Raw genomic sequence first — 144179 nt, forward strand, 5'->3', positions numbered from 1 at the left:
CTGTAGTGACGTTTACATGCTGAATAAAGTGTGCACGGCGTAGTTTGTAACTAATTTACGTTTTCTTTTCACATAGTCAATAACTGTGAACGTGTATAATCGCTGCTTGTCGCTTCATTTCGTTATTGAATTTTCTTGTGTGTATTGCAGTATGTGTTTCTTGGAAAGCTTCAGAGTTAGTTACGCAATCTGGGGATTCTTGTGGTTGATAGTTCTTTGCAGACTAGGAGTAAACTGATGTTAAAAAATCTTCGTTCAGTTCACCGGCTGAGACCTGGAAAACCGTTTCTGATCTTCAGTCTCCGAGACCCACGCGACGGAGATTATTCCACAGAATCGCTGGTGTCCTATCGGCCGCACACAATTGAAGGAGCGTGCCTTATTCTGGCTTTGAGAACGCATTCCTTGACCTTGTTTCGCAGCTTTGTGTCTTCTTCGTGGCCTCCCTGTTTTGGATGTGACTTGAGATGTCTTGGAGCAGCGTCCTTGTTGTTTGTAGTTTGAAGTAAGTTAGTTAACAGCCAAGGAGCAGAAGTTTACCTTACACGGAGCTTTGAGATTACCTGTTAGTTCGTGAGTTTAGTCATCACTTGTGGCTCTCCGATTATTTGATGTCATTGGGTGTCTGAGCAGTCCGCTGTTTGATCCTCATGAACTACGTAACTAATGTTCCTATCAGATATTTGAAGCGATTTGACCTTTGGAAGCCGTGAAGTGTAGACCACGAGTGTTGCTTCATGTGCTGAGAGGTCTGTCGTCGGCGTGTGACCGATATCTCTCACTCTGTCAATCAGTTTCGTTGTGATCACGTCTATAAGAGTGCAACTGTGCGTCACGTGCTTGTGTGGGTAGCAATGGAAGAATGCTCATGTTGTTACACCTAAACAGTATTCTCAAGTTCATCGTGAAGAAAGCGTCTCTCAAAAAGTCCACGTTCACTTCCCCCCCATTACGACTAAGTACTCGTTTCGGCGCTGAAGTGATTGTACAGGTGATAATTATTGGACTATATGAAAAAGAACGTAAATTACTTACAAAATACGGCGTGCATACGCTTTATTCAACATGCAAACGTCACTACAGATATTCGGATTTAGGTTGTGGTAAGTTTGATATGCCTGCCATCATTCGCGATGATGTGGCGCAAATGAATAGCAGAAATTCTGAACGACCGACTGAAATGTCGGAACATCGATGCTGTCGATAACCTTATGAATGGCTGTTTCCAGCTCAGCAATGCTTTTGTGGTTACAGCTGTACACTTTGTATTTAATGCAGCCCCACAAAAATGAGTCGCAAGTGTTTCAGATCCGGAAAATATAGCGGCCAAGAGCCAGAATGCGGTCCCCAAAGTGCTCCTCTAAGACACCACTCTCCTGATTCGATGGGGTCGAGCTCCGTCCTGCATGAACCACGTCTTGCCCGAATTATGAGGATGAAATCATCTTACAAAACCTTCCCTTACAGTTCAGTAGTCACCGTGCCATCAACGAATATCGCATCGATTATTCCCTAGCTGGACATAGCACATCACACAGTCACGCGCTGGGGATGAAGAGACTTCTCGATTGCGAAATGCGGATTCTCAGTCCCACAAATGCGCCAATTTTGCTTATTGACGAACCAATCCAAATGAAAGTGGGCTTCGTCGCTAAATCAAACCATGCATGCGCGTACTAATTCCCATCATACCCCGCGGCCAATCGTGCAGTTTGAACGTCCTAGCGCAAATCGCTCAGAAGCTATGACGATTTTATTTCAAGTACTCCCCGCTGAAAGAATGCCATTCAACTGATTTTTGGAGGTTTATAGTCAACAGCGATTAAGGACTTCTGTCTCTATACACTTATTTCCATGAACATAAAAGGTGCCTGATGTAGTTTGTAATCATTATTGTGGGACGTGCGTAAGACTTCAGGTGTTTGAGGTTTGAAGCTCGTCGACATTCCTGCAACGTGTGTCAACCTCATAATACAAATGCATTTTTTTTCTCCATGCAAGGATAAGCTGCTTCAGGAAAAACTTCACGCTATCGCGATTTGTTGTACTTTCCGGAATTAAACGAGTGTAACAATATTCGTAAAAGCGACGACAAAAACTGTGGTAACGTACTAGCGTACCAATGGGGATCTCTGCAGAAAAAACAGAGCTTGCCCGTTTTTTACGGCTACGTGCATAGGCGACGCAATTGGCCGTAACACTTTACATGGGGACGTGAGCAGAAGAATAACGGAAGGGGGCACCGGGCTCAGCCACGTACGTCACGTCTGCTTAATTTCGGAGAACTCTGCGCTCTAATGGCCTCTTCATGTTGGAAACTCCACAGGGACTGTTTCATCGTCTCGGTCGCAACGATGGTTAATCATCGTGCATACCAGCGGCCACGAATATGTGACGAGAATTTTTAAATTAGGTGCTTTGCATTTCATAAAAATTTATAAAACTAAGTGATCATCATACTGAATTCACCAGTCCCGTCCTTTCGTTAGTGGAAAATGTTTTTATTTTCGTGCAAAGTTATTCCACTTACAGTCTACAGAGAAATTTGTTTCACAGCTCTTAGAGGTCTAGAATCGTTTACAGATCCGCTTCCTTTCCACAGGGGACCAGATCCGGCGAGTAGGGTAGACGTGAAACTGGTGTCATTTTGCTTTTGACCAGAACGCGCCCCTCACCACTCAATGCCGCTTGACCGACCGCCATGTCTGCTTGGAAGAAACAACACTTTCATCGCTCCGATACAAGTTCTCACCCACTCTTTGAAGGCAAGGAGAACGCATGAAATAAACGCATCAAATAACTTTCGCAATATGTGTCACTGACAAGTAACATAGCTCGAGGCCACTACAGTATAGCACAGTACCTGAAACACATACGCATTGAGGCGAACAGAAATGACACTTTTATTCAAAGACAATAATTATACTGAAGTCACTGAAATTTATAACGGTCTCCTGGACATTGTGAAAGGTGAGAAATGGTTTCTGAAAGGGTGTGCGATTACCACAGACGGTAATACATCTTCTGCAATCGGCTGCCATGCTGGCCAAAAGGTTGGCAAGGGGCTTTTGTGTGTGTGTGTGGGGGGGGGGGGGGGGGGGGGGCGGGCGGCGTTCCATTCCTCCACCAGCTGCGTGGTCGTCGGTGCTTGTAGACGTGCTGAAACACGTCTGCCTGTCTATTCCACATGTGCTCCACGGGATCCAAGTTTGGAAAACCGGCAACGAAGTAGGTTTAGCCTCTCGTTCCGAGAGTTACTCCATCTGTGTAGTTCAATACGGTCATCCGTTGTCATCCATAAAAATGAAGTCAGGGCCGAATGGATATCCAAACAGGACGCACATGGGAATGAGTGCAGTGTCACAATAACCCTGACCGTGAGTGTTCAGGGTTCAGACATTTGGAGGTTAGTATGCCCATGCAACACTATTCCTCCCCACATCATAACATAATACAACGAAGAGCCAAAGAAACTGGTATAGGCATGTGTATTGAAATACAGATATGTGTAAACAGGCAGAATACGGCGCAACGGTCAGAAACGCCTGTATAACACATGTATCTGTCGCAGTTGCTAGATCGGTTACTGCTGCTACAATGGTGGGTTATCAAGATTTGAGTTAGAACGCAGTGTTACAGTCGGCGCACGAGCGCTGGGACACAGCATCTCCGAGGCAGCGATGGAGTGGGGATTTAGGCGTACGACCATTTCACGAGTGTCCAATGAATATCAGGAATCCGGTAAAAAACCAAATCTCCGACATCGCAGCGGCCGGAGAAGGATCCTGCAACAACGGGACCAGCGACGACTAAAGAGAATCGTTCAACGTGACAAAAGCGCAACCCTTCAGGAACTTGCTGCATATTTCAGTGTTGGGCTATCAAAAAGTGTCAGCGTGCGAACCATTCAACGAAACATGATCGATATGGACTTCCGGAGGCGAAGACCTAACCATGTGCCCTTGATGATTGCACGACACAAAGCTTTACGCCTCGTCTGGGTTCATCAACACCGACGTTGGACTGTTCATGACTGGAAACATGACTGGTCGGCCGAGTCCTGTTTCAAATTGTATCGAGTGGATGAGCGTGTGCGCACATGGAGACTACATCATGCATCCATGGTCCCTGCATTCCAGCAGGGGCTGTTCAAGCTGGTGGAGGCTCTGTAATGGTTTGGGACGTGTGCAGTTCGAGTGATATGGGAGCCCTGGAAAGTCTAGATACCACTCTGACACCACTCTGACACGCTCGTAAGCATCCTGTCTGATCACCTGCATCCATCCATTCATGTCCATTGTGCATTCCGACTGATTTTGGCAATTCCGGAAGGACAATACGACATCCTACACGTCCAGAATTGCTACAGAATGGCTCCCAGGAACACTCGTCTGACTTCCAACACTTCGGCTGGCGACCAAACTCCCCAGACATGAATATTATCGAGCATTATCTGGGACGCCTTTTCACCTGCTGTACAGAAGAGATCTCCACCCCCCTCGTACTATTACGGATTTATGGACAGCCCTATAGGATTCATGGTGTCAGTCCCCTCCAGCACTACTTCAGAAATTAGTCGAGTCCACGCCACGTCGTGTAACGGTACTTCTGCGTGCTCGCGGGGGTCCTACACGATATTAGGCTCTTCTGTGTACCAGTTTCTGATTGCATTACATACGCTCATATGGCTAAAGGGGAACACGTAATGCAGCCAGCTACATTGTCGAACGTGATCATTTTGGTGGTGCACGTGTTAAGGTGTTGGGAGGCATAATGTAACATGGGCATACTAAGCTGCAGATCTCTGAACACCGTACAGTAACTTTAATGCGGTTCCGTACTCATTCCTAATATGCTTCTTTCCGGGGGTGCATTCGGCCCTGACTTCATACAGTAGACTTGAATGAACTGTGACAGGATCCCGAACAACAGAGGATTGGCGTACTAGAGCATGTATTGAATCTTTGAAATACGGCACTAATAACGGCTGGTAACTAGTCGAAATATAGATTTTCTTTAATAAAGCCTGAAAAGAAAAGACGACTGATTTCTGTCGCCGTAATTTTGAACGTCTGCTTCAAGATGGTAGTGCCAGACTGCATGGAAAGGAGCAGATGTAGGAGACTTTAGAACCAGAGAATAATCGCTGAATGGACTGCCCTACCCTTTCTCCCGACTAGAGGCCCATGGAGCACTTGCGGCATGCGTTGGGGGTACGTACTGCGCCACGTCCACATGCGCCAAGGACCGTTCAGCAGTTGTCAACAGCGCTGGTGGAAGAGTGGAACGCTGTCCCACAAGAAGTCTTTGCCAGCTTTGTTGGGAGCCCGTTGCAGACGGTGGATTCGCGTTTGTGGTGATGGCACATCCTACTGAGAAGCACTCATCACCTTTCATAATATCCATGGACCATCATAAGTAGCAGTGATTACAGGGGTCTAATTGTTGTCTTTAAATACGAGGGCTGTTCTGTTCAATATGTAATGGTCAATTTTTTATTTTTTTTACAACATACCTTTACCCAGCCTCATAATTTTCGAGGTCCTTCTCAACGTTATTGTTGTTACTGTCTTCAGTCCTGAGACTCTTTTGATGCAGCTCTCCATGCTACTCTATCCTGTGCAAGGTTCTTCATCTCCCAGTACCTACCTCAACCTACGAGGGCAGTTCAATAAGTAATGCAACACATTTATTTCTGAAAAAGGGGTTGTTTTATTCAGCATTGAAATACACCAGGTTATTCCCCAATCTTATAGCTACACAACACTATTTTTCAACGTAATCTCCATTCAATGCTACGGCCTTACGCCACCTTGAAATGAGGGCCTGTATGCCTGCACGGTACCATTCCACTGGTCGATGTCGGAGCCAACGTCGTACTGCATCAATAACTTCTTCATCATCCGCGTAGTGTCTCCCACGGATTGCGTCCTTCATTGGGCCAAACATATGGAAATCCGACGGTGCGAGATCGGGGCTGTAGGGTGCATGAGGAAGAACAGTCCACTGAAGTTTTGTGAGCTCCTCTCGGGTGCGAAGACTTGTGTGAGGTCTTGCGTTGTCATGAAGAAGGAGAAGTTCGTTCAGATTTTTGTGCCTACGAACACGCTGAAGTCGTTTCTTCAGTTTCTGAAGAGTAGCACAATACACTTCAGAGTTGATCGTTTGACCATGGGGAAGGACATCGAACAGAATAACCCCTTCAGCGTCCCAGAAGACTGTAACCATGACCTTACCGGCTGAGGGTATGGCTTTAAACTTTTTCTTGGTAGGTGAGTGGGTGTGGCGCCACTCCATTGATTGCCGTTTTGTTTCAGGTTCGAAGTGATGAACCCATGTTTCATCGCCTGTAACAATCTTTGACAAGAAATTGTCACCCTCAGCCACATGACGAGCAAGCAATTCCGCACAGATGGTTCTCCTTTGCTCTTTATGGTGTTCGGTTAGACAACGAGGGACCCAGCGGGAACAAACCTTTGAATATCCCAACTGGTGAACAATTGTGACAGCACTACCCACAGAGATGTGAAGTTGAGCACTGAGTTGTGTGATGGTGATCCGTCGATCATCTCGAACGAGTGTGTTCGCACGCTCCGCCATTGCAGGAGTCACAGCTGTGCACGGCCGGCCCGCACGCGGGAGATCAGACAGTCTTGCTTGACCTTGCGGCGATGATGACACACGCTTTGCCCAACGACTCACCGTGCTTTTGTCCACTGCCAGATCACCGTAGACATTCTGCAAGCGCCTATGAATATCTGAGATGCCCTGGTTTTCCGCCAAAAGAAACTCGATCACTGCCTGTTGTTTGCAACGCACATCCGTTACAGACGCCATTTTAACAGCTCAGTACAGCGCTGCCACCTGTCGGAAGTCAATGAAACTATACGAGACGAAGCGGGAATGTTTGAAAATATTCCACAAGAAATTTCCGGATTTTTCAACCAAAATTGGCCGAGAAAAAAAATGTGTTGCATTACTTATTGAACTGCCCTCGTACATCCTTCTGAATCTGCTTGGTGTATTCATCTCTTGGTCTCCCTCTACAATTTTTACCCTCCACGCTGCCCTCCAATGCTGAATTTGTGATCCCTTGATGCTTCAGAACATGTCCTACGAACCGATCCCTTCTTCTAGTCAAGTTGTCACAAATTTCTATTCTCCCTAATTCTATTCGATACCTCCTCATCAGTTATGTGATCTACCCATCTAATCTTCAGCATTCTTCTGTAGCACCACATTTCGAAAGCTTCTATTCTCTTCTTGTCCAAACTATTTATCGTCCATGTTTCACTTCCATAAATAGCTACACTCCATACAAATACTTTCAGATACGACTTCCTGAATCTTAAATCTATACTCGATGTTAGCAAATTTCTCTTCTTCAGAAACGCTTTCCTTGCCACTGCCAGTCTACATTTATATCCTCTCTACTTCGACCATCATCACGTATTTTGCTCCCCAAATAGCAAAACTCCTTTACTACTTTAAGTGTCATTTCCTAATCTAATTCCCTCAGCATCACCCGACTTAATTCGACTACATTCCATTATGCTCGTTTTGCTTTTGTTGATGTTCATATTATATCCTCCTTTCAAGACACTATCCATTCCGTTCAACTGCTCTTCCAAGTCCTTTGCTGTCTCTGACAGAATCTACATCTACGTCCATACTCCGCAAGCCACCTGACGGTGTGTGGCGGAGGGTACCTTGAGTACCTCTATCGGTTCTCCCTTCTATTCCAGTCTCGTTTTGTTCTTGGAAAGAAGGATTGTCGGTAGGCCTCTGTTTGGGCTCTAATTTCTCTGATTTTATCCTCATGGTCTCTTCGCGAGATATACGTAGGAGGGAGCAATATACTGCTTGATTCTTCGGTGAAGGTATGTTCTCGAAACTTTAACAAAAGCCCGTACCGAGCTACTGAACGTCTCTCCTGCAGAGTCTTCCACTGGAGTTTATCTGTCATCTTTCGCGATTACTAAATGATCCTGTAACGAAGCGCGCTGCTCTCCGTTGGATCTTCTCTATCTCTTCTGTCATCCCTATCGTGTACGGATCCCACACTGGTGAGCAGTATTCAAGCAGTGGGCGAACAAGTGTACTGTAACCTACTTTTTTGTTTTCGGATTGCATTTCCTTAGGATTCTTCCAATGAATCTCTGTCTGGCATCTGCTTTACCGACGATCAAGTTTATATGATCATTCCATTTTAAATCACTCCTAATGCGTACTCCCAGATAATTTATTGAATTAACTGCTTCCAGTTAATCGGCGAACCTTAAAGTTTTTATTTCATCTCCATGGATTTTAATACCTATTCCGTATTTTTCTTTTGTTTCCTTTACTGCTTGCTCAATATACAGATTGAATAACATCGGGGAGAGGCTACAACCCTGTCTCACTCCCTTCCCAACCATTGCTTCCCTTACATGCCCCTCCACTCTTATAACTGCCATTTGGTTTCTGTACAAATTGTAAATAGCCTTTCGCTCAGTGTATTTTACCCCTGCCACCTTCAGAATTTGGAAGTGAGTATTCCAGTCAACATTGTCAAAAGCTTTCTCCAAGTCTACAAATGCTAGAAATGTACGTTTGCCTTTCCTTAATCTTTCTTCTAAGATAAGTCGTAGGGTCAGTATTGCCTCACGTCTTCCAATATTTCTACGGAATCCAAACTGATCTTCCCCGATGTCGGCCTCTACCAGTTTTTTCATTCGTCTGTAAAGAATTCACGTTAGTATTTTGCAGCTGTAACTTATTAAGTTGATGGTTCGCTAAATTTCACATCCGTCAACACCCGCTTTCTTTGGGATTGGAATAACTATATTCACAAAGTAGTCTCCCATAACTGCGATGTATTTGTCGCTGCGTTCCTGCCAATCTTAAAATACGTGATGGAAACCATTTCCTGAGAGGTCCTCCAAAATCGTCTCCGCAGCCTTCATCACTGCTTCTGATGATTAATAATGCCTCCCACGAAGGCGTTTTTTCATGTTAGGGAATAGAAAAATGTCACATGGGGCTAAATCCGGTCTGTAGGAAGGGCGAGGGATGCACGTAGATTTTTGCAAGATATTCAGTAAAAACATTGGAAATATGCGGCCGCGCATTATCATGGTGCAGCATCCAGCCTCCTTCACGGAAATGTGGTCTTTTGCGCCTGATATTGAGTTGCAATGCTTTCAGGACATACCTGTAGTATTGTCCAGTTACTGATGTGTGTGCAGGTACAACATGCTTATAAACCATTCCATGAATATCAACGAATTAGATGACCACAACTTTCCCAACAGAAGCAACCACTTTTGCTTTTCTGGGGGGTGGTGATAATGGAGAGTCCCACACTGAGCTTTGCTGTTTGCTCTCAGGATCAAAATGATGTAGCCAAGTTTCATTAGCAGTGATTATATTTGAAAGAAACTCCGGATCTTCCTCTAACATAAACTTCCCCTGCATGCAGACCCGCACTCGAGTGTCCTTTTGTTCTGGAATCAACAGTCTTGGAATCCATCGCGCACGAACATGTCATATGTAATTTTTCTGCCACCAACGTGTTGGTGGCCCCCAATGAGATGTTCAGTATTTCATAAAGTGATCTTAAGGCAATTCGTGGATCCTTTCTCACAATGACAGCAGCAGTTTTGATGTTTTCTTCTGTAAGAGCAGTAACTGGTCCACCGGGTCCACCTTCTTTTGAAATTCATTTTCTCCCCCCTTTTACATATTTTAAACCACCCTATGCGGAAGAACAGGCTCTCCATAGGCCTCCTGTAACATTTCATTGGCCTCAACTGTAGATTTATTGAGACGAAAGCAGAATTTCAAAGCCGCATATTGTTCCTCGCGTACTACCTCCATTGGAGCGGTAGGCGATACTGAATGTTTCTGACCTAGCCTGCCTCACAGGCGGGAACCAGGAGTCCCAATAATGAAACTACAACGGCGTGTATGTTGCACATTAGGCTAACATAATATCATAAGATTAAATTATAGCGCGAGAAATTTAACAATAAAAGTATTATCATTCTTTATTGAACAGCCCTCCTAAAAGCGTCATTTCTGTTCATCTCGTTACGTACATGTTTCAGCTATGGTCTGTACTATATTGTAGTATTGCTTTCTACGTATGGCCCACGTTTCATCCAGCTGTGTTTCGTCGCAGTGACACTTCACGTAAAAGTTACTTTCATCCTTAAGTTTTGAACCCTTGTGTATTAGTTACACTCTTGAAAGAGCGCAATGGTCGCCTTGGAGCGCTATAGTTAGTGTGGAAATAGTACTTGGCGTTCATGTGACTTTCCACCACTGACGTAAAGTATGGCGGTTATTATCGTATGCATCAATTACAGTAATACACATTTTGCAATATATATATATATATATATATATATATATATATATATATACATGTGATATTATATACGGTACACAAGTTTTAAAACGGCTCAGACTACACTCGGATGTTGATGGACTCGATCCAGTGGAGTGCCTCGTGGGATCCTTGATGGAGCTTCTCAATGCCATCAGGGCAGCGTCTGATTGGACATTCATTCTCAATGTGGCTCATTGTTTGGGTGTCACCAGTCACATACACTGTCACTTGAGAAGCCCCACTTGTGCATGTTGCATTTGTACCTACCCTCTTCAGTCCAATATCTGTTTAACTGCACCCACACCTCCCTTGGTTGGTGGAAGCCTGGAATTGGAACTGTTGGATTGTCTACAAGTTCGTGGCTTCGGGTTCTTGTAGCTTGCCACTCACGTTTCCACTCTGCGTCTTGGTCGAATCCTGTGGATAACATTTGGACTCCCATATCATATGATGGTCTTCTAGAGTTGAGGCGTTTCCTGGGTGGGCAGTGATAGCAAATCGTTGTGAAGAGGGATCGAGTTGTTTTCAGAAACTTGCTGACAGAGGTTGTAAAGAGCAGCCTTTCGAAGGAGGTCTGGTGGACAGATGTTTGAAAGCAAGTAGGTGTAGACCGGACTGTACCACTAATTACTCTCATAACTGACTTCAGTTCGTCTACTTTCACTACGTGGGCGCTTCGGAGCCAAACTGGTGCACAGTATTCTGCTGCAGAGTATACCAGTGCAAGGGATGCTCCTCGGAGGACTGATGTGATTGCTCCACATGTGCTGCCTGCCAGCTTTATTACAAGGTTCACTCATGTTTGTATCTTCTTGGCCAAGTTGGAAAGGTGTTTTTTTTGTATGTTAAAGTTCTGTCCAGAAAGACTCTCAGGTATTTTGGGCTTTTGTTGTATCTGACTGTGCAAAGAGGGCCGAACTGTGAATTGATGTTTGCTGATGAAAGGCGATTAGAGAGGTGGAACAGGCTTACGCCGGTTTTAGAAACATGGGTCTCAGTCGCCATCTCTCAAAATACTCATAAAGTTTAGTAATGCTGTTCGTTAGGTGTTCCTCACATTCAGAAAGGTCTTCACTCTGATACGAAATTGCCAGGTCATCTGCATATTGAAATTTTCGGTAGGTCATCTGTGTAGAGTTTGAATAACACTGGAGCAAGAACAGCGCCCTGAGGTAATCCGTCATTGAGTACATGCCATCTGCTTTTCTCTTCTCGTTGATGTACTTTAAACCGCCTATTGCTTAACATGTTACTTAGGAGGTCGCCTAGAGTTTTGCAAGGTACTGCTCTCAAAAATTTCAACAATAGGCCCTCGCACCACACTGTGTCATAAGCTGCTGACAGGTCAACGAACACCACTCCAGTTTCAAGTTTCTTTTGGTATCCAGATTCTATGTGAGTAGTCAAGGAGAGCACTTGTTCACAGCAGCTTCTGTAAGGTCTGAATCCAGCTTGTTCAGGTGGTATCATAGCATTAATTTAATACTGAATTCGATTTAGAATCATTCTTTCCAATAGCTTGTAAGCACAGCTAAGTAGAGATATTGGGCGGAAGTGTTCTGCAGCTGTTCCCTCTTTCCCTGGCTTTTTGATAGCGATAATTTTTGCTCTTTTAAATTTTTTGGGTAATGTCGCTGTACGAAGAATTTCGTTAAAAAGGCGGTGAAGTGAGTTGTACATGCCACTCGTTTGCATGGAAACCCTGCATAACAAACTCTGAATGGTCGGCTTCTCTCACATCGAAAAAACAAATCAATATTATTTTAATACTTGATTCCACCTGATGATCTTTCATGGGACGAGGCGAAGTCTTCCAGTGGCTTGATTGTTTCTCAGCACCAAGTTTCGTCACCTATGATTATTGAAAAAGAAGTTTGGGTAATTTCCGGACACTTCTTTCAAAGCACAGCATGCTTCCACGCGGCAGATGTTCAGCATTCAGCAGGCGTGGCATGGATTCGGCAGCCATCCTTTTCATTCCCAAGTCATCTGTCACAATTCGCTGCACCGAGCTCCCAAGTCACTCTCGGCAGATGCACAATTTCTTCAGTGGTCCATCGTCGTCCTTCGTTGATTACTGCACGAATATTTTCAACATTTTCACGTGTTCGTGCCGTTTAAGAACGACCAGAACAAGGTTAGTCAAGTTAGTCATCAACTGACATTTCACCATTTTCGAAACCGGGAAACCACTCAAACACTTGAGTTTTCCCCATAGCATCGTCCTTGTACGCCGTTTTTAACATTTCGATGATTTCATTTCCACTTTCTCCGAGTAAAAAGCAAAGTATCATAGCTGCAAGCTGTTCACGAAAATCAGACACTGCTAAAACGACAATCACACAAAAGAGTTGTCATTATAAACTCTGCCGAAATTAGTCCTGACCTCCTTCAGCCACGGCACTCGGCTTACTGACTCTCCAACGTTCGCCCTATGAGCAGCACTTAGCGACAAAACACGGCACTACAAAAGCTCTGCTTCGTATATACTTCCTGCTTTCGGAGCCTCGTTTCACTCATACATTCTAGGTGGTCTTTATATCTCTTTATGTACTTGCATTATCACTTACATTACAGATTTTTGGATTCTCTCTAGTCTTTTCGTTTCTAAATTGATCTCGTTTATAACATCGTTTTACAGATCTTAGACATCCCATTTCCACTGTTTGCAGACTTTTTTTAATCACTGTTTCTCAGTAACCGTGATTCACTTCTATAAAGCAGCATAGGGACAGCCATGACATTACAGATCCTGAGCTGCGTATTCCAACGGGTGTTCTTATTAGATGCCGCGTATCGTTTGAAAGTTATTTAATATGCATCTACCCGTTGTCGTCGAAAGATATATTACAAACAAGGTAGTTAAAGTTAGAATTGTTGAAGTAGATGGTTATTGATCATTATTTTGGCGCTTAGGGGTTTCTTACTAAGATGACCACCTTTTTTTTTGTTTGTGAAAATACTTAGATTGTACTGAGTTGAACACAGCTGCGACTTACATGTTTGCAGTCCATCTTCTGGTTTATCTATAAGCAGAAATAGACAGCAAATAGCATCGTATACATAATTTCGCTTTGTCCTAGGTTAATACTTTGTGTTGGAAGCGCACACCGACACATAAGACTGGTGTCTTGAAAAAATATGTATTAAACCGTTCGGTAAAAGGGTACTGCCTTGTATTACTCCTTGATTTATGATTAATAACTGCTGTTCTCTTCCTTTTTGCAAAATTATGTGTGTTAAAGTACAAGTTTACGGTCTCGATGTCTTTGTATAATTTTCCTTAGTATCTCCCTACCTACCTTGATGAATGCCCTTTGAAAATCGACGAACGCATTATACGTCGGAAGGTTATATTCTCTCCGCTTCTCCCATACCCTGTTTGTATATTGACTGAGTAACGTGTTCCTTTCCTAAACCCATTTTGAAATTCAGATAACTTGACCTCTGCAATGGGTTGCAAACGAGCACTAAGTATTTTACCACATATTTTGTATATTAAGTCCAAGAGACTAATTTTTCTACAATGCTTTGTCTCTTCTTGAAGATTGGTACTCTGGCTGCTACCCTCCACTACAAGCCATCGTATACTTATCAGGTGCTTATAGCTATATTTCAGTATCATTCCTCTGCCCTTCAGTAATTCCGTCTGAACCCGGGGGACTGTCAGTCTTTTGTTTTCGTTAAGGCTTCTTCAAAGTCCTCTATAGTTATGGACTCTAAGCCTTTGCTTTCCATCTTCTCCTCTTCGTCTATCACCTGATTGTCATTTCACAAGTGGTTTTTATAGTGATTCACACGATCTTGAATTTGTATTATATTCATCTTCATATCATCTCCCTCCGACTTATTCCAGTTACTCAACAATCAATACGTTCATGCACATCACTTTCTATTTGGGTGACATACCTATTACAGCTTTCACTACGTGCATTCCTTATTGTTACTTTACATATGTTTCGTTATTGACTGTATTTTTCTCTACAACTGACGAAATACATTTTAGAAATACCAACAGCAGAAGACACAGATATAGAATGGAACTTCATCAAAGGATGCATTGTAAGAATTGGAGAAGTAGAATAAATAAAAATAAGAAAAACATAAAGATACGAAATGCAGATGTAAAATACGCATTAAGAGAAGACCACGAAGCCTGCTTGAATTCACTACACAGTTGCTCAGAAGAATCGAAAAATAATCAGTGACAGTTCCAGTTCTTGAGCGAAGTAACGAAGAATACCTCGTTCTGCGAGTGCGTCATGAAAAGTAATGCCTCCGAATTTTTTTATCTAAAAACTCGTAAAGCCTTTCGAACAAAACAATCGTTATTAACACTGTACATCTTTGTTCTTCAGGCTTACATATTTGCAGCCCCCAATCAGTAGAGATGTTTGAACTGTAGCATGTAACAGAGATGTATAACGTGATTATGTCAGTGCGTTAGGAACGGCGCGCTGTGGTCGAGTTCTGAATTCGAAGAATTCGTCCACAACGGATCACCTTATCTTTCAGCATGAAAATGCCAGACCACTCACGAGCCCTGCAATGTCTTCGATAATCCGACACCTTGGATTCACTGTCAACTGTCATCAGCCATACAGTTCCCACTTGGCCCCATACGATCGTAATCTGTTTCCAAAACTTAAAGAACACCTTCCAGAACTTCACTTTGATAATGATGAATCGGTGCAAGAAGAGATGAGATTGTGGATCCGTCAACAGTCAAACATCCTACAGTGACTACATCAACAAACTGGATTCTCGTTGGCAGAAATGTGTTCGTCGCCAGGGTAACTGTTGAGAGATATATGTATATGTAAATATGAAGCATAAAGATGCAGAATGTTAATACCATTTGCTTAATATAAAAGCTTTAAGAGTTTTCATACAAAAATTCAAAGGCATTACCTTTTAGCGTGTCCGCGTAGGCATCGCATTAGCACTCTTACCAGCTATCCAGAAAACACATTAAAGCGGATGATCAACCTCCGCCTCATCTGGAGTCTGCATTCTGAAAGCTCCACAAATTTCCGTTATTCATAAGACATCATCGTACTTCTGGTAACGTGGCCCTGCTTGAGAGGGTCATATACCAAACACCCATACGCGATTATCATTTGACAAGTAACTTTTTCGATACAGAAAAGAAATTCGATTCTTCCTGGACAAAACATTATCTGTAAACTACCCGAATCGTGATTCTGTGTTCGTCTCCCTAATTTCCTTAGTGTCACCGTTGCAAAGGATTATTTCAGATAGTCTCTGCGCTGTCAGGTAATTCCTCACAATTTAAGTCTGATACCTTACAGCACGGGTTGGGATAATTTTAAGGAAAACAGATGGAAGGGGGACCCACGTATTTCGTCATTTGTCATTTCATGGAATACACTTCATTGCTTAATAATTATTTTGATTACAAATTAAAAACCTTGTCAAAGAATAACTATGCTCACAATAATTTAAAGAACTTGAACAGGATCAATTCATAAATAACTTTACCTGTTTATTCCATTAATAACAGGGCTTGAAACAAGGAATATACAGTCCCCAAATATAAGTAGAAGACACACCAAATAGGTGTGACTGCAAGCTGGTTCAACAAACTGAGTTCTACTAGCAAAATGAATTACATATGACTGCCACTAAAGGCGCTAACGATTCCGAACCATGGATAGCATCTTAAACATGTGGACAACCCCCATCAAAAATACAGAAAGGATAACAAGCCACGCCACTGATTGTGGCTGTCGGAAAAACTTTAATAAAATCACTTAAGCAATGTAATATACAATCCCCCAAAAATACAAGAAAAGCTGCGATGGCATACAATTTAAATGTGACACCCAGCTGGTACACACTAGCAGAAACATTGACAACGACCCTTATATAAATATACAATCCCTCAAAGTACAAGATAAGCTGGGAAGACCTGCAATTTAAATAAGACTCCCAACTGGTACACAACATCAGAAACAATAACACTGACCTTTAAGTAAATATTCAGTCCTCCTAAATACAAGAAAAGGTGGAAAATTACAGCAGACGGCTATCACAGCCAACACACAGCAAGCAGGCAAGTTTTGCAACGAACGGAGTTAGCTAATGATTTTGTATAAAAAAAAAGAAAAATCAACAGTTGATACTCATAAGTGAAGGGTTCTAAAACTCAACACGCTCCAGGAAGGCAAAGAGTATGTGGTACGCAAATAGAATAGCTAATTCACAGCATGAAATTAAAACCATATGGTCAGTTGTGAAGGAAGTGTCTGGTCAGCAGCACAAGGTCGAAGATATAAAATCAGTTCGTAGTAAAAATCTATGTACAGTACTTAATCATTTTCTGAGCATTGCTGGTGAATTAAATAAAAATTTAGTTTCTACAGTGAATCATATAAGTTTCTGAGATTGATGTCTGAAATATTCCTCTCTCATACAGAAAAGGGGGAGATTGAGTCAATAAGTAAATCACTGAAGACTAAGGACTCTCATAGGTATGATGGAGTGCCTAGCAGAATACTGAAGTACTGTGCTGCACATGTTAGCCCTGTACTTAGCCATGTTTCTAGTTCCTCCTTTAGGAATGTTCAGTTTCCTGAATGATTGAAGTACTCAGTAGTAAAACCGCTTTATAAAAAGGGAGAAAGGGTTAATATAGACAGTTTTAGACCTATTTGTATGCCATCAGTGTTTGCTAAAGATATTGAAAAGGCTATGTATGTAAGGATAATTGATCATTTTATATCACATACTTTCCCATCAAATGTACAGTTCGGCTTTAGAAGTCATTTAACAACTGAAAATGCTATATTTTCTGTTCATGTGAGGTAGTAGATGGGGTAAACAAAAGGTTTCGAACGATAGGCATATTTTTTTATTTAACTAAGGCGTTTGGTTGTGTTGATCACAAAATATTGCTCCAGAAGTTTGACCCTTACAGAATACGGGGAGTAGCTCACAATTTGTTCACCTTACTTTAACAACATACAGCAAAAGGTCATTATTCATTATTGAAAATAGCTGTTATGTGGGGTCTGAGTGGGGTGCAGTCAAGTGGGGGGGGGGGGGGGGGGGGCGCCCCAGGGTTCAGTGTTGGGGCCACTCCTGTTCCTTATTTAAATAAATGATATGCACTCTAGTATTTATGGGTAACTTTAAAATATTTATCTTTGCTGGTGATACTAGCTTGGTAGTAAAGGATGTTGTGTACAACATAGGGTCGGTTTCAAATAGTGCAGTTCGTGAAAAAAGTTCATGGCTTGTAGAAAATAAAATAACGCTAAATCACAGTAAGTCTCAGTTTTTACAGTTTCTAACACACAAATCAACAAAACACGACGTTTTAATTTCACAGAATGGACATATGATTAGTGAAACTGAACAGTCCAAGTTTCTAGATGTTCAGGTATATAGTAAACTGCCTGGAAAACCCACGTTCAAGATCTTATTCAAAGATTTGATCCTGCCATTTTTGCTATTCGAACGGTATCTAAAGTAAGTGACTGTTCGACACGAAAATTAGTCTACGTTGCTTATTTTCGTTCGCCTATGTCGTATGGTATTATATTTTGGGGAACTCTTCTCATTCTAAAAGTATATTTTTGGCTCAGAAACGGGCAGTTCGGGCAATAAGTGGTGTAAGCCACGCCCTTTCAAATCGAAACTGATGAGTTTCCTCATGGGTCACTCCTATTCTGTTGAGGAGTTCTTTGAAAAATTAAGCTGATACTTATGTTATATTTTCGATTGCGTGTACTTAAGCATATGGCTTGACTTTTTTTGGGTTCCCAGAATGAGATTTTCACTCTGCAGCGGAGTGTGCGCTGATACGAAACTTCCTGGCAGATTAAAACTGTGTGCCGGACCGAGACTCGAACTCGGGATCTTTGCCCTCCGCGGGCAAGTGCTCTTTATTTTTATCCGTTAACTTTTATGTTATTTCATGTACTGACACATTTCATGACCTTGGAGATTTGCTCCTCAATTCGGTCCTACTGAACTTGACGTGTAAATAAATAAAATAAATAAATAAAAATAGGAGTAAGGGTGCCAGGTTCAAACAAGTAGTTGACGAGCAAGTACAGTGATAACAACCTTCGGACTTGCAGAACACGCTCGAAACCTTAAGTGCTTGCTGAATTCACAATACTGAATAGATCAAGAGTTCCAGGAATAATTGGCGACACTCCACCGTGGCACGCATCAACTTATCAAATTTACGTGATCTGAGCCAACACGAGGCGCCTGGTAGGGGGCCAGATTGCAGGCCAACCTAGACGTCGTGCGATGACGGAAGTGTCGCCGCAGCATAAATAAAACGCGTCTCCACTCCGGGCCCATCAAAGAGGAACGCGTCGTTCGCTGCCAAAGCTACGCTGACAACATACACCAGAAGGAAACAGTAATTTGTCCAAATAAGGCTACAAACGAAAACGTCTAGCGTGTAGGCAATATTAACTTATCCGGAAGTGACTACACATACAAGTTACAAGCTTAACACACCTTAAAATTACTTGAAAATTAACATGATGAAATACCAGCACCTGTAAATCCATTCACTAGCGAGTACTTATCTATAAGAAGTGCCTTGCCTTCGCCACAGACTGTTACAATTTCAGTTTCATCAATTCATTTATGAGACGGGTGTTACAATTAATGAAGGATAAAACCCAGTTGCGAAACGGGGCCAAAATTAGTTACTTACTGACGAGTTGCAATTTGCAATTTCTTTATTGATTACTTCAACCATTAAAAGTCATTTCTTTATCGCTTGACCAGGAACAGATCCAAAAAAAAGCTAGTAGGCATGAGTGCCTTTTCAAACAAGTTACTTTACAGTTAACGGCCAAGCCATTTTACCTTAAACCGACTTTGATAAAACATTTGATAACAAATCAAATTTTCCAAGTAACGAAGTTAAAAAGTTTACCGTTAATAGCCAAGCCATTTTACTTAAAACAAACTTTGATAAAGCTTTTAATATCAAAATTAAAACTTTCCAAGTAATGAAACAAAAACCACCAATTTGCATACAATTTCGCTACCTAACATGTAGGGAGCCAACTTCTTTTAAGCTTTGGCACAACAAGATATTAAATTACAAGGGCTCGCTAACAGGGAGGCAGAACTAGCATTTTCAAAGGATGCCAAGTAGATTAAAACAATCAAAGATACAGTCATTCACCTTTTACAATTACTAACAACTTTAATACCATGTCCTGCCACCAAAATGTCCTGGGATGGAAGTAATTAACCGACCGGGTGTAAGGGCGGCCACAATTGTCTCCCGAAGAATGCTCAGGCTAGAAGCAGACTAACAGACCCACAGCACCTCACATTCAGCAATCGCATCGACCTCACGGGAGGCCAGGGGAAGAGGAGGAATTAAATCAGGAACCATAATCCCTGCCCACTTCCTCCCAGGCAGTACTAATAAGAAGCCAAAATATCACTGTCTATAATCACCCCGGCGACAGCGACAAGAAATCCGAACGCAGGAGGCCACAAGGCAGAAAAAATGTAATCTAAAACAATAATCACTGCCCAAAAATACACTTCCTAGCGGGCAGTACTAATGAGAAGCGGAAAAGATCACTGTCTATAAATACACCAGCGACAGGGACAGGAAACCCGAACGCAGGAGGCCACAAGGCAGAAAAGACGCTGGTTGCACAAACCAAAATACTTCAGCTAACATCTAAACCTTTAACCAACTTAACTTGCAGTGTATCAGAGAAACAGCAGGTGAACTACTCACACCCAACCGTGTACACGTCCGCAGCGTACCCAACTGGGCACAGTCACGCAGCCACGCGCTCTGTCACCGGAGCCCTCGTCTTCTCTGCACCCACGGCGGCGAAATACCACTCCTCAGGTTAGGCGAGTTACTAGTCCATCATTCCCGCCTCCAGACGGAAAATTTCAACACATCCGTTGCCGCTCCCACCAAGTAGTGACTCTGAACCACAGCCGTGGCCCCCAGGTGCTCACAGCAAGAGCTTACAGCCTTGTCCCGTCAACTCGTCCCACTCGTCTCACACCGCCAGGATAGACCACGCGGCTTCTCGGGACAACAGCCAACTCTCCACTGGCACGCCACGCCGCGGTCTCATCGTACGACATTCTCTAATTCTCGATTTTAAAAAACCGACCGATCGACTCGTCACCGCTAGGCAGCCAACCGGCCATCCCCCCAAAGATCTTATTCCGTTACACAAGGCTAACACGAAGCAACGACTCGAAGATCGATAAGACCAGACACGCCGCCAGAGGGGAATCTCAACAGAATCGTACGCAGCATAACGATAAATATGAAAGAATCAATTAACGATGGAATGGAAGGACTCAGAACAATCTTAACAGCGCGACATATGTTGAGAGCCTATACACGTCTCAATTTACAACAAAGAATGCTCGTACACTTGCACAGAATATGGCCTGGAACAACAAATTAGTATTATCAGTAACACTGACCGATGACCACCCACGTAATCAATCGGAGGCACGTTAATATTACAAGTCTAATTCCTCATTAACACAGACGTGGCCGTACGATAGCAAATATCAATAAAAAGCATTTAATTCTACTCAGGTGTGAAGGAGCTGTGACTTACAGGATTCTATGCAGGGGGCTCATTGTCTACAATCCGTCAGGGTGATCTTCCAGGTGATGTACAATTTAAGTCTGCAAAGTTGACCGGGAACTTGCCGATCATGCTGCACGCGACGCCCGCTGCTCTTACCGCAGCTCGCCGCTACCAGTCCTTCAGCGAGCCGGCGAGCCTCACCTCCGACCGATTTAACCACTCGCGGCTTCCCGAGGCCCTTACTGGATAGCCGGAATCCCCCAAAGGCAACAACTTGCCAGCCACGTGCCCTTCAGCTGACTCACTATACCAGGACCCTCCAAAAGCCAACAACCCACCCTTCGATCACAGACTCTAACTACCGACATATGATCAGGACCGATATGGGCAGCCCAAGTACTTAGTGGCGCTAATGTAGTGCCATGCCTTCCAAAATTAATGCCGCCACGGCTCCAAGTTTTATAACGTTGTTTTAATTGTAACATCAAACTCAGTTCAAGATGTTTTCAAAGATAATTACACAAAAAAATCAAAGCCTCTGGGGACAGTCATCTGCCAGAACGACAAATGGGTTTCAGATCTGGAAGATCAACACTTATGGTATTCAGGCTTCTTCTAAAGAACATCGACTGAAGCGCTACAAAATAAACAAATGTTTTACACAGTGTTCATAGACTTTACCAAAGCATTTGACCTACTGGAAAGAGATCTCAAACTCCGAAAACTGGAAAACACAGTGGGAGAAGATAGCGTATGGGGAGAAATAATCATGTCAGTGCTCGAATACAACTTACAATATTAGACAACCTCTCTTTTTCTAACCTCATTCTGCAATCGAACGGAGTCTTACAGGGTGACCCAATGAGCCCTTTGCTGTACATTCTTGCCACTGAAGAAGTACTCCAAATTGGAGGAAATGAAGATGATGTTTATGTATATGCATATGCTGACGACATAGCCGTAGGTTCAACAGATATACAGAAGCTGCAGAAAATCATTGAGAAAATAGACAAATGGTGCAGTGAACATAAATTACACATAAACATAACAAAAAGACCCAAGAATGCGGAAATCAACATCAGAGGACAAAAAATAAAAATCTCATCAGACTTTAAATACCTAAGGGTATTGAAACCAACAGCCAAATTCAAATGCTTCACCAAACATACGACAGAACGTGCAGCCCAAGGAATAATAGCAATACAAGACATCAAAAACATCCGCCTACTCAGTCTAGAAACAGCCATGAAATTATTCAACGCAAAAATCTTGCCAATCCTGGCCTATGGGATGGAGACCACCAGACAGAAAAATCTAGAAACACTAGAAAAGGTAAAATCGACTTATCTAAAAAGAGCACTATGTGTCTCAAAGACAACAAGATCTAGACTAGTGTACCTGCTAGCGAGAGAGACATTCCTAACTGAAGACATCAACTTCGATATGTGATGGCACACACCAGGGCTTCTAGAAGTCAAGTGGAGATCATGGAGGACAAACGAGAAAAAGTGTGGCTGGAGTTCTGTGGCAACGAACCAATGAGAAACTGCTCATGGACAGCACCAAACTTAGAGCTGCGACATATCGTAACTAGACTTTCTATTCATCATCTAATTTGCAAAAACAAAACTTGTCACGACCCAACCACAACATGTATATGTGAACTGTGTAACGAAGACTGCGAAAGATATAACACAGAACTGTGCAGTAAAAGAGCGAAATCGATAAATGAATATGTAGAAATGTAAAATGTAAACGTAAATGTAAAATGTTAAGCAAAGTAACTGTATATGGCTATTTGGCTGAAATTTTATTAAATAAATTCGTAACGTCAATAAGTAGCAAGAGTCCACAGTGGCATGTCCTGTGAACTGCTCTTTACTTTTCGGTAACTTCTCCATTTTCTCCTCCACTTCCAGACTCACAATATCCATCGCCAGCTACAAATGGCACTTAGAGGCTAGATAAATTGGTTAAGAAACCTTTTAATTCCTCCCCTGAAAAAGTGAAAAGTGCACTATGTTAAGACAGAGGGATATTCTTCTACATTTTAATGAATCAGTGATATCGTTGAATAAAGCACAAACAAAAGTACAGTTTTGCATCAAATAATTGTGAGTATTCGCTTGCGTCATTGTAACTGCTAAAACAGCTGAATTTCCGACATTTCTACCGAACTGCTGCGATCCTCTTCAGGGCGGTTAAACTACAGTTGTCTTAGCTAACCGTTTTGAAAGAATAGCATCACAGGAAAGAGTATAAACTAGTGTTTGAAGGAAACAACTTCGAGAAAGAAAGATGACCAATAGATACTAGTTGCTTCCTTCAGTTTCTTTTAGATTATAGTTGCAAAGTAAACGAATCAGCACAGCAGTTATTTTTAAAAAAACGTATTTCGGTACATCAGACCATCCACAAGGACTTGGAGCAAAATCCCTGAAAGCAGTTCAGGTAAAAACATTCCTTGTGGGTGAATAAACGAAGTTTCGGTCGTTATCATCTAGGCTTGCTGCAGCCGCTAATATCTTGCCTGAGATTATAAAGAAATGTTAAACGCACTTCAGGTGTTCGAAATGCTAGTGAAGCACCGCATTACGGATACAGCTGTGCCAGATATTGACAAAAGCATGGAGAGGATTCTCCTCATGGTAATTGTTTGGCAATTAGTTTCGACTGAAAATTATCTGCCGTGTTTTAACATTTAAACTGACTCCCAGTTGTCGTGTCCTGACACAGGGTTGGGGGAAGTCAGGTGGTCTGAGGTCAGTCTGCAGTTTCAGAGCTGTGAGGAGCAAATGCAGAAAGACAAATTCCCAGTGAAGGCAGGCTGATAACTTAGAACAGCGCCAAACACTGTCACAGGACAGCTAGGGAGAGGCGTGCATTCTGGGACTCGACTGCATGCTTGCAGAAGGAGGTGGATCGGATTAACAGAATTTATTTGCGGTCAGAGTAACTACTGCATTGAAGGCTAATTCTGAAAGTTATAAAAAGCAAAGAAGGAAATTGGTTGCACAACAGATGTCAGTGTATGAAGCCATGGGGGTGGGGGCTGACAGAAGTAGCGAACACTAGCAGCATAGTCAGTGAACCGTGAATTTACTTTCAAACCCTTTTCTCAAGAATTTACTTTCTTTACTAGCGATTCATCAAGAACATTAACACATTTAATCACACGATGTGAGCGTGGAAGTAGTTACCAGGAAGTAACTGATGGAAACAAATTAAATTCAACAAATGGAAATTTTATTTCTAAAAACCCCTTTAAAAAAACTATTTAAAATTATAATCAGAAAGCACCCTGGAAATATCAAGTTACAATTTTTTCAGAGACAGAAATAACATTTTTTGACCTCTCAAAGACTACACTGGTGCCAATCTGCAACACACATTAAACTAAAAATTTTTACAACTCACACAAACACATAAACTGTGCACCCCGTAAGAGGAATGGAGATGGTACAAAACACTCACATTAAGAATTATTTGCCACCTAAAGTGCAACTTGTTTTTAAAAGCACTCTTACGGTGGAAGGGTGGCAACTTTATATACTAAAATGACCATTTAAATAAAATCCATGAAATGCAGTCTTACATAAAATGTACCAACATGGTCTACATTACACATATACCACCTCGTAAGATCATAGGCAAGAAAAAACATATTTCAGGAATTCGGCCTTTACACCTTAAGCAATAAATTCCTTGACACCGTATCCGACAAACATGACCAGACAGACAGACACAGACCCTAACTGCCTAACAAATGCGGACGAGAGACAGACGAGCAAGCTGGGGACGAGAGACTGACCAAGGAAACAAGTAGAATTTAACAAGTAAATGAAACAACATATCGCGAATCACTTAACTTCTAATAAACTGCGATGTCTGGCGAAGACCTGGCGCAGCACCGCCAAAACGCTCTCCCGAACCGTCCGCAGCCAGCCTCTTCGACGGACGCAGGAAGGCGCGCCGATCTTCCGTCTCACGGCGTCGCAGCTCGCACCTGCCAGACCGACGCCGTGGTTTGACTCCTGTTGCTCTCGCGACGACCGCGAAGCCACTACCCCTCGCTATACGCCGCGGCCCACTGGGCTCACGTGGCGACCTCACATGCGCCGACGCTCAAGACGGACCAGTCATCTTGTGTCTCAGCGCGCGACCGACCAACAGATCGATCCATCCGCCAGTGACCCTTGCCTGAACAAACTCGAGCAGACCGGCGGCCTAACACATACTAGCACTCCGGACGACAGACAGACACTGACTGCCCCACACTGACCCGACTGACCAAATGACCAGACTCAGCAAGAGACTGACCAACTGGCGAGCTGATAGAGCCCCTTGAATGCACGCGAACAGGCTACCTTTCCCCTTTCCCACCAGAGGAAGACACCAAAGCTGCGATTGCCACAGAGGCGCCAAGGCCAGAAACGGAGGCGACTGCTTCACACGAAGCGCTGCGGCGAGCTCTTCAAAACAGCAAATTTTACCACGGCTCATACTTCAGAGCAGCACTCCAAGTGAGAAAAACAGACATGTCGGAGCATACCGAGGGTGGCCACGAGAGACACGGAGTCGGCGTCCCAGCGATCCGACTGAGAACTCCCACTGAAAGCAAAGCAAACATGGATTTTCAACGAATCGTGGCGGTCCACTATTTCTCCGTTCCTGTAGTTGGCCAATCTAGCGAATCGCTCTGCACCTCCAGTGCGCTTCTGGCAAACCCCATTTAGATTCCACCCCTGATCCCACTCGGCAGATAGGGGTGCTTCTGGATTTTACATTAACAGACTCCAAGTTTGGTATCAACAGGATTGAGCTGAGAGCTAAACGTCACTACCACTCCTATTACGGCCAGCAACAACAGTGTTTTACTCACTTGGCCCCACCCTCTGCCCTTTTGTGGCTGACGACTGTTGCAGCAGCACTCCAACCCGTGTAAATCCACTGACGTTGCAGTTCTGGAGCAAGTATCAAGCTCGCTGCCTCGGCTAAGACGTGCCTTTTCGTGCCCATCTTCTACTGTGGCGCCTAACAGAGTCTAGGCGGTGGAAGGAGTTACCAGTTAATCCTCTGAAGTGAAACTTCGCCGCTGGCACAGCTGCCCAGAGAATCTGCAATTTTCAGGTTTCTAGTGTTACTATTTAGCTCCGGTTACCCAAACGCTACAACTTTTGCCTGCTCTCTTCGTTGTGTCTCTGATTTCTTATCTTGAAGTGCCCTTGATGGCTCCTAACAGCCTTCAGCGTAACAGCGTACAAGTCATTAAATCGTCGATATATTACACAATAAGCTGACTCAGTGCTTGCGCAAATTAAACGTTATTGAACTAATGGACCTGCTTGAATTCACACTTTCAAGCTATTTTAAATTTAACAATAAAATCTACAAACAAACAGATCGTCTGGTTATGGGCTCTAATCTTTCCAGAATGCTACCTGAAATATTTATAAGTAACTTAGAAGACAAAATCCTGAATTCCAATCACCACTTCCTCAAAAATATCATCTACTACTATAGATATGTAGATGATACCATCATTTAAATCAGAGGCACTAAAGATGACATCAGTGAGTTGAACCAGTTATTCAACAACTCCCATGAAAACATAAAATTCACAGTTGAACACCAAACAGATGACAGTAGAAATTTCTTACACCTTTCCATTAGAATAAGGAATAAAAGTCATCAGTTTCAAATTTATCGGAATCCTACCACAACACATACTACAATCCACAACTCCTCTTGTCACCCCACATCCCACAAAATGGCAGCATTCCGGTACATGATCATTAGAGCTATCCAAATACCACTCTCTGAAGACAAATGTGATCAAGGAATTGAAATAATAAAACAAACAGCTATTGCAAATTGCTGCTCTATAGCAGACACCCTAAAACAGTCAATGGCAAAGCAATCACAACACAAAACACAAACAGAAAATAACATCCTCCATACAATCCCCTTTCTAGGTAACATTTCATATTAGATTGCCGATGTATACAAACAAAAAGACATAAGCACATACTTTACCACAGACGACAAGATTGGACAGAGGCTGCCCTACAGCATCAGCACATGAAACCCACTTATCACAAAGGTGTGTACAAAATTGAATGTTTGGACTGTGACTCCTTCTACATAAGCCAGACAGGCAGATCATTTGAGATAAGATTCAAAGAACACATGGCAGCACTAAAAAACAAACAATACCGCACATCAGCAATAGGCATCCACCTGTATGAAACAAAACACCATGTTAACAACAAAAGTATCAGCATCCTACACAACCAGCCAAAAAGCAGAGAATTAGACATCCTTCAAATACTCCAAATGTGATAAATTACTGTATGTACAACAGTGTCATCTCTGTTTTCAGCAACCCCCACGTCGTTAAAATTACAAAGCACACACACACACACACACACACACACACACACACACACACACACACACACACACGCACGCACGCGCGCGCGCGCTCGCGCGCGCATTAATGTTTAGCTTAAAGATTTAGTTACGTTACCATGACAGCTGCCAATTGTACAAAAGATTGACCTCATTTACAGATATGACACCAATAGCTTGTACCCCTTGTCAGCTTGAAACTATACATACATCAACTACTAGCACAAATTGCACATCCATCTGCATATTTTGAAGCATTAACCAATGTATCAACCCAACCTTTAGGCAGTTATTACATGTAGCAGATACAGTCTTAATACCTCCTGCCTTGTGAAGTTTGCTCTCACACAATCTCTCTTTCCACCCTAACTCTCACTTTCTCTTCCTCCCTCTCTGCCTCCAGCCTTTCATATCTATCTATGAATCCCCACCAAAATTATTTGTGTATAATTTTACCTCTGTAGCCAATATGATTGTTGTACTCACCTGATTGTATAAACGAGTATGAAGTTAAAGTTATTTTAACTTGTCAAAATCGAATTTATATACCACTGAAGTATTTCTTCCAACGCATGTATTCGACACATCAAAACAACACCTGCAAATCCTTTAAAATTTAGTCTGTAACAATGTTGTTACGACGTATATTCTTTGTCTTTGTGATAATATGTTTACCACTAGATACACTTTTCACTTTTTTGGCAAATGAAACCCAAAACCATGTTCTGTAATAGTGTTATGTTTCTCCACTAGAAAGTGCCACAAGTTTCTCAAAAATCGTCTCTCTCTCTCTCTCTCTCTCTCTCTCTCACACACACTCACACACACTCACACTCACACTCACACTCACACACACACACACACACACACACACACACACACACGCACACATATTCACATTTCATACTAACAAATGTAAATCCACCTGATGATAGACGTTTAAGCCTTTGCAACGCGTCGTGGAGATAAATAAACAGACACTGGTAACAGTAAAGTTGTTGTTTCATTAAATGTCAACAACAGTCACGGTAAAGCCTAACCTAAAATGTTCGCATACACTGAAGAACCAAACAAACTGGTACACCTACCTAATATCATGCAGGGCCCCCGCGAGAACGCACAAGTGCCGCAAAACGACGTAACATGGACTCAACTAATGTAGTACTGGAGGGAATTAACACCATGAATCCTGTAGGGCTTCCCATAAATAAATGAGTACAAGAGGGTGGAGATCTCTTCTGAACAGCACCTTGCAAGGCATCCCAGATATGCTCAATAACATACATGTCCGGGGAGTTTGGTGGCCAGCAGAAGTATTAAAACTCAGAGGTGTGTTCCTCGAGCCACTCTGTAGCAATTCTCGACGTGTGACGTGTCGCATTGTAATGCTGAAATTGCCCAAATCCGTCGGATTGCACAGTGGACATGAATGGATGCAGGTGATCAGGCAGGACGCTTACGTATGTGCCACCTGTCAGTCTTATCTAGACGTATCAGGGGTCCCATACCACTAGAACTGCACACGTCACACACCGTTACAGAGCCTCCACCTGCTTGAACAGTCCCCTGGTGACTTGTAGGGTCCACGGATTCAAGAGGTTGTCTCCATACCCGTACATCTCCATCCGCTCGATACAATTTGAAGCGAGACTCGTCCATCCAGGCAACATGTTTCCAGTTATCAACAGTCCAATGTCGGTGTCGTCGGGCCCAGGCGAGGCGTAAAGCTTTGTGTCGTGCAGTCATCAAGTGTACGCGAGTGGGTCTTTGGCTCCGAAAGCCCATATCGATGATGCTTCGTTGAATGATTCGCACGCTGACACTTTTTGATGACCCAGCATCGAAATCTCCAGCAATTTGCGGAAGGGTTGCACTTCTGTCACGTTGAACGAGTCTCTTCAGTCGTCGTTGATCCCGTTCTTGGAGGATCTTTTTCCACCAGTAGCGATGTAGGAGATTTTATGTTTTGCAGAATTCCTGATATTCACGGTACACTCGTGAAATGGTCGTACGGGAAAATCCCCACTTCATCGCTATCTCAGAGATGATATGTCCCATGGCTCGTGCGCCGACTATAATAGCACTTTCAAACTCACTTAAATCTTGATAACCTGCCATTGTAGCAGCAGTCACCGATCTAACAACTGCGACACACACTTGTAGTCTTATATAGGCGTTGCCCACCGCAGGGCCGTATTCTGCCTGTTTGCATATCTCTGTATTTGTATACGCATGCTATGCCAGTTTCCTTGGAGCTTCAATGTATAAGGGCAGTACATAACAACAAAGCTGTCATGTCAGCCTAGCTGACTAGCTACAACGCGACAATCAGTAACAGATTTTAAGTCACCAGATGAATACAATACGCAACGACAAAACCAGGAAAAATTTTTTTTCGTAAGAAATGTAGTATACAAAATTACTTAGACAAAAGTTTACAGAAGTTGAACAGTAAAATCATGAAATAATGGAAATTTAGAACTATATATAAAATACCATCGGCAAAAGAGACATACTGTACATATAAAAAGACAACAGAATTAAAATGTCAGAACAGTTAGATAAAATTCAAACCTTCATGCAAAATTAGATAAATAAAGCAAATGAAGGGTAACAATTTAATAAGTTACATTAAAATGTAAATAATAAAAGCAAGTTTAGGTGAAGGAGATCGTGCAAGTGAAACTGATTAAAAGATAAAATAAGTGCCGGCCAGGGTGGCCGAGCGGTTCTAGGCGCTACAGTCTGGAACCGCGCGACTGCTACTGTCGCAGGTTCGAAACCTGCCTCGGGCATAGGTGTGTATGATGTCCTTAGGTTAGTTAGGTTTTAGTAGTTCTAAGTTCTAGGGGAACAATGACCTCAGAAGTTAAGTCCCATAGTGCTCAGAGCCATTTTTATAAAATAAGTAATGTCATAATATGAGACCATAGGAACGCGAAGGTCAATAGAGGGCGTAATATAATTACCAAAAGTGTTAGGATAAGCGGAAAAAACCCTGTCCTGTAGATTCTTCTATTATATTTCACGGTCTGCGGGGAGTCAAACCTTCAAGAAATACATTTAAGAACTGCGATAAGTTTGGAGGTAGAGATACAGAGAACGACTGCGTACCTGGGGATGGCCAGAGCGTGATCATGTTTCGTTGCACGAAAATACTTCACGACTATTTGCGGTTACTTAAAATTACGAGTATTGTCATAGCGTCTGTCCATGTCTGTATGCTCATGTGTTTCGGAAATGCACACACGCAAACATGCTACATACTTTTTGAATGGAAGTAACTCGACAAAAGACAATGTTTACCTTGCTGTTACGTGTTTGGCCTTTGTTGATGATCACCTGCTTTCACCAGTCGGTCTGGTGGCTAACTGTTTTTTCTCTCTCTCTCTCTCTCTCTCTCTCTCTCTCACACACACACACACACACACACACACACATACACACACCGTGCTGTGCATGTATGGACAGGCACTACGAAAATAACTGTAAGTAATCGCCAAACATAGGCGCCAAATATTTCCGCACAACAAAATTACACGTGTAGGTAAAGTAGCTCGTCAACGCGCCAACCATATTCACAGTAACATCGTTTCATTGCGGATGAAAAACTATATGATAATGTAGAGGAGAGAGATATATAGTGAAATTACGGAAAACAAGGCAACGGTGATGGTAGCGGTCGGCGTAAGTCTACCACACCAGCCGCCCAGCATGTTTCTGCGTCTTTCATATCTTGTCTTATAAATACAGGGGCAGAGGAAGGCAGAATTTTCTTTCACATTCTATTACGAAATATTGTAAGCTATATTCCTCATGTAGTTCTAAGCTCTAGGCGACTGGTGACCTCAGAAGTTAAGTCGCATAGTGCTCAGAGCCATTTGAACCAAAAAACACAGCAATATAGATCAATGAAGGCATTATTTGCGCTACCCTCCTTAATATCCACCATCAAAGCGAACTGAAATAGGACACTAGAGTAAAAAGTTACACGCACTTTGTTAACGCTGATATTTCGGAGCTGCTACAAGTCGTTAAAGCTATGCCGAGTACAGAAGCTTTGAAGTAACGTAGCATCTCAGGTGTCAACGATATACCACTTTCTTTTCGCAGTTACATGCATCAAAGCCTCGTCTACAATTCTATAGTAGCCAACTTATTCGGCGACTATCACTTTGCGATGCTATATTGCGTATCGAGATTAAGTTGTTCTTGCGCGGCTTGGAAGTAGTTTCGCTGTAAAATGATGATTCACGGGCATTGTGTTAATCCAGAAGGATAATACATTACTTTTCGTGGTTTTTTTTCTAATTTATGGGCAAGTGAAGTTAGAACATTGTGTAATCCAACTGGTCAGGTCTGTATTAGTAGCAGATATTTAGTGCTTAGTTTAAGAAAGCTTTATTTATTCTTTAAAGAATCTCTTGGTGTTTCTGAAATACCATCACTTGCTTGTTTTCTGAGTTCAGTTCTTGTTCGGCTGTGTTAAACTAAAATTCTCCAGACCTAGTTCTAGCTAAAGGTTATTTATTTTTAGTAAGGTTTATTGGTGTACAATTAATTGTTTGCGACTAGAAATTTCTTTAAATGTCTGTCACTTTTAGCAAAGTTGTTAACATTTCTTTTCCAACATTTTAATGGTTTTAAATCATCATCAGAGTATGGAAATGAATGCTCCAAACCAGCTGTAATAAGGTAATATGTGTTTTAATATTTTAGACGACAGGCTTATTGCCATTATCAAATGACGTCTAATTGGAAGTGACGACCACATTGCATCTTCGCATGTTCGCATCTTTCAGTCATGTCTCGCTAAGTATAATAGTTCTTGTAGTTACGAAACGTAAAACTACCTTTTTTTCAGACATTTTGACAGTTCAGTTTTGACATGACACAAGGGTTTTACTATAGATGCAATACGGTCCTCACTTGCAACTAGAAGTCACATGATGATGGAAATAAGCCGAAACAGGCCTGTCGTGTAAAATATTAAAAAACATATTACCTTACTGCAACTGGTATGGAGCATTCATTTCCATAATGCTGCCGGCGCACCAGAACATCAAATATGGTCAAACTGTTACGCACACCACTCGATTCCAGTACCATGCCTCCTAAAGCCGTTACCGTCCTGTTAATCGACGAAATTTCTGAATTAGGTGCCAACGATGAAGCACAATCACTGTGAGACATAGCCTAATTTCTGTGTGGAGACAAGCCCCAAGCTGAACTGCTGTATGGTATTCACAATAACACAGTCTATGGTAGTTCGACACCAAAGGCCGAGTCAAGAATTCTCAGGGCCAAATCGATGAGACGAAGGTCCATGGTCGACTGGCTACCTGGCTGGTCTGGAGGATCGGGTAGGCGAAGTGGTGCTGGCGAAGACAGAGAACAGTTCAGATGTCGAAGTCCTTAGAGGCCATGGTCGCTGAGCCAGAGGCTCATTGTGAACCGGCTGGCTGCTCTGAAGGACAGCACAGGCGAAGCACTGCTGGATCCGCAGCAGGACTGTATCTTGGTTCGGCTGCTGGGAGCGAACAGCCGGGGCAGCGGCTGGTTCCGTGGCGAAGACCGGAATCGGTGGCTGTGATCCGCTTTTTTGTGGGGATGAGGGATGTGTGGTAGTCTTTGCCCTTTTGGCATTTATTGCAAGAACGATGTCTATTACTGTTCATTTCTTTCTTCAGTATGTCGTCTCTTGAGCCACAATGACGTGGACTGCAGGGTCTTAGTAAGGTGACCTTTCTACCTGCCAAGTAAAGCCTCATGCCGTCGAAAACGCGCTCTGTCGTTATTTTGTCGCCCGAGTTGGCGGATGAGCGCTGGATTTCCTTGTCGGAAGCGGGAAAATACCTGCATTTCTTGTGCTCCGTGGTGCAGGGGTTGTGCCGGAAATCATTGAGGTACATAAAACATCCTCCTTGGAGCGACGTTCTGCGTCTGCTGGAGAGAGCTTAAGTGGTAGCTAGCCGCGGTGTCCGTGACTCACGCGCTTAGACCATGATGGCGCGGACACGCAATCGGAAGAGTGTGAGGCCACAAATGACAGGCAAGGTGGATCGTTCATGCAGGAGATGGTAGAGCGTGTCAAGTCGTTGCTCAACGTTCCTTGCTCCTTGCTTCTGCCAAGCGACTGTAGGTCAAGGGTGAGGCCAAGGTACCTGCTTCATCAGTCCATAGGCTCGCCGAAGAGTCGAATTTACAGCAGCACTGCATGACATCACTTGCCGAACAAATATAGTTCGGCTCTTACAAGGCCAGGGTACGACGCTGGGACCACAGCCTTACTTCAAACTTTGTACATATTCAGTAGGCCATTAAAAGAAGATAATGTTCAAGCAGTAAGATGCACTAGTCTGGCAATTCCGAGAAAATCGCAAGAGAAGTTTCACCCGCCTATGTGTGGCTAATATATGTGTGCGTAGGTGCCGGGCGTTAGAGATCATGGTGGTCAAGTCATTCACAGTTCGAGCGACGGTTCGAGTCTCGCTCAAACTTTATTTTCAGGCCACCCTTTTTTTCATCGCGAGTGCCACGCGGGGCAGCCGCGCGGTCTGAGGCTCCTTGCCAAGATTCGCGCGGCTCCCTCCATCGGAGGCTCGAGTCCTCCCTCGGGCGTGTGTGCGTGTGTGTGTGTGTGTGTGTGTGTGTGTGTGTGTGTGTGTGTGTGTGTGTTGTCCTTAGCTTAAGTTAGATTAAGTTGTGTGTAAGCCTAGAGACCGATGACCTCAGCAGTTTGGTCCCATAGGGGCTTATCACAACCATCTCATCATGAGCCATATTACTTAATTTATATGACATTTGAAATGTAACGTAACGAAAAAAAAACATTTTTAATTGCATGAAGTATGAGCATGAAGTTTCAATTTATATTTCCCATGTCTGTATGACTAACAGCAACCGGCAGCGTGTGATGTCGAGAGCACGTTAAAATGGTTCAAATGGTTCTGAGCACTGTGGGACTTAACTTCTAAGGTCATCAGTCCCCTAGAACTTAGAACTACTTAAACCTAACTAACCTAAGGACATCACACACATCCATGCTCGAGGCAGGATTCGAACCTGCGACCGTAGCGGTCGCGCGGTTCCAGAGTGTAGGGCCTAGAACCGCTCGGCCACCCCGGCCGGCCGAGAGCACCTCCGACGAATAATTGTACTTTAATCTAGCGGTCTGGCACATCGTGACTATTGTATTACTGGTTGTGAATAATATCGTTCGCACTATATTACTGATTGTGAGTAACGTAATTCGTATCATTATTGATCGAGGTCAGGTTCATGAAAATGCATGTGGTTTTTTTCCGTTGTATTACCTCTCAGATTTGTTACAAATTAAATAATGTGACTAATCATGAAAACAATGCAGAGGAAAATATGTGTTAAAAAAATTGTGGTAAGTTCCTATGGGACCAAACTGCTGAGGTCATCGATCCCTGAGCTTACAACATTAACTTTAACTTACGCTAAAGACAACACAGACACAAACACGCACACGCATACACATGGACATGGCCGACGGAGAACTTAAACCTCCGACGGAGGAAGCCGCCAGAACCATGGGAAGGCGCCGTAGACCGCGCAGCTACCTGGCGCAGCTAATAAGTGTTAGCGGGATTATATATATACAGATGGAAGATAGTCCTCTGTGTGAACACGCTGAGCTATCCTGCCGGCGTATTTAATCTATCACTTCGTCCACGACCGTCTCGCAAAGCGCGAACGCTAACCATTTGTGCACCATTAACTGTTAACGTCCGACACCTGCGCATAGACAAATGAGTTAAAAAACAAGGTCGTAAAACTTCTCTTGCGATTTTCTCGGAATTGCCAATGCAGTGCATCTTACTACATGCAGATTATGCAGTTTCAACGGCCTACTAAATGTGTGCAATGTTTGAAGTAAATCGGCGATCCCAATGTCGTGGTCTCCCCATGTTACTGGCACTGAAGCCTGCCCTCTACTTCGCTGTCCAGTCCTCTAGGTCTCAACACGCCTTCTGCAAGGGTCTGATATGACAAGCGGCTATAAACTTCTCGAAAGGAGGGCGGTGTCATTCGCGTAAACCGACCTAGTAACTTGAAGCATCCCCGGTAGGCCCGCTGGTTGGAGCGAGTAGAGAACCGCCCCAAGAGCAGATCCTTGCAGAACATCTGCCTCGATGCTTCTGACGGTAGAGGTGGCCGGCCTCATCTGCTTGGACTACGAACGCGCTCCTTCGGAGATAATTTTCCATCAGTTGAATATAGTGACCATGAACCCCAAAGACGAAAAGTTCCGTACAGTTCCCTGTAGTAAGCGGTCGTGATCTATTCAATCAATCGAAGGGGTTGTTGGAGTGTCCTTCACTGAAGCCAAATAGTTCCGGAGGTAGAAGTCCTTCTTCTGAAATTCTCTGAGCGATCGGTAGCAGGGGAATTTGTTCAAAAACTTTCCTCAGAAATGGAAGTAGGCTAATAGGCCGATAATTCTTGGGGTTGACGCTATTTTCGCCTGGCTTGGTAACAACGAGAGCGCGTTTCTACGGCTGACGATACAGATCGCTGCGGGTGACGTGAAGTAACATATCCGCAACTACGGTGTCTACATCCCTCAGTACTGCATCATGTCTAGTCAGTGAACTTCATGCTAATAAGAGCCAGGATGGGGTCCTCAGGGTCAGCGTAGGCGGCACCCACTACAGAAAGTTACATGGTGAGCCTGCCCTCAACCATTTGTACGTGTTTAACATCCTTTAGCTCATCGATAGGGCGGAAGATGGCTTCAAATATGTCAGCAATAGTATTCGTCTTGTCCTGTGGCTCAAATCGGTTGCGTTGGCCGTGCGTCGGCAGAAATACTGTAGGGGTGGTGGAATGCGGCACGGCCTACCTGCGGATACGGTGATGCAGTGGATGTACGAGGGCGAGTCAAATGAAAACCTTAAATATTTTTTTTAAATATTTATTGTGCAGAAGTGGTACAAATCTGTATCACTTTCAACATAATCTCCGCCACGCTCAATGCAAGTCCTCCAGCGTTTATAAAGTGCATAAATTCCTTTAGAAAAAAAATTCTTTTGGTAGAGGCGCTACCACTCGTGCATGGCGTGGCGTACCTCTTCATCAGAACGGAACTTCTTTCCTCCCATCTTTGAGTGGTCCAAACATATGGAAATCACTGGGGGCAAGGTCTGGTGAGTATTATGGATGAGGAAGACACTCAAAATGCGGGTCTGTGATTGTTGCAACTGTTGTACGGGCAGTGTGGAGCCTTGCATTATCATGTTGCAAAAGGACATCTGCTGACAGCAATCCACGTCGCTTTGATTTGATTGCAGGCCGCAGATAATATTTTAGGAGATCTGTGTATGATGCACTGGTGACAGTGATCCCTCTAGGGATATAATGCTCCAAAATGACGCCTTTTTCGTCCCAAAAGAGAGACACTATAACCTTTCCTGCTGATGGTTCTGTTCGAAACTTCTTTGGTTTTAGTGATGAGGAATGGCGCCATTCCTTGCGCGCCCTCTTCGTTTCCGGTTGGTGGAAGTGCAAGGAAGCCGTCACCTTCTCGTTCAAAGCGCCGAAGAAGTTCTTCACAAGCATCAACACCTCATTCTCTCATTTCAGGAGTCAGCTGCCGTGGAACCCATCCTGCAGAAACTGGAGCACATCATGCACAGTGTGGTGTGCTGACCCATGACTAATCTATAAACATGCTGCAACGTCATTCAGTATCACTCGGCGGTTTTCCTTCACTGTGGCTTCAACTCCTTCAATGTTCTGTGGAGTCACAACTCGTTGTGCCTGACCTGGACGAGGAGCATCTTCCACTGAAGTCGCACCATTTGCGATCTTCCTACTCCTGCTCCATTCGTTGACTTGTTGCTGTGACAAACATGTCAACGTACTGAACCTGGTAAGTAGTACTGTGTTTGTCGCGCCTCCTGCTGGCGACGGAAAGGCCACCTGTTAGCGACGCGGGCGCCACTGGTCGCAGCGGCTGCCGCCACAGTTACCTATAACAACAACCACCTGTTGCTGTCGTCGTTGTCCTGGACTGTTGTTCGGTTCTCACTGACACGGCGCCGGGAGGCTAGGGTTGTTGCTGTTGCCACCCAGAGTGTCGAGTTCGTTCCTTTGTGACGCAGCGCCAGCAGGCCCACAGTTCGCCAGCCCGCAGAAACAGACTGTGTCGCTGGCAGATTACGTGTCCGGATAGGACAATAAACAAGTTTCCAGAATGAGATTTTCACTCTGCAGCGGAGTGTGCGCTGATACGAAACTTCCTGGCAGTTTAAAATTGTGTGCCGGACCGAGACTCGAACTCGGAACCTTTGCCTTTCGCGGACAAGTGCTCTACCATCTTTTTTTATTTTTTTTAATTTATCTATCTATCTCATTTTGTCGCTTTTGTCCGCTGCATCTGGTCATGGCAGACGTCGTAAGACATCCTTTTAAGTTCGTTGTTGATCGATTAACTCAGTTTTTTTATTACGGTGAGCAGCTAACCCTCTGACCGAACACGCTGAGCTACCGTGCCGGCAACCATCTGAGCTACCGAAGCACGACTCACGCCCGGTCCTCACAGCTTTACTTCTGCCAGTATCTCGTCTCCTACCTTCCAAACTTTACAGAAGCTCTCCTGCGAACCTTGCAGAACTAGCACTCCTGAAATAAAGGATACTGCGCAGACATGGCTTAGCCAGAGCCTGGCGGATGTTTTCAGAATGAGATTTTGACTCTGCAGCGTTAGAGCACTTGCCCGGGAAAGGCAAAGGTCCCGAGTTCGAGTCACGGTCGGGCACACAGTTTTAATCTGCCAGGAAGTTTAATAAACAAGTTGTTTCCTTAGCAGGTGCCACTGAATTCCCACAGTAATTTTTAGCAATTCAAGCCTTATCCATCTGAGGAGGACTGTGTGCATTTATGTAGGCGGTCTGGTAGAATTTAACCAACGTTCTACTACATTAATTCTGCGTATAAGGTATCTCCACCCTCCATGAACCATGGACCTTGCCGGCGGTGTGGTGGCTTCCGTGCCTCAGCGATACAGATAGCCGCACTTCAGGTGCAACCACAACGGAGGAGTATCTGTTGTGAGGCCAGACTAACGTGTAGTCTCTGAAGAGCGCAACTGCCTTTCCAGCAGTTCCGGGGGCAACAGCCTGAATGATTGATTGACCTCGCTTTGTAAAATTGACCAAAATGGCCTTGCTGTGCTGGTACTGTGAACGGCTGAAAGCAAGGGGAAACTACAGCCGTAATTTTTCCCGAGGGCATGCAGCTGTACTCTACGGTTAGATGAAGTTGGTATCCTCTTGTCTGGAGGTAAAATAGTGCCCCAATCGGATCTCCGGCCGGGAGCTACTCAGGAGGATCTCGTCATGAGGTGAAACAAAACTGGCGTTCTACGGATCGGAGAGTGGAATGTTAGATCCCTTAATCGCGTAGGTAAATTAGAAAATTTAAAGAGGGGATTTCGCAGGTTAAAGTTAGATATAGTGGAAATTAGTGGAGTTCGGTGGCAAGAAGAACAGGACTTCTCGTCTGGTGGATACAGGGTAATAAATACAAAATAAAATAGCGTTAACGCAGGAGAAGGTTTAAAAATGAATAAGAAAATGGGAATACGGGTAGGCAACTATGAACAGCATAGTGAAAGCATTATTGTAGAAAAGATAGACACGGAGCCAACACCCACCACAGTAGTACAAGTTTATATACCAACTAGATCCGCAGATGAAGAGACTGTAGAAATGTATCATGAGGTAAAATGAATTATTTAGATAGTAAAGGGAGACGATAATTTAATGATGTGTGACTGGAATTCGTTACCAAGAAAAGGAAGAGAACTAAAATTGTAAGTGAATATGATGTGGACGACAAGAATGAAAGAGGAAGCTGCTTGGTAAAATTTTGCACACAGCATAGCTTAACCATCGGTAACACTCTAAGAATCATCAAAGAAAGTTATATAAGTAGAAGAGACATGCAGACACCAAAAGATTATAGACTGATTATATAATAGTGCGATAGAGATTTCGGAACCAGATTTTAATTTCTCTGACATTTCCAGGGGCAGATGTGGACCCTGGTTGCAGTTTATCGGTTATGAACTGTAGATTAAAACTAAAGTAGCTTCAAAATGGTAGGAAATTGAGATGAGATCTGGATAATTTCAAAGAACCGTAAATTATTGAGAGTTTCTGAAAGAGCATTGGGCAACGATTAACTAGAACATGGGAAAGGAATACAGAAAGAGATCGCTGGGTAGCTTTGAGAGATGAAATAGTGGAGGGAGCAGAGGATCAAACAAGTAAAAAGACAAGTAGTAATCTTTGGATAACAGTTAATTCATGAAATAAAATACAAAAACTGGCCAGGTGCGAGTAGGATTGTTGTTGTTGTTGTTGTTGTTGTTGTTGTTGTTGTTGCATCTGGACAGCGCTCAACATCGCGGTCATAAGCGCCTGTACGCTGTGTGAGGCGAAAGAGGCTACAGCACAAAGAATGAGGATAGCCTCAAATACAACATGAGACCGCATACACTCGCTTGCACTGTTTGTTACATGAACACACACGACTCCTCTGAATGGAACAATAGAGCGAGTGAGTCAAGGCGGACTACTACAAACAACGATATCTAATCTGGACAGCCACTAAGAGGCAAGTCTAGAGGAGATGGGCGCATTATAAAAATAGTAACTGCAAGAGTCAGCTGTTTTCGAACGTACTAAAACCTTCGACCTGTAGAGCTTAGGGAGAAGGGAAGACAAAACACAAAATCGTAAAACACGTGCCACATTCAGCTCATTAGCACCTAAAACTGAGGGCATCTCTGTCGCTAAACCAGCTTGAACCCTCTCGTCATTATATAAAATGCAGTCTGTTAAAATGTCGCGATCCGTAATCAGCGCGCCACATGGATCACAAACAGGCGGTTCGTCACGTCTGAGAAGGAAACCATGGGTCAGGGGGCTGTGTCTTATTCGAAGTCACGTTAAACACACCTCATCAATTCTAATTTGGCGGAAGAAGCTTCGCCAGGGCCTCACAGTCTCTTTTATTAATCCCAACTTAATATCCGTCACGCCCAGCCACTCTTCCTCGCGAAGACGGATGACAGACCTTCGCAGCAAAGACAGCGCAGCGCGCAGAGAGATAGGGCAGTCAATTACGGGGGGAAATTAGATGCCTCGTTGGCCGTGGTATCGGCGAACTCGTTCGCATGGATACCGACGTGTCCTGGAACCGAGCAGAATGAGACGTTCTTTCCCTGTCGCTGCACGTGCATGATGGCGACGTGGATGTTCTGGACAGTTCTATCTGCTGGGTACACAGGCTGGATTGTCCGCAGCGTACTAAGCGACTCAGAGCGTATGAGGAATTTTGGTCCACGTTCGTGTTGCATCTGTTCCACAGCTTTAAGAATCGCATAGAATTCGGCATCGAAGATAGTAAACGCATCAGGCAGACGGAACCTAAAGACAAAGGCAGGAGAATGACAGAACAACCGACAACATCCCCCCTCCCCTCCCCTCCCCCCCCCCCCCTCTTTAGAACCTTCCGTGTACAGCACGGTAGAGTCCTGGTACGGACTTAAAATTGTAATAAATTAATTCTTACAATCGTAACGTGGAGTGAACAACTTTTGCACTCTGTCACATCTAAAATTATTCTAGGTTTCAATGACAACCAGGGCGGAGCTTTGCACCAACCCTTCCTCGGCGTGTCTGGCAGAGACAATCCCAGATCGAATAGAAGCCGCTTTGCCCGTATACCGACCGGATTCGTCCCTCCTGGAAGAGTGCGATAGTCGTTCCAAGCATTCGCAGATATTAATGGATGCGGGGAAAGCGAGCCAAGTCGGAAACGACTGGAGTTTGAGCGCCTGTTTAGCCTCAAGGAACGGCCGCCGAGCAGCCAATGGCGGATCCCCGTGCCACTGCGCAGAAGCTCCTCGCTATAGGGCTCGTCCTACAAGTTCCTGTGGCCATTCTGATTCCCTCGTGGTGCACGTAGTTCAGCATCTTTAGATATATTGGTAGTGCCGAACCATAGACCGTAGAATCGTAATCAAGACGCGATCGCACGAAACCATTTTTTGCGAGAAAGCAGGATCTATCTGCACCACAGTTCTTCCCATCCAAGCACTTCATGATAGCCAGCGCTTTAACGGCTTGTGTTTTGACATCCTTAAGATTGTGATTTAAAATTGAATGACCATATAAAATTAATCATCGGTAAAGCAGATGCCAGACTGAGATTCATTGGAAGAATCACAAGGAAATGCAGTCCGAAAACAAACGAAGTAAGTTACAGTACAATTGTTCGCCCACTGCTTGAATACTGCTCACCGGTGTGGGATCGGTACCAGATAGGGTTCATAGAAGAGAGAGAGAAGATCCATCGGAGAGTAGCGCGCTTCGTTACAGGGTCATCTAGTAATCGTGAAAGCGTTACGGAGATGATAGATAAACTCCAGTGGAAGACTGCAAGAGAGATGCTCAGTAGCTCGGTACGGGCTTTTGTTAAAGTTTCAAGAACATACCTTCACCGAGGAGTCAAGCAGGACATTACTCCCTCCTATGTACAGGGTTATTACAAATGATTGAAGCGATTTCACAGCTCTACAATAACTTTATTATTTGAGATATTTTCACAATGCTTTGCACACACATACAAAAACTCAAAGTTTTTTTTAGGCATTCACAAATGTTCGATATGTGCCCCTTTAGTGATTCGGCAGACATCAACCCGATAATCAAGTTCCTCCCACACTCGGCGCAGCATGTCCCCATCAATGAGTTCGAAAGCATCGTTGATGCCAGCTCGCAGTTCTGGCACGTTTCTTAGTAGAGGAGGTTTAAACACTGAATCTTTCACATAACCCCACAGAAAGAAATCGCGTGGGGTTAAGTCGGGAGAGCGTGGAGGCCATGACATGAATTGCTGATCATGATCTCCACCACGACCGATCCATCGGTTTTCCAATCTCCTGTTTAAGAAATGCCGAACATCATGATGGAAGTGCGGTGGAGCACCATCCTATTGAAAGATGAAGTCGGCGCTGTCGGTCTCCAGTTGTGGCATGAGCCAATTTTCCAGCATGTCCAGATACACGTGTCCTGTAACGTTTTTTTTTTCGCAGAAGAAAAAGGGGCCGTAAACTTTAAACCGTGAGATTGCACAAAACACGTTGACTTTTGGTGAATTGCGAATTTGCTGCATGAATGCGTGAGGATTCTCTACCACCCAGATTCGCACATTGTGTCTGTTCCCTTCACCATTAAGAAAAAATGTTGCTTCATCACTGAAAACAACTTTCGCACTGAACGCATCCTCTTCCATGAGCTGTTGCAACCGCGCCGAAAATTCAAAGCGTTTGACTGCGTCATCAGGTGTCAGGGCTTGTAGCAATTGTAAACGGTAAGGCTTCTGCTTTAGCCTCTTCCGTAAGATTTTCCAAACCGTCGGCTGTGGTACGTTTAGCTCCCTGCTTGCTTTATTCGTCGACTTCCGCGGGCTACGCGTGAAACTTGCCCGCACGCGTTCTACCGTTTCTTCGCTCACTGCAGGCCGACCCGTTGATTTCCCCTTACAGAGGCATCCAGAAGCTTTAAACTGCGCATACCATCGCCGAATGGAGATAGCAGTTGGTGGATCTTTGTTGAACTTCGTCCTGAAGTGTCGTTGCACTGTTATGACTGACTGATGTGAGTGCATTTCAAGCACGACATACGCTTTCTCGGCTCCTGTCGCCATTTTGTCTCACTGCGCTCTCGAGCGCTCTGGCGGCAGAAACCTGAAGTGCGGCTTCAGCCGAACAAAACTTTATGAGTTTTTCTACGTATCTGTAGTGTGTCGTGACCATATGTCAATGAATGGAGCTACAGTGAATTTATGAAATCGCTTCAATCATTTTTAATAGCCCTGTATATCTCGCGAAGAGACCTTGAGGATAAAATCAGAGAGATTAGAGCCCACACAGAGGCATGCCGACAATCTTTCCTTCCACGAATAATACGATACTCGAATTTTATTGTGAAGAATTTTAACAGTTGCTGCTGCAGCCATGTTTAAAATCTTGCGATACTCGAATATAAGGGAGAACCGATAGAGGTACTCAAGGTACCCTCCGCCACACACCGTCAGATGGCTTGCGGAGTATGGATGTAGATTTGGCAGCCAAGTAAGTATACTATCAAATAAGAGACCTACAACCACATCATCTCTTTAAAATGTGAAACAGTATCCCACAGCCTTAATTTCGGAGGTGTAAAAATATAACGATCACGATTAAAATCAATACATGCTGTTTTCTCTGGGGAGAAATTAAAACCTGTCCGCCGGAGACCATTCTTCCAGTCGCTTAGGTGTCAACTGTAACTGACGAGAGGGAGATATGGGACTAGAAGTGGAACAGACATAGAAAACTCAACCACAAACAATGAGTACTGCGCAGGACTCCTAACTGCTGGCGATACGTCATTGATTGCAATTGCGAACAAAGTCGCGCTTAAAACAATCCGCTGTGGGATACCATGAACTTGAGGAAATATAACGGAAGGTGTGTTCCTGACTCTGTACCGAATATAACATTCAGAAGGAAAGGACCGCAGGGAAATGGGGAGGCTGCCACGAAAGACCCATTCATGTAGCGGAGAAAGTATAATGGATCCCCACGTAGTGTCGTATGCCCTTTCAGTGTCAAAAAATGTGGAAATTAAATGCTGCTTTCGTAGGAATGCCTCGTGTATGGCCGCCTGCAGGAGGGTGAAGTTATCTAGAATGAAGCGATATCTTCTTAATGCACATTGCAAATGACTGAGAAGACTATGCGGGAGTTGATCATCCGCTCTAGCGTCTTTCCTACACAGCCGGCAAGAGCGACGTTCCGATAGCTGCTTGGGACTGTGCTGTCCTTCGCTGGCTTAATAATGGAGACAGCTACGGATTCCCTCCAAGGGACAGGATATTCCCCATCTCTCCATATCTTACTAAATACAGCAAGTAACACTTCGCTGGATTCAAGGTTAAGATGCCGTAGCACATCATAATGAACAAAGTCTGGCCGCGGAGCGATCTCGCGAGCTGCAGCTAACGCTGTGTCCAATTCCCACATGGAGAACGGAAGGTTGCAGGCCTTGTCATTGTTGGAGACGAAAGCAAGACGTCTCCTCTCTCGAACTTCGCGATAGGCGTAGAAACCTGGAACTGGTCACAGGGACGATGTTACATCGTAAATGTAACGCGCCATCTTGTTAGCGATATCTGCGAGCCTTACTTTCAGGACTACATAGTCCTTCACGGCAGCTAATAGACACGACATACTTTTCCCAAATATCTTCCCCACGGATTCCCATTCTGCAGTGGTGGAAGCTGATCGGTTAATGGACTTTAGAAACTCGTGTCATATTTGATTCTTGCTCTTCTTCACTGTCCGTCGGGCAGTAATATCAGAAAATTGAGTCCGCCTTGATGCACAACACCTTGTTATTCGTTTCGTTATTCTTCCAAACTAGTTTCGGCGTCAAATATCACCATCATCAGTGGGTTTTTTAATCTTATCTAATCAATAATTAAAATTAAAAAACCCCACTGATGATGGTGATATTTGTCGCCGAAACTAGTTTTGTGAGAATAAAGAAATAAACGAATAACAACGTGTTTTGCATCAAAGCGGACTCAATTTCCTGATATTACTGTTTTTTCTATGCAAACACGGACCAAATGGAAGAGTTCAAAGATAAAATCATTCTGTCCGTCGGGCTTTGGCTCTCGCTAACCGGAGTCTCGAACGTTCTCTGCTGTTGGACGATGCGTAAACATACGCATCACTGTCCGCCGGTCCCGTATAGGGCAACTACACTGATCACTCCACCAAGGAACAGCTTGCCTTCTGTGACGGCCAGACGATTTAGGTGTAGATGCATCAGCGGCAGCGTGGATTACATCGGTAATGTGACCCACCCAGTAGTGGACGCTCACCCTGTGCTCAAGCACAGCCAGCTGACTATAAAGCGTCCAGTTCACCTTGGATAGCAACGACTTGGGTAGTTTTCCCTCACGCTCCGTTCCTTGTGAAAGACGCACAGCAATAGGAAAGTGGTAACTCGAGTGGAGGTCGTCTGCCATCTCCCATTCCTCCGAGAGCAGGAGAGCACACTGTCAAATCAATTTCAGAGAATGTACCTGTTGCTGTGCACAAATGTGTCAGGAGACGCCAGTGGTGCCTGTGGCGGAAGGTAGAGGGATTACAAGGTTACCTGAAAGAACACAGAACACAAAATGCACAGTGACGGCAACTGCCCGTAGTGTGGTGTTTAGGATTATAGGGGAGGAGTAAATTGTCATGGACGAACATTGCCACTCCACCCTGACCTCTGTCGCCATGAATGTCATCTTTTCGATATAGACAATAACACGGATATCCGATTCCTTGAGATGTCTCCTGAACACACTCACAGAAGTAGCCAGTTTGACTCCCAGTACTTTAGGTACTGTTCCACTGGACTTTGACTTGAACTTTGTGGCGGCTTTCCCTTGTTGGCTGAAACACAGGAAGGTCCCTGAAAGAGTGTACCAGTCGGTGCCGGTTAGGCAGTTGCTGTTGGGGGCCAGTGGCTCCACATTGTCAGTCTGAGGAGTTTGTGTAACTGAGCCTCTGACAAGAGCAGTGTTACCAGAGTCTGGCTGTTGGCATGTGTAGCAACAGGAGCACGTGTTGGTAGTGGCGGTCTCCGCTTCCGTTTGTGTCGTCACACTAACCTTAACAACGGGCTGTTTCACAGCTGATGCAAATGTGGTAGCGAATGATGATGGTTGCATGGATTTAAACAGCTTCTTTGCTTCTGCATATGACACGCGACGTGTAAATTTAAGTTCTTGAATTTTCTTTTCGTCCTCACAGACGGGGCACTCTCTACTTAAGACTGGATATGAGTTAGAGCAACTAACACATACTGATGGAGGGGAACATTCCGCACATGGTTCATGAGCTGCTTGACCACAGTTCACACAGATAGCACGGCCATAACATGGTAGTACGGCCAACTCTTTGACAGTTGAAACACAGCATGGAATTTCGGAAAAAGGGTGAACTGGTAAGGGTAAGAAACCTGCCTTAATGTAGTTGGGCAGGTCTTGCGTATTGAAAGTTAGAATGAATGTAGGCGTTTTCTCGAGCTCCCCATTCACTCTCTCCTTCACATTTTGAACTTCCGCAACGCCTTCGTTTTCCCATTCCTTCCGTAAGATACTGATGTCCTCATCCATGAGATCTTCACATGTTACCACCCCACGGCTGGAATTTAAGGTTTCATGCAGTTCAACGGTAAAATGGTATTCACCCAATGCTGTGGTTTCCAGAAGTGGCCGTTTCAATCAACAATGTACCACTACGGAGTCATTTTATAAAGTTCAGACCACTCCTAATACCATCTAAACCATTCTGTATGTAGTATGGCGACACCTAAGCAAAGGTGCCCTCGGGTGTTTTAACTATCACAAAAACATTTTGGCACACCCGTGTCCTGTTACTACAACTGATTCTGCATTTGTGAGGAGTACGCTCGGGAAAGAGACCCTCACGGCTTCTCTTGTTGGGATGGGTAATAGTGTTCACCAGTGGGCCACCCGATCCACTGGGAGCAGTTTTTGAAGAATTAAGAGGATCAATGGTCGTCCCGCGAGCAGCTAGGGAACGGAAGTCCAATCAGAGCCCAGCTTGCCTGGGTAAGCCTTGTACAACTGAGGCGCGGAAGATGCCACGTAGGTCACCCGCTTACGACTGTTGTACCTCAACAGCCATGCATCCCATCAGCGCCCATCACACCTTAGGATTGGAGAGGTTGGTGCCATCCTCGCGATCCAGGAGGTTAAACCAAGATCCCCGGCCCCAGCGACACGCAACATTCAGCCGCTGCGCCACACGGTGGTCGTTGAAGCATGCCCATAGCTTACGGTGACAGAGGACTGGCATCGCTCACCAGTCTCCAACTCGGAGAACCAGGGTTCGCCAAGAGCATACTCAACAAATGAATGCTGAGCCCCCTGAAGGGGCGAGTAGGACACACGCTCTGAGGGATCCGTACAAAGTTAATTATGTATGTATACAGTTCATCCATTGAGGGAATCGATAATAGTTTTGCCTGTTACCGATATTGATACCGGCAACATATCGGGACCAGAGATTCAAAGACTTTCCAGAATGTTTCAGTTTCAAGTCTGTCGACAGATAACAAATGTCAAAAGGAACAAATTTTTCCTATGATATAATTACAGATTAAGAATTTTCTGATTTTATTCCTTCAGTTGCGCTTGGAAACCATGTTTTATGCCAAATTTCATGATTGTACGTCAATGGATCGAATGCTAAAGCTCTTAATGTGTGAGTTATTGAGTATCAAAATTTGTAACCTAAATGGTCGTATCTTATGGTTGCACTGATTTATAAGCTTACATTTATTATACTCCCAAGGAACCATAGACCTTAGTATGTGACATGAATTTCAACTGGATGCGTCCACCCGTTCCTGAGGAAAAGACAGATCGATGGTCTGATAAGAAACCACAGAAAAAAATTTTTGGTGTGATATAACTACAAACTAATAATTCTTGGATTTCTCTCTTCGGTCATACTATGAAATCTTGTTTATCAAATTTCATAGTTGCAGGCGAGCAAAAAGTACCTGACATGTTTTGATGATTGAGTCTTCGAGTATCAAAATATGTGACAAATGGACGTATCTTTTGATTGCATTGACTTACAAGCTTGAATTTTATACGCCGCCAAAGCACTGTAGACATTAGTACGTGACATAAATTTCACGATGTTACCTTTGCCCATTCCTGAGAAACACAATTTTAAACAGTCGGAGAGACAGACAGCAAATCGATCCTAAAACGACCCCCTTTTTTACCGACTGAAGTACGGAATCCTAAAAATGTAGCAAATGAAGCGCGAGAAAGGGAATACAAACGTTTAAAAAAAATTGGAAATTTGTGGTAAGTTCCTATGGGACGAAACTGCTGAGATCATCGGTCATTAGGCTTACACGCTATTTCATCTAACTTAAACTAACTTACGCTAAGGACAACACACACACACACACACACACACACACACACACACACGCCCGAGGGAGAACTCGAATTTCCGACGGGGGAAACCGCGATAACAATGGCGGCTACACCGGGCGCCACAAACGTCTAAAAAGTGAGATTGACAGGAAGTGCAAAACGGTTAGAGGAGAAATGTAAGGATTTAGAATCCTATATCAGCAGGGAAGGATAGAGACCGCCTACAGGAAAATTCAGAGACCTTCGGAGAAAATAGAATCAACTGTATGAATATCAAGAGGCTTTTGACAATATTGACTGGAATACTCTCTTTGAAATTCTGGAGGTAGCAGGGATAAAGTAAAGCAGCGAAAGGCTATTTAAGACTTCTGCATAAAGCAGACGGCAGTTATAAGAGTCGAGGGGCACGAAAGGAAAGCAATGGTTGAGAAGGGACTGAGAGAGGGTTGTAACCCAGCCCAGTTGTTATTCGATTTGTACACTGAACAAGAGGTAAAGGAAACCAAAGAAAGATTTGGAGCAAGATTAAACTTCAGGAAGAAGAAATAAAAACTGAGTTTTACCGATGACAGTGTAAGTCTGTCAGAGATAGTAAAGGACTCGGAAGAATACTTGAACGGAGTGGACAGTGTCTTGAAAGGAGGATATAAGATGAACATGAACAGAAGCAAAATAAGGGTAATGGAATGTAGTCGAATTAAATCAGGTGATGCTGAAGGAATTAGATCAGGAAACGAGACACTTAAAGTAGTAGAGGAGTTTTGCTATTTGGGGACCAAAATAACTGATGACAGCTGAAGTAGAGCGGTTATAAAATTTAGACTGGCAATGGCTAGCAAAGAGCTTCTGAAGAAGATAAATTTGTTAAAATCGAATATAGATTTAAATGTTAGGAAGCCATTTCTGAAAGTATTGCCATGGAGTGCAACCATTTACAGAAGTGAAACATAGACGATAAACAGCTTAGCCACGTAGGGAATAGAATCTTCTGAAACGTGATGCAACAGAAGAATACTGAAGATTAGATGGGGAGATCACGCAACTAACGGGAAGGTGCTGAGCGGAAATGGGGAGAAAAGAAATTTGTGTCACAGCCTGACTAGAAGAAGCAAGCGCTTGATAGGTCACGTTTTGAGACATCAAGGGGTCAGCAGTTTAATTTAGTAGCGCAGGGAAGAGTGTGGGGGGAGGGGGGAGGGAGAAAAATTGTAGAGGGAGGCCAAGAGATGAAAACAGTAACCAAATCCGGAAGGATGTAAGTTGCAGTAGTAGTTCGTAGATGAAGGGAGTTGAACAGGGTAGAGTAGCATGGAGAACTGCATCAATACCAAAACAACAGTATGAAGTATTTGAACCACATTCGTCTCTTAATTGCTTGGCATTTAGTGGCGGTGAATCAAGATTCATGGAAACGAGTCCCTTCACAGAGTTTTGAAGCAAGTAAATCTCGATATTCGCATGAGTTTTCAGTTAGCAACGTATGTCCGGTGCAACAGACCACAAACCGCTCCCTGGACTACCCTTTCAGTCGTCCCCTTGCTGCAAATGTTTAATATGCTTCAGTGCAGGTTGAGGTGGCGTATTATACGCCCCTGCAGCTCGACGCAGAGCAGTAAGCCTTTACAAGTACCGCCGTCCCGTCCTCCATGCGTAGTTCTGCAGTGTATGCAACGCCAAGTAGATAATACTTGCCACAGTTGTTCCTCAGACGTTAAATGAAAATGAGTCCTCATGTAGTGCTGTTCCTGTTGCAGACTCCCTGAGGCAAAAAGTCTGTAAATGTACAGTTTTTCATTTGTAAGGGTAGTAAGCTTGAAATCCGAACATGTGATCTATAAAGTATGCATTCAGTTAAGTACCACATACACTCCTGGAAATGGAAAAAAGAACACATTGACACCGGTGTGTCAGACCCACCATACTTGCTCCGGACACTGCGAGAGGGCTGTACAAGCAATGATCACACACACGACACAGCGGACACACCAGGAACCGCGGTGTTGGCCGTCGAATGGCGCTAGCTGCGCAGCATTTGTGCACCGCCGCCGTCAGTGTCAGCCAGTTTGCCGTGGCATACGGAGCTCCATCGCAGTCTTTAACACTGGTAGCATGTCGCGACAGCGTGGACGTGAACCGTATGTGCAGTTGACGGACTTTGAGCGAGGGCGTATAGTGGGCATGCGGGAGGCCGGGTGGACGTACCGCCGAATTGCTCAACACGTGGGGCGTGAGGTCTCCACAGTACATCGATGTTGTCGCCAGTGGTCGTCGGAAGGTGCACGTGCCCGTCGACCTGGGACCGGACCGCAGCGACGCACGGATGCACGCCAAGACCGTAGGATCCTACGCAGTGCCGTAGGGGACCGCACCGCCACTTCCCAGCAAATTAGGGATACTGTTGCTCCTGGGGTATCGGCGAGAACCATTCGCAACCGTCTCCATGAAGCTGGGCTACGGTCCCGCACACCGTTAGGCCGTCTTCCGCTCACGCCCCAACATCGTGCAGCCCGCCTCCAGTGGTGTCGCGACAGGCGTGAATAGAGGGACGAATGGAGACGTGTCGTCTTCAGCGATGAGAGTCGCTTCTGCCTTGGTGCCAATGATGGTCGTATGCGTGTTTGGCGCCGTGCAGGTGAGCGCCACAATCAGGACTGCATACGACCGAGGCACACAGGGCCAACACCCGCCATCATGGTGTGGGGAGCGATCTCCTACACTGGCCGTACACCACTGGTGATCGTCGAGGGGACACTGAATAGTGCACGGTACATCCAAACCGTCATCGATCCCATCGTTCTACCATTCCTAGACCGCCAAGGGAACTTGCTGTTCCAACAGGACAATTCACATCCGCATGTATCCCGTGCCACCCAACGTGCTCTAGAAGGTGTAAGTCAACTACCCTGGCCAGCAAGATCTCCGGATCTGTCCCCCATTGAGCATGTTTGGGACTGGATGAAGCGTCGTCTCACGCGGTCTGCACGTCCAGCACGAACGCTGGTCCAACTGAGGCGCCAGGTGGAAATGGCATGGCAAGCCGTTCCACAGGACTACATCCAGCATCTCTACGATCGTCTCTATGGGAGAATAGCAGCCTGCATTGCTGCGAAAGGTGGATATACACTGTACTAGTGCCGACATTGTGCATGCTCTGTTGCCTGTGTCTATGTGCCTGTGGTTCTGTCAGTGTGATCATGTGATGTATCTGACCCCAGGAATGTGTCAATAAAGTTTCCCCTTTCTGGCACAATGAATTCACGGTGTTATTATTTCAATTTCCAGGAGTGTATTTCTGCTATCCATATTAGCAAGAAAATGTTTAGTTTTCGCGGCATGAAATTATTATATGCGTAACCGTTTTTGATGACCAACTGAAGTGAAGAAAACTCTTGATTCTGACTGATTTATCTTTAGACAGTACAAACTACAGGGGTTGGACAAATATTTGCAAACACAGCGGGAAATGCACGCTGCGTATAAATGTAGATCCTAGCCAAGCCTGCGTGTTGTGCTGTTGCACGCTGAGGTGACAAGCCGTGGCATGGCGATATGCAAATATACGGATGGCGGTAGTTTCGCGTGCACGTACCGTAAAAAAGTAATGCGTTGGAAGATTTACGACTTGATTATGGCGGCACGACGCGAATTAACAGACATGGGACACGGAATGGTAGCTGGAGTTAGACGCATGGGACACTCCATTTCGAAAATCGATAGGGAATTCACTATTCTGAGACCCACAGCGTCAAGAGCGTGCCGAGAATACCAAATTTCAGGCCGTACCTCTCACCACGGAAATGCAGTGGCCGACAGTCTTCGCTTAGAGACCGAAAGCAGCGGCGTTTGTGTAGAATTGGTACTGTTAGCAGACAATCAACACAGCGTAGAATAACCGTAGTAATCCAAGTGGGATGTTCGACGAGCGTGTCCGTTAGCACAGTGCGGCGAAATTTAGCTTTAATGGGCTATGGCAGCAGACGACCAACACGAGTGCCGTTGCTAAAAGCACGACATCGCCTGCAGCACCTCTCCTGCGCTCGTGACAATATTGGTAGGACCACAGGTGATTGGAAAACTGTGGCCAGTTTGACAAGCCCCGATTGCAGTTGGTAAGAGCTGATGGGAGGGTTCAAGTGTGCCGCTAACCTCACGAAGCCTTGCATCCAAGTTGTCAACAAGGCAGTGCGCAGGGTCGTGTTGGCTCCATAATGGCGTGGGCTGCGTTTACATGAAATACACCGGGTCCTCTGGTCCAACTGAACTAAATCATTGACTAAATGGTTATGTTCGGCTACTTCGAGACAATTTGTAGAAATTCATGGACTTCATGTCCCCAAGCAACGATGGCATTGTTTTGGATGACAATGAGCCATGTTTCCGGTTCACAATTGTTTGCGATTGGATTGAAGAAAATTCTGGACAATTCGAGCGAATGATCTGGCGATTGACCATTAACGGGACGTTATCGAGAGGTCGGTTCGTGCGCAAAGCCCTGCACCTGCAAAAATTAAATTATGGACGGCTATAGAGGCAGAGTGGCTCAGTATCTGTGCAGGCGACTTCCAGTGATCAGTTATTCAAAATGACAGTTACCAACCGTGCCCGGGCAGGGTGATGACTCCAGCGAGCGACCAAAAGTTGTAAATTGCCCTGAAGATGACCCCATCGCGGGTTGAAACCAGTTGGCGGCAAAATAAATAATGCGATTGTGACTGTCATTTTGACTAATTGATAATAAGTAAACCAATCGCTGTTATCTCCACACAACTATGTTGTCTAAGAATTTAGACTTCCAGTGACTTGTTAAGCCCGTGCCACGTCAAGTTGCTGCACTAGGCCGGGTAAAAGGAGATGCGACTCGATATTAGGAAGTGTCTCATGACTTTTGTCATCTCAGTATATCAGACCACGAACAGCGACTGTGCAGAGTCCTAAATACGTTGCACGTATCAGTCGCGTGGTCACAGCAGTGTTCTGTTAGTTGCGAGTGGTTTATGTAGGAGGCTCTGAGCACTATGGGACTTAACAGCTATGGTCATCAGTCCCCTAGAACTTAGAACTACTTAAACCTAACTAACCTAAGGACATCACACAACACCTAGTCATCACGAGGCAGAGAAAATCCCTGACCCCGCCGGGAATCGAACCCGGGAACCCGGGCGCGGGAAGCGAGAACGCTATCGCACGACCACGAGATGCGCACATTATGTAGGAGCTGAGTGGAGTCGAACACGAGAAAATTGTTGGTATACGTATGGTGAATGCTTTCGTGGCCAAGGTAGCCAAAGTGGCTGGTGTTTCAAGCGGAGCTGCATCGAATACTTGTACCGGATACGGGGAAAACGGGAGAATATCATCCGGTAAGTCACAACGCGGACGAAATTTTGTGTCGAGTGGTCGTGACGGACAGTCTTTGAAGAGGACTGTAACGAAAAAGAAGAGGAGCTAAATATCGCGGACGCGAAACCTGACAGCACCGAAACAAGATGAAGGGTGCTCCAGAATCAGGGAATAGCGGGGCTAGTGGGAAATCCAGAACCACTAATCAGTTATGCAAATGCCCGTAACAGGAAAACATGGTGCCAAAACGATGAAATCTGGGCTATGGAACAATGGAATAATCTGATTTGGTCGGACGAGTCTTCTTTAATTCTGTTTCTAACTTCTGGTCGATCTTACGTTCCCAGATCGAAACATGGCGGGACTTCGGTGATGATTTGTCAGGCATAACGTAGTGTTCCATGGACACCATGATTCCACTGCAACGTCGCATTACGTCAGAGTATTATTTCACCATCCTGTCTAATCAGGCCCATCTCATGGTACACTGTTCTCCAATGGCGATGCCGTGTTCCAAGACAAGGGCCCTGTTTGCAGAGCTCGCATCGTTCAGAACTGGATTTGTGAGCATGAAGGTGAACTGCCTCATCCCCACTGTTCGTCACCAGATCTCAATATTATTTACTCTTTGTGGTCTACTTCGGTAGAACTGTGCATAGTCTCTATCCACCTGCATTATCGTTACCTGACCTTACCACCATTTTTTTAGGTGGACGATTACCATGAAAACCATACAGCATGTATATATATATCCATTCTGAGGCAACTACAAGCTGTTCTGAATGCCAACAGGTATCCTACACCATATAAGCCACGCTAATGTCTTGTGTTTTTGGTGCTTCCAATTGTTTGTTCAGCCGATGTACGATAACAAGGAACTGAAACAAATTGTTAAGGAAACATGAACCAGTCATATTACATTTTGAAGTAAATAAGCCGTACCAAGTGTATTGTTATTGTTGTTGTGGTCTTCACTCCTGAGACTGGTTTGATGCAGCTCTCCATGCTACTCTATCCTGTGCAAGCTTCTTCATCTCCCAGTACTTACAGCAACCTACATCCTTCTGAACCTGCTTAGTGTATTCATCTCTTGGTCTCCCTCTACGATTTTTACCCTCCACGCTGCCCTCCAATGCTAAATTTGTGATCCCTTGATGCCTCAAAACATGTCCTACCATCCGATCCCTTCTTCTAGTCAAGTTGTGCCACAAACTTCTCTTCTCCCCAATCCTATTCAATACCTCCTCATTAGTTACGTGATCTATCCACCTTATCTTTAGCATTCTTCTGTAGCACCACATTTCGAAAGCTTCTATTCTCTTCTTGTCCAAACTAGTTATCGTCCATGTTTCACTTCCATACATGGCTACACTCCATACAAATACTTTCAGAAACGACTTCCTGACACTTAAATCTATACTCGATGTTAACAAATTTCTCTTCTTGAGAAACGCTTTCCTTGCCATTGCCAGTCTACATTTTATATCCTCTCTTCTTCGACCATCATCAGTTATTTTGCTCCCCAAATAGCAAAATTCCTTTACTACTTTAAGTGTCTCATTTCCTAATCTAACTCCCTCAGCATCACCCGACTTAATTCGACTACATTCCATTATCCTCGTTTTACTTTTGTTGATGATCATCTTATATCCTCCATTCAAGACACTGTCCATTCCGTTCAACCGCTCTTCCAAGTCCTTTGATGTCTGAGACAGAATTACAATGTCATCGGCGAACGTTAAAGTTTTTATTTCTTCTCCATGGATTTTAATACCTACTCCGAATTTTTCTTTTGTTTCCTTTACTGTTTGCTCAATATACAGATTGAATAACATCGGGGAGAGGCTACAACCCTGTCTCACTCTCTTCCCAACCACTGCTTCCCTTTCATGTCCCTCGACTCTTATAACTGCCATCTGGTTTCTGTACAAATTGTAAACAGCCATTCCTTCCCTGTGTTTTACCCCTGCCACCTTCAGAATCTGAAAGAGAGTATTCCAATCAACATTGTCAAAAGCTTTCTCTAAGTCTACAAATGCTAGAAACGTAAGTTTGCCTTTCCTTACTATATTTTCTAAGATAATTCGTAGGGGCAGTATTGCCTCACGTGTTCCAGTATTTCTACGAAATGTATTAGTAACACGAAAAAGTAGCCTACCTCAATGCTCACATTTTATTGGGGCGATCTAATATTGCAATGTATAATATTAGAACTCAAGGTTGTCGTCGACTCATCTTTACTGATGCATCCGGTTTTGTTCTTATACTCCTTATTCGTGCTATACATATTTTATTTAGCATGTTTCATATATTTGACCAACCAACATGGAACTTATTATAATTGTGGCATATTCTCAGTATGCCGACGACACTGATGTGTTGTTAAATATCTGGGATCTCTGAGGATGACAGCTCGTTACTATCGAAACGGGTCATGAAATAAACTATTTCACAGCAAGCTATCTTGGCTTCTGATATACATTACCTTAATGCAGTGGTCATTATATGTTAAATGGTTGTTGGCAACTAAAAATTTGTGATCGCACATTTCCAATTGTTGGTTGATTTTGGTTCTTATTATTTTATATTTTATGTATTTATAATAGGAAACACTGTTCAGCTCCATTGATCAGATAGCTGAAAGTTTCTGTACTAATTCTAGTGAACAGGTAAACTTCGATAGTGACTTTCTTAACTACAAATATAAATGGCGAATTCTTTGCGAACATTCCTCTCGTGATATATTTCACGCACAGGGCTACTTCTTCGTCCCTTGTCTTCTAATTAAGGCTAATTGTGTTGTCTTATTCTCTGGCACCATAATTCATCAGTTTTTGGACGCTCCTGCCAAGCAGCTGGTCGGCTTAAGTTACAGCGGAAGTTTGTCTCTGGCACTCAGCACTCGCCAGCTTGTTGCCTGAAGCTGCTACTTGTGACTGGAAAGTCACCCGGTGTTGGTCGCTTCCGTCGCGGCCTGACGAACCACAGAAGTCGCTTCCTTACGCTGTCATGAGGAGGGGGGCCGCAATTGTCATAACAAGAATCCCGAGGCAGCGTTCGCGTGTCCAAGTATGTCGCCGATCCTAAAACAGTTTCCAAGGAAAATGGATGTTTCACTGGTCAAATTAACAACACTATATTAGCTATGCGTGCCTCTGGAGGAGGGGGGTTGTACTCCGACAAAACTAAAAAAAATTCCTTTCTATTTGTTGGTAACAAGTCGTCCAAGATCGCCAAAACCCTTGGAAATTTGAAATTAAAATGGTTTTCAGTCTCACAAGGTACGTGTTCCAACAGTGAGAGTCGTATTTGGGTGAAACGCACATACTGCGTTCAATTTACGATTTATGAACGTACATGATCTGTGAACTACGTACGTCATTGCTGCGCGCAAATACAGCACTACACTAACAGCTGTATTGTATTGCGAGATGGGGCGTTTACGGTACTTTCATTCATACAGATACCTCTCCTCTTGTGCATTCTGTTAAATATTCAGATATATTTAAACTACAATATTGAGGTATTTACGATCGTACCTTTAATTAAAAGTTTAGACATTACTGTTATGAACTTCTGTTCTTCGGCCAGAATGCGCCTCATCAATCCATGTCGTGGACATGTTACGAAACAATGCCACATAGATAACAGTGTGTCGTGGTGTGACACAAGATGAAATTTAAGACCTTTCTTTTGCGAATACACTATTCTAACTCATTAATGATCATTTCCTTGGGGAAATATGTCTGTAAAATGTATTTTAGATGTTAACGATGAAAATACCTTTCAGAATGAATGTGTTTATGGGGCCGTAGCGATTTAAAGTGTGAATGAAGGTTATTCTACCAGCGTGGATGAGCTACCACCAACAGACAGAGCTAAACGAAACGAATTGACATAAACCATTGTAGAGAGACGTAACAAAACATGTGCAGATGCAAGCGTTAAGGAACTGCAATAGGAAATATGTACTGGCGACCATAAGGAAGTTTGACTGTACAACCCCTCCAAAATCATGATAGTATACTTTAATAATAAAGGAAATGTTTGAAAAGTTTGAAGAGTACAGGGGTCATGGTGTGATTCTGCATTACAATTTATGAAATCGGGCTATTACTACTGCCAGAAACAATTGTAAACGGCCCGCGTCGAAAATATTTGTAGGTAATTTGAAACAGAAAACCGCATTCATTCCTGAAAAATAACAAGATTTGTTTCTACGAAAGAAATGAAGGACGTGACTTAATGAATGTTACAGCATGTAACGTCTTAATCACAGAGGAAAGGTATGCAGTCCAATCATGATTTCAGTACGAAATGGCTATTAAACGAATTTTATCGAATGTAGGAGAAAAGCCACGTACGCTGTGGTGAAATCCATTTGATCTGTAACACATTGTTATACTGCCCAACTTTATACGTCATCTTCTGGAGCAGTTGGTAGAAAGATGTACATTTGTTCAAGAAGAAAATAGACAAACTGGACCTAGACTGAGGCAGATAAAACAGGAAACTCCTAATATAGTTGTTGATGCTAGAACCTCTGGTGAATTTACACGGAACCATGGTATTCGTCGCCTAAAATTTGTTTTCATTCAATATGTAAAAGACAACACCTTGCTGTTGCTTTATTCTTGGCGCTACATTTCGAGAACTTGGAAATCAGAGACCCTTATATGAAAAGTGTATTGGTTCAAATGGCTCTGAGCACCATGGGACTTAACATCTGCTGCGGGGTTAGGATGTCAAGAAATTCTTCCAAGGAAGCATCACTACTTCGATGTACAGAATATAGCTCGCAATAATAACGATAAATCTCGTCCATGATACCCTGCTGGTTTCTGAGAATCATACCTTGTTTTGTTCGAATTTCATCAATAAAAGTCCTTCTCCCGTTTTTCGTATGCTTCACTAAATGATACAGGGAAGTACTTTCATCTTCTGACACCGAATTTGCCTTCGGTTTTATTTTCGACCCTTCCATTTGACTTCTCTTGATATTAAGTAACTTGTATTTGACTATTTTTATGTCTGCTATCCGAAGTGAGAAACCTGCTGAGACTTTATCATACAGATCTCTCAAAACGGAATAGTAATACTCTATAGTGCATTTCATTTCTCTTGCGCTCTGAGCACTGCATTAAATGAGAGCCTTCCTCAACTTTGGCTTCTCCATTTTAACCCACCAGTCGATAGCAGTGGCATCTCTACTACGAGCACGCAGGCATATTGCCCATGTTTCTTTAAGCAGGTCTTCTAAATCATGATTTGCTAACAAGGAAGTGTTCAAATCCCACTGACTCTTGAATCGGCGAACTGGCTGTCTTGTTAGATTTATGCAAGCGAAGACACTCGAATGGTCTGAAAAGTACGTAGGGATGGTTTCTACTTTTGTCACGGAAGTTTCAAGATTTTTATAAATATATAATCTACCAATCCTGCTACGTGATGTTGCCATGACATAAGTGAACTCAACAATGGAGGGGTATTTGATTTCCCATATATCCTTTAATTCTAAACCAGTAACTAGTTGTTTTAGTTGACTTGAGAAATTAAAATTATGTAACTGATCTTTTCCATTTAAGACACATTTAAAATCACCTCCAAGTAATAAATGTTTTCCTTAATAGGTATATCAGGTCATCTTTGAAGAAACGTGCCCTGTTAGCTCGGTGAGAACTTCCTGAAGGGGCATAAAAGTTGATGTTAGTCACATCATAGATAGATAGTCCTATTCCCCTTCCGGATTGCAGTCGTTCCTTCTCGCTTACTGTAATCCCTTCCCTCAACGAAACAGCTGTTCCAACACTTGTTTCGGGAGACACATTTATGTAACTGACAAAACCGGGAATTACTAAACCCGAAATTAGAACTTCTTGTAACAGTCCAATATCAGTCGCGGATTCGTACAAAAATTCCTTAAGGACCGATGCTTTCAAACCGGACGTAATTTTATTTATGTTTATAGTGGTGACAGAATAATATTGCTTCATTGCGCTGTCACTATGTAGTTGTTAGCTTTCTGTGGTTCAGGGTTCAGTTAAGCTATGGCAGTTTTCTCGGAAGGCTGAACATGGAGGAGCACTTCAATCAGTTTATTAGTTACTATCCCGTTTTTCTTTCTACTTCTGGTGCCTTCTCTTCTACCGCAAGCAGACTGATTTCCTGGTAAACTTCCTGATTTTTCCTCCAGTGATTCGTGTAGGACCGTTTCGGACCGAACATTCTTTGGGCATGGGTTGCCCTTACCGGATTTTTCCTTCCCTTGGTTACAAGCTACATTCTCATTTGGTTGCGTCGGTATTTTACTTCGCGGCTCATCTGGAGCAGCAGAAGACGCTTTCGGAATTTCTGTTGCCGGCGCCTGCCCTGAGGTGTTGACCGTGATTTCAGTTTGGCTACCATTTCCTCGTTCATTATTAAAATCACTTACTTCCTGATGGAGGGAAACAAATGGAGACTGGAGTTTTGTCACCTCTCCCTGAATTTGTTTATTAACAGATTTCCAATTGGTTACTGCGCCTGTTGTTTCTTGCAAATTAATATTGATTACACCCCCTTCATTTTCTGGTACCATGTGTGTATTATCTTTCTGTTCATCAGTTTCCATTCGCATTTTGCCTTCCGGTTTCTCTGCCTCCTCATCGCACTGTTTTTGCTTGGAAGTGAGGGAGTTGGACAGGACAGCTCGTCCTCTGTACCACTATGAGTTGTCTCCTGAGGTCGTTTTTTTCCGTTGTATTTCAGTTTCACGAGTAGTGGTAACAGGGCTTCCGTTTGTTGTTAACGGGGGAAACAGACTGTTATCGTGAAGGGAGACATCACCTTGGCCCGCTGCGTTAACATCCTAAACCAGGTGATCCGGGCTATTCTTTGGTAACAGATTGTTTAAGGTAAGCTTCTGACGCTGTATCAAATTACTTTTAAGAACAACAGTTCGCCGCGAACATTCTTGTCTGAAGTAGCCGGTTTCGTTACATATGACACGTAGCTTCCTGACCTGTATAAACAATTTGTACCTTATCCCCAGAAACAGTTATATGAGACGGAATATTCGTCTTAACGTCCATCTCTACAGAATGGTTCAAATGGCTCTGTGCACTATGGGACTTACCATCTGAGGTCATCAGTCCCCTAGAACCTAGAACTATTTAAACCTAACCAATCTAAGGAAATGACACACATCCATGTCCGAGGCAGGATTCGAACCTGCGACCGTAGCGGTCGCGCGGTCCATCTCTACACAGCGGAACCCGTTGAAACACTGCAGTAGAAAGCGAGGCGACCATCTTTCATTTGCAGTTGATTTAACGTCCCCGTAGTTTGAAAGAGTTTCCTTAATCTTATCATTTCCAATTCAATGGGAAGATTCAAGACACGAACGGTTTTGTAATGAATGTCCGCTCTATAGATGGAAACCATTTCTATGCACAAAATATACTTCATAACCCCACTTTCTTAACACTTTATCAACAGTCGAAGCACTGATTAATGTTGTGACTTGGCAAGACAGCCAAGTCACTATGAGAGGAAGCCGAAAGGCACGCGTTTAAGCTCACGCAGGCTGGCGTGAGGTCTGGAACATTACAAGGAAATGAGAACTTAGAAAAACGGACGCAGTTGCTGTAATACTTAACTTTAATCCATAATTGTAGAACATCGCTCTTGACGGTACATGTTATAACCACAATATAAAATAATATCAAATGTTATGGCGCCTTGCTAGGTCGTAGCAAATGACGTAGCGGAAGGCTATGCTAACTATCGTCTCGGCAAATGAGAGCGTAGTTGTCAGTGATCCATCTCTGGCTAAGTCGGCTGTACAACTGGGCGAGTGCTAGAACGTCTCTGCCCGCATCTCGTGGTCGTGCGGTAGCGTTCTCGCTTCCCACGCCGGGGTTCCCGGGTTCGATTCCCGGCGGGGTCAGGGATTTTCTCTACCTCGTGGCGGCTGGGTGTTGTGTGCTGTCCTTAGGTTAGTTAGGTTTAAGTAGTTCTAAGTTCTAGGGGACTTATGACCACAGCAGTTGAGTCCCATAGTGCTCAGAGCCATTTGAACCATTTTCTAGAACGTCTCTCTAGACCTGCCGTGTGGCGGCGCTCGGTCTGCAATCACTGATAGTGGCGACACGCGGGTCCGACGTATACTAATGGACCGCGGTCGATTTAAAGGCTAACACCTAGCAAGTGTGGTGTCTGGCGGTGACACCACAATTAACTTTACAAAAGCCGGCCGGAGTGGCCGTGCGGTTCTAGGCGCTACAGTCTGGAACCGCGTGATCGCTACGGACGCAGGTTCGAATCCTGCCTCGGGCATGGATGTGTGAGATGTCCTTAGGATAGTTAGGTTTAAGTAGTTCTAAGTTCTAGGGGACTGATGACCACAGCAGTTAAGTCCCATAGTGCTCAGAGCCATTTGAACCAACCAACTTTACAAAAACACAGTATTTTTCCTGATCCAGTTGCCAGGTACGGACGGTTTCAGAATTGAGACCAATTACCTGTGTAATCCAGCCATCTATTTCCAGGGATGTCGGCTGAACAGGGCCGGATTCCTTGTCAAAAGCAAATACCAGAGTATTCTTCCTGAGGTTTGTAGCCATGGTTAATCCAGCGACGCAACCGAATTTCCAATTAGCAACAGCAAGACCGGAAAGAGCGATCGGATCACAAGGAATATGAACGAACACGGAGATTAACGGACCGACAGCACTCGACGAAGCACAAGAACAGCGATGTAAACACGGAAGTGCGCCATTTGGCCATTCGTGCACGACTCACGACCAAACCCAAACTACCGTATGATGTCAACCACGTGTCTACATCCTCTGCGGGAATATGCATAATGGATGAACAAATAAAAGTCGTAGACGGATGGTTGACGACACATGGAAGTTTGAGTCTGGCCTTGAGTCAAGCACGGATAGCCAAATGGAAGACAGAGTTTAAAACAATAGCAAGTGTAGAAGATGGTCACGAAAGCGTGGCCTCTCTTGCAGTAATTCTATATCCAGCGTTCTCTACCGCTAACGCCGCCTACGGGGATGTTTAAAAAAGACAGGTGGTCGTAGCAGGACTCCTCTGGTTGTTATCCAGGGCCCCTTACAGCACAGCTGGGAGTCGACGATATTCTACTCTCACTTTAGTTCCTGTTCAAGGGAAGCCATACTGTGCTTACATTTCAGCAAGATAATGCTCGCCCTCCCATGGCGAGAGTTTCCGCAGCTTCAATTCGTGCCCTACCCTAGTCGGCAAGGTCGCCGTATCTCACCCCAAATGAGAACGTTTGGGGCATTATAGCAACCACTTCGGATTTTGACGATGTAACACTCTGGTGGGACAGATTGTTGCACCGTATCAATCATGAGGACACCCAGTAATTTCATCAATCAATTCCAAGCCAGATAACTGCTTACGTAAGGGACAGGGGAGGACCAACGCGTTATTGACTTCTCAGCTTGTGATCCTATGCTCCTGAAATTGTAATAATTCGTTTGCCTTAACACATACATCACATCTACCGACTTCCGTCCCATTCGGATAATTCCTTCCTGAGCGTTATTTTCCTTGTATTTCCTCCTATTTTCTTCTTCTATATTCTTCGTTTCTTCTTCTATATTATTATTCTGCTATATTCTTCGTTTCTTCTTCTATATTCTTCTTCTTCTATATTCTTCGTTTCCTCTTCTTCTTCTTCTTCGTGTATTCCGGAATTACTTCTGCATGCTATTAACCTTTTACATGTGGTAGTCTGTTGGAGGTACTGAGGCTGTAAAGTTACATTGTAAGACCGGAAAGAGCGATCAGATCACAAGGAATATGAACGAACACGGAGATTAACGGACCGACAGCACTCGACGAAGCACAATAACAGCGATTTTTCCAATTATATCACCTTCGTTTACAACTAATAACTTAATAATGGCATCATTTGGTTGGTGTCAGTCCTGTCCACAACGCAGATTGTTCCCGTTAACCGAGTAACTGTGTTCTGATGTCCATCTGTGGGTAATCATACAATTTGTAAAACGAGTGAGTGACAAGGCCAACTTGACACACTCTTTATGAATTTGCTGAAATTCCCAATCCTTTCTTTATACACACCGGAGGTTTATTAATTCCTTTTTTCGCTGGGTCACGGAAACCCTTTGTGAACTCCTGGTGATAAGTCTGCATTAAAATGCATTTGCATCTCGTATTATGGTCGTATGGATGTAGTTCAACTGCTGGATGTAAATATCATCAAAGATTTAATTTACTCTGAACCGTTTCAAGGCTCATTAATAAAGGAAATAATTTTCCTGTATGAATCTGCGATCATTCTGAATTTTTTGCAAATACTCTCGTCAAAAACTCTTTTACTTCTTCTTTATCCATTACGCCGTTTCGGCTGATTCCAGCATCAGCTATCAAATAGCTTAGAACTTGGCGTCAGTTTACACATTTTTTAAGCTGACGCCCCGATTAGGCGCAGATTTTAATACTGACACTGAACCGAATTTTGCAAGCTTTTTGATGTTCGATTATAGCAGCAGCGGAAACTACATAATAAATCAAGAAAACTTTAATAGCATTCTAGACGGTTGGTTCAGAAATGGTTCAAATCGCTCTGAGGACTATGGGACTTAACATCTGAGGTCATCAGTCCCCTAGAACTTAGAACTACTTAAACCTAACTAACCTAAGGACATCACATACAGCCACGCCCGAGGCAGGATTCGAACCTGCGACCGTAGCAGCAGCGCGGTTCCGGACTGAAGCGCCTAGAAATGCTCGACCACCGCGGCCGGCTCTAGACGGTTCTATTCACAAAAAATTTAAAGACAGCGTTCGTGAAACATATTATTATCAACTCTACTAAATATTCTTACTTCTTGCTTTTACGAAGTAAATAATTAAATGACCTTGGTGAACTAACGTTAAAAACGATTAGAAAGGACAACAGGGATTCGAAGTATGCAAAAAGCAAATATTTGGTCTTTGGTCTGTAAGTCAAGATGACGTAGTTACCTGATTTACTGAATTACGAAACACCTGCTATGGTTGAAGATCGGTCAACAACTGCGTGGGTATACTACAACAACAAAAAAGCCTGCCAACTCATGATATAAGACGTAGCCGCCAAACTGAAATTCGCCCTTTAATCTATCACGGTGAAACATTTACTGTAGACACAAAAAGACTTCAACAGGAGACACTTGTTTAATAAGGACGATCAACAAACTAGAACCAAATTTTTTAAAAAGGTGAACGCAGGGTAACACCCCTCGCTGTTATTGTGGTCTCACGTGACCAGGTTCGTGCCGACTGCCAGTTAATTAGGACCGAACTCGACTGCTTAATGACGTACAAAGTGAGCAGAGATACTCACTGCGATAGCGCTATTATAAATGCTGTGCTTGCATCTCCAGCGATGCAAATTACGGCACTTCGCCTTCGAATACCCACTGCCTCACGCAAACCGGCACCTTGCGTCTGCTGGTCTACTGTGCGCTGGCAGCACATCCTGAGGTCAGCATCCTGTAGTGTTTGTTCCCGAGCCTGGTTTAAAACTGAAGGTGGTTCAGTGCTCCATCAGTAATTTACTCGCCATGAGGGCTGTTCCCTAGTGAAATTAGTTTAGTTTAGTTTATTTATTTATTTATTTAGCGTATGGCATCTACAGAGTAAAATTGCACACATACTATTAATTAATATAATAAGCGAATTACAAATATATTATTAAATGATTGATTGCAAACAACAATATGCGAAAGATTAGGGAGACAGCCACTACAGCTATTACAAATCCACATCTAAGCAGGTCACCCACTGAACAGCACGTGGAGTAGCATTCATGATACCCCTCCATTCTCCTTCAAAACACCTCGCAGGACATTCGAAGATCAGGTGAGGGATTGTTTATTCTTTTGCACCACAGTCGCATCGTGGGTCATCAGTGAGTTTCCATTTGTGGAGAATGGCCTTACACCTGCCGTGGTTAGTCCTCATACGATTAAGTCTGCACCAAGTTGTTCTGGGCATTTACATTCCTTCCACCGGTATCGAAGGATCAAAATCAGTGATGAGAGGATGGGATTATTCAGCGACCAATATTGCCTCCATTCCCTTGCTATGTCGTACCTTTCTGGAAATTTGAGGACTTCGTCTTCCCATATAGGTTTCCTGGATTTTAGGCGGGTAGTTGCTAGATGGTCCAATATTTTTCGGATAGAGACAGGAGGGTCATTAATTTTCTTCCATTCTCGGATAGCTGCTTGTTGCAAAAAAGGTAATGGTTCTTATCAGTTTAGTTTAAACCAGGATGTAGAAAAATCTAATGTATTAACGTTTGTCACACTCATATGCTGTGTAATACTTACTTACAATGTGAGCCCAAAAGCTTCGTGAACGTACCAAAAAGCAAAGAAAGCATGAGATGCATTCAAAGTACTTTCATTATAAAACATTATCGAGTTTTTCCCGCGTCAATTCTCAGTGATTACGCGACGTTTCAGAAGGCTAATACTCTTCTTTCATCTTCCGGCGAAGTGCTGATATCAATCTCTTTGTCTTTTTCTATTACTTCACTTCTCTACGAGACGGTGGGCTGATAGCGAGTAAAACTGATCTTCAGCCAAATGTTTTAAACGTTTAAAAATGTTTCAACAACAGCTGAAATCGATACTTTTTTTTTTTGCCTGCTGGAGTGGCCGAGCGGTTCTAGGCGCTACAGTCTCGGACCGCGCCATCGCTACGGTCGCAGGTTCGAATCCTGCCTCGGGCATGGATGTGTGTGAAGTCCTTAGGTTAGTTAGGTTTAATTAGTTCTAAGTTCTAGGGGACTGATGACCACAGAAGATAAGTTCCACAGTACTCAGAGCCATATGAACCGTTTTGAATACTTTTTTCATATACATAGGTGCACACTTTTTCACGATTTAAAAAAAATTTTGGTGCTTTTAAGGAACAGTTAAAACTTAGTAATGGATGATGATGTAGATGCTGCTGTGATGTAATAGTGATGCTGAAGAGGCATGAAAATTGTCTCCTTTATGATGGAGGTGGCATGATAAATACTGCAGTGGGTCTCTGTGGAACTCCAGGAAGCAATAACAGTTTTGTAGAGGAGTGAATTATTCTTCACTTTCAGTGAGGATAGCAACGTCTTCAGCGAATCTTATTACTGATATCGTTTAACTCTGAATTTTAATCCCATTCCTCAACCTTTCTTGTATTTCCGTCATTGTTTCTTCCATGTATAGACTGAACAGTAGGGGTGAAAGGCTGCAATCGGAGCACCTCGTTCTTCATGTTCCATTCTCCTTGTTTTCTCTTCTCTACCTTTTGAATATTACCCGACTTTCTCTATATCCTACTCCCGTTTTACTCACAACTTCGAACATATTGCACCGTTTCACATTGTCGGACGCTTCTTCTATGCGGACAAATCTATGAACGCGTGTTTATTTCTCGTAATCGTTGCTTCCTTTAACAATCACAACTTCGCAACTGTCTCTTTGGTACCTGTATCTTCCTAAAGCCACACTGATCATCTTCGAGGGTCGTTCAATGAGTAATACCCAACATTTTTAAAAAAGCCATATATAGACATACGTCCTCGTTGGTGCTTCACATTTGATGTTTTTTCTGTGCGTCTATGAAGTTTCGAACCGTTCTAGTAGATGGCAGAGCCGTAGTACAGCCTCAACGTGGCGTCTATGCGCAACTCACGTTACAAGCAACGTGCTGTTACAGAATTCTTGTGTGCAGAAAAAGAAACTGTGGTGAAGATCCACAAAAGTTTGTGCGCAGTGTATGGCGATGCTGCAGTTGATTGCAGTAAAATTGTGCTATGGGTAAAGAAAGTTACAGCATCAGGAAATGCAGAAACAGAGCTACGTGATCAGCCACGCTCGGGACGTCCTGTCGTAGCCACTGCTCCAGACGCGCTGAATCGTGCGGATGCCGTTATTCGTACCGACCGGCGCATCACATCTCTACAATTGGCTCTACAGTTGTCGGTCAGCATTGTTAGGATGTCTGCAATGGTAGAGACTCCCGGATATTCAGAGACTTGCTCGCGATGGGTTCGACGAATGCTAACAGCGGATCACAAGATTCAAAGAAAGACCATTTCATCTGAATTGTTGAAGCTTAAAGATTCTGTACGAGGAACACACTTTGAAGATGATGAGAGTGTCAGTCATGCAGTGAAAACATGGCTACGCCCACGGGACAAGAGCTTTTACCAGCAGAGAATACATGCTCTTCCACAGCGTTGGCGTACGCTCCTAGAACGTGATGGAGACTACGTAGAAAAATAGGAGATGGACAAGACAGGTAGATGTATATCGTCATCAAATTCTGACCCTTAACAATAAATATGTTCTGAGAAAGAAAATGTGGGGCGTTACTTACAGAACGACCTTCGTAACAGCCTCAATTTTTTCTTTATTTTTGTATATTACTTTTGTCAGAAACTTGGCCACGTTAACAGTTAAGATGATGGTGCGATAGCTCGCGCTCTTGTCAGCTCTTGGAATTTTCGGAATCGTGAGGATGGTGACATCTGAAAGTCCGATAATATGTCTGCATTGTCACAGATTCTACGGTCTAACTTGAATAGTCGCATGGTTGCAGTCCCCAATGATTTTAGAAATTCCAAGGGAATATTCAATGTAATGTTTGTTACCTACCACTTCTGCTTTATTTGACAGCAAGTCTTCCAGAGTTCTGTTCAACGCTGACTCTAGTACTGGAGCCGTTATATCGTCGATGCTGACTTCTGCAATCACGCCAGACAGTCCCTCCGGTTTGTAGTGACCTTCCCTGCTTTCAACAGTGGAATTTTCGTGGCACTGTTAATTTTGACGACTTCGATAGAGTTCTTTTTTTTTACTTTTCTATAAACTAAATCAGTGCTTTCGTACAACCATTTCTTTTTCGATTTTTTCCACATTGTTCCTGCAGTCATTTTGTCTTGGCTTCGCATTTATTTCATTTTTAAGTGACCTGCACTGTTGTACTCCTGTCTGTCAGCGAATATTTTTGTAGTTCGCTCTCTCGTTGATCAACTGACGTATTTCCTCTGTTACCAAGGTTTCTTCTGAGTTACCTTCCCTGTACAACAACATTTGCTTGTCTGTCCAGTATCTGTGACAGCCAATTTTAGTGATGTACATTCATCTGTATCCTTAGAGAATTTCAAGCGTATCTGGTTATGTGTCAAGGCTTAGTATTCCACTTCCTACCATATCGATTTTTCCGTTTCACCTCACAATAAAATCGTCGTATTATTCTGAATGCATCAGCGGAGTGCACATGGCATACGTATGTCGTGATGTTAGCATCTGCATGTTATGCGCATACGTATGAGGTACTTCGCTCAGGCAGCGGTTTAGCCAATTGCAGCCCTCCACAAACCTCCACACACTTGACTGCTTATGCAGGCTTCGGGCAGCCTTGATCTTTTTCCATAAATAAACCTCAGCACAATGGTTATGCCTAAGAGTCGGGAATACGTAAAGGCGTTTGGGTCTTTGCGAACGCAGACGATGGTAAAGCCGTCCTCTCGCAGAACGATTCAGGTAACGTTGACGTGGAGCTGTAAGAGTTTCGTGACGTCACTGTTCGTTATTTCACGTTGGGGAGCCATTGACTCACGTGAAGCACGAAATAAGTTCTGCGATATCTCGGAAATGCACTACGATAGGTTGAATCAATAAGAGCCAAGAGCACTCTCTACGTCTCCTTCTTCTTCTCCCTAGACTAAATCCTGTTTCCTTCAATACCCCCGAGTATACCCTGAAATTGTAGCTTCATCTTTTCCTTGGACGGCTAACTTTCTTTTACTAGCTGGTGATTCATTTCTTACGATTTTTACAATCTTCATTTTATCCATCCTGTCTGCGTTCGTTTCATTCAGGCTTTCTCTTATGTATCCACTCATTAATGGAGTCCACTTTACATCCTTTTTTAATGCTTTCACTTCTCTCTCTACCTCTCAGTATCTTCCCTGTAATCCTTCGCAGAATATTCATTTACATGCTTTCAAAAAGTCTCTTTATTGTTGATGTTTCCGGTCTTGTCTCGGCTGCGTATGTCATAAGTGGTCTCACTATTGTTTTGTATAATCTTGCCTTTGCATCTCTTCCTATACTTGTTTGTTTTTGCCGTTTGTTCTCTAACTTCCTTTTTAATATTTCCACTGCTGAACAATTCAATAACAAGATATTTAAATATCATTACCTGTCTAATAATTTATCCATCCATTTCCAGTTCGCATCTAATTGGTTCCAAAGATGTCGTTACACATTTGGTATTTTGGTTGGATATGACCATATTTAGCTTTTGTCTACCATGTTAAATATATGCAAATGTTTCTGCAGGTTATCTTCGCTGTTCACCAGCAGAACTTCATTGTCAGCATGACAAATGATTTTTATTTCTCCACTCCCCATTCTATAACCACTACCTTCCTTATCGCCTCCACCATGACTATATTTAAAAGTAGCGGCCTCAGAGAGTCAGCTTGTCTAATATAAATACTCTTGCATGCAGCTGGTTAACGTGAAACCAATGTAGTTGCTGGAATAAATGTTTCCAGCTTTTTTTTATTATTGTTCTACGTGATAAGCAGAATATGCATTTGTCGTTTTCATGTGAAATACATACACACACTATGAACATGTGCTGTTTCTAAGTTCCAGAACATTGAGCATCTCTCGGAAACGCGTCGTTAGTGGTACGATCTGCTGTAATAAAAAGACGGGAACGTCATTCTGGTCGTTAAGGAGTTTTCGTATTTAGTTACTTTCGTGACATAGCTCGCGTGTTGTGAGAAAGTACTCCGTTTTAAGGCAACGGCACATTAAATATTCATAAAAAAACACGTAGTTATTGGTAGGATGTTAGAATTAAATGTCAGTTAATAACAAAAATGTTCAAATGTGTGTGAAATCTTATGGGACTTAACTGCTAAGGTCATTAGTCCCTAAGCTTACACACAACTTAACCCAAATTATCCTAAGGACGAACACACACACCCATGCCCGAGGGAGGACTCGAACCTCCGCCGGGATCGGGGCACAGTGCATGACTGCAGTGCCTTAGAGAGCTTTTTTTTATTTTTTATTTTTTTATTTTTTTCATTTTTTGAGTGGTCAGTTACGAGTAGGTGGAGACAAGGAGGGCAGGGGTCGGAGCCCGAGGCCTGGCCGCGATGCCTCCGCCCTCCCATCCCCGAATCACTCCCTCAAAGTAGCTTTTTGATTTATTTATTTTTTATTTTATTATTTTTTTACCAGTAATAGGGTAAATGAACAAAATTTCTGTATTGGTACACCCTTAAATACAACAGAAATGCCATCCTCCCGGCGAAAATAACACGAGACATTACACTGGTACAAGGCGAGCAATTTTTTTTATGTTAACAAGGTGTTGGAAAAAAAGAATAATAATACTGATGTAAGCTAAGAGGTGTGAAGTAATGGAGTGGGGGAAAAACCAGCGTGTTCTGGTGTTGTTGTTGTGGTCTTCAGTCCTGAGACTGGTTTGATGCAGCTCTCCATGCTACTCTATCCTGTGCAAGCTTCTTCATCTCCCAGTACCTACTGCAACCTACATCCTTCTGAATCTGCTTAGTGTATTCATCTCTTGGTCTCCCTCTACGATTTTTACCCTCCACGGTGCCCTCCAATGCTAAATTTGTGATCCCTTGATGCCTCAAAACATGTGCTACCAACCGATCCCTTCTTCTAGTCAAGTTGTGCCACAAACTTCTGTTCTCCCCAATCCTATTCAATACGTCCTCATTAGTTACGTGATCTACCCACCTTATCTTCAGCATTCTTCTGTAGCACCACATTTCGAAAGCTTCTATTCTCTTCTTGTCCAAACTAGTTATCGTCCATGTTTCACTTCCATACATGGCTACACTCCATACAAATACTTTCAGAAACGACTTCCTGACACTTAAATCTATACTCGATGTTAACAAATTTCTCTTCTTGAGAAACGCTTTCCTTGCCATTGCCAGTCTACATTTTATATCCCCTCTTCTTCGACCATCATCAGTTATTTTACTCCCTAAATAGCAAAACTCCTTTACTACTTTAAGTGTCTCTTTTCCTAATCTAATTCCCTCAGCATCACCCGACTTAATTTGACTACATTCCATTATCCTCGTTTTGCTCTTGTTGATGTTCATCTTATATCCTCCTTTCAAGACACTGTCCATTCCGTTCAACTGCTCTTCCAAGTCCTTTGCTGTCTCTGACAGTGTTCTGGTATAGTGCATAAAAGAAAGGAGGCGCGTCTCCATGCGTCTACTCCACTGTGGGTTATAATATAGAAAGTAGCGCGGAGAGTCTCAGATGTCACACTGGGAGGCGGGAGTGCTGTCGGCGTGTGGCACCATCCAACTGAGCGAGGGTGACGTAAAGTTCGCGTGTAGGTAATTGGCGAAGAAGGCGCGGTAGCGCCGTCGGTGCTCGACTTCACTGTGGGTGGTTTGTAAGTAGGCCTACTGCCAGAATTCAAGGCGTGATTTGCAGCCATCATTATACATGTAGGTGATCGTCCATCCCTTGGCCGATACAATCGCATGATTTTTGGTGGCGGGGAAATAAGTATCCTCAGGATGGATAAAAGTCCATGGGTCAATCGAGTCCGGCGGAACGCGGAGGTAACAGGGAACGAACTGTCGGCCAAGTTTCCAGACGTCACTGGTGGCAGCGCAAGTCAGTTGGTGGACATCGTCATCCATGAGGTGGCAAATGGAACAAAGTGGAGAGTCCGTTAGTCCGATGGCGTGAAGACGTTGATTTGTGGCGAATTTTCCACTTGCGACGTGGTGCCATGCTGCCGGGACGTTGGAGGGAAGAAAAGGCTGGTGGATATGACGCCAAACCGAGGGTCAGCGCTTTGACGGATGTCTGAGTGCGATATTGTTGCTGGATATGGAACGAAGCAGTGGGGTGCAAAAATCTTTAGGTTGAGGAGAACGCGTGGTTGTAAGTGTGTGTGAACACAACTGAGGTCGACGATGAAATCAGAAATGTGCGACAGATGGCGCTTGATGTGTCCGACTGGTACCGGAGGCTCAAATGGCTCTGAGCACTATGGGACTTAACTTCTGAGGTCATCAGTCGCGTAGAACTTAGAACTAATTAAACCTAACTAACCTAAGGACAGCACACAACACCCATGCCCGAGGCAGGATTCGAACCTGCGACTGGGTACCGGAGGCGTTATGGTCGCGGGCACAAGAATTTCCAGCAAGCTGCGCGTAAGGGAGGTGTCCCCCGTGCCACTGCTTGTGCATGGTGGACATTCGGCTAATCCCCCGCGGCAGTTAATAACATGTTGGCGGTTGAAGCCTTCTGATATGTTTAAACCTGCCAACTCGTCTGAGGTGCCTAGAATATCTGCTTTCTCAGATCACTAGACAACAATTCAAATATAATTAAAGACTTTTTATTACGAAATTAATCAATGACAGTACTTAACTTTCAGAAATACAGATGCATAGCAAGCAAAGGGCGACATGCAATACAATCAATGTCTTTCAGTGTAACGGTTCCAATACAAGTGATGTAATACAGTGGATGCTTCTACCCAGGTCGCTGGTCTTGACGCTTCGGTAGAACTCGTAGAAGTGGCTGCGCCCAGACGGCGCGGTGCTTCTGTCCTCTTCGCGTAGAGGCCGCTGCTGTCGCGTTGTCGTCCTGGAGAGGGGTCGGTCAGCGTGCAATGGGCTGACGTCGTCTCACAGCCCTCTGGCCGCCTGACGTGCCGGCACTTTACGCCGAAACAAGATGATCATAACGTGATGAATTCGAAAGTAAAATTCTATGTACTGATTTGGGAGAAAATCCTAAGAAATTTTGGTCTTATGTCAAAGTGGTAGGTGGATCAAAACAAAATGTCCAGACACTCTGTGACCAAAATGGTACTGAAACAGACAGACTAAAGGTCGAAATACTACGTGTCTTTTTCCAAAGCTGTTTCACAGAGCAAGACTGCACTGTAGTTCCTTCTCTAGATTGTCGCACAGATGACAAAATGATAGATATCGATATAGATGACAGAGGGATAGGAAAAAAATCAAAAACCCTCAAAAGAGGAAAGGCCGCTGGACCTGATGGGATACCAGTTCGATTTTACACAGAGTACGCGAAGGAACTTGCCCCTCTTCTTGCAGCGGTGTACCGTAGGTCTCTAGAAGAGCGTAGCCTTCCAAAAGATTGTAAAAGGGCACAGGTCATCCCCGTTTTTAAGAAGGGACGTCGAACAGATGTGCAGAACTATAGACCTATATCTCTAACGTCGATCAGTTGTAGAATTTTGGAACACGTATTATGTTACAGTACAATGACTTTTCTGGAGACTAGAAATGTACTCTGTAGGAATCAGCAACAGGTTTCGAAAAAGACGATCGTGTGAAACCCAGCTCGCGCTATTCGTCCACGAGACTTAGAGGGCCATAGACACGGGTTCCCAGGTAGATGCCGTGTTTCTTGACTTCTGCAAGGCGTTTGATGCGGTTCCGCACAGTCGTTTAATGAACAAAGTAAGAGCATATGGACTATCAGACCAATTGTGTGATTTGATTGAAGAGTTCCTAGATAACAGAATGCTCCATGTCATTCTCAACGGAGAGAAGTCTTCCCAAGTAAGAGTGATTTCAGGTGTGCCGCAGGGGAGTGTCGTAGTACCGTTGCTATTCACAATATACATAAATGACCTTGTGGATAACATCGGAAGCTCACTGAGGCTTTTTGCGGATGATGCTGTAGTATGTCGAGAGGTTGTAACAATGGAAAATTGTACTGAAATGCAGGTGGATCTGCAAGGAATTGACGCATGGTGCAGGGAATGGCAATTGAATCTCAATGTAGACAAGTGTAATATGCTGCGAATACATAGAAAGAAAGATCCTTTATCATTTAGCTACAATGTAGCAGGTCAGCAACTGGAAGCTGTTAATTCCATAAATTATCTGGGAAAAGGCATTAGGCGTGATTTAAAATGGAATGATCATATAAAGTTGATCGTCGGTAAAGCAGATGCCAGACTGAGATTCATTGGAAGAATCCTAAGGAAATGCAGTCCGCAAACAAAGGAAGTAGGTTACAGTACACTTGTTCGCCCACTCCTTGAATACTGCTCACCAAGTTGGGATCCGTACCAGCTAGGGTTGATAGAAGACATAGAGAAGATCCAACGGAGAGCAGCGCGCTTCGTTACTGGGTCATTTAGTAATAGCGAAAGTGTTACGGAGATGATAGATAAACTCCAGTGGAAGACAACGAAGGAGAGACGCTCAGTAGCTCGGTATGGGCTTTTGTTGAGATTTCGAGAACATACCTTCACCGAGGAGTAAGCAGTATATTGCTCCCTCCTACGTATATCTCGCGAAGAGACCATGAGGATAAAATCAGCGAGATTAGAGCCCACGCAGAGGCATACCGACAATCTTTCTTTCCACGAACAATACGAGACTGGAATAGAAGGGAGAACCGATAGAAGTACTCAAAGTGCCCTCCGCCACACACCGTCAGGTGGCTTGCGGAGTATGGATGTCGATATAGATGTAGAAACACAGTCACTTGTTGATATAGTTCAGCATAGCGTTGTTGGTAGAAATGTATTACGAAACAATGTGTAGTGGATTCGTGACTTGCTGTATGTTAATTTTTCTTTTTATATTCGCGTTTCCTAATACGTTGTGGGGCACCCTTATTCAATTAACAGCTATATTGTTTATAATACGCGATATTATGTAAGTATGAGTGTGCTCTGTCTTGAGGGTGAGTTCGTCTGATTTTGTGAAGTTTTATAAGGTGATGTCCGTGATGAGTGGAAATGAGACATCCCTTTCTGTCTTAAAACTTGATCATGGGAACTAAAGTTTGTAGTTACGTATCTTTCTTAAAGAACAACTTGACTAGCATATGGACAAGGGTTGAAATGTGTGTTTTAATAGAGTAAACGTAAGAACTTTAATCGCGTCCCTTTTTGCAAACGTAATTTGTGGTTTACGAGCCAGATGCAGTCGACAGTTGCCGGTGGAGAGCGCCACAGTCCCAAATGGCAATAACCAGCATATACTGTACGGCGCAGCAGCAATGTCTCGTAAGGTTGGATTTCACCTCCGCTTCCACGTTCAGTGTTAGTAAGGATAAAGGATGCATGGGTTCTCTGGCGGCGGCTGCAAGTCCCTGCGATGGCTCAAACTGAAAAGTTAAATAATTTAGGAATCGCTGAGGAGGGCTTCTTACAACGAAACATTCCACATCTTATCTGTGCTGAGTGGACAAATTAAACAGGACTGCAGCTATTTTCCTGGCCGCTGTCACTCAGGGTAAAGTCCTCTGGATAATTGAGTCGCGTATAATCTTCAACTTCTTCTCCAAATCTTACTGTCTTCTACTACTTCTCCAAACTCGACATTTCGGCACTTTTTGCTCAGATCTTAATCTGGAGTTCCTCTGGGATATCCGCGTGGCTGAATCAGGCGGAAGATTTTACCGTCAAGAAAAGACGTATCTGCTAAGGTTCCCTGTCTCTATAAAGGAAAATCGTACATAAAGTCTCAAAGACACATCCCAATTTGACATTAGTGTCCAGAAACGTATATATCTCAAATTTATAATTTCTTACTAACAACGAGACTGCACCTTCTCGTCAGTAATGACTTTGTCCAAATTTTGGCCAGAAATAAACGTGACGGAAGTAGGAGCTCCAGACTGCCAAGCGATGAGGGAAAAAAAGCATTTTCGACACGCATCGGGCGAAGAATGAGCCATCTACGGTACCGCAGTTTCCACGATGCGGTTGTCGCAGCGGGAAGAGTACAAATGGTTCAAAAGGCTCTAAGCACTATGGAACTTAACATCTGAGGTCATCAGTCCCCTAAACTTAGAACTACTTAAACCTAAGTAACCTAAGGACATCACACACAGCCATGCCCGAGGCAGGATTCGAACCTGCGACCGCAGCAGCCGCGTGGTTCCAGACTGAAGCGCCTAGAACCGCTCGGCTACCGCGGCCGGCCGGGAAGAGTACAGAACTGTAATCCGTAGGAAGTGGGTTCAATCCCAACGCTGGAACTTTTTTGTTTTCAGTTTTTACCTTACACTTCAAATCAACCAAAATAATGCTAGATATATTGTGGTTATTAACGGTTTCATAAAAGGAAACGCAAAGGGAAATATTGGATTGCACGTCAAATTCCAGGAAGGGATTGTAAGGCGTATACGGGAACTTCGTACATAAAAGTAAACGCTTTTATTATTTTATAGTTGATGATTTACGCATGCTCGGGTAAAATTCATTGTAAAAACAGAAGCAGTAATTCCCTCTACGTCTTCCACACATTACAATATTTGCATTCTTACAATTACATGATGGTTTTAAAGTTTCTATACAGAATCAAACAGGACAGCTGGTGATGCACAATGGTATGTGTTTCGGTGTAGTCTTCCCTAGCGACGAGATAAGACCAGTTTTAAAGTTTCTTGATCAAATTCTTCAGCTGACGATAAAATTCTTCGTACATCCATATCTAAACTGGATGAAAGTGGGACACAGCTGGTATAATTTTTGTTAAAGTGAAATTCCTCCAGCTGTACTTAAGATTTTTTATTTACTTCGCTACTAGTTTCGGCGTTGCGTCAACTCCATCTTCAGGCCAGAACACTTTGATGAAGTCAGCTGTGTGTGGCTCAGTCTAGAAGTCCACGGTGAGATGGAGCACGTGTTGATCTCACCGCGGATTTCTAGACTGAGCCACACACTACTGATTTCATCAAAGTGTACGGCCCTGAAGATGGCGTTGACGCAACGCCGAAACCAGTAGCCACTAAATAAAGTATCGTAAGTATACCTGGAGGAATTTCATTTTAATAAAAAAAACGATAAAATTGGCCATCGCAGGATTGCACTACTGGAGTGCATTAGCAAGGGGGAGGGTGGAAATCGCTTCAGTAATGCACGATGGCGCCCCCCTCCTTCATGTTGGAACGTCTCGTCGTACAACTGCGGATTTGTTTCTCTTTCCGACGAGTCAATAATCAGGAGTTATTTGTTCTCCTACACATAGACTTCCATCACGTCAAATACAGTACATCGAGCATTATATCGGGTTATTTGCAATGTAAGGAAGGTAAACATTAAAAAGAAAAGTTTCTGAATAGAGGCTCGATCCAACGACCTTCTTATCCACTGCGCTAACCGCTGTCCGGAACGTACGCCGATATAAACAGCTCATGAGTCTAGCGACCCGCGCCAAGAAACGCCATTTTTGTAAACGCTTGGCCATCTGGAGCTCCCACTTTGTCACTATCATTTCTGGCCAAGCCGTGCATAAATCTGAACGAAATCGGCAATGGCGGATGGGCACGTCTAATTACATGATGTAGGAACGTACGTTCCTCCTTAGAAATGAGTGAAACCATTTGGGCTGTTCCACCAAGCGTGAATCCAACCCCATTACAAAAAATTGTTATCCTCGGTCATTGTAGGTTAGTTTGTGCAGTAGATCTCAGTTACCTATATTGTATAAAATACATGTTAACATAGCAGTTTTTTGTTCATGCAAATTTAGTTGTCGGCTAATACGAAAGCAATCTCTTAAGCAACAGTTTGAGAAGGGATTTTTATTAGTGTATGTTGTGATTAATTTTCTACTATTTCAGCCTTTATAAATTCTTTAGTACTTCTTCACTAATAAGCAAAATCTAATTGTTGCACTGTAATGCTATCAAATTGTGTTTTTGGCTCACTCCGTCACATTGAAACACATAAGTTTCTTATACTTTCAATGGGAGTGTGTTTTATAAGTAATAAATACTACAGAAAATCATGTCAGTTCCAAATAATCAGCAACTCTAAATTTAAGCTTGCAGATTCATTGTTTATAAGACGTCTCTCTTTCCGTCGCAGCTTAAAATACTAATTTTAAGGCACTTTTAATGAACATCAAGTTATTATTTTTAATGAAGTTTAGAAAAATTTTTAGACGAGTGGAATTCAATCTTAAGTAAATTTTAATGTTTATTACGTATTGTTTTTCTTAAAATTTCTCCAAGTAAGAGTAAGCACAATGTGGTTAAAGTGATTTCTACAGCATAATTCAAAAAGAAAGAACAGATTTCAATTGTTTATTACGGACAAATTATAAAAGATAGAAACACACTTCGCATATTACAGGATAGAAGAAGGTTCACAGTTTTAACACAGTCTCTCTGTTGTTTGTCACAACATAGCGACTACACCACAAGAGAGATCATTTTGTGTGTTGCAGTTTGCGCGAAGTCAGTCCACTCTTCAAGTGTGACGTGAATTCCGCCGTCGATCCACCAAGATTTATGACTGGCATACAAAATTCTTGGAAGGTGGTTTCATATGCTAATAGAAGAGCAGTGGTCGGCCACGCACGTCTGATGAAAATGTCGAGCTGGCCGGTGTGGCCGAGCGGTTCTAGGAGCTTCAGTCTGGAACCGCGCGACCGCAACGGTCGCAGATTCGAATCCTTCCTCGGGCATGGATGTGTGTGATGTCCTTAGGTTATTTAGGTTTAAGTAGTTCTGCGTTCTAGGGGACTGATGACCTCAGCTGTTACTCCCATAGTGCACAGAGCCATTTGAACCATTTTTGAAAATGTCGAGCGTATCCGATGTGCGTTCAGACGGAGCCCCCGAAAATCCACAAGGCGGGCAGGCAAGGAACTTCAACTTCCTCAACGACGGCGTGGCGTGCTCTTAACGACGCGGGCATATGAAGCGTTATAAGTTGGCAGTTACTGCAGCAATTGCGCCCCAGCGACCTTAACAGAAGGTACGAACGTTCCATTTCACTTCTCCAGGATATGACAGGGCACACTTTCTTCGAACTGCTCATCTTTTCGGACGAATCGACGTTTCATCTAACGAGTAAAGTAAACCGCCGTTTTCTGAAAATTTGGGAAGCCACTAAATCCTGGCGTCGTCGTCGAACATGAAGAAGACTCACCGAATAGTGAATGTATAGGTGGAGCACAAAGTCCTGCCCTGATTATAACAATTTATAACGGAATAACCGTTTGACATAATAAGTTACATTTGACGCCGTTATATAGGTTAGAGTTGCTAGTTTTTTTAAGGCCACTTGCGATATTAGTAAACCTCAACGTGTGCTCCCTTGGTAGTTCGGAGAATGTCGAGGCGGTATTCCAGTTCCCGCCAGGTGTTTCGTAACATGTGTTTTGTCACACTAACCACAGCAGCTTGTATCCTACCCTCCAGTTCGTTGACATCAGCAACTGGTATGACGAAGACTCTGTCCTTGATGTAGCCCCAGGAAAAAAAGTCAATGGCCGTAATGTCTGGAGAGGGGAGTAATGCCCGAATCGGTGGACTGGGAAGAACGGTGCAACACCCTGGCCACCTCGCTCTCCAGACATTACGCCCCTTGACTTTTTTTCTGGGGCTATATCAAGGACAGAGTCTTCGTCACACCAGCTGCTGACGTCGACGAACTGAAGGCTAGGATACAAGCTGCTGTGGGTACTGCGACAGAACACAGTTTACGAAACACCTGGTAGGAACTGGAATACCGCCTCGATATTCTCCGAACTACCAAGGGAGCACACGTTGAGGTTCACTAATGTAAGTGGCCTTAAAAAAAAAATAGCAACACTAACCTGTGTAACGGCATCAAACGTAAATTATTGTGTCAAACGGTTGTTGTGTAACAAATTGTTATAATCAGGGCAAGACGTTGTGTTCACCCTGTATATTGTGCCGTTTCTGTTCAAAGTTTATGGACCTTTCTTTTTTGTGGAGCAGACTATTACAGAAATGTCATATCTGGACATGCTGCGAAACTGCTGGTTTCAGCCTCACGAACATTCCAATGATTTGATTTATATGTACGAGGCCGCCCCGCCCCACTTTCACCTTGAGGTGTGGAGTTATCAGAACAGCACCACTGGACGAGGTGGACAACAAGATCTCGAACACTATTTTCTGCCTCCCAGGTCACCGGACCTCACACACCTTATAAGTTTTTTTCTGTGGTGGTGCATAAAAGACAAAGTCTTCGTCCCACCTATGACAGCTACTCTTCTAGATCTGAGAAAGCCGTGTTTTCGATCAGCATGGACCCATTGATTCGTGTGTGGAGTGAAACGGACTATCGTTTCGATTTTTCTCGAGCAAGGCATGTTGCTGAAGTTTAATGTACAGTATAGTATAGTATGTGTACGTACATAAAACTCTGAACCATTTTCTCTCCAATAACGTGCACAATGTGTTTCTATGTTTCGCAGTTCGTCTGCATTGAACAAGTGAATCTGTTCTTTCTATTTGAATCACCCTGTATGTAATATTAGCCTAATATGTCAGGGCAGTACGTTCGTATGAAAGGCAGTGTTGGAGTTGGTGGCGAACTCAAACGAATGGTATGGCGTGCTGTTTTGGATGGGAATTATCAAATTACAAATCCTGTGTCGTTTTATAAAGTGCCCACGAAAGGGATAAAATCAGTTGTTGCGACATATTGTCCCAAGGCTCAAGGTGAACAACAAAGTCTTTACTTAATACAGAAATTCATGACATTCATTCAAGGCCTGACACTCACTCTTTACACTTACGAGTGTCCCATACCATTGCACAATGATTTGTGAACAGCTTTCCATTGTGTCGGGCGGCAGGTAAATGATCAAAACGGTAGTTACCTGATTGTGTCGTTACGAAAGTGACTTACACTGTCCGTACATGTTTTGCACCTGCCTTGGCTATTTACAAGAGCCCGAAAACTAATTTTGCGGTTAACCAGAAAGCAATGGGGAACGTACTGACCATAGTTTCCAATCTGAGCATTACTCTTTGAGTTCACTGAAAGATAGTGTCCTACTTGCTCCTTAGTCAGCGGGATCAGGAACGATGAGTATAAATAAAAGTTTTGAGTGGTGACTGCTTGATATATTCAGTAAAGGTTCAAACGCACAATACGTAATAATAATATCCCTATCGGAAACAGCACGAGTGGAAAATAATCTCTCCATTTTCCACGCGGTTTTGTCAACATTACGAGTGGCACACAAACAGTTGCTTCCATAAAATCTAAGAGATACAGGAAGATCTACAGTCTTCGCGAGTTCGCGTCCTACTTTTAAGGAAAACTCTTCTGGTAGCTGCCGGTCTCTGACGTCATCGAAGGCACAGATCACGTACGCGTTTGACTGACACCGACAGATTGATGTCTGTGCGAAGTCTCTCACCTCCCTACCTCTGGCTGCATATATCGGCGCAGCCGACCGCCAGACGGAATACTTGCTACCAACTGCCCTACGCACAGGTAGCAGTATCTCAATGGCCCCTTTCTCGGTTCAGATGGTTCAGATGGCTCTGAGCACTATGGGACTTAACTGCAGTGATCATCAGTCCCCTAGAACTTAGAACTACGTAAACCTAACTAACCTAAGGACATCAAACACATCCATGCCCGAGGTAGGATTCGAACCCGTGACCGTAGCGGTCGTGCGGTTCCAGACTGAAGCTCGTAGATCAGCTTGGCCACCCTGGCCGGCTGGCCCCTTTCTCGGACACGTATTAATTAATATCATTGTCGTTTAACAATTTACAATCATCTTCATTATTGTATTAGTAGTTAAGTTAGCTTTAGTTACTAAAATGTTTTAGTTCGCCTACATTTAAATCTTGACGACTCGAATTTTTAGAACCGAACCAACAGTAGAACATGACCTCCGAAATGCCTTTTTAAGATTCCTTGTATTCGTAGTTATTTACAATACAGTCTCGAAACTTGGTACAACTGTGTTATTGCGTTATTGTAATGAGTGCTGTAATGAGATCTTTCTACATCGCATTTAGCGATCTCGATTGTTCATTTTAACGTAAATGTAACATCAGGTCGCTTCTCTCCGCAGACTATGCCCTCAGAATTTGATACTTAATCTATCATGATCCAGATTTGGTTTTTAGTAAACAACTTGTGAACTAACAGAGGTAACTCATTCGTGTGACATAATTAATGGTTTTACATGAAACTGCGGCTATATGCGAATTTTCATCTTTCTGGGCCTAATATTCAGCGCCTTCAATTTCTTGTAAAAATGCCGATTTTGATCCAACTATTGCTCTGATCAAGCTGAAACTTGTAACTTTTAACTGTGGCATACATTCGCATATTCTGAGCATTTTTGCCCAATATATTCATTTGGTTAATCCGACATTTTACAATGTTGACATTATTATACCTAAGCATACGCTAACTGAGTTTGAAAAAGTTATTTTAATTCTTTATGTCACTCTTAGATTATGGTGGAATCCTTTTATTTTAGGCACAGGCGCGTTATGACGACGTGGGGCCGATAGCAGTGAATGGGGTAAACCCTCGCACACTCACTCCCCTTTTTATCTCTTACAGTGGTACAGTCGCCAAAAGTGAATTTAACTTCCTTTCAGAGAAAATTGAAACAGTGTTTCCTGATCATACTCTAAATACACTCAGCAGTCAAACAGGCGACGAAAAACGAAGACATTCGTGCGACAACTTTGAACATGGCTGACGTTTGCAGCAACCGTATACACAAATTAGAAAAATATGTAAAAATCAGCCAACCGGTTGCATAGGTTTTCTATATACCTTGACCAGGTTTCGTCACATCTAAGGGTGACTTCATCAGAAGGTAAGGTAATTACATGAAGAACATATCGTCAAAGATGTACAGTGATTTAAGAGCTGAGTTGCTCAAGTCATACATTAAAATATGAAACATAATGTTCTTCAAAAGGTCAAACAATAAAACATAAGTAACACCGGTGTGGTGTGAGGAGAGTTGGTCGAGGTATATAGAAAACCTATGCAACCGGTTGGCTGATTTTTACATATTTTTCAAACATTCGTGCGAGTTCCTTTGTTGTTGATAAATCTGCATCCTAAAAGTCAGTTAAGATCATAGGACAAGTTTCTTTACATTACCATATCTTTTTTGTTTCTTTCGAGCTTTCTGCGTCATAAATAATGTACTCTAACCTCTGATAAGGACGACATGTGGCAGACCTTCTCCGATCTGCCAGTCTTAGCACAACAAATTTCAGATCAGCCCCTATTGCAATATACTTTTCCCAGTTCTTGTAGGAACATCGGAACATGGCGTCAAAGACGATGCGACTAGACAGGGAGCACAAGCACGAAGTGGATAAGAACGAGGAAGAAAATCGCGATTGCGTTTCTGAAGTGAGCCACCTGTAAGGATCGATTTAAGTTAACCACGGAGAATCTAAATCTGCTGGCCGACAGAATTTTCCTACCAAACGCAAATCTACGTCCACATAACTACAGGCTCCGCAAGCCACCTTTCAATGTATGCCGGAAGCCTCCAGAACTACCACTGTCGTTTCCCCGTGTTTGCATTTTCATTCGCGAGTGGTCAGCGCAAAGAGCGGCTGTTGCTAAGGCTCGGTTTCAGCTCTTCAGTTTATCTGGTTTTCCCCTGTCGCTTCTTTCACGATATGTGTGAGAAGGTAAGTGATGCGCCGAGTGAGTCTTAACATTAAACCGCTTCATATTTATGGTGAACCAGAACCCCATCGACAAGCTCTCAGAAGTGACAGTACGGACGAAAACAAGGAAAAAATATTGTAAACATGAGTTCTAAAACGTGTAACTTAAGAGCTATGAACACTTGCTAGTCTTCAATATGTGAAACACACATCTTCTGCTGGAAGCTCTTTGTTTTCAATATTTTGGGCTGAGGTAAAATGGATCATAACATGAAGAAAAAAAATGTTCATTTAACAGGGGCTCTAAAATTCATAGCTTGAGACCTATCAGCACTTGCTCAATAGGGGAGACGTGTTCCATAGTAGCGCAGATGAACAAGAGCTCACAGTTCATAAACTACGCACTTTAAAGCCCATGTTTACTGGACTTTCCGTTTTCTTTTCTTTGTCCATAGTACCATGTACCAAAATACGGAAAGCAAAGAGCTTTCGGTAGAAGAGATGTCTCTCACTGTAGCGAAAATGAGCAATTGATCATGGCTCATAAAGTATGCACATGACAGAACATGTTACTGAATATTTTTTTGTATTGTTTTCGTCCATACTACCTTACTGAACACCGCTTCTTCATGGCGGTTACAGTCTGCGCGGCCCGGGGCGTGCTGTCGGTGGTGGAGTACTGGTCAGTCTCGATGTTAACGCATGTCGATAAAAAGGATATCGGGCTAGATTAATTAGGGACCGCTCTAGCGAATGGGTAGGAAAAATTCCGCTTTAAAAATCGTTTAGTGTAGAACGGGAAACAAACCATCGCCTTCTGTCACGACACTGGGAGTCGCATGAAAAAGTTGATGAGCAGTATTTGCGTGACCTGACTCCAGCTACACACTGCAAAAACGAAACTGCAAATATCTGCGAAAACACCAGAGCCTGCCGCTTCTTAGCAGGGACAGCTGTGTATCGTGAACGTACACTATAGGATCAAAAGTATCCGGACACCTGGCTGAAAATGACTTAACAGTTCGTGGCGCCCTCCATCGGTAATGCTGGTATGCAATATGGTGTTGGCCCACCCTTAGCCTTGATGACAGCTTCCACTCTCGCAGGCATACGTTCAGTCAGGTGCTGGAAGGTTTTTTGGGGAATAGCAGCCCATTCTTCACGGAGTGCTGCACTGAGGAGACGTATCGATGTCGGTCGGTGAGGACTGGCACGAAGTCGGCGTTCCAAAACATCCCAAAGGTGTTCTATAGGATTCAGGTCAGGACTCTGTGCAGGCCAGTCCATTACAGGGATGTTACTGTCGTGTACCCTCTCCGCCACAGGCCGTGCATTCTGAATAGGTGCTCGATCCTGTTGAAAGATCCAGTCGCCATCCGCGAATTGCTCTTCAGCAGTGGGGGGGGGGGGGGGCAAGAATGTGCCTAAAACTCCAATGTAGGGCAGTGCTGTAATAGTGTGCCACGCAAAACAACAGGGGGTGCAAGCCCCCTCCACGGTAAACACGAACACTCCATAACACCACCACCTCCGAATTTTGCTGTTGGCATTACACTTGCTGGCAGATGACGTTTACCGAGCATTCGCCATACCCACACCCAGCCATCGGATCGCCACATTGTGTAGCGTGGCTCGTCACTCCACACTATGTTTGTCCACTGTTCAGTCGTCCAATGGTTACGCTCCTTACTCCGAGCGAGGCATCGTTTGGCATTTACCGGCGTGATGTGTAGCTTACGATCATCCTCTCGACCATGAAATCCAAGTTTTCTCACCTCCCGCTTAACTGTCGTAGTATTTGCAGTGGATCCTGATGCAGTTTGGAATACCTGTGTGATGGTATGGATAGATGTCTGAATATTACACATGATGAAGATGCCAACTTCATATCGTTTAAGCCTAGCCGGTTGATGACCTCCTTCAGTGCGGATGGACACTATTTGCCTGAACTCTTACGGGATTCGGTGGATTGTCTGCCGCGAGTAATGGGTATAATGGCAGGGGCAGTACGAATGTAGTTTGTGGACTATAAGTTGATAATGTGGGTCTCACGGGGAGCGTACCGGCGATAAATCCCTGCAGTCGCACTATCCTCTCTGCCCTCGGTGGCTCAGATGGATAGAGCGTCTGTCATGTACGTAGGAGATCCCGGATTAGAGTCCCGGTTGGGGCACACATTTTCAGCTGTCCCCGTTGACGTATATCAACGCCCGTCAGCAGCTAATGGTATTGATTTAATTGTAATTTTATTACACATTACGACCCTCTTCAAATATCGGCGGTCTCTGTCAGTCAACAGACGAGGTCGGCCTGTACGGTTTTGTGCTGTACGTGTCCCTTCACGTTTCCGTTTCATTATGACATCGAAAACAGCGGACCTAGGCATGTTTAGGAGTGTGGAAATTTCGCGTACTGACGTATGACACAAGTGACATCCAATCACCTGACCATTCTGCTCCATTCTGCTCTCACGATGTCTAATGGTTACTGAGGTCGCTGATGAAGTACCTGGCAGTAAATGGCAGCATAATGCACCTAATATGAAAACGTATGTTTTTGGGGGTGTCCGGATACTTTTTATCACATAGTGTAAGAGATCCTGTACCACTCCTTTGGAGGGATTTCAGAAGGTACCTCCACATCGCATGATTTCGCTCTGTTGAGAATTATGTTTTTACTTCCATCTACCAGGAAGTACGTAATTCATTCAGAAAACTTTTCCGGTATTTCAAAATGTAATGTTTTCCCGCTAGATGCCCATGCGCAACTGTATCGAATAGGAAATCAAAAAACGGGATCAACACTAGCTTCTTTGCCGGCTGGAGTGGCCGTGCGGTTCTAGGCGCTACAGTCTGGAACAGAGCGACCGCTACGGTCACAGGTTCGAATCCTGCCTCGGGCATGGGTGTGTGTGATGTCCTTAGGTTATTTAGGTTTAATTAGTTCTAAGTTCTAGGCGACTGATGACCTCAGAAGTTAAGTCGCATGGAGCTCAGAGCCATTTGAACCATTAGCTTCCTTGTCTACGGTCTTTTGTATCTAATGGAAGAACAGAGCGACCTGAGTTTCACAAGATCAGTGTGTGCGTTGTCCACGTTGGTCCCTGTAGATAAGACTTCTGTTTTCCTAAAGTGTCGAAATAGGGAGTTTGGGTCTACAGTATAGGTTCACAGAACGCTCCATTTGGGGGCAAATCGAAACATCTGATGTGTGGAGGTAGACCTGCAAATGTGCGATTTTCGCCATACCATTTTTACGGGGACAATAAGTAGTCAAAGCTTCAGAATTAGTAGTCCAAGCTTCCGATCGCGGGAGTGCGTTGAATGTTGAAGATCAGTCAGGCGGCGCTTAGCCAACAAGTTGCCCCAACACGTTGCAATATACATCAGACTCCCCTTGACAGTCCTACACTGTTTCAACCGACAACTACTTATGTGCAACAGCAACCGTTTCAAAACTACCTTGTAGAATTCTGCGTTGGACACGTTGTTCGTGGCTTTATATTTGTCAGAATGAACTTTATTTTTTAAATGGAAACTTTTTCTAACTTCTGTACACCTCTTTCAGAAATGAACTTAGGCATCAGTGCTGTTACAACGAATAGCAGGTCGATGTAAATTTGAAACTTTTATGTTTTTACACATGTTGATTGGTAACTGTGTGTGCGCCAAAACCTCTCGCTAACAATGTGAAGAAAGTACTTGCAAGTTCCTATTACAGTATCTGATCGAAAAAAGCCTTTGCGACCGTGCTTTCAAACACGAACATAATTGTGCAAATTGTTTATGATGTGTGTGATACCAATTAATCCAAATTGCATTTCACTATCTCTAAACGAATGTGAAGAATGATTGTCAAAAATACTCAGAATGACTTTCGCATGAGACAAACACAACGGCCAACTGTTGCCTAACAAAAACTGTGCCCTGTTGTAAAAACGCACCTGTTTAATTTATATGATTAAATGGTTCCAAACATTTTCCCGAACGATTCGGTTAGGCCCTACAATAGATTCTTACCTTGTCAACGGATGACTGGAATCTGCTCTGGCTGCACTGCAACAACGATGAAGGGAAGCTTTTAATCTCTTTTCAAATATACCATTCACTGTCCACGCAGCAGGGCAAGACGTGACTGTGCAGTTTTTGTTAGATACGCTTTTCATTTAACAATGGGGATAAGTTTCATGAAATATTTATAAATGAATAGGAAAGTATTTTGACATTACCGTACATTGAATCCTTTTAATGATACAAAAATGACTCGCTCTAATATAAACAGTTATTCTGTATCAGTATCGTCTTTCTCACCCGGTCTCGTAAACTGACGTACTGTCCGGAGAGCGGTGTGCTGACCACATGCTCCTGCATATCCGCATTCCGTGACGTCTGTGGGCTGGGGATGACACGGCGTCCGCTTGGTACCTTTGGCCCTTCATGTTCTGTCGGAGTTTAGTTTTTATTGTCTTTCTAACCATTACGAGTAATAACACTCAACACATAACCATTCAAATTATCATAAACCTTAAAAACAATTAAAAAACCAAGAACGATGAGATGTTGCCAAAAGGCACATAGATGTATGAAGGTATTTCATTCGCAACTACGACTATGACGTAAGTATAGAAACATCTTCAGGTTTATGTTTCAAGAATACAAATCACTGTATGAAATTTATGGAACGGTAGAAGCAAAGACAGTGCTGGCATTCAACGAAAAATACTGACGAGTAGTCACAATGATTATATTCAATAATTTCTATTAACCAATCCTGATGGGGAAAGCTAATTATAATACTGTGCACATGACTGGTAATTCAACCCGGATACCAACACGCAGATCTTATTACACACAATGAAATACTCACACTACGATAACCACTCGACTAGGGCTTGCAGAAAAATAAACTCAGTGCAATTACCTTTCTTCCAAATCAGCCGTCTCTCGATGAAACTATTTTTTAAAAACCATCCTTTATCCTAAGGCCAGGTTCTCATTGAAATGCGCAAAAAATAGTCAAAGTTTGGAAATTTTGTTCAGACCAGGGAAAGACATACACAAGATCTGTTTGGCGATTGATTGATCATACTATGAACTTTATTTTTGATTCTGAATACAAATCCAAAAACAAAAACAAAATGGCACTTGTAGTCATGATTTGATCAAGGGCCTGCGAGTCTGAAGTACTCACGCTGTGTACAGTGTAGCCACGCAGGAGTCATCTGAAATACAAAAAAAAAGATAGCATCGGTCGACACTACATTAAATATATGGCAGCTTATACCTAACGACAATTAAATGACCTTAAATTTAAGGATATGGTGATAACTCGATTTTTAGAGGTTTGTTTCATTATTTATGGCTTCACAAAAATAGTTCATATTATCAAATTTCATGTATTGTAGGTATAATTTCCCAAGAAAATTGTTTAATTTTCGGGGGCAAAGGTGGAAGTTAATAGGTTGAACCGTTCTTGCTTTATGCTGCACGCGGTATCCAAAAACCATTTCTTGAGGAAAAAACTGTTTAAAGTTTAGGGAAAACTTTTAGGTGCATTATTAGTTCATTTTGCATAAGCTACATCTTATTACACATTTCTGATGTCGCTGAACACGAATCTGGAGTTAGATTTTCAAAACCCAACATCGCTAATCCAATACGGCGGACGAAAAATTGTTTTGACCAATTTTGACCAAAATTCGAGCAGAAAGCGTTTTCGTTACTTACGCTTAGTTTTCAGTTCCAGGACTGCACATCAAGCCTTCCGCTAACTCGAATTGTTCCTGGAGAGCAATTCCCTCTTTCTTCTTGGCGGGAAAAGCCGATCTAGCTGAGTTTGATATGCTGCGTACGGCATCCTGCGCACGTTGTTCGTCTGCTTTTTCGCCGAATATGTCTCGCATTCATGATGTAATATCAATCATTTTGTGTACGTGTGTCACGGCACGACAAGTTTTCTTCCCGAACTGACCGTCTCCGGCTGAGAGGGCCTGTCGGCGGTCCTGACACTACTTCGAACAATAGGCTGTAGAAACTTTTGTTTAGACCTTTTCGTCCCAATGTTAGACACACATACGTTTTAAAAAATGCAATTACAAAGAAATCGAATTTAAGACCATTTTGAATGAGAACCTAGCCTTAATTACATATCATCCTAAATCTCAAATCCCCATCCAAGCTCCTCACTTTGCCATGACACAAAAGTTTCTCGCCCTCTCTGGTAGACAACTGATTCGGATTCCTTCGCTCGCCAGACGAAAGAAGTAGCTTACAAAACGCTTGTTCGTCCGATTCTTGAGTATTGCTCATCAGTATGGGACCCTTACCAGGTTGGATTAATAGAAGAGATAGACATGATCCAGCGAAAAGCAGCGCGATTCGTCATGGGGACATTTAGTCAGCGCGAGAGCGTTACGGAGATGCTGAACAAGCTCCAGTGGCGGACACTTCAAGAAAGGCGTTACGCAATACGGAGAGGTTTATTATCGAAATTACGAGAGAGCACATTCCGGGAAGAGATGGGCAACACATTACTACCGCCCACATATATCTCGCGTAATGATCACAACGAAAAGATCCGAGAAATTAGAGCAAATACGGAGACTTACAAGCAGTCGTTCTTCCCACGCACAATTCGTGAATGGAACAGGGAAGGGGGGATCAGATAGTGGTACAATAAGTACCCTCCGCCACACACCGTAAGGTGGCTCGCGGAGTATAGATGTAGATGTAGATGTAGAGCTCTACTTAATAACACTACAACCTGTGGTAGCCAAAGAATGTGTATCACTCACGTGTTCGGCTTTCAGAGAGTCTCAAATGGGTAAATATTCCATATCAACTGACGAATATATGAAATGAGCGTCTGCCGTCATTGGCCAGTAGGCCCCTTACGACGCAGGTCCGGACTCCTTGGTGCAGGTCTTATTACATCCGACGCCACTTTGGGCGACCTGCGCGCCGGATGGGGATGAAATGATAACGAAGACAACACAACACCCAGTCCCTGAGCGGAGAAAATCCCCGACCCAGCCGGAAATCGCACCCGGGCCCGTAGGACGGCAATCCGTCACGCTGACCACTCAGCTATCTGGGCGGACACGAATATATCAAGCCGACTGACACATCTCATGATCCACTGAAGAGCCAAAGAAACTGGTAGACGTGCCTAACATCGTGTAGGGCCCCCGCGAGCATGCAGAAGTGCCGCAATACGACGTAGCATGGACTCGACTGATGTCTGAAGTAGAGCTGGATGGAATGACACCACGAATCCTGCAGGGCTGTTCGTAATCCGTAAGAGCACGAGGAGGTGGAGATCCCTCCTCAACAGTACGTTGCAAGGCATCCCAGATATGGTCAATAATGTTCATGTCTGGGTAATTTGGTGGCCAGTGGAAGTGTTTACACTCGGAAGAGTGTTCCTGGAGACACTCTGTAGCAATTCTGGACCCGATGTCCTGCTGGAACTACCCATGTCAGTCGGAATGCACAATGGGTCAAATGGATCTGATCAGTATGGGACTTAACGTCTGAGGTCATCAGTCCCCTAGACTTAGAACTACTTAAACCTAAAGACATCACACACATCCATGCCCGAGGCAGGATTCGAACTGGTGAGCGTAGCAGCTGCGCGGTCCTAGACTGAAGCGCTCAGCCACAACGGCCGGCCAATGCCCAATGGACATGACTGCATGCAGGTGATCAAACAGGATGTTCACGTACGTGTCACTTGTCAGAACCGTATCTAGACGTATCAGGAGTGTCACATCACTTCAACTGCACACGCCCCACACCATTACATAGTCTTCAACAGCTTGAACAATCCCCTGCTGACATACAGGGTCCACGGATTCATGAGGCTGTCTCTATACCCGTTTACGTCCATCCGCTCGATTAAATTTGAAACGAGACTCGTCTGACCCCGCAACATGTTTCCAGTCATCATCAGCTGCAATGTCGGGGTTGACGGCACAGGCGAGCCTTAAAGCTTCGTGACGTGCAGTTCATCAAGGGTACACGAGTGTGCCTCCGGCTCCGAAAGCCCATATCGATGATGTTTCGTTGAATGGTTCGCGCGCCGACACTTGCTGATGGCCCAGCATTGAAATGTGTAGTAATTTTCGGAAGTGAAGAGTTGCGCTTCTGTCACGTTAAACGATTCTCTTCAGTCGTCGTTGGTCCCGTTCATGCAGGATCCTTTTCCGGCCTCAGCGATGTCGGAGATTTGATGTTTTACCGGTTTCCTGATATTGACGGTACACTCGTGAAATAGTCGTAAGGGAAAATCCCCACTTGATCGCTACCTCGGAGACGATGTGTTCCATCGCTCGTGCGCCAACTATAGCACGACGTTCAAAACTCACATAAGTCTTGATAACCTGTCATTGTGGCAGCAGTAATCGATCTAACAGCGCCAGACTCTTGTTGTCTTATACAGGGTGTTACAAAGAGGTACGGCCAAACTTTCAGGAAACATTCCTCACACACAAAGAAAGAAAATATGTCATTTGGACATGTGTCCTGAAACACTTACTTTCCATGTTAGAGCTCATTTTATTACTTCTCTTCAAATCACATTAATCATGGAATGGAAACACACAGCAACAGAACGTATCAGCGTGACTTCAAACACTTTGTTACAGGAAATGTTCAAAATGTCCTCCGTTAGCGAGGATACATGCATCCACCCTCCGTCGCATGGAATCCCTGATGCGCTGATGCAGCCCTGGAGAATGGCGTATTGTATCACAGCCGTCCACAATACGAGCACGAAGAATCTCTTCATTTGGTACCGGGGTTACGTAGACAAGAGCTTTCAAATGCCCCCATAAATGAAAGTCAAGAGGGTTGAGGTCAGGAGAGCGTGGAGGCCATGGAATTGGTCCGCCTCTACCAATTCATCGGTCACCGAATCTGTTGTTGAGAAGCGTACGAACACTTCGACTGAAATGTGCAGGAGCTCCATCGTGCATGAACCACATGTTGTGTCGTATTTGTAAAGGCACATCTTCTAGCAGCACAGGTAGAGTATCCCGTATGAAATCATGGTAACGTGCTCCATTGAGCGAAGGTGGAAGAACATGGGGCCCAATCAAGACATCACCAACAATGCCTGCCCAAACGTTCACAGAAAGTCTGTGTTGATGACGTGAAGTCAACATTACCTTCCTCCAATTGGGCCAACTGGCGGTGAATCGAGGAAGCACAGTACATACTGACGAAACTAAAATGAGCTCTAACATGGAAATTAAGCGTTTCCGGACACATGTCCACATAACATCTTTTCTTTTTTTTGTGTGAGGAATGTTTTTGAAAGTTTGGCCGTACCTTTTTGTAACACCCTGTATAGGCGTTGTCCACTGCTGCGCCGTATTCTGCCTGTTTACATATCTCCGTATTTGAGTACGCATGCCTGTACCAGTTTCCTTGGCGGTTCAGGTTATATACGGCAGACTTTATGTCCTTTTAAATGAAAATATGTTTAAGACCTTTTGAGTTACTCCACATTCATAAGATCCAACTCGCTTAGGCTCTGTGGAAAAATCACTGACATTATGTTTCTACCTGTTTATAATGTACTCGTGTTGACAATCTTTACATCATTGAGGCTCTCCTTCGCTCCATAGCGAACAAAAGTATATCTAATGTAACCTATATGCAAACATTTACACCCACACAGAGCTGTTCAAATGGTTCAAATGGCTCTGAGCACTATGTGACTCAGCTGCTGTGGTCATCAGTCCCCTAGAACTTATAACTAACCTAAGGACATCACACACATCCATGCCCGAGGCAGGATTCGAACCTGCGACCGTAGCGGTCATGCGGTTCCAAACTGTAGCGCCTATAACCGCACGCCCACTCCGGCCGGCCACAGAGCTGTCTGCAACTAAAGTATCCCTTGTTGATGATTACCTAAATCTTTTAATGTGTGCATTTAAAAGTAGTCTAATTCCTACCTAAGAAGGTGCAAATCCTCGTTATTTCTATTGCAATATAACGCGTTGCTATTCCAACTGGATTAACTGTAGTAATACATGGTGTGTCCAATCGTTCGTGCGCCGACTATAACACCACTTTCAGACTGACTTAAATGTTAACTTGTCATTTTACCAACAGTAATTGATCTAACAACTGCGCCAGGCACTTGTTGCCTTATATAGGCGTTGCTGACCGCAGCGACGAATTTTACATATCTCTTTATTTGAATACGGATGCCTACACCAGTTTCTTTGGCGCTTCAGTGTATATATCAGCTTTTATAATCATTTCTCCTAATACGTTCACCTTTCAACGTTACGGACACTTGGATGGAAGCTCGAGAGGTATTTGTGAAATGTGTGCTTGTATTGTGGAATATTCGCCCCTGCTCAAAGCACGAACTCCAGCTGCGCGTCTACCTGCTGCCTCCTACATCGTGTTCTTCCTTCCTTGTTTGCAGGAGCGGCCACGCCGCTACAAGGGCCCGTGTTCCTGCAGGAGCCGCCACATGCCGTGCAGTTCTCCAACAACACGGGGGCGCTCATACCATGCTCTGCACACGGAAACCCCACACCGGTGAGTAACATGGCTCCCGCAGCCGTAGAGAGAGAGAGAGAGAGAGAGAGAGAGAGAGAGTGTGAGTGTGTGTGTGTGTGTGTGTGTGTGTGTCAGAAAGTAAGGCCGGTATTACGGTATTACATTATCATATTTTATGTAAGTTTATACGTCAAATATTTTTGTCAAAGAAATTTGACGGTGAAATAGGGGACTTTGTCAAGTCTCGCCTTTCGTCAAAGAAATATGATCAAATCTAGAGCCTCGCCTTAGATATGATACCAAAAGTCGTTCTTCTTCTGTTCACTGCAATGTGACATGAAACCGCTTGGAGCGCTGGCATCGCTACAGTTATTTGACGTCTCTGTAGTGTGTTTGTAAACATGGATTCAAAATTGATGTGTTCCTTCGACTCCTTTTTGATAAGCTTTGTGATGCAACAAAATAAAAGTGATGTTGTTATTCAATGGAAAAGTTGGAATTTGAGATTTCGCTTGCTTTTTATCAATCACAATTGGCGTATGAATCGTAGAGTGATCATTGTCATAAAATATTGGGTTATGAAATGTGAATAGTCTTTACTTGCAGTTTCGCGTGGCTTGAAACAGTCACAGCTACAGTGCTATTGATTAAGAAATTTGATTATCGTCTTTCTAATTACTTCACGGTCGTAGATACGATCATACCCGGTCGTGAAGTTATTGTTATGACAAAACAACTTCCCTAAGGGACCAGAAAGTTCTTAAGGACGCAAAAAAAACTAACATGACACAAAAGGGAAATTCAATATTAAAGCTGATGCAAGAAGACGATAAAACAGTTTTCTTTTTGTCAATGTAACACGCACATGGGACTGCTGATCTTGGTGTCTGTAATCTTAGCAAAATGCATAATTAAAATGAAAATAATACTGAGGAGATGATAGGAATGAGCACTGCTAAATGATTCAGTATTTCCAGAACAAATATTTATTATAACTAAAACATATATCGTACCTTATGCTTAGTACTACAATGACGGTAGATTTTTATGTCCGTTTCATGTCTATTGAGCGCTCTTTTATATAGCCATTGTCCTCTTGAGTCATTGCGATAAGTTACAACAGTTCTTTTTACACTTCACTGAAACTTAGACGTAACACGTTTTTATAGATTTAGTAAAAATAGGATCAGACTGCCACAAATCTGCGTCCGTCTTACTTAAGAAAAATAGTACGAGTGTTTAGCGCTCAAGGCTTCATTTGTTCTGCAGCGAACCAAATAGTGAAGGATCGCATATCGATCCGTATTCTTCTGTTTATGTTGCCGCCCAAAGACGACGAATTACATTATTTAGGAAATTCCACCGTCGCTATGCGACGCGTTATTATACATTAATCATTCTTTATAAACAAGTATTTGCCTTCTGGCAGAAAGTGTTAACTATTTGCTGTTTTAATGAAGCCAAAAATAGCGAATATCGCAGCTTCCTTCGACTAGGGTAGGGGTAGAGGAAGGACCACAAAGCATGCCATTAATTGTGCGCTGATGGACAGGTGGAATATACTGCAAGCGACTTCGTATCCACAATCACAGTTACAGCCATCCACTTCTACATCTGGAAACATCCAGGCAGATTTTCAGCAAGATGGAATAGAGGAGGTGGTCACCCTCTAAAATAAATGTTTACTTAGCTTTCCATTCTGCTTTGTTTATTTTTTGAACTCTGGCTGCCACAAGTTAAAAAGTGCTTTGTCTGTTTCGTAGTTTATTAATTTATACTTTTTAGAACAGTAATTCTGTTATTTCAATTATTCAAAAACGTTGTTCCTATTGCCAGTTTAGAGCACTAAACATTTACTTGTCTTCAGATATTCCCCCTTCAGTGCTTTATAAATCGCTTCACACGTTTCTGGAATTATTTTGGTTAATGTGCTCTGTGGTATTAGAGTGCTTTATTGTAAACTGGAGTAGCTCTCTTCTGTATGAAGAAATAGCAGAGTCACGGTGAGCCTATCTTCTGTTTTGTAATGTGAGTAGCCACTTTATTGTGCAAATACTGAAATGCACCCTCATCAAATGGTTCAGTGGCTCTGAGCACTATGGGATTTAACTGCTGAGGTCATCAGTCCGCTAGAACTTTTTTAGAACTACTTAAACCTAACTAACCTAAAGACATCACACACATCCATGCCCGAGGCAGGATTCGAACCTGCGGCCGTAGCGGTCGCGCGGTTCCAGACTGTAGCGCTTAGAACCGCTCGGCCGAAACGGCCGGCCACCCTCGTCCATTCCTAAGTAGTTTATATGTAAGACTTGACGTCCTCCAGTTGCAGCTCTCGTAACAAATTTTGCTGAATGCTCTACGTAATATCCATGGTTTCACCCAAGTTTGTTTCCTTTTTTCCGCCGCTTTTCTTCCAATGTGATACAGGCAACTGCAGCACATAACAAATAATTGTTGTCCACCATCTTGAATTTCGACGAAAAATATGACGACAGTGTAATTCTCCTTTTAGTGCCACGTCAAAGATCTCTGACAAAGAAATTTCACCAATATTTGATCGTATTTCTGCCACTGAAATATGGTAGTGTAATACCTAAGTAAGTAAATGAGTGTGTATGTGGGGGGAGGGGTGGGGGGAGGTGGAGGCGGTGGTCTGGCGGGTATCAGCGTGCGAATAAGAAAGAAAACCTGGCCGAAGATCTGTAATGAATTGACGTCAATTTGCGGCTTTTTCGTATTGTTTCACTGAACTCTGTGGCATCTCTCAAACAAAACATAATCAGAGAGCTGTTTCTCTACATCTAAGTGACTACTCTGCATTTCACACTTAAGTATGTGGCGGACGCTTCTTCGTTTATCTACTGTCCCACTCTCTAACCGCCATGGCAAACACGAACACTTAAATCTTTCTATACGAGCTTTGATTTCTCTCATTTTATTGCTAGCAGAGAAAGCCGATGTTGTCCAGGTACTTATTTATTGCTGTGCGCGCACCCCAATACCACGCAGCGTCTGGTCCAGTGCTCAGTGTTTACGATATCACATCTCCTGAACTATGCGTCGTACAATGACGTAATTTTGTAGGTCCATTCAGCGGTATATGTGGACATTCTCTGCAATACGTGTTGTGCATATAGTATCAATGATACAGTAAATTTAAAGGTCACGCACAGTGAGGCAATTTTTCGCGCACCTCATGTTAATATCATCGTTCCTCCTGGAGTATATATTGTACAATGATATAATTTTGCATTTAGAGTGGTATATGTGCATACTGTTTGTAAAAGTACTGTTTGTAAAATGTCACGAATGCAGTTAGTAGTAAAGAAGTAACAAATTTAACGCCACACGTCATTTGGTACCTTTCCTGCACGGAAAGTGGAAAAGTAGTAAGCGATAAACGTGTTTTCCTTTCGTAATTTTGCAGGCGTTGCAGGGAGAAAAAGTTCCGTAGAGATTTGAAATTATGTTTAAAATTTGTTGCAAGTCGGTAAGTGATCTCATTCTCAAACACTGGATGAAGAACATCTCGGAATTACTGCGTCATGGGCTACGCTACCTTTTCACCCCCACTTTCACTCCTTTGATAGAGAGGTGGTTCCTACGTCTACATCGACTGTCGCCTTACAACAAGGTACGTCAGTAACAAGTTTGGTTGAAGTTGGTCCAATTCGTTTAGGAGGAGGTGTGGAACGTCCTCACATGAAAGCAGATGAGCATATCCATTATAGTAATATCTATGAATTATTTGCGAATCGTTATTTCGCGGTTCTTTTTGTTTTGGCCGTTTTACTTCAGAACTGACATAATCTCATCTTTAGCGTTTGGGCATTATTTAAAACATAAATGAAATAAACTTTCTATTAACAAATACATTAAGTACACTTAACACACTTTTCACACTTATTTTCGGTTTATATTCGGTCACTGAACATTCTGGAATCTTCCCGAATGTTCCAGACTATTCCCGAACATTCTAGAACATCCTGGCTTATTGAGGAAGGTTCCGGAACATTCTGAAATGTTGTGAATACTCTCCAATGTTCTGGAATTTCCTAGAAACTTCTAGAGGCCGAAACTTCCCAGCCCTTACATCTTCAAAAGCACGCCCTTCAAGTAAAAACGGGAACCTTCTTCTTCCATATGAGATAGAGGGCTACCACCCCATGTAACTCTCTTGATCTTACCAGAACTTATTTCTGAGTTTTAGCGGCACGCACATTGCACATTTTATAACACATGTTGATGATGATCATTTTTCCCTATGTAGATTGGCAACAACAGAATATTTTCATATTCAGAGGAGAAAGTTTGTGATCTCGCCGCAACAAAAAACCCTTTTATTTTAATGGTTGCCTTCCAAACTCGCTTATCATATCCGTTGCACTCTGTCCCCTATTTCCCTACAATAGAAAACGAGCTGCCGTTCTTTGAACATTTTCGTTGTCCTCCATCAATTCTGTCTTGTCCATATCGCACAGCAGTACTCTAGCAGAAGACGGGCATTCGTAGTGTAGGCAATCTCTTAAAGTAAACCTGTTACATCTATGTAACCCTTTGCCTTTCTCACGACATTATCTATGTGATCGTTCCAAATCATGTCGTTGCTAATTGCAGTTGCATTCCTAGATATTTAGTCGCATTGACAGCATTTAGATTTGTATGTTTTATTGTGTAATCGGGTATTAACGGATTTATTTTTTGTACTCATCAGGATGACCCCCACTTCTCCCTAGTGAGAGACAACAACCTATTTTCGCACCATCACATATCACATTTAAGTGATTTTGCTGTTTGTTTTGACTCTCTCATGATTTACTAGGCAGTAAGTGACAACATCATCGGCAAACAATCCAAGAGGGCTGCTCGGATTATGGTTCAAATGGCTCTGAGCACTATGGGACTTAACATCTGAGGTCATCAGTCCCCTAGAACTTAGAACTACTTAAACCTAACCTAAGGACATCACACACATCCATGCCCGAGGCAGGATTCGAACCTGCGACCGTAGCAGTCGCGCGGTTCCAGACTGAGCGCCTAGAACCGCACGGCCACCGCGGTGCTCGGATTATCTCCTAAATTGTTTGTGTTGGTTAGGAATAGCAGAGGGCCTGTAACACTTTAACACTTCCTTGGGGAACACTGGATATTACTTATATTTCACTCGATGATACCCCGTCCATTACTACGTTCTACAACCTTTCTGACAGGAAATGACGGCTCCAGTCCCACAACTGAAGCGATACTCCATAGGCACGCAATTCGATTAGAAGTCTCTTCATTCTATTCTATCTCAATCAACAGACGTGCATGCGACATACTTGGCTTCTTATGTCCTGTAGTTTACTGGCAAGTCAAAATTTTTAAGGCCGTGACCGAGTTAATATTCGTTGGCTACGTTGATGTGTGGGAGCAGCCACACCTGTCGCGTTGCTCGATAAATAGTTCTGATACTTCTTAATAATTGCGCGCAGCGTTATGGTGAGTGGTACAAGCAAAAATGTTGCAAAGCTGGTCACTGTTTATAAAAATAAATTCTTCACAATAAAGGATGGCAGCCAAAAACAGTTGCAGGATAGAATTTTTTTATTAAAATTCTTGACCAAGGTTTCGGTACATATAAATATACCTTCATCAGAAGTAAAAATTTCTAAAATTACATCATGCACTGGAGAATAATAAAACAATTATGCCAAAAGGCGTCGTCAGTAATTAAAATATCATCTCCATTTGTACAACATGTGTAATGGGCACAGGATCAAAGCGAACAGTTTAACAATGTTACTTCGCCTATGAACTGTTGAGACACGAGTGCCTTTTGGCATAATTGTTTTATTATTCTCCAGTGCATGATGTAATTTTAGAAATTTTTACTTCTGATGAAGGTATATTTATATGTACCGAAACCTTGGTCAAGAATTTTAATAAAAAAATTCTATCCTGCAACTGTTTTTGGCTGCCATCCTTTATTGTGAAGAATTTTAACAGTTGCTGCTGCAGCCATGTTTAAAATCTTGATAAAAATAAATGCTTATTAAACCTTGAGTATCGTGCAAGCAGCACAACGACAGATGGTCATTCTTAAATGAACAAACCGCCATTTGACTGTATAGTTATTTATTTAATTAAGACCCAGATTTTGGCCTTTTATGTCTTAACGTATATTTGAGGACATCAAGCTCAAAATTGGCCATAAATTAAGAAAAATACTCGCTCCCCACGAAATTGCAGATGTAAAACCATCTGGCATTTCGTGGGGTCGTAATTAAAGAAACAACTATACAGTCAAATGGCGGGGTGCTCATTCAGAAATTGTTGTATGACTGTTGCTCAGCAACATCGAAAAATAATTATAGTTATTCGTTATTATTAAAGTTTTAAATCCGTCTTACAACATTCCTATTCAAAGTTCCTGATGCTAATTATCGAAAAATTAAATTCACAAGGTCAAATCCAATTCCATTCCTAATTAATGTTCAGCAAGGCAACATATTGTAAAATTTTAAAGTCCAAAGCAATTTTAGATCGAAGTTTGCGTCGACGACATTAACTTTCTACATGTTTAAGAGTGCAGATGGGATTCTACTCAAAACTTACAGTTCAGAATGAGAGCTACCGAAATATTTGTCCAAACATGTACTCGCTTAGAGTCCGCGAAACTGTCAATGCTTTTCGAACTTTACAGAAATCCTGCACAAAACTGTTAAAAGTCAGCGAAACTGTCGCCCCAAAAATATCATCAGTGTAAGAAGCCGCAGTCGATACTATGTTTCTTCTCCGAATTGATATTCTGCCTCCTAATTCGAAATTTACTACACTAACAAAAATTTGAATCTGTATCGCAATACAGGTGTTCACTCGGTATATGTGGTCAGCTGTTTCTTTAAAATCGCTTGAGGCGTTTAGAAATTACTAATTTCTCAAATGAATATTTCTAAGCTTAGTTCAGGCACACTTTTCATCGTCTTCTTTTTACATTTCATTTGGTGTCATCGCCTTACGCGTAACCCTATTAATTTGCCTTCTGTGCATTTCATGCCCGTGAAACGACTGTTCAACCTCTGACAAGAAAACATCACCCACTTGACTTCATATTTTAAGGAGAAAACGGTTTACTTGCAAGATACCGGCTCCAACAATTGATGCCGCGCAAAAATTTGGATCATTATTCTGACAGTATACTTTTTTGACCTCTTCAAAGCACAGCTTTTAAACGTTCGCCCCCGCCGTTTGTCACTGGCTCCACCCATTGCATCCACCTAATGCCCGAGTGCAAAGTACTCTACAGCGGAATTACAGCCAGAGCTCTCCTGTTCGCTGGTTATTGAAAGTGAGGGAAGAGGAACACGGAGATGGACTCGTTTGCTAATGTGATTTCAAGTCTTGTTGGAGAACACGTGTTATTCTAGAGAAAAAAATAACAAGTTGCGTGACTATGTACTATGGCTACCTCACGCACATATGCGTTCAATATTGTTTTAGAAAAGTTCTCGTATTGATATTCTGCAATTAAATATACGGCTCAAAATCAACATGTCCTTAGCTCGTGGTCTCGCGCTCGCGTTCTACCTTCCCGAGCACGGAGTCCCGGGTTCGATTCCCGGCGGGGTCAGGCACTTTCACCTGCCTCGAGATGACTAAGTAATTGTGTTGTCCTCATCATTTCATCATCATGAAATTGGCGAGACTGAACTGAGCAGAGGTTGGGAATTTGTACGGGTGCTGACAACCGCGCAGTTGACCGTCCCACAAATCAAACATCATCAAAATCAAAATCAAAATTATTAAGTGTAAACGGTTGAAGAATGATTATGAAATGAAATTAATAATTCTCCATTTGCAACTTAATTATGCCAATCACACTGAAAAATAGTGCATCTTCTGCAAATATTGTCCAATTCAACAATGCCAGCTTTAAAATGCCAATAAAATAACGCATAATAGTTACGTTAATAATCGAATGGCGCTACGCTACTTCTTTAATGACACACTAATTAGGTTCCTAAATTCACACTGCATTTGTGAATCACAACATAAAAATCTTCCAAAGAAAGCAATCTCTGACATCTCTACCTGTTATAAACCGCGCCCTTTGAAATAGTGAACAAAGAATGTTAACAGTGTCACAGCAGTATTTCATAAACCTCTTACTCACTCCACTGTGCAGTACTTTGCACTCGGGCGTTAGGCGGCTGCAGTGGAGGAGAGGGTGTGACAAACAACCGGTGTGCGAGAAAGTTTAAAAGCTGTACGTTCAAAAAGCCATAGCTGCGTACTGCCAGAATTATGGCCCAAATTTCCGCGCGGGACCGATTGCTCGCTCCTATATCCTGCAGGTGTGTCTTTTTCTCCTTAAAATACGAGGCAGAGTTGGTGATATCTCTTTGCTCCTTGTGAGGCCGTTCGTGCCGCGGCGGCACCTCGCCCCCCACGGACTGCCTGCAACTGTAGTGGGGGTGGGGCTGGAGGGGTAAAGGGGATAAACCGTGACAAGCAGTAAGTGTCCAGGCTACCCGTTGCCCTTCTGCTAGCCGGCTTACATCGTGGAGTCTCGTTCAGCCAACTGCAGAAGCAGAATATCGTCTGCTAGCGATCAGCTGCAGTCGCCACCTCCTCGCGAGCAATATTCGGCTGTGTCAAAATGCGCCCTGTCACGTGTCAAAACACCATCCAGTCGCCGCTCTTGGCTGTAGTGAATGTCTCATGCACATTATGGACCAAACCCTGCCCTCTCGGCGCTCTCTCTCTCTCTCTCTCTCTCTCTCTCTCTCTCACACACACACACACACACACACACACACACACACAGACACAGACACATACATATCACGAGACAAAACTAAAGCTATAATGTGCTCCAAGTGTCGTCAGTTGACGTACTGGTTATGCGGGCGAATCTCTCTACGCCTACTGCTCTATCAGTGTTCCACAGTTCAAAATTGGTTCAAATGGCACTGAGCACTATGGGACTTAACTGCTGAGGTCATCAGTCCCCTAGAACTTAGAACTACTTAAACCTAACTAACCTAAGGACATCACACACATCCATGCCCGAGGCAGGATTCGAACCTGCGACCGTAGCGGTCGCGCGGTTCCGGACTGTAGCGCCTAGAACCGCTCGGCCACCACGGCCGGCGTCCCACAGTTAACAGGAAAAATGTGTAAGGCTTTCAAGGACCAATAACGATTAAAGTTCGGAATAAAAGTTACCCAATACTGAAAGTCGCCAATAGTCTCCGGACGCGCAGTTGTGTTCCATTGAAACACGTCAACACTTTTATTATTTACTCTTGTCCAAGACAGCGTACAACTGGAACAATAAAATTATTAATTAAAATTGTAATTTACGGTATTAAAGCAAACTTAGTTAACACCAGAAATCAGAATGATAAATGATCCTATCGTTGTTGAAAAAAAAGGCAGATATGTCCTGGGCAGATTTAGGGGGTGTAAAAGAAGGGAACTAGCTTCTCGCCATATCTGGAAGTTTCAAAAGATATTTAAATCAAAACATCTTCACACATTTGCGCTTTTTTACTTGTTAGCATTAGTATCCATGTCACGTAATATAATGTATCATAGCAAGTAAAGTTGCATCATGTGTGATGTCACGTCGCATAGCAACATGGCGTTTGTCATGTCCCACTCTGGGATACTTCCTACTTCAGATGCACCCGCATTTGGATACACTTTCTGTTGCACATATATCCCACTCTCTAAAAGCACGTAAATTTATGAAACTTCCTGGCAGATTAAAACTGTGTGCAGACCGAGACTCGAACTAAGGACCTTTGCCTTTCGCGGGCAAGTGCTCTACCATCTGAGCTAAGAAGCACGACTCACACCCCGTCCTCACAGGATTACTTCTGACCGTATCTCGTCTCCTACCTTCCAGACTTTACAGAAGCTCTCCTGCGAACCTAACAGAACTAGCACTCCTGAAAGAAAGGATATTGCGAAGACATGGCTTAGCCACAGCTTGGGGGATGTTTCCAGAAAGAGATTTTCACTCTGCAGCGGAGTGTGCGCTGATGTGAAACCTCCTGGCAAATTAAAACTGCGTGCCAGACCGAGACTCGAACTCGGGACCTTTACCTTTCGCGGGCAAGTGCTCTACCAACTTTTTTTCATTTTGATCGGTATTGTTCGTTGCGTTTGGTCTGGGCGGACGTCACAAGACATCCGTTCAAGGCGATCGTTGATTCCTTGTTTTTTATTACAGAGAGCACGCAGCCCTCTGTCTGACCGAACACGCTGAGCTACCGTGCCGGACTAAGTTGTCCGCACCCTTCAAATATTAGGGAGTTAAACACAATAGGTTAAGTACATTGTCAACTGAGCTACCCAAGCACGACTCAAGCCCCGTTTTCACAGCTTTACTTCTGCCCGTATCTCGTCTCCTAGCTTCCAAATTTCGCAGGAGAGCTTCTGTAAAGTTTGTAAGTTAGGAGACGAGATACTGGCAGAAGTAGAGCTGTGAGGACGGGACGTGAGTCTTGCTTGGGTATCTCAGTTGTAAGAGCACTTGTCCGCGAAAGGCAAAGGTCCCGAGTTCGAGTCTCGTTCCGGCACACAGTTTTAATCTGCCACGAAGTTTCATATCAGCGCACACTCCAGTGCAGAGTGAAACTCTCATTCTGGGCACGTAAATTTATGTCTGTTCCTTCTTACACCCCTAACCGTACAAGGGACATTGGTGGGTTTGGGAGAGAAATGGTCCCCTCTGGGAAAAAATCAACCCCCCCCCCCAACACCACCACCACCACCACCCAGATAACAAAAACCTGTTTTAGCGTCCCCCAGGAACCATTCCACTCCCAGAAATTTTATTCCTACAGAAACACTTTTTCAACAATTACGTGTATGCTCTTCAGCCATACGATATCATTATATATTGTATACTAAGGCTGGCGAATCTTCTTGACTTTGGGCGCAGGATCAGGGGCCTATAAACTGCAAGACGTAGGTGAGCCGAGACCTCGCAAGTAAGAGAGCTCACTGTGCTGGAAAAGTACAAGTAACTGGTAAAAAAGCGCGAAACGTCAAAATGTTATGATTTAAATGTCTTCGAAGCTTCCAGATAAGTCAAAAGTCTAGTTCCCTTCTTTTAAATCCCTAACTCTTCCCAGGACATTTTGTCCTTTTTTTGGCTCTGTGATAGCATTTTTCATTCTGGTTCCCAACTTTTATTCTACCATAATTTTGACACAAGACCACCACAACTTGACAAGCCATGTTGGTTTTTTGTTGACTCGGTTGATGCCTCATCCGGTATAGGTGTTTCTATTGTCTTTCGAACCATGTTGCTTATGTCGTGGTAACAGATAAAGCAAACATGTCGACCATTAATTACATGTGCTTTTCTACCTTCTTACAAAATTTGAAGCGATTCGCATAAGATAGAAACATAGAAGTGGCGCGCGTAAAGAAACTCACAAAAGTCTATTTTGCGCGTAATATTCGAATGAAGCTAGTCTCTCAAAAATTAGTTTTAATTTTTTTCGTAGGAGTGCCTGGTTCATTTGATTCACCTTAAATCGTTTCCGTGCATTCAGGTGACGTAAGAACGAATTTTACGTACCATTTTAGCTAAAATTCAAGCCATTCCTTTTGACTTTCATCATTTATCTATCTACGTTCAAAGTGTGAATACATGTTATAATACTGTAACAAGTCTTTCGGTAAAAAAAAAAGTCGACCAAGATTTTAAGGTGTTCTAATTCCAAAACTGGTTCAGAAAATATCAACCTCAATAGTTTTGCTATTTCCATTAGCCAAATAGTTTGAAGTGCATGATTGACCCAAATTTCTGCAGATTTACACAAAAAAAAAAAAGTTCAAATGTGTGTGAAATCTTATGGGACTTAACTGCTAAGGTCATCAGTCCCTAGCCGGCCGGAGTGGCCGTGCGGTTCTAGGCGCTGCAGTCTGGTACCGAGCGACCGCCCCGGTCGCAGGTTCGAATCCTGCCTCTGGCATGGATGTGTGTGATGTCCTTAGGTTTAATTACTTCTAAGTTCTAGGCGACTGATGACCTCAGAAGTTAAGTCGCATAGTGCTCAGAGCCATTTGAACCATCATCAGTCCCTAAGCTTACACACTACTTAACCTAAATTAACCTAAGGACAAACACACACACCCATGGCCGAGGGAGGACTTGAACCTCCGACGCGAACAGCCGTAGCAGATTTGCAGATCTTGTAATTACACTCCTGGAAATGGAAAAAAGAACACATTGACACCGGTGTGTCAGACCCACCATACTTGCTCCGGACACTGCGAGAGGGCTGTACAAGCAATGATCGCACGCACGGCACAGCGGACACACCAGGAACCGCGGTGTTGGCCGTCGAATGGCGCTAGCTGCGCAGCATTTGTGCACCGCCGCCGTCAGTGTCAGCCAGTTTGCCGTGGCATACGGAGCTCCATCGCAGTCTTTAACACTGGTAGCATGCCGCGACAGCGTGGACGTGAACCGTATGTGCAGTTGACGGACTTTGAGCGAGGGCGTATAGTGGGCATGCGGGAGGCCGGGTGGACGTACCGCCGAATTGCTCAACACGTGGGGCGTGAGGTCTCCACAGTACATCGATGTTGTCGCCAGTGGTCGGCGGAAGGTGCACGTGCCCGTCGACCTGGGACCGGACCGCAGCGACGCACGGATGCACGCCAAGACCGTAGGATCCTACGCAGTGCCGTAGGGGACCGCACCGCCACTTCCCAGCAAATTAGGGACACTGTTGCTCCTGGGGTATCGGCGAGGACCATTCGCAACCGTTTCCATGAAGCTGGGCTACGGTCCCGCACACCGTTAGGCCGTCTTCCGCTCACGCCCCAACATCGTGCAGCCCGCCTCCAGTGGTGTCGCGACAGGCGTGAATGGAGGTACGAATGGAGACGTGTCGTCTTCAGCGATGAGAGTCGCTTCTGCCTTGGTGCCAATGATGGTCGTATGCGTGTTTGGCGCCGTGCAGGTGAGCGCCACAATCAGGACTGCATACGAGAGCACCACCAGCAGCGAGTACTGTTTGTATAAAGCGTTTTAGTACTTATTTGCTGCGCTTAGCTTTTAAATAGTTTTTCTGGGAAAACCTAGCGTAGTTTTCGCGTCTCGTATTTCAGTGTGTGTTTCTTGATTATCAGAGTAGCTCATCAGAAGATTATCTTGGGAATTTGTCACCGTATAGAGTAGGGTAAACATAGTCATGTGTAGGGACTGTGGTTGTTGTGAGCGGACGCAAGGAGAATTGGCCACTCTTCGGGGGCAGGTGGAGGCTTTGTCTGTTAGGCTCATCGAGCTCGAGGCGCAGGCGTCGGCTCGTAGTGGCGTTGGGGCAACTGTGGTGAGACCTATGCCTACTTCGGTGGCCTTGGAATCGCATGGAACCCCTGATGTCGCTGCGTCTTCCGGCAATGAGCATCTTACCGGTCAGCCATCACTCCAGGGTGAATGGCGGACAGTGGTGGGCTCGCGCGTGCCTGGCCGAAAGGCGAAGGTGGGATCTGGCCGCGTGGCAGCTGCCTTACCCCTTTCCAACAGGTACGGGGTGCTTCCTAGTGGTGATGACATCGTTTCCGAGCCACCACAGGATGCCTCGCCTGTTGGGCCAGTGGCCGATTCTCCGGCAAGGTCCCGACAGTCACAGAGGGCGGGCCTATTAGTTATAGGGAGCTCCAACGTTAGGCGGGTTATGGAGCCCCTCAGGAAAATAGCGGGTAGGTCGGGGAAGAATGCCAGTGTGCACTCGGTGTGCTTGCCGGGGGGTCTCGTCCGTAATGTGGAGGAGGCCCTTCCGGCAGCTATTGAACGCACTGGGTGTGACCGGCTGCAGATAGTAGCACATGTCGGAACGAATGACGCCTGCCGCTTGGGTTCTAAGGCCATCCTTGGTTCCTTCCGGCGGCTGGCTGATTTGGTGAAGACAACCAGCATCGCACGCGGAGTGCAAACTGAGCTTAATATCTGCAGCATAGTGCCCAGAGTCGATCGCGGTCCTCTGGTTTGGAGCCGTGTGAAGGGTCTAAACCAGAGGCTCAGACGACTCTGCGACTATAATGGTTGCAAATTCATCGACCTCCGTTATTGGGTGGAGAACTGTAGGGCCCCCCTAGACAGGTCAGGCGTGCACTACACACCGGAAGCAGCTACTAGGGTAGCAGAGTACGTGTGGCGTGCACACGGGGGTTTTTTAGGTTAGAGGGACACCCCCTTGGGCGAAACGGTAAAATACCTGACGGCTTACCAGAGAGGACATTATCATCGTTGATAAAGAACGTCCGTCCTCAGAGACCAAAAACAGGAAAAGTTAACGTAATATTGGTAAACTGCAGGAGTATCCAGGGTAAGGTTCCTGAATTAGTATCTCTTATTGAAGGAAATAATGCGCATATAGTATTAGGAACGGAAAGTTGGTTAAAACCGGAAGTGAACAGTAACGAAATCCTAGACACAGAATGGAATATATACCGCAAGGATAGGATAAACGCCAATGGTGGAGGAGTGTTTATAGCAGTAAAGAATTCAATAATATCCAGTGAAGTTATTAGCGAATGCGAATGTGAAATAATCTGGGTTAAGTTAAGTATCAAAGATGGGTCAGATATGATAGTCGGATGCTTCTATAGACCACCTGCATCAGCAACCATAGTAGTTGAGCGCCTCAGAGAGAACCTGCAGAACGTCGTGAAGAAGTTTCGTGATCATACTATTGTAATAGGGGGAGACTTCAATCTACCAGGTATAGAATGGGATAGTCACACAATCAGAACTGGAGCCAGGGACAGAGACTCTTGTGACATTATCCTGACTGCCTTGTCCGAGAATTACTTCGAGCAGATAGTTAGAGAACCAACTCGTGAAGCTAACGTTTTAGACCTCATAGCAACAAATAGACCGGAACTTTTCGACTCCGTGAATGTAGAAGAGGGTATCAGTGATCATAAGTCAGTGGTTGCATCAATGACTACAAGTGTAATAAGAAATGCCAAGAAAGGAAGGAAAATATATTTGCTTAACAAGAGTGATAGGGCACAAATCGCAGAATATCTGAGTGACCACCATCAAACGTTCATTTCTGAGGAAGAGGATGTGGAACAAAAATGGAAAAAATTCAGAAACATCGTCCAGTACGCCTTAGATAAGTTCGTACCGACTAAGGTCCAAAGCGAGGGGAAAGATCCACCGTGGTATAACAATCATGTACGAAAGGTACTACGGAAAGAAAGAAAGCTTCATCATAGGTTTAAGAGTAGTCGAATCATAGCTGATAAGGAAAAGCTGAACGAAGCGAAAAAGAGCGTAAAGAGAGCAATGAGAGAAGCATTCAACGAATTCGAACATAAAACATTGGCAAACAATCTAAACAAGAACCCTAAAAAGTTTTGGTCATATGTAAAATCGGTAAGCGGATCTAAATCCCCTATTCAGTCACTCGTTGACCACGATGGCACCGAAACAGAGGACGACCGAAGAAAGGCAGAAATACTGAATTCAGTGTTCCGAAACTGTTTCACTGCGGAAAATCGTAACACGGTCCCTGACTTCAGCCGTCGCACGGACGCCAAAATGGAAAATATTGAAATAAACGATATCGGAATTGAAAAACAACTGCTATCACTTAGTAGCGGAAAAGCATCCGGACCAGACGAGATGCCCTTAAGATTCTACAGTGATTATGCTAAAGAACTTGCCCCCTTTCTATCAGCAATTTATCGTAGATCGCTGGAAGAACGTAAAGTACCTAGCGACTGGAAGAAAGCGCAGGTCGTTCCCATTTTCAAGAAGGGTCATAAATCAGATGCGAATAATTATAGGCCTATTTCGCTTACGTCAATCTGTTGTAGAATAATGGAACATGTTTTGTGTTCTCGTATTATGACGTTCTTAGATAATACAAATCTCCTTCATCATAACCAACATGGATTCCGCAAACAGAGATCATGTGAAACTCAGCTCGCCCTATTTGCCCAAGAAATTCACAGTGCCGTAGACACTGGCGAGCAGATTGATGCCGTATTCCTGGACTTCAGGAAGGCATTTGATACGGTTCCGCACTTACGTTTAGTGAAAAAAATACGAGCTTACGGAATATCGGACCAGGTTTGTGATTGGATTCAGGATTTCCTAGAAGAAAGAACACAACATGTCATTCTCAACGGTTCAAAATCTGCAGATGTAGAGGTAATTTCGGGAGTACCGCAGGGAAGCGTGATAGGACCTTTATTATTTACAATATACATAAATGACTTAGTTGACAACATCGGTAGCTCCGTGAGGCTATTTGCAGATGACACGGTTGTCTACAAGAAAGTAGCAACATCAGAAGACTCGTACGTACTCCAGGAGGACCTGCAGAGGATTAATGCATGGTGCGACAGCTGGCAGCTTTCCCTAAACGTAGATAAATGTAATATAATGCGCATACATAGGGGCAGAAATCCATTCCAGTACGATTATGCCATAGGTGGTAAATCATTGGAAGCGGTAACGACCGTAAAATACTTAGGAGTTACTATCCGGAGCGATCTGAAGTGGAATGATCACATAAAACAAATAGTGGGAAAAGCAGGCGCCAGGTTGAGATTCATAGGAAGAATTCTAAGAAAATGTGACTCATCGACGAAAGAAGTAGCTTACAAAACGCTTGTTCGTCCGATTCTTGAGTATTGCTCATCAGTATGGGACCCTTACCAGGTTGGATTAATAGAAGAGATAGACAAGATCCAGCGAAAAGCAGCGCGATTCGTCATGGGGACATTTAGTCAGCGCGAGAGCGTTACGGAGATGCTGAACAAGCTCCAGTGGCGGACACTTCAAGAAAGGCGTTACGCAATACGGAGAGGTTTATTATCGAAATTACGAGAGAGCACATTCCGGGAAGAGATGGGCAATATATTACTACCGCCCACATATATCTCGCGTAATGATCACAACGAAAAGATCCGAGAAATTAGAGCAAATACGGAGACTTACAAGCAGTCGTTCTTCCCACGCACAATTCGTGAATGGAACAGGGAAGGGGGGATCAGATAGTGGTACAATAAGTACCCTCCGCCACACACCGTAAGGTGGCTCGCGGAGTATAGATGTAGATGTAGACCGAGGCACACGGGGCCAACACCCGGCATCATGGTGTGGGGAGCGATCTCCTACACTGGCCATACACCACTGGTGATCGTCGAGGGGACACTGAATAGTGCACGGTACATCCAAACCGTCATCGAACCCATCGTTCTACCATTCCTAGACCGGCAAGGGAACTTGCTGTTCCAACAGGACAATGCCCGTCCGCATGTATCCCGTGCCACCCAACGTGCTCTAGAAGGTGTAAGTCAACTACCCTGGCCAGCAAGATCTCCGGATCTGTCCCCCATTGAGCATGTTTGGGACTGGATGAAGCGTCGTCTCACGCGGTCTGCACGTCCAGCACGAACGCTGGTCCAACTGAGGCGCCAGGTGGAAATGGCATGGCAAGCCGTTCCACAGGACTACATCCAGCATCTCTACGATCGTCTCCATGGGAGAATAGCAGCCTGCATTGCTGCGAAAGGTGGATATACACTGTACTAGTGCCGACATTGTGCATGCTCTGTTGCCTGTGTCTATGTGCCTGTGGTTCTGTCAGTGTGATCATGTGATGTATCTGACCCCAGGAATGTGTCAATAAAGTTTCCCATTCCTGGGACAATGAATTCACGGTGTTCTTATTTCAATTTCCAGGAGTGTATTAGTACTACTGTAGTTCAATTTTTAAAAATCTTCTTCACACCGGTTTACGACTGTCAAAGTCGTATAATGGAGTTCGATACACCCAGAAATTGGAGACGAATTGCGCTTTAGTTCTCTTCGGCGTTTATTACGTGGTAACGATGTCACTTTGCTTAGTTGTAAAATGTTCCTTCTTGATTTCAGTCACAGTTTCTGAGGAATATGTCCAGACTTGAACAGTCAGAAATTTTTCTTTTGCTTCTGTTTTTCAACCTCTGCAGTCATTGTTCTTCTTACTTCTCAGGGAGGCGCATACGCGCTGGTGAGAGAACACAGATAAAAAGTAGACGCTCAAAGGACTGTGGGTTGTACGCGGGAGACGGCTACAGGGGTAGCGGGGGTTGAGTTGTGTTGCGTGGACCTCGCGGTGAAACACAAAAAGGGTTTCAGTCTCGAAGGGCGCAGGTCGAACAGAGAACGTAGATCTAGGAACCATCGGTATAATAGTTGTAACTGTCGTACCTGTGTTGGAAAAGTACCAAAGCCCCAAGCGCTAATAGAAAGCACTAATGCTCAAATCGTTGTAGGCACTGAACTCTCGCCAAAAGTCGGAGATAAACTCTGCCAAACTTTCTGCGAAGAACCAAAAGGTGTTCCGAAAGGACAGGCTAAACACGGTTGGTGGTGGCGTGTTTGTTGCTGTTAGAAGTAGTTTATCTTGTCGCGAAATTGAAGTAGATAGTTCCTGCAAGCTAGCATGGGTACAAATCATTCTTGGTAACCGGAATAAAATAATTGATCTTCAAGTTAGTTCCATTAGGAAGGTCCGTGCACACGACGACTGTGATATTATTTACAAATTATATAGCAGAGGAAAGACGACTGATTTCTGTGCTCTATCATTTGTAAATAATAATTGGACCCTTTTACCGACCGCTCAACTCAGATGATTAAATTGCTGAAAGGTTCAAACAAAACTTGAGTCTAATTTCAAACACGTATCCAGCTACACTACTGGCCATTAAAATTGCTACACCAAGAAGAAATGCAGATGATAAACGGGTATTCATTGGCCGAATACATTATACTAGAACTGACAAGTGATTACATTTTCACTCAGTTTGCGTGCATACATCCTGAGAAATCAGTACCCAGAACAAACACTTCTGGCCGCAATAACGGCGTTGATACGCCTGGGCATTGAGTCAAACAGAGCTCAGATGGCGTGTACAGGTACAGCTGCCTATGCAGCTTCAACACGATACCACAGTTCATCAAGAGTAGTGACTGCCGTATTGTGATGAGCCACCATTGACCAGACGTTTTCAATTGGTGAGAGGTCTGGAGAATGTGCTGGCCAGGGCAGCAGTCGAACATTTTCTGTATCCAGAAAGGCCCGTACAGGACCTGCAACATACGGTCGTGCATTATCCTGCTGAAATGTAGGGTTTAGCAGGGATCCAATGAAGTGTAGAGCCATGGGTCGTAACACACCTGAAATGTAACGTCCACTGTTCAAAGTGCCGTCAATGCGAACAAGAGGTGACTGAGACGTGTAACCAATGGCACCCCATACCATCACGCCGGGTGATACGCCAGTATGGCGATGACGAATACACGCTTCCAATGTGCGTTCACCGCGATGTCGCCAAACGCGGATGCGACCATCATGATGCTGTAAACAGAACCTGGATTCATCCGAAAAAATGCGTTTTGCCATTCGTGCACCCAGGTTCGTCGTTGAATACACCATCGCAGGCGGTCCTGTCTGTGTTGCAGCGACAAGGGTAACCGCAGCCATGGTCTCCGAGCTGATAGTCCATGCTGCTGCAAACGTCGTCGAACTGTATGTGCAGATGGTTGTTGTCTTGCAAACGTCCCCATCTGTTGACTCAGGGAACGACACGTGGCTGCACGATCCGTTACAGCCATGCGGATAAGATGCCTGTCATCTCGACTGCTAGTGACACGAGGCCGTTGAGACCCAGCACGGCGTTCCGTATTACCCTCCTCAACCGACCGATTCCATATTCTGCTAACAGTCATTGGATTCCGACCAGCGCGAGCAGCAATGTCGCGATACGATAAACCGAAATCGCGATAGGCTACAATCCGACCTTTATCAAAGTCGGAAACGTGATGGTACGCATTTCTCCTCCTTACACGAGGCATCACAACAACGTTTCACCAGGCAACGCCGGTCAACTGCTGTTTGTGTATGAGAAATCGGTTGTAAACTTTCCTCATGTCAGCACGTTGTAGGTGTCACCACCGGCGCCAACCTAGTGTGAATGCTATGAGAAGCTAATCATTTGCATATCACAGCATCTTCTTCTTGTCGGTTAAATTTCGCGTCTGTAGCACGTCATCTTCGTGGTGTAGCATATTTTACTGGTCAGTAGTGTAATACAATTATATTTGGTGGTGGACTTTAATTTACCCTCGATATACATCTTTAAATCCGGTTGCACGCATAAAACATGATTCGAAATTGTGCTAAATGCATTCTCTGAAAATCATTTCGAGTAGTTACTTTGTGAGCCCACTCGAATCGTAAAGGGTTGTGAAAACACACTTGACCTCTTAGCAGCAGCCGGCCGCGGTGGTCTAGCGGTTCTAGGCGCTCAGTCCGGAGCCGCGCGACTGGTACGGTCGCAGGTTCGAATCCTGCTTCGGGCATGGATGTGTATGATGTCCTTAGGTTGGTTAGGTTTAAGTAGTTCTAAGTTCTAGGGGACTGATGACCATAGATGTTAAGTCCCATAGTGCTCAGAGCCATTTGAACCATTTTGAATCTTAGCAGCAATCCTGAGCTAGTAACGAGCCTCAAAATGGATACAGGAATTAGTGAACACAGGGTTCTTGTAAAGAGACTGAATACTGTAACACCCAGATCGTCCAAAACTAAACAAAAATATACCTATTCAAGAAAGCAGATAAAAATTCACTTGACGCCTTCGTGAGAGACCATCTCCACTCCTTTCTAATTAACAATATAAGTGTAGGCCAGATGTGCCTTGAATTCAGAGAAATAGTATGGGCAGCCATCGAGAGATTTTATACCAAATAAATTATCCAGCGACCGAGCTGATACCCGATGGTACACAGGACAGTTCAGAACACCGTTCAGAAACAACTAAAAAACATGTCAAATTCAAACGAACGCAAAATCCCCTAAGATTGGCGATGTTTTACACAAGCTCGAAATTTAGCGTGGCCTTAAATCTGAGATGCTTAAAATAGTTTCGACAACGAAATTTGGTCTCGAAACCTGGCAGAAAATCCGAAGAGATTCTGGACATATGTAAAGTATGCTAGCGGCAACACACAATCAATGCCTTCTCTGCGCTCCCAAAGCGGAGTTACTAAACACAGCTTTCCGAAATTCCTTCATCAAAGGAAAAAATTCGAATAAAGGACAGCACAGAACGTGAGTAACTGACAAGTAGATACCCTCGGTGTAGTGATGCAACTTAAATCACTTAACACAAGCAAGTCTTCCGGTCCAGAGTGTTTACAAATTCTATTCCTTGCAGAATAAGCTGAAGCAATAACTCCATACTTAACAATCATACACAATTGCTCGCTCGCCGAAAGACCCGTACCCGAAGACTATAAAGTTACACAGGCCACACCTGTATTCAAGAAAGGCAATAGGAGTAATCCACTAAATTATAGGCAAATATCATTAACGTCGATATGCAGCAGGAGTATGGGACATAAATTGTATGCGAACATTATGAATTGCCATGAAGAGACCGATCTGTTGACACAATTAACTAGGATGTAGACAACATCGTACTAGAGAAACATACGAAGTGTTGAGTGCTATCGACAAGGGATTTCAAATTGATTGCGAATTTCTTCATTTCCAGAAGGCTTTTGACACCGTGCCTCTTAAGCGGCTTGTAATCAAATTCCGTGCCTACTGAATATCGTTTCAGCTATGTGACTAGATTCGTGATTTCCTATCAGAGAGGTCACAGATCGTAGTAAGTGACGAATCTTCGTCGAATAAAACATTAGTGATTTCTGGAGTTCCTGAAGCTAGTGTTATAGGCCCTCTGCTGTTCCTTATCCATATAAACGATTTAGGAGTCAATCTGAGCACCGAACGAGGTGGCGCAATGGTTAGCACACTGGACTCGGGTTCGGGAGGACGACCGTTCAATCCCGCGTCCGGCCATCTTGATTTAAGTTTTCCGTGATTTCCCTGCATCACTTACGGAAAATGCCGGCATGGTTCCTTTGAAAGGGCACGGCCGACTTCCTTCGCCGTCCTTCCCTAATCCCATGAGACCGATGACTTCGCTGTTTGGTCTCTTCCTCCAAAACAATCCAAAAATCAATCTGAGCAGCCGTCTTAGGTTGTTTCCAGATGATGATATCGTTTATCCTCTAGTACAGTTATCAGAAGATCGAACAAAATTGCAAATCGATTTAGAGAAGATATCTGTATGTTGCGAAATTTGGCAATTGACCCTAAATAATGAGAAGTGTGAGTTCATTCACATGAGTGCTAATAAGAATCCATTTAAGTCCGGTTACACGATAAATCATTCAGATTCAACTAAATACCTAGGAATTGCAATTACCAACAATCTGAGTTGCAAAGAACAAGTAGAAAATACTGGGGACAAAGCGAACCAAAGGTTGCGTTTTATTGGCTGAACACTTAGAAGAAGTGACAGAACTACCACAGCGACTGCCTACATTACGCTTGTCCGTCCTCTTTCGGAGTACTACTAGCAGTGTGGGATCCTTACCAGATACGGTTAACGGAGTACGTCGAGAAAGTTCAAAGGAGGACAGCGCGTTTTGTACTATCGAGAAATAGAGGAGAGAGTGTCACGGACACAGGATTTGGAGTGGACATCATTCAAAGGCGGTTCTCGTTGCGGCGGGATCTTCTCATGAAATTTCAATCACCTTCTCCTCCGAATGCGAAAATATTTTGTTTACACTAACCTACGTAGGGAAAAAAAATCATAATAAAGTAAGGAAAATCGGAGCTCGCATGGAAATAGATAGGTGTTCGTTTTCGCCGCTCGCAGTTCGAGAGTGGAATAATTGAGAATTATAGTGAAGATGGTTCGACGAACCCTCTGGTTGGTTGGTTGGTTGGTTGGTTGGTTGGTTGGTTGGTTGGTGTAAGGAACAAAACAGCGAGGCCATCGGTCTCATCGGAATAGGGAAGGATAGGGAAGGAAGTCGGCCGTGCACTGTGAAAGGAACCATCCCGGCATGTGCCTGAAGCGACTTAGGGAAATCATGGAAAACCTAAATCACGATGGCCTCCGGAGAGAGAGTCCAGTTTGCTATCCTCGCTCGACGAACCCTCTGCCAGTCACGTAAGTGTGATTCGCAGAGTATCGATGTAGGCGTAGATGCTCCCCATCTGCTGTTTTTTAGTTTTCGTATCAACTTACCAACCATGTAACTGTGTTCGGTATCCTACTCAGTGTTCAATAGTTGCAGCACCTTTTCCATAAGATTCCGGCAGCGTATTTTACGGTCTAAAAGACGCTACCGACCATAAGACGCATCTTAATTGTTAAGCAGCTTTTTTAAAAATTACATTTTTATCATTTTTTATTATTAGGCTAAGCAAAAAAATCCTTAGTTTATAAACCCGAACTGACCTTCAGAATCCCTGAAAATCGTCATCTCAACCTCCCTCTTCGTCGTCGTCATCGTTGTCCTCTTCATATATAAGATGGTCTTTACTGTCATCGAAAGCGTTACTTATTGTGCACTTCTTGAAAGATTTAACAATGTCTTCCCTCACTGTAGACCACGACTATTTTATGTACTGATACAACTTGTTTGATTGTAGATCGTTTTAAAGTTCCCTTCGGCGTGAATGTGAAGTTTCATCTATTATCCATTTGAAACTTCCTGGCATTTCAAAACTGTGTGCCGGACCGAGAATCGAACTCGGGACCTTTGCCTTTCGCGGGCAAGTGCTCTACCAACCGAGCTACCCAAGCGCGACTCACGCTCCATCCTCACAGATTTACTTCTGCCAGTACCTAGTCTCCTACCTTCCAAACTTTACAGAAGCCCTCCTGCGAAACTTGCAGAAGTAGCACTCCTGAAAGAAAGGATGTTGCGGAGACATGGCTTACCCACAGCCTGGGGGATGTATCCAGAATGAGATTTTCACTCTGTAGGGGAGTGTGCGCTGATATGAAACTTCCTAGCAGATTAAACCTGTGTGCCCGATCGAGACTCGAACTCGGGACCTTTGCCTTTCGCGGGCAAGTGCTCTACCAACTGAGCTACCCAAGCAACACTCACGCCCCGACCTCCCTACTGGCAGAACTAAAGCTGTGAGGACGAGGCGTGAGTCGTGCTTGGGTAGCTCAGATGGTAGAGCACTTGCCCGCAAGAGGCAAAGGTCCCGAGTTCGAGTCTCGATCGGGCACACAGGTTTAATCTGCTAGGAAGTTTCATATCAGCGCACAATCCGCTGCAGAGTGAAAATGTCATTCTATTATCTATTTGTTCCATTCCTCTCTCATATACACATTAAATGGTTTATTTATCGAGTCACCAAGAGATTCCATATGTGAAGCATGTTCTCCCGGAATAACAGTAAATCTGTATTTCTCTATCTTCATTTCTGTATCTCAGAATGTTTCAAATGACTACTAAACTGATCTAGCACTAGAAGAGAATTCTTCAGTAAAGCACCTTTCCTTCTCCCCCACACTCTGCTAACCGGTAATTTCATACTAGCCTCGTCCATCCAAACCTTGTCATGTACCTCAACAAGCATTGTTGCCATTGTTTTGCGCTTGAAAATGATCACTGGATTAAGTTTGGTACCACCAACACAACGTGAAAGGACGATAGTGTAGTGCATTTTTTTCGTATCCATATGATTTTGTAGTTATAGTTTTAGCGCCCTTAATGCCAATATTTCTGTTTCTGGGCACATCAAATATCAGAGAAGTTTCTTCCGTATTCATTATTTGGCTTACCAGTAGTTCCTTATCGGTTTTCTTTCGATTTTGAATAATAAATCGATGGAAAGATATTTTCTCTTTATACTCTTCTGGCATTTTCTGAGATATTTTTGTTTTGGTTCGCATGCTTGGTCTATGACGCTTCATAAACCTCTAGCGCCAGCCAATTCCACCCTTAAAGTCTGTTAAGTTCCACAGTGGCGCAAACGTAGGAGCGTGTTTTTGAACAATTTTTCTGCTAATTTTAGTGTCACTTTGTCCTTGAATCCATTTCAATACGTCTTCTTCTAGTTTTGGCCATTTTGCATTCAGTCCTCTATTTGCACGATGAGTTTCTCTCTTTTTTTCAGTTCTTCTTTACTAGTCCGCCTATGGCCGGCCGGTGTGGCCGTGCGGTTCTAGGCGCTTCAGTGTGGAACCGCGTGACCGCTACGGTCGCAGGTTCGAATCCTGCCTCGGGCATGGATGTGTGTGATGTCCTTAGGTTATTTAGGTTTAAGTAGTTCTAAGTTCTAGGGGACTGATGACCACAGATGTTAAGTCCCATAGTGCTCAGAGCCATTTGAAGCATAGTCCACCAATCGCAAATGGCTTTTCTCTGTGGGTGGAGGTTTGAAATTCCGCTCAGCTGCTCTGTTTGCATGTTGTTCTGCATATGCTATTGTTTTCCATTTACATCCCGCATCTTATGAATACCTTTTACTTTTTTTCCTTTATGAAACCAGCTACTAACAAAGATTTTGTACTGTTACCGATAACTCAAATCACTTTCAGTTAAAGTTCAGTGGCACTGTAGCCTGCAGTGATGCGTAATAGGCTAGACAGTGTTCTGGGTTTGTGACTGCGGGGCAGGAGAGAGGCAGTGTTAGCAAGCTTGTGAATCCCCGCAACTCATGTTCCTCGTGTGGGTGCACTGCCTAGGCCAGTTGAATCCAATGTTGCCAGATAGAGATAGCTCTCCCGCACCATCGAATATACGGCCATTTTTAAGATGGGCGGGAATTTTAAATCAGATATTGGTAATTTTTGTATTAATTTCGAGTATAAGACGCATGTGGATTTTGGTGGCAATTTTTCGAAGAAAAAAGTGCGTCTTGTAGTCTGTAAAATATGGTACACCGACAGCAGAATTTCTATCCATTCCACGTGAGGAATGGAGAATAAACGTTGCTTCACTCTTCGGCTACGTGAACTATCAGAAAGCCTTAGCTGCGCTCATATTGAAACTTGGAAACTCAACTCCAGCGAACCCGCATAATCTTTCTTCACACTTCGTTGCTTTCTGGACACGATTATTATTATGCTTGCTCCTTCTTACTTAAGCCACTGTGAAGTAAGGTGTGTTTCAAATTCCATGTTATAGTGCATTCTGTTACAGCCCTTTATTGTTACTTTTCAGTGTCACTTCGTTGTTGGTCGCTTTCTGAAAACATATCATGGAATTCACAGAGGGCACTGTTATACTCGTTTCCACCGTCAATTACAGTGTCCGTCCATTGGCATACCACGGTAATTACCGTTGATGACTGTGAAAGACTTCCAGTTACTATGATTGAAATGAAAGTTTTTTGACAGCCGTAAGTGATAACCGTTGTGGCTAACAATTACATGGAGTTACATAAAAGCTGTTCATCCATCTCACGTGGATCTACTGAAGTCTTCACTGTTGGTTTCATCTTTCACGTGTTTTTCAGACCGTAACCTGTTTTCCGCCATGAAGTTTTCTCTTAGAGACAGATGGTATTCAGAAAACGATCTAGAGAATATGACGACTTATATTGCACAAGATTCCTGTTCTCCACTAGAAACTGTCTCACGTAGAGGGATAGTTCGTTATCCTCGTGCAGAATATACGACCTCTTATTTCACATACCACTCTCTCTCTCTCTCTACCCTTTTGCTCAGAATGGTTAATACCATAACGAAGTGTTACTGATTTGACCCTGGTTTAAAACTTTACCCATTAAACTACTACAACATAGTTTGATTGCATCACAAGTTACCCGTTGTCCCAGGGTACGAGGGTGGGGGAAAGGGGGGGGGGGGGCGATAAGAGGCAAGTGTCCTGTAGCATGCACAACGCGAGTAGCGAAACCTTAGCGGCAAACATCAGCTGTGTTATTGTTTACCTGGTAAGTGGGTCAGTGTTGGTTGTTCTGGTTGTAGCGTTGGGTACCGAATGCGAGCTGCTGCGACTACTGCTAGAGAAGGGAGAGTAGTCCTTGGTACCGAAAGAAACGATCAGCATTGCCCTCAGTTTCTAAAGTAGTCATTATCGCCACCAAAGCGTCAACTATTTACTGCTTTTGGACATCCAGAGTATTACCGAGAACTTTAATACTGTATGTCACTTGCCAACCAACAGTCTGATATGTTATGTGTCTTGGTTACAACTGGATTGTATTACAATGTACAATGCTGGAAGAAAAATGCAACCCTGCTCAAGGGCTGTGTTCAGAGGCACCGGGGAGGAAGGGGGAAGGGTTGGGTTAACATGTGCTTATCAGATGTTGCACTGTTAGTGATTTACTTGTCACGGTCATCGCGGCATTCTAGGCTACAACCGGCCGGAGCCGACAAGTACATACTTCAGCCACTTGCACGGGGTGGCATTGTGAGCCTTCTGGAAGCTAGATGAACATATCGGCCGATTTCTGCAAGAGTTGAACACAATTTACCGGTGGTGTGTTGTTGCTTTCATCGGAGTCTGTGGAACATTCCCACACCTGTAGACCATATTCTCAATGTCCGCGTAATAAAGGCTCACGTAAAGATCAACTCTCCGTGCGGAAAGCTGTTGCCGACCGAACGTGATTTAGGGACGAAACCAGGGTATATGTTGCCCCTGCTGTGTCATCAGGGACCATTGGGAACATTTTGCTTGCAGCAGGAGTAACGTGACATGTGCCTCTGGCCAGTCTACCACCGACTTCACGACACCGCCAAGAAAGAGTTCACTAGAGAGTGGAATGGCGCTCACTTGTCTTCAGCTGGTGAGATTAGGTTCCGCCTGTATGCGAGTGATGGACGTACACGTGTATGACGTACAACTGGTGAGACGACTATTCCATTCAGAGGGCTTCATGGTATGGGGACCACCAGTAACAACTCGCGGTCACATTTGGTGTTTCTGCTGGGTAAAATAGCTAGTGCCCGCTACAATGCAGCGTCAGTTATCGTCATGCTACTGCCATTTCTTGGACAGGGAGATAGGATTTATCAGCAGGACAGTGCACGTCGCCGGCCGGTGTGACCGTGCGGTTCTAGACGCTTCAGTTTGAAACTGCGTGACCGCTACGGTCGCAGGTTCGAATCCTGCCTCGGGCATGGATGTTTGTGATGTCCTTAGGTCAGTTAGGTTTAATTAGTTCTAAGTTCTAGGCGACTGATGACCTCAGAAGTTAAGTCCCATAGTGCTCAGAGCCATTTGAACCATTTGAACAGTGCACATCAACATACTGCAGCTCCAACGCAACATACTCTTCGTGGTGTACGAAAAGCCCCCCGCTCAACAAGATTGCCAGAGCTCTCACCAACTGAACACGTATGGGACGTGGTGAAATGCGCATTTACTCGTTCTTCAGGGTCCGCTAGAATCATTGTTGAATCGCAAGAAAAGGTGCGAGACGCCTGGGACAATCTGTCGCAAGATGCCCATTCGGCACCTTTATGATCGTTTGCATGAGGGAATAGACTCCTGCCTTGCCGCCAGAGGGGGCACACTGAGTAATGTTGTGGCTGCTTGGATACCATTTGCGTGTTACACTTGGTCTGAATTTATCATACATTCCAACAATGGTGAGCTACCTGTCATCTCACTTGTCAAGAAAATGACCTTGTCGTTAAGAGGGGTGCATTTTCTCCGGTAGTATACATTTTCGCTATGTGAGAGTACTTCTCTTGACAGTTTCATCATCGCAGTCTTTCAACTGCTGTTCAAAAACTGTTGTAGTTGCGTGTGAGCCAAACGTGATTGAGGAGTGATTTCGACAACGTTTTACGTTATGGAATACCAAGCCAGCAAGGTTGGTTATTTAGACAGCATCGTCACGTGAAAAAAAGTGGTGTTTCCTAACTGTATAAGGATTGAAGCTTTAAAATATTAACATTCAAAAGGTTCAAAGTCCGAAATTACCGCATTAAAATATTTTTCATTTACCTTTGGTGAGGTTTCCTCTGCGTTTTTTTTTTTTTTATGGTCTCTCATTAAAATGATACAGTGGATTACACTTGCCTCTATATGCTGTGTCCCTTAGCCCACGACAAAGCGAAGCTCCGTCTACATTAAACGCAGAATTTTGTGACTGAAAATGCGTTGGCTTTCATTCTCTACTAATATCAACTTGTTGTTACTGAATACTTTCTGTACCCAAAGAGAATACTCCAAATGAAACGGTGGTATTCTCATTACATAATGGACATTCAGCCTGTTGACTAAAAAGAGCTGATACAGGCACAACACGAAATCCTTCCAAAGGCAACGTTACTCTCTATTTCGGCAATTAGGATGTAATAAAAGAGCTTTCGAGCACTCCCTCAATAGAGCTACGGACAGCGTATTTGTGAACTGTCCGGACGTGACCACTAATGATTCTGACCTCTCCAGAGGCACGTGTTGTTGTTGTCAGAATAGCAAGTGAAGCTAGAGCAATGGCAATACTGTATTTCGAAAGAGACGCTCACAACGTATGTCGTGAATAGATAACTGTCATACACAAAAGAACGCTCAATACATTCAGCAACCACTTTACAATGTAGGGTGGCATGTATTTCCCACCATCATCGTCTCCTCTGCACTATCTGCCTATCTCATATGGAAACGGGAAAGAACAATTGAAGTCCATCATACACGCTTTTTTTCCTATCTGTCGTTCCCATAAAACTATGCAAAAGATACTACGGATGCGACGGAGGTTGTGCATGGGGTTTCGTGCAAAAAACGTCCCTTTTCTTCCAAAGCTGCCTTTTCAAATACTCTTAGTGTCTTTATTAATGTTTTCCTTTGCACTATAGCAATTAGTTTCCGCTCTATAAGCGCGCCACTGAATTACTTCGTTGCCCGCTCTCGATTCTACCCGGTAAGGAAAGGTTCCGCTAGCGTGTTAACATCTTAACAGGAACACTATCATTTCTCAGAATCCTCTTAAAGAAACCAAGTTCTTCGTTCGCCTTGCTATTACTGGCAAGCATTCCGTTTCGTATGATTTCGTAGTAGTATACGATGTGACTGACTCCAGGAATTGAACACATAGGTTTTTATGGGATGCTATGCAGTAGTTCACTTGTCTAAAGACGTTATAAAGCAGTTAACCACACTTAAAGACATCTGCCGCTCAGTGTACTAGACGAAAGTAGTGTCTAAATCAGTCGGAATGTCCGTGCAGTCATCTAGTGGTGTGTTTCACGCTAGATGTTTCTTGAAAGCCGGCTGATTATTTGGAAAAGCTCCCTAGATTAAGCTCTAGGCTCCTAAAATGAGAAGCGATGTTGGTCTCTAACTCGGTGTATCCATGTTTTAACTCTTTACAGATTATCGTCTCGATTTGTGAAGTATGGTGATGTGACATAAAGGTTCTAGCGACTGGAGAGAGGATGAGATGGAGAGAGATGCAGAAGATACGTAGTCACATCGGTACGGACAGTGGATAAAAATTGAGGAATGTATTGACTATCACTGTTTCCCATTTAGACGGGAAATGGCATTCACCTGCTAATCTTTCGTCTCCAGATACTTAGTGCAAGCGTTTCGACGCCGAAACTTGTAGTATAATTAAAGAAAAAGGGACACTGTGTAAAGTACAGTTCGACAAGAGCCAGTAAATGATTAACTTTGAGTATACTACAGAAAAAGTCACAAACGTGAGGTAGTGCTGGCACAATGTGTTAACGAATCCTGTCACAATTCTGAGGGACTTTGCGAACTGCCACCTTGCTATAACGTAAGTATTCAGATAGGCCATATAGACGTCAAGGAAACTAAAGAACAACACATTCAGGTCGGAATGGCTGAGAGGGGTGAGAGTGATCCCTATCACAGTTCTCAGATTCTCGTTGCATGTCATACCGCTTTGCAACGTTGCGCCCAGATATTTAAACGACTTGACTGTGACAAGCATGACACTATTAACACTGTATCCGAACATTACAGTGTTGATCTTCCTACTCATCCACATTAACTTACATTTTTCCACTTTTAGGGCTAGTTGCTATTCATCACACCAACTGGAAATTTGGTCTAAGTCGTCTTGTATCTTCCTACAGTCACTCAACTTCCACACCTTACCGTACACCAGGGCATCATCAGCAAACAAATGCAGATTGCTGCCCACCCTGTCCGCCAAATGATTTGTGTATCCATGAGTTCCGAAACTTGAACGCATAGGCAAGATGAAAATCTGATGGTCGTGGAGGGCTGTAATGCGATTGTAGAAGAAACGGCTATGGGAGATTATGGGCTTGGTACTAGGTATGAGAAAGGAGAAAGACTGAGTTCTACAATAAATTTCAGCTAGAATCATAACAGGAAGAAGCATACAGGTAAAAAGCCGGGAGCTATGGAATGATTTCAGTTAGATTACATGTCAGCCAGATATTTCAAAATCAAGATTGTCAGCCGTACCCAGGAGGACGTACAGATTCAGATCACAGTTTAATAGTGACGAAGAGTAGGCTCAAGCTTAACAGATTAGTCATGAAGAACCAATGCGCAAAGAAATGGGATATGGGAATACCAAAACATCAAGTTCTGTGGGGGTACGGATACTGCGATAATGAATAGCTCAGTAGATAGACAGTTCAGCTGAAGAGGAATGGACATCTCTAAAAAAGTTGGAAAGAAAAAATTTAGGTACTGCGAAGGTAACAGCGAAGAAACCATGGGTAACAGAAGAAATACTTGAGTTCATTGATGAAAGAAGGAAGTACAAAAATGTTCAGAGAAACTCAAGAATTTAGATATATAAATCTCTTAGGAACGAAATAATAGGAAGTGTAGGGAATGGTAAACCAAACTGGCTGCATGAAAAATTTGAAGAAATCGAAGAAGCAGTAACTGGCGGAAGGACAAAAAGACTCATATAGAAAAGTGAAAAAAAAATACTTCGGTGAAATTAAAAGCAAAGGCGATAATGGAGACGAGTCATCAGAGAAGTGGAAAGAGTACAGTGGAGGCCTCTATAAGGGGGAGGCTGGTCTGATGACGTGATAGGTGGGGGAACAGGAGTGGACAAAGAAGAGAGACTAGGTGCAATATTAGAATTAGAATTTAAGAGAGCTTTGGAAATCTTAGACTGAAAGACCAAGAACGAAGTGTTCGGATTAAAAACGGCATGAAACAGGAATGTAATCTTTCATCCCTACTGTTTAATCTATAGATCGAAGAAGCAATGGCGGAAATAAAAGTTCAAGAGTGGAATTAAAATTCAGGGTGAAAGGATATCAGTAACGCTCTCCATACTTGCCTAGATGTCGTCAGTAGTGTCAAATCGCTTCCTTTTCAGTGAAAATTTCAGTTTAGGTAACAGGTAGAAGTTCGCAGGGGCCAAATCAGGGGAATGTAGTGGTTGTGGAAGCACAGGACTTTTGAATTTGGTCAAAAATTCAACGATAGAGAAGGCAGGATGAGGCGGAGCACTGACGTAGTGTAGCACCCAACCCCTGTCTTTCCACAGTTCAAGCCTTTTCTTCCGCAACTTTTCGCGCAAACGCTCGAGGACACATTTATAGTATTCCTGCCTAATTGTCTGTCCTCCAGGGGTAAATTCATGATTTACAATACCGGTAGAATCGAAAAAAAATCACCAACATTGTCTTTACCTTCTATCGACTTTGCTGTGCTTGTTTCAGTCGTGGTGAACCTGGAGTCTTCCACTGCGAATACTGCACTTTGGTTTCAGGATCATATCCATATACCCATGATTCGTCACCTGTAATTACCCTATTTAACAAATGTGGGTCATTTTTAGTCCGAATAATCAGTTCTTGGCACACTTCAAGTCGGTATTGTCTCTGGTCACTTAACAACACTTTTGGAGTGAATTTTGCGCACACTCGACGCATGTTATGATCTTCGGTTAAAATTGACTGAACTGCATAGAAACTTAAATTAAGTTCATCAGCCATCTCCCTTATTGTAAGACTACGATCAGAGCGCACTAAGTCGCTAACTTTCATATTTTCATTCGTTTTTGAGGTGGAAGGACCGTGGTTCATCTTCAAATGATTCGTGGCCATTTTTAAGTCTGCTGAACCAGACAGAAACATTTGACTGGCTCATACAATTATCTCCAAAAGCTGTGTTCAATAGTTCGTAAGTCTCAGAAGCTGATTTCCCGGTTTTAAAACAAAATTTCACACGCACTCGTTGCTCCATTTTTACGTCCATTATCATGCATACAGAATCCGGGAACAAGCCCTAACACACACGCACTCAACCAGCTGCCACAACGAACTGAATAAAGGAAACTCAGTTTCCTGTCGAAGGGCGTTCAAGGACAAGGCAATGACTCAGTCCCCACCCTCCGTGTACCTCCCGCCAAACCAGTAAGCAGTAGCGGATCCATTCTTAAACCTTTCCAATCACACGTCGTAAAATCACATAACATGTCAACATGAGAGATTTCTTTTCATTCCTCTTTTTCTTTAGGGAGTTACTGTTTTTTTTCGTCACGTTGTTCCCTTTCAACACGTGAAATGCGGCAGAATGACGAAATGCGTCCTGTAACCTAGTCACAAACCGCCAAATCTTTGTTTGTTACAGTTAAAAAGATTTCTTTAACGTTCGTCGAAGGTGAAGCAATTTAGTTTCCACTAGAAAAGTCTTAAACAACGAAGTTCACATATTTCATAAATAAGAAAAGCTCATTTTGCAGATATGAATACGTTTAAAAATAAAGTCTGCACAGTCTGCGCCAGATCTGTATTTTCGTCTGACATCACAGCATTAATATTTTGCCTATTAGTCATCACGCGTTGCGTTTCAATAGGTGTGGAGATCATGATTTGATACCCTGTTTAGCACCTAAGGTTACGGTACTGCTAAAAACACAAAACGACTGGCAACCGAGGGTTGAGTGCAGCCTCAAACACAAGCGTGTTTCTAATAAGGCAGACAGTGGAAACTGTTTCTGTTCTTGCCTTCCTACGGAACCATTCGAAGCCGTATATACACAGCACTATGAACGATACAGTTGACATTCTCCTCCTAAGCTAGTAAGCCATTGTTTAAAACGAATTAAAATTTATAGAAATGACAGGATTTGGGCCTGAGACGTAGACATTAGAAATTTACCGCTTTAACCACTATGCAGTCCTGGAACTTGGGTGAGGTAACACCGTTGATTAAAAACATAGGATACGAAGAGCAACACGATCTGAATCAGTATGTGAATCTAAATTTTATTTCTAATCTCTGAAAATGCCATTTCGAGACAGAACACTTATCGACAACATTGAAAATAATTCCAGTAAATTATTTATGAAATCTTTGTGCTTACATTGAACTTTGTTAAACACTCATAAATTATCATCTAAAACAACTCTCTGAAATAAAATTGATACCATCACTGTTTGAAGTCTTTAAAGTTTGTCATGTAACGGGTAAAATCAATAGCTGCGTTTATTGGACCGATGAATTTCCCGAAATACCGAGAAATTGAGTTATTTGCTATAAATGAATCGCTGAAAACAGCATTAATTCCAGATATTGTGATTAAAACCTGTATTCACATTTTTTCAAAGCATGTAGTTGAGAATGAATGGTTTGGGGCCACTCCTCCACAATTACATAATTATGAATACTTTGAACGATGTCCTCCTAAAGAAACAACTATTACAACAAATTAAAGTTTATAGAAAGTATAGAACTCGAATCGAATACATACAGATTATAAATTTATACATTTTACCACTACGCAAAACAAGCATGTTTTTTTAGACCTCCCAACTCCCATTATAACCGTATCATTCGCTCTACTACTATGCCTTTGATTCGATTTTTAGCTTCAGTTTTATTATTATTATTATTATTATTATTATAATTCTTTTTTATTATTATTTTCACCCGCGAACGGCCTTGCCGCAGTGGTAACAACGCTCCCCATCAGATCACCGAAGTGCCGGCCCGAGTGGCCGAGCGGTTCTAGGCGCTTCCGTCTGGAACCGCGCGACCGCTACGGTCGCAGGATCGAATCCTGCCTCGGGCATGGATGTGTGTGATGTCCTTAGGTTAGTTGGATTCAAGTAGTTTTAAGTTCTAGGGGACTGATGACCTCAGAAGTTAAGTACCATAGTGCTCAGAGCCATTTGAACCAAGATCACCGAAAGCGCTGTCGGGGTGGGCTAGCAGTTGGATGGGTGACCATCCGGTCTGCCGAGCGCTGTTGGCAAGCGGAGTGCACTCAGCCCTAGTGAGGCAAACTGAGGAGCTACTTGATTGAGAAGTAGTGGCTATGGTCTCGGCAACTGGAATACTGCCGGGAGAGCGGTGTACTGACCACACGTCCCTCCGGTGATGCATGTGGGCTGAGTATGACACGACGGCCGGTCGGTACCGTTGGGCCTTCATGGCGTGTTCCGGTGGACAGTTCTTTATTTTCATCCGGCTTCAATGCCGTTATTTATTTCCATTTGTTTGTCCAAAATAATTCCCATAGATAATAACGAATTAAAATATTCTCTCTAATGTTGTGATGAATATGAAATGAAGATACATAGTTGTACATGGCTTCTTATCGCAACCAAGAGAGAAGATGGCTGACGTTGCAGATCTTCTTGATAGTTTTTCTATTATCGTAATAAAACAATTAATAAGAAAATAATTATCACTGCCTTGTGAAAATCCATATTATTCTTCCTATCTCCTTAAGACAAAAAATATAAAGTACAGAAGACGTAAATTAAAAGAAAATACATGTTCAGCGTCACTCGCGTCTGCAATATTTGTACACTACTGGCCATTAAAATTGCTACATGACGAAGATGACGTGCTACAGACGCGACATTTAACCAACACGAAGAAGATGCTGTGATATGCAAATGATTATCTTTTCAAAGCATTCACACAAGGTTGGCGCCGGTGGCGACAGCCACAACGTGTTAACATGAGGAAAGTTTACAACCGATTTCTCATACACAAACAGCAGTTGACCGGCGTTGCCTGATGAAATATTGCTGTGATGCCTCGTGTAAGGAGGAGAAATGCGTTTCCGACTTTGATAAAGGTCGGATTGTAGCCTATCGCGATTGCGGTTTATCGTATCGCGGTATTGCTGCTTGCGTTGGTCGAGATCCAATGACTGTTAGCAGAACATGGAATCGGTGGGTTCAGGAGGGTAATACGGAACGCCGTGCTCGATCACAACGGCCTCGTATGACTATCAGTCATGATGACAGGCATCTTATCCGCATGGCTGTAACGGATCGTGCAACCACGTCTCGATCCCTGAGTCAACGGATGGGGACGTCTGCAAGACAACAACCATCTGAACGAACAGTTCGACGACGTTTGCAGCATTATGGACTATCAGCTCGGACACCATGGCTGCGGTTACCCTTGACGCAGCATCACAGACAGGAGCGCTTGCGGTGGTGTACTCAACGACGAACCTGGGTGCACGAATGGCAAAGCGTCATTTTTTTCGGATGAATCCAGGTTCTGTTTACAGCATCATGATGGTCGCATCCGTGTCTGGCGACATCGCGGTGAACGCACATTGGAAGCGTCTATTCGTCATCGCCATACTGGCGTATCACCCGGCGTGATGGTATGGGGTGCCATTGGTCACACGTCTGGGTCACCTCTTGTTCGCATTGACGGCACTTTGAACCGTGGATGTTAGATTTCAGATGTGCTACAACCCGTGGCTCTACCCTTGATTCGATCCCTGTGAAACCCGACATTTCAGCAGGATAATGCACGACCTCATGTTGCAGGTCCTGTACGGACCTTTCTGGATACAGAAAATGTTCAACTGCTGCCCTGGCCAGTACATTCTCCAGATCTCTCACTAACTGAAAACGTCTGGTCAATGGTGGCCGAGCAACTGGCTTGTCACAATACGCCAGTCACTGCTCCTGATGAACTGTGGTATCGCGTTGAAGCTGAATGGGCAGCTATACCTGTACACGCCACCCAAGCTCTGTTTAACTCAATGCCCAGGCATATCAAGGCCGTTATTACGGCCAGAGGTTGTTCTGGGTACTGATTTCTCAGGATCTATGCACCCAAATTGAGTGAAAATGTAATCACGTGTCAGTTCTAGTATAATATATTTGTCCCATTAATACCCGTTTGTCGTCTGCATTTCTTCTTGGTGTAGCTATTTTAATGGCCATTAGTGTACAAAGGTTGCACGTTAATTTAAATATTCTACTGAAAATAAAGTAACGAACCTTGCATGTGGTGTATTAATGTCTCTGACAGATACACTTGTCTTCTGCACAACACAATTAATGGTGCACTCTTTCGAGGCGCCGTAATTGTCTTTGACTGCGATGCAGAAAATTGAAATATGGTTCAAAGGTGCCTGTAACCTTCCTCGTTAATGGAGCAAAAGCGTAGCACACTCGGGCTCGATGACGCTTCAAACGCAACTAAATGCGAAAAACAGGCTATATAGCTCACAAGTTCATGTGACACGTAAGGAGGGTTTGTGATGGGTTAAGGAGAGTTAATAACGGCACCAAATTTCTCCACAATTCTGCCCAGCGCCACCGTGGACGAGTCACATTACGGGAACGTCATCACATCGCTCTCTTACCTCATTTTTACCTGTTTTATATTTTTTTACGCCTCTGTGATGGGGGTCAGACCCGCGACGCCCAGCTCTGAAATAACACGGTTTTCTTACGGGAGGGCTAGAAAAACACTTCTCAAACACCGCCGCTCAGAACCGACATGAAAATGCCTCAGAGCGCGGCACAAAAGGCGTCAACGAAACCATCTCTTTCCTTTATGCGTAGATTCCCACACATTTCGCGGTCGAAAACAACACCTCGTAGTGCGACGAGCAGCAGGCCGATGTTATTGGCAGCCTCTGACGCTGCTGAACTCCGCGGACGATTCAGCCTAGTCTAAAGAAGACATCGTGAGCCAGCAAACCAACTGAACGTTTACCGCACCTCGTTACACTCAGCAGGGCTGAAAAGCGGAAACACCGTTTGTTGCATCGAATCGCGTTCAAATTTCGCCGAATGGTTCTGAGCTGGTCCTTGTGGTTCCACACTGCTACTCAGAGCTGAAATTGCGGTCACACTGCACTCCAAAGGGATGCGATTACTTTCAGTGGGGTTGCTGGCCTACGATAACTTTAGAGAAGGGGTGAACTGCCAACGACGTGTCAGTAGCGTCGAAGGTTGCCAAGAACATCGTCCTGTTGCTCACAGAACTACGGACTGTTGTTTTCGGCCGCGAAATGTGTCGTAATCTACGGAGCAAATGTGGCATCATTAACGCACCTTAACTCATCACATGAACTTCTGAGCTCCGGTCTTCCTTTCGCATGTGTCGACACCTTGCTGTTTGAAGCATCAACAACGACTCGGGAGAAATCTCGGGGCGTCACGCTTTTGCATCATTATACAGGAAGTCTGCAGACACCTTGAACCAAATTTCAAACTTCCGCATAGCAATGGCAGCTAATTACGGGTTTCCCAAAAAGTAATCCTCTGTGTTGCGCAGTGTACATAGGGTGAACAAGAACTCCACTGCCAAACTTTCATAGTTGGTAGTATAGACCATAAAAAAAGGCTCTAAACTGCACACGTTTAAGAGATCTGAGCACTTGTTCAGCAGAAAAGATGTTTTTCATAGTAGAGAAGATGAACTAGTGCTCATAGTTTTTAAAATATATATTTTAGAGCCGATATTCACTAGACATGTTTTCATGTTTTGATCCATATTACCACCTGCATAATTCTTCGTGGAGTTCCGGTTAACGTGGATTATTACGTTCAGCATATTTACAAATGATCGTTCGGAGTTATTGTATTCGCTGTTCTGTCTCTATGTTGGAAGAATAGTCGTTGAACGAGACGTGTCTGTTCCGCGTTACAAATGTGGCTTTTTGAGCAATGATTCGCGTCGCCGGGTTATTTTTCGTCCGCAGGTATCTCAGATTTTGTGGTCGAAGACCTCCGAAAGGTCCATGTATTTGGGAGCTGAATGGTCTAGCACAAACAAAAAGTGGCGGAAAATTTCGTTATTGTACTACTGTGTTTCCACGTGTGAACATATACGGGGAGTCCAAAAAGTCTCTTCGCAGTGTCGTATGATTATTAGCCGCGCGTTCCGTATGAATGTTCGCCTGCCTGGGTTACTTCCCTTCAAGTGGACTCTCCCAACATTCCGTTGTTTCGTTTATCTCAGCCAGCGTCAGAGATAAAGAGCGTTTATCTTTGGCGTGTGTCGTTACGTGTTGACGTGATCGTTTAGGCTTACTTCATTTGTTCGTTTGTTTCGTTTTAGCCACTGTTAAAATGCTAACCACTGAAGAACGTGTGTTTTTAGTCGAACAGGTGTTGAAAGCTGGCGATAAACACACAGTTTCAGTTCGCTAAACATTTAATTCAGTTTTCCCGGAGACAACACTCCCACATCGCTAAACTACGCAAGATTTTACTAACAAATTTCGAAGTACGGGTTCAGTGACAGATGCACCGAGAAGTGGTCGTTCTAGCGTTTTGTCTGAGGATAAACTAATCGATATTTCAGATAAAATGTCCATGAGTCCGAACAAGTCAGTAAGAAAACTCGCCCAGGAAATCAATGTAAGTCTCGGAACAGCCCACACACTCTAAGGAAAAAATTAGTTTTCCCATACAAAGTGACAGTCGTGCAAGAACTGAAAAATACTGATTATGGAAAGAGACTGCATTATTATTGGCTCTGAGCACTATGGGACTTAACTGCTGAGGTCATTAGTCCCCTAGAACTTAGAACTAGTAAAACCTAACTAACCTAAGGACATCACAAACATCCATGCCCGAGGCAGGATTCGAACCTGCGACCGTAGCGGTCTTGCGGTTCCAGACTGCAGCGCCTTTAACCGCACGGCCACTTCAGCCGGCCTGCATTATTATTAATGGTTTAAAAATTTCGTTCAACAAAATGGAAGGGATATTCTTAACGAAACATTTTTCACTGATGAGGCGTGGTTTCATGTATCCGGGTACATGAACTCGCAAAATTCTCGTATGTAGAGTACTGAAAATCCATTGTGTATTCACTAGGAAACACTTCATTCTGAGATAATTGGAGTTTGGATTGCAATTTCTAGACGTCGGATTGTGGGTCCCATATTTTTCAATGAAACAATAAACGCACGACGATACTGCAGTGATATTCTGTACCCATTCATAGGAGAACTTGGGTTAAGTGAAATACTGAATGTTTATTTTCAACAAGATGGTGCAACCGCGCATACAGCTCGCGTTTCAATGTCACTGCTTGCTGATGTTTTTTGGTGATCGCATAATTTCAAAGGGACTTCGGCCTCCACGACGCCTGACCTAACACCACCTGACTTTTTCTTGTGGGGTGCAGCGACAGCAGCTGTGTATAAAAACCGTCCAAAATCCATCGATTAATTGAAAACTGCAGTATCCACTTTCACTGCTTCTGTTGCAGAAGAAATGTTACAGTTTGTGTTTGGAAACATGGTTAGACGAATTGAGTTGTGTATTCAACAACAGAGGTACACTTTCAACATATAATGTGAAAATTTGTAAGTAAAAATGAATATTCAATAAATTAATGACTTGTATTTCACTCAGTTTAATTTCAGTATATTCAGTGTGGCCGAACGGTTCCAGGCGCTCCAGTCCGGAACCGCCCTGCATCTCCGGTCGCAGGTTCGAATCCTGCCTCGGGCATGGATGTGTGTGATGTCCTTAGGTTAGTTAGGTTTAAGTAGTTCTAAGTTCTAGGGGACTGATGACCACAGATGCTAAGTCCCACAGTGCTTAGAGCCATTTGAACCATCACTGCGGCATTCGGCACGAGCGGCTAACAAACACACGGCACTGCGGAGAGACTTCTTGAACACCACGTAGATTGCCGTGCCCACTCTCCCACATCAGATGCAGTTTTGCGTTTGTTTAAGGGGTACCTTTTGTAACTTGTCGCTCGTTGGTACTTTATCGTTTACCCTATAACGTTCCATTCCACTGTTACGTCTGATGGTAGAATGTCGTAATAAACATTCCTCCAAAGTACTCGCTCGTGTGACCTGCTGTTACCACACGATATGATGTAGTCTTCAAGATCACACATTTGCTTTAATACATGCAATAACAGGAGAAAAATAGCCCGAGCCACTACGCGAATCTAAATTTCTCTTCTGAAATAAGCCATATCAAAAACTTTCAAAGTAGTACACTAACTGGGAAAAGACCTACGGGCAGCCTCCGCAGCGGCTGAAACCGAGCGATTTTTTTAAGCGGCAATAAACATGACCACCCTCAGAGCGTTCGAGTTTCAGGAATTACTTAGAAGAAAACTATATATTGAGACAGAGCCAGCACGGACTGAGAAAATATCACTCTTGTGCAACACAGCTGGGTCTTTATTCTCATGAAGCAACAACTGCTATTGACAGGGGGATCTCAAATGGATTCCGTATTTGTAGATTTCCAGAGGGCTTTTGATACCGTTCCTCACAAGCGGCGTCTAATCAAATTCCGTGCCTAGAGAGCATCGTCTGAATTGTGCGACTAGGGTCGCGATTTCTTGTCAGACAGAGCACAGCTAGCAGTAATCGACGAAAAGGAATTGAGTGAAACAGAAGTGATATCTGACAGCCCCCAAGAAAGTGTTATAAACGTTTCAGGAAACAGTCCGAGCAACCCTCTTAGATTGTTTGTAGACGATGCTGTCATTCAACTTCTAGTAAAGTCATATGCTCTGTACGGTGTGATTGACTGTAAATAAGGAAAACTGTGAGGTCATCGACATGAGTACTACAAAAAATCGATTGCACTTCGGTAACGCGATAAATCTCTCAAATCTAAAAGCTGTCAAGTAATGCCTATGAATAACAATTACGAATAACTTAAATTGGAACGATCACATAGATAATGTTGTGGGTAAGTCAAACAAAAGACTGGCTTTTATTGGCAGAACACTTAGAAGGTGCAACGGGTCTGCTAAAGAGACTGCCTACACTACGCTTTTCCGGCCTCTGCGACAGTATTGCTGTCCAGTATGGGATCCTTACCAGATAGGATTAACGATGGACACCGTTAAAATTCAAAGAGGGGCAGCTCGTTTCGTATTATCGAAAAGTAGACGAGAGAGTGTTAAGGATATGATACGATAGTTGGGCTGAAAATCAATTTTAAGAAAATGCGCTTTCCAGTCACAGACTTACCCCTCAACCCGCGAAAATATTATTTCGTCGCCGACCTACATAGAGAGAAACGATCAACGTAATAAAATAACAGAAATCAGAACTCGTTTGGAAAGATTCAACTGTCCATTTTCCCCAAATGTTGTGAGAATGCTTCAAATGGCTCTGAGCACTAAGGGACTTAACATCTGAGGTCAGCAGTCCCCTAGAACTTAGAACTATTTAAACCTAACTAACCTAAGGACATCACACACATCCATGCCCGGGGCAGGATTCGAACCTGCGACCGTAGTGGTAGCGCGGTTCCAGACTGAAGCGCCTAGAGCCGCTCGGCCACCCCGGCCGGCGCGCATGGCATCCACAACTGGAATTTTTTTGCAAAACCAACACAAATTAGACATTGTAATAGTTATTGTATTGTATTCATTCTGTGCTGAGCAATATACCAGATGGTCGTGTTCGTACATCTCGACTCATTTCTGTGAAATAATATATAACACATAATCGTAATCTATTTCTGAGATTATGTGTGCCTGCTGCCTTCTTTAGAACGATGAGTAAAAATGCTTACCAGACAAGAAAGTGTGGTTGTTGTTAGTGCGCGATTGCGCGACGTATCTTATCTGAAGTTGTAGCAGGAATTCACTCGGAAATTTCACAACCCAGAACCATCAACAAACATCTCGGTAACCGACTGTAAGTTCCAAAAAACTGGTATCGTCGATGAATCACGATGTGGGACATCTCCTATACCACAAGAAACAGTTCAGGGTTTGAGAGAAGGAATCGAAAGAAGTCCGAATGAATTAGCTACACCACTGGAAGTCAACCTAGTTCGCTAAGCGAGGTGACGCAGTGGTTAGCACACTGGACTCCCATTCGGGAGGACGATGGTTCAAACCCACGTCCGGCCTTCCGGATTTATGTCTTCCGTGATTTCCCTAAATCGCTTCAGGCAAATGCCGGGATGGTTGCTTTGGAAGGGCACGACCGACTTCCTTCCCCATCCTTCCCTAATCCTATGGGACTGATGACCTCGCTGTTTGGCCCCCTACCCCAAATCAACCAGCCAACCAACGAACTATACCTGGTTCCTATGGCCCAGTAGTGGGCGACCGTATTGTTCATTGAGTTTTCGTAAAAATTTGACAAAGTATTTGGTAAGTAATTATTATTATATTATTTAACTTTCTGTACCTCTGCTCCATAAATTTTATAAAGTAATGTTACTTACCTACTTTATTAATCAACATTACTGTGGCACCGGAGGGCGGCTAGAAAATGTTACTATTAACAGAGATACAAAACTGGATGATAGGTACAATAGGTTGACGACACCTGTATTAGACAATGAACCAAAAAGTTAGACGTGCGAAAACTAAAGATTTTGAAAGTTCTACGCTTAGCACTGAAATGTACCCGCTCAGGTGCTCCACAAATTAGACGACGGAGATTACGCAGTTCGTCACGTAGAGTGTTACGATCTAATAGGATCTGCACGTAACTAACACCTGAGGGATCAAATTTTACCTACTGATAACGCCACATTCTACGTCTACGAAACGTTAACAAGCATAACTGCCGCGTATGGGGTAAGAAGCCACCCCATAGTGTCACTGAATGGCAAAGGGGCTCACCAAAGGAGCATGTGTGCGACTTGGATTCCCTGAGACTAACAGTTCTTGCATCGCTCATTCTTGCAGGAGAGGCAATTGTACTACTGTGATATCATGGAGCAATTCATGGAACCACAGTTCAAGAAAGAAAGCACTGTTGACGCTGTTCCGTCCCAAAAGGATTCAACTCATAATGTTGGGTTGAGTTGTTTGGGGGAAGAGACCAAACAGCGAGGTCATCGGTCTCATCGGATTGGGGAAGGAAGTCGGTCGTGCCCTTTCGAAGGAACCATCCCGGCATTTGCCTGGTGCGACTTAGGGAAATGACGGAAAACCTAAATCAGGATGGCCGGACGCGGGATTGAACCGTCCTCCTCCCGAATGCGAGTCCAGCGTGCTAACCACTGCGCCACCTTGCTCGGTGAACTCTTAATAATGGCGTACCAAAATCGAAAATTCGGTCCCCATCGCGTTCACCTGATTTGACGTCCTTAGATTACTTTGCTTTGGAAAACACTAAAGGCTGGTCAGGAAAAAGGTAAAGGATTTCCAGGATATAAGAGCTCGAATCGGGATGCAGTGTCCGCAATTTCACAAGATACACTTCAGACTGTATTAAAGTCTTTTCTTTAACAGTAGTATCAATGCTTCGTAATGGACGAACGCCATGTTTAAGTGCGATCAAATGTACACATAAATTGACAATAAACATATGCGCTCATTATGTAAACGCATCCATTATTTCGTAGACATGGACCGAGGTTTTATGACCATCCTGTATAATTGCGCCAGAGCTATTTCAGTTGTTATTGATCTTTTTCAAAGGCTGTTAGGAAGTTATTTCTGTAATATTATTTCTAGATTATATTCTGTTTTTAATTCACTGGACAATGGTTTAATTTACCGAAGAGTCCTCATTTATATTTGATATTTTTGCACAGTATGCATCTTTTTTTCTTTTTTTCATCGCTACGTGAAGCTGAGACATGTACTTGTTCTTTCTTTTAAATTTTGGTGTTTTTTGGCTTTGAGAGATGCACCAGATGCGGCGGAACGTTTTTAATGCAGTACGCTACTGAACCTGGGGTTCCAACTATGATTCTTATATTGCTAACTCAATTTTTCCGTGTAATTGTTATTGTAGGCCCCTTACTGCGGTGGTTCACCTGAGTCAAACTACAATAACACTCGCTAATGGAGGTAAATGTTAAGACACTTTCACATAAATTAATGTCTCTTTTTTATTTTATTTTATTTTATTTTATTTTTTTTAAGAAAGGGAGACGCCACTATGAGCGTATGGTAATTATTTGTTTTCATAAGTCAGCTATTCATTGTAAATATTTTGTCATGCCGTTCTTCTCAATTTTAATGGTTCAATACATGTACTTGGCATCCTTGATGATTCATTATTTGATAAACCATACTTAACTCTCACATTCGTATTATACGTTTTCAGGATGGTAGGCACGTTGTAGCTTGTTTTAAGTGGCTTGTAATGACAATCCTGGCACCACGATCAGTTAATTACCCATTTAAGCTTGTAATGACAATCCTGTCACCACGATCAGTTAATTACCCATTTAAGCTGAACTTGAATTATAAAAATTGAACTGTCTATACGCATTTTATCAAATCAGACTCGCAGAGCCAACATTCCGGCGCTCACGTCGTAGCCTTCGACGTTATAATTTACAAATTTCATTTGATACCTGTAAGCATCTTTCCCAAATTATCTACATAAGACAATATCTTTCATTCTTCAAAATCTCTACATCTAGCCCAACGCTGCTGAATAAAACATGGAATATGGATCATTACAGCTGCATTTTTGGTTTGATAAACAACCGTTATAGGCCAAAACAGTTCTCATTCGTAAGGAATACTTACAAAATATCTTAAAGGAACCTATCCTTTTCTTGTGCTCTGGGAGATAATGTGCTGGCAATTACAGACACCGTCGTCAAATAGGCGGGATCTGTTCAGTCTTCGAATGAAAGATTTGCTGTTGCTTCTCCCGGGTTCCCGGGTTCCCGGGTTCGATTCCCGGCGGGGTCAGGGATTTCCTCTTCCTCGTGATGAGTGGGTGTTGTGTGTTGTCCTTAGGTTAGTTAGGTTTAAGTAGTTCTAAGTTCTAGGGGACTGATGACCACAGATGTTGAGTCCCATGGTGCTCAGAGCCATTTGAACCATTTTTTTCTGTTGCTTCCACTGGATGTTCTTTACTTTGAATCAAAATTCATTTCTTAAAACAATACATCTTTAGTAATTTTGTATCGAAGAAACACATTTTTTGACAAAGCTCATTTCAACAAAATGGTCGCATAACGTCTCAATGCTTCGTGAACCAGACACACACTGGGCTTATGTTTATCTTTCGACAATAAGTGACTAACCGTACCTTCAGTTGACGCGCGTTGTCTGTATGTTTAACATTACTTCTGGCCTGCGAATGTCCTAGAAATAATACATTTTAATTACAACAATTTTGTAACTAAAACATGGATTTTCACAAAATAGACATTTTCATAAACAAAATAATGAGTGCTATTAAATTGTAATGATAGAAGAACAACATTCTGACATTATAAAAATTGTACTAACAAGTTTTCTTACAAAAAAGATAATGAGATATTAAGAGCATTCAGATAGGTTGTGCAACCTTAATCAAATATTTTTTAGTTATGTAACACGCTGAAAGGGATAAAATAGCAAAACTAAAAAATAATTAATATAGAGCGATGGAATTTTGGGAATACATTTGCATAGGTATATATTTAGGTAATTAACATTGCAGCATCACAGGTTAATGTAAGTGCGAGATTAGCCTTAGCAATTGTGAAATGTGGGACTTTAATAGCGGGTGTAACCGCCATGCTGTTGAAAGCAAACATGCAAACTTGCACGCATTGTGTAGTACAGCTGCCGGATGTCAGTTTGTGTGATGGAGTTCCTTGCCTGGTTGCACTTCGTCGGTCAACACAGAGACGGTTAATGCTGTTTGTGGATGACACTGGATGTGTCGTCAGATGATGTCCCATTTGTGCTTGACTGGGGACGTATCTGGTGACCAAGCAGACCAAAGCAACATGTCGGCACTCTGTAGCGCATGTTAGGTTATTGTGGTGGCTAATCCACGCTAATCAGCCAATTGAGCGGGAGGGTCGGGCCACATAAGCAGCAAAAATTTTATCTTTAAAATTCAAAATCCTTACAAGCACGGGCAACAGCCCTATTCAAACAACATTAATCTTTAACCAACCATTAAGTGACTTGCAAGTTAAATTCTATACACAGTAAAGCTCCCAAAAGGAGACTACAAGAATGAGATAAAGTTTAACCAACAATGGTAATCACAATTTTCTTAACAAAAAAGAAAATACCAACAGATACGCCCCTTCGTGACACATTTTCAAAACAAGTGACGTCACGTAGACACTGGACCCAGACCAGAGGCGGCTAGACCCAGAACACACAGCAAGCGTGCGAGCTGGAGAGGGTGCCGCTCACAGTACACTATAACACACAAATATTTTATGAAATCCTTTACAGATCCAAATCAGGGCCGCACGACTCGATTCGGGTAATGTGGTTGAGTCCAGTTCCCACACTGCAAGCCAGGTTCGGTCTTGCAAACGTGTCAAAGACACCACAACCTCTGTGCCGTGCCCCGGCCTGCTCAACAACGCTCGCCTCCGATTCTCACGCGCCGCGCGGCTCTCCGGCTGTCCCCTTTCTAGCCCCCCCCCCCCCCCCCCCCCACCACGCGCCCGTCGCGGCCAAAAGCCACGTCAAACGGCCGAGCCCAAAGATCACACCATGCCGACCCGATCGATCAATCGATACGAGCCGGCACGGCTCAGTTATAACAGTGTTATACGGACGAGTGTTATCCTGTTGGACAACAGCCCCTGTAGTGCTGTTCATAATTGGCAGCACTTGTCAAATCACCAGACACGTATACAAATTTAGTCAGGGTGCGTGGGATAAGCACGAGAATACTCCTGCTGTCATATGAAATCGCACCCCAGGCCATAACTCCAGGTGCACGTCTAGTGTGTCTAGCATGTTGACAGGTTGGCTGCAGGCCCTCAACTGGCCTCCTACTAACCAACACGCGGCCATCACTGGCAGCGAGCCAGAACCAGCTTTCATCTGACAACACAACAGACCTCCACCCTGTCCTCCAATGAGTCTCTCGCTTGACACCACTCAAGTCGCAAATGGCGGTAGTATGGGGTCAGTGGAACGCACGCAACAGGACGTCTGGCTTGGATCCGTCCTTGAGGTAACCGATTTGTAACAGTTCGTCGTATCACTGTGGTCCCAACTGCTACTCAGATAGTTTCCGCAGATGCAGTACTATGCGCTAGAGCCATATGCCGAACACGAAGATCTTCCCACTCACCAGTGCCACGTGACCATCCAGAATCCGGTCTTCTCTCGTCCGTATGTTCCCGAGTTCACCAGTGCCAGCAGTCACGAACAGTGGCTACATTCCTGCGAAGTCGTTATGCAATACCGCAGAAGGAACATCCAGTTCCTCATAGCCGTATTATACGACCGCATTCAAATTCAGTGAGGCACTGATAATGTCGTCTTTGTCGCTCTAACGACATTGTTGAATATCATCAGCTCACCACGTCTAGTCTCGAAGGTAGCTAACTGTCTTCAAAGCCATTGTTATGCAGCTGATGCTAAATTAGAATAGAAACCATCTTTCAGATGCAGAAACAAGCATACCAACTTTCACTATGTCGCACTGTACGGGATAGTCCATTGATCGTGAACGGGCCAAATATCTCACGATGTGTCAAGCGAAAAAACTACAAAGAATGAAACTTGTCTTGCTTGAAGGGGGAAACCAGATGGCGCTATGGTTGGCCCTCTATATGGCGCTGCCATAGATCAAACGGATATCAACTGCGTTTTTTTTTTAAATAGGAACCCCCATTTTCCATTACATATTCGTGTAGTACGTAAAGAAATATGAATGTATTATTGGATCACTGTTTTAGCTTTGTGATAGATGGCGCTGTAATAGTCACAAATATATGGCTCACAATTTTAGACGAACAGTTGGTAACAGGTAGGTTTTTTAAATTAAAATACACAACGTAGGTATGTTTGAACATTTTATTTCGGTTGTTCCATTCTGATACATGTACCTTTGTGAACGTATCACTTCTGACAACGCATGCTGTTACAGTGTGATTACCTGTAAATTCTACATTAATGCAATAAATGCTCAAAACGCTGTCCTTCAACCTCAATGCATTTGGCAATACGTGTAACGACATTCCTCTCAACAGCGAGTAGTTCGCCTTCCGTAATGTTTGCACATGCATTGAAAATGCGCTGACGCATGTTGTCAGGCGTTGTCGGTGGATCACGATAGCAAATATCCTTCAACTTTCCCCACAGAAAGAAATCCGGGGACGTCAGATCCGGTGAACGTGCGGCTTCGACGACCAATCCACCTGTCATGAAATACGCTATTCAATACCGCTTCAACCGCACACGAGCTATGTGCCGGACAGCCATCATCTAGGAAGTACATCGCCATTCTGTCATGCAGTGAAACATCTAGTAGTAACGTTGGTAGAACATTACGTAGGAAATCAGCACACATTGCACCATTTAGATTGCCATCGATAAAATGGGGGCCAATTATCCTTCCTCCCATAATGCCGCACCATACATTAATCCGCCAAGGTCGCTGATGTCCCACTTGTCGCAGCC

This window comes from Schistocerca serialis, chromosome 5 (genome assembly GCF_023864345.2).
Source record: "Schistocerca serialis cubense isolate TAMUIC-IGC-003099 chromosome 5, iqSchSeri2.2, whole genome shotgun sequence".
Lineage (NCBI taxonomy): Eukaryota > Metazoa > Arthropoda > Insecta > Orthoptera > Acrididae > Schistocerca > Schistocerca serialis.